This window comes from Medicago truncatula, chromosome 7 (genome assembly GCF_003473485.1).
Source record: "Medicago truncatula cultivar Jemalong A17 chromosome 7, MtrunA17r5.0-ANR, whole genome shotgun sequence".
Classification (NCBI taxonomy): Eukaryota; Viridiplantae; Streptophyta; class Magnoliopsida; order Fabales; family Fabaceae; genus Medicago; species Medicago truncatula.
Window position 1 is genome coordinate 9478434 of NC_053048.1, and position 142838 is coordinate 9621271.

At 32.9% G+C, this 142838-nt stretch overlaps 7 protein-coding genes, 4 long non-coding RNA genes and 1 pseudogene across 11 annotated transcripts; 2 read left to right on the top strand and 10 right to left on the bottom strand.

Annotated features, from left to right (window-relative positions):
* Positions 1 to 13034: 13034 nt before the first annotated feature.
* Positions 13035 to 15447, bottom strand: LOC11438339 (GRAS family protein RAM1-like). The gene is made up of 2 exons (XM_003622047.3): positions 14581 to 15447; positions 13035 to 14192 (listed from the first exon to the last, which is right to left on the bottom strand). Exons 1-2 carry the CDS (start codon positions 15445 to 15447, stop codon positions 13035 to 13037), a joined length of 2025 nt encoding a protein of 674 aa, XP_003622095.1.
* Positions 15448 to 20301: 4854 nt separating this feature from the next.
* Positions 20302 to 37985, bottom strand: LOC120576886 (uncharacterized). Its single transcript, XR_005642964.1, has 2 exons — positions 37825 to 37985; positions 20302 to 20560 (listed from the first exon to the last, which is right to left on the bottom strand). It is a non-coding gene; the product is annotated as an uncharacterized lncRNA (long non-coding RNA).
* LOC11446874 (uncharacterized) lies at positions 22573 to 23099 on the bottom strand. Its single transcript, XM_039827488.1, has 2 exons — positions 22947 to 23099; positions 22573 to 22854 (listed from the first exon to the last, which is right to left on the bottom strand). The coding sequence occupies exons 1-2, from the start codon at positions 23017 to 23019 to the stop codon at positions 22712 to 22714; spliced, it is 216 nt and encodes a 71-aa protein (XP_039683422.1). The 5' UTR covers positions 23020 to 23099; the 3' UTR covers positions 22573 to 22711.
* A 3473-nt stretch (positions 37986 to 41458) lies between the features above and the next one.
* Positions 41459 to 41974, bottom strand: LOC11446872 (uncharacterized). The gene is made up of 2 exons (XR_003006807.2): positions 41818 to 41974; positions 41459 to 41725 (listed from the first exon to the last, which is right to left on the bottom strand). It is a non-coding gene; the product is annotated as an uncharacterized lncRNA (long non-coding RNA).
* Positions 41975 to 45339: 3365 nt separating this feature from the next.
* Positions 45340 to 46347, bottom strand: LOC11443871 (uncharacterized). Its single transcript, XR_003006956.2, has 2 exons — positions 46216 to 46347; positions 45340 to 45608 (listed from the first exon to the last, which is right to left on the bottom strand). It is a non-coding gene; the product is annotated as an uncharacterized lncRNA (long non-coding RNA).
* Positions 46348 to 60187: 13840 nt separating this feature from the next.
* LOC11439806 (uncharacterized) lies at positions 60188 to 61428 on the bottom strand. The gene is made up of 2 exons (XM_039827824.1): positions 61306 to 61428; positions 60188 to 60470 (listed from the first exon to the last, which is right to left on the bottom strand). The coding sequence occupies exons 1-2, from the start codon at positions 61394 to 61396 to the stop codon at positions 60343 to 60345; spliced, it is 219 nt and encodes a 72-aa protein (XP_039683758.1). The 5' UTR covers positions 61397 to 61428; the 3' UTR covers positions 60188 to 60342.
* A 5803-nt stretch (positions 61429 to 67231) lies between these two features.
* LOC11439340 (uncharacterized) lies at positions 67232 to 67857 on the bottom strand. The gene is made up of 2 exons (XR_003006834.2): positions 67718 to 67857; positions 67232 to 67622 (listed from the first exon to the last, which is right to left on the bottom strand). It is a non-coding gene; the product is annotated as an uncharacterized lncRNA (long non-coding RNA).
* An 11841-nt stretch (positions 67858 to 79698) lies between these two features.
* On the top strand, positions 79699 to 81323 carry LOC11441325 (major pollen allergen Ole e 1). Its single transcript, XM_003622033.4, has 2 exons — positions 79699 to 80170; positions 80774 to 81323. The coding sequence occupies exons 1-2, from the start codon at positions 79987 to 79989 to the stop codon at positions 81109 to 81111; spliced, it is 522 nt and encodes a 173-aa protein (XP_003622081.1). The 5' UTR covers positions 79699 to 79986; the 3' UTR covers positions 81112 to 81323.
* Positions 81324 to 96923: 15600 nt separating this feature from the next.
* On the bottom strand, positions 96924 to 98758 carry LOC11445887 (cationic peroxidase 1). The gene is made up of 4 exons (XM_003622030.4): positions 98473 to 98758; positions 97854 to 98045; positions 97602 to 97767; positions 96924 to 97510 (listed from the first exon to the last, which is right to left on the bottom strand). The coding sequence occupies exons 1-4, from the start codon at positions 98698 to 98700 to the stop codon at positions 97125 to 97127; spliced, it is 972 nt and encodes a 323-aa protein (XP_003622078.1). The 5' UTR covers positions 98701 to 98758; the 3' UTR covers positions 96924 to 97124.
* A 14952-nt stretch (positions 98759 to 113710) lies between these two features.
* LOC112416562 (chalcone--flavonone isomerase 1B-1-like) lies at positions 113711 to 121477 on the top strand (annotated as a pseudogene).
* On the bottom strand, positions 121414 to 122993 carry LOC25497742 (chalcone--flavonone isomerase 2). The gene is made up of 3 exons (XM_024770796.2): positions 122732 to 122993; positions 122320 to 122549; positions 121414 to 121527 (listed from the first exon to the last, which is right to left on the bottom strand). The coding sequence occupies exons 1-3, from the start codon at positions 122991 to 122993 to the stop codon at positions 121429 to 121431; spliced, it is 591 nt and encodes a 196-aa protein (XP_024626564.2). The 3' UTR covers positions 121414 to 121428.
* Positions 122994 to 139355: 16362 nt separating this feature from the next.
* LOC25497744 (omega-hydroxypalmitate O-feruloyl transferase) lies at positions 139356 to 142021 on the bottom strand. Its single transcript, XM_013592457.3, has 3 exons — positions 141894 to 142021; positions 141294 to 141771; positions 139356 to 140371 (listed from the first exon to the last, which is right to left on the bottom strand). The coding sequence occupies exons 2-3, from the start codon at positions 141741 to 141743 to the stop codon at positions 139508 to 139510; spliced, it is 1314 nt and encodes a 437-aa protein (XP_013447911.1). The 5' UTR covers positions 141744 to 141771; positions 141894 to 142021; the 3' UTR covers positions 139356 to 139507.
* Between the last annotated feature and the right edge of the window lie 817 nt (positions 142022 to 142838).

The following is a 142838-nucleotide window of genomic DNA, read 5'->3' on the forward strand; positions in this document are numbered from 1 at the left end:
TCAGGAGCTTCATTGCTTTTAAATAGAAGTAAGTTAGCACCCTATATCTTTACTATATATACTAGCAAAAAGATGGGTACTCACGTGCTCGTCTTTCCGATCTTTTTATTGTTCTAACACGTGTAAATTATGAATAGTATTTTATATGGAATTTTGATTTTGATTAAAATGATAAGTATCAATATTTATGACCAAAAAACCATGTTTATCTTTTTCAATAACAACAGTAATTTAATAAATATAATATAAATCTTTATCTTTTTTAATAACACCAACAATATAACATTAATATAGAAAAATTTGTTTAACAGTATAATTGGAATATAAAAAATTAGCCAAAAATCTCAATCCTCTTCATATATAATATATATTATTGATAGTATTGTTCCTATTGTAGTGAAATATTTCCTATTTTATTGGGATTTATTTTTTTTAATTAAAATTTAAGACAATATTATTAAATGATAAAATAGTAAACAAAATTAAATGAAGGGTAAAATAGGTAATGAAAAAGTCAGCCCAAACTCATGTATTTTAAACCTATTTTCTTTGTATATGGTATATATAAAGAAAATAGGTTTAAAATACATGAGTTTGGGCTGACTTATTCATTACCTTTTTTGCCCTTCATTTAAACTATTTTATTTACAATTTTATCATTTAATAAATATTGGCTTAAATTTTAATTAAAAAAAGTAAATCCCATTAAAATAGGATATAGCCCACTACAATAGAAACAATATTATCAATATTTTATATGAAGGGTAGAGATTTGGAGCTGAACTTTTATAATTTTAATCATACACTTAAACAAATTTTCCTATATTAATGTTATATTGTTGATGGTATTATTGGGTTTATATTATATTTGTTTAATTTCTGTTGTTATATACTTATATTTCTTAAATTTGTTGGTATTATATTTTTTAAAACGATAAAGATTTATATTATATTTGTTAAATTTATGTTGTTATTGAAAAAGATAAACATGGTTTATTGGGTTTATTAAAATTTGAAAGTCTCAAAAATTTGTACTAATTATAATTATAATTTTAATCTAGATCAAAATTTCATATAAAAGAGCGGAAAGACGGGCACTTGAGTACCCGTCTTTTCACTAGTATATATAGTGGCTCTAAAGGTGGCATCTCACGCTATTTTTCAAAAATATAATAAAATATTATATCTATTCTATTATTTTATTATTATAAAATTCATTTCATATTAAAAATGTAAGGGTCAACCATCGGATCATTTTATAAAGGTCCATATTAGATTATATATATATATATATATATGGACAATCTAATATGGACCTCTAAAAAATGATCCAAAGATAAACCTTTAACATTTTTAACGCAGAAGTGAATTTAGTATAATAAAAAATAGGGAATAAATATAAATTTTATTAAAAGTAGTGAGGTCTACATTTAGTCCGGGTCTATATTAGACGTTCACACACACACATATGAAGTGTTAATTTACACTCACATAAAAACACTAAACAGATTAACAATCTACACCTACCTAAAACTATTAAGGAGTAAGTTAACAACCTACGCTCACTTGATAATTTACATCAAATTTTTATAATTTTATAAAATTATTTACACCCACCTAAAAACCATTAATTGAAATGATTACTAGCTATTTACACCCACTTAAAATACAATTAATTGAAAGTGACACAAAACACTAATATCTATTTACACCCACCTTAAAATAATTAATTGAAAGTGACTACTAGCTATTTACACCCACCTAAAAACCAATTAATTGAAAGTGACAGAAAAAAAAGCTAATATCCTAAGTTAGATGTTTTATGAAGTAAAGATTACAAACCAGTGAAGTTTCTTTGATTTATTTTTGCCTAAGCGACTTATTTTTTCTGACTAGTAAAACACACTATTTTGTATTGACAAAAAAAAATCCACTAGTTTTCATTAAGACTATTTTTTAAGTTTTTGTAAAAATTATGTGAAGTTTTCTTAATTCTTCACGTAAAAAAAATGCAGTTCATCATTCATGGCAACTTAAAAAAATAAACACGTAACCATTTTGGTAATTATTAGGTTATATATTTTTTGTTTTGATTTCAAACATAAAGTTAAATGACTACACTGTCCTTTAATTTCAACTGATCTAAGATAGAGAAAATTGGTTTTTTAGTCTAAACTAAGTGGGTGTAGGTTGCTAATTTCCTTTTTTAGGCGGGTTTTAAACTAACAGTCTATATGTGTGTGTATGTGTGTGGTAAACGTAAAATTTTTATTTTAGTTACCTGAGGCATATGCACAAAACCGAACTCCATAACCAAATATTTAGGTCGTAATCTTTTTTATTGTTGTGTAAACTGAGTATCTTCCTTGCGCCACTGCAAAAACTAATCACTCGAGTCTTGTGAACAAATTTTCTTCTCTTCCATCTCCCTCGACAAATTTGGCCCCACTTCCCTCAAGCTCTATGAGGCACAAGTTGAAAGAAATGAATTGTATGTAACAAGTTTAAGCATGAACCTGTTGGCTTTCAATTCATAAAAAAAAAAAACTAAAACTATCTCACAATCTTGTTTTCCTTTATCCTGTATTAATAATGCATTATATAGTTAATTAAATTGGGTTTTAGGCTCAAGCTAGTCATCATGACCACAATCACTTCCTTTTTCCAGAGGAAACTGTCCATGTCCTTGAGAAATAGGACCGTAAACCCAATTTGATTACATATAATGCATTTATTGGTGTAAGGGAAAACTGGATTTCTGGGTTGTGATGATTATTTTTTTTTTTTTTATGACGTGCTAGCAAAGAGGTTAGTACCAAATTATGTTACTTACAATTCATTTCTTTTTGTTTATGCAGTGAAGCCTCCTTTCAACATTTTGAAATCTACTAGATTTTATCCTAAATGCTATTCTACTAGACAAATAAAATTATGTCTCCCTTCTTCTTTTTATAAGCAAAGACAAAGGACATACTTTAAGAGGCATCATCGACATCCTAACTAGGTTGGTACCCCGAGAAACCTACATCATGTACCGTCAATCTCTAAGAATTTTATTAAGAAAAAGGGTAAAAAAATTACAAAAAGATGGGGAGTAGACTCAGAAGAAAAACAAACAGAAAACAACCAATAACTGACTATAGAAATGTAATTGGGCATACCACGTCTCTCTTCTTCAACACAGTTAGCATTTTATATATTTATACCAGGGGTATAATTATTAAATAAAGTGAATCGAAAAGGTGTTTTGTAATTAAATTTTCTTAAAAAATTACCATTTAGTCAATTCAAGTATAATAATAAACATGGTCAACTTTAACAATAATAATAGTAGTACTTTATTTTTCCTACATTAATGAATTTGAAATATCACTTTGATGGAAAGTAATAAATATATAGAAAAATAATAAATTATTTAGATTCTTATTTTTTATCAAATTATTTATGTCATTATGAACACAATTAAGTTGGTCAAAACATTCCTTAAAAAAAAGTTGGTCAAAAAATAGGATTAAGTTGGTAACAAAAATTATATCATTTTTTTTTTTGAGGGAAACAAAAATTATATCATATAAGTTAAAAAAACTAAGATTTTTTTTTTTTTTTTGCAACGGATGCTTTCATTAACGAAATTAAAATATTTTATTTTTTATGAATTTTATATCATTAAAAGATTATTAATTTTTTTACTCAAATTTAGATATTTTAATTCATAAGAGAAATTTTAAAAAATAATTAAAAGTATACATAGATAATGATTTATATATACATTACATATTAATTTTCAAATATATATATATATATATATATATATATATATATATATATATATATATTATTGGTAGAATATTTTTCTAATATATTGGTTGCAGCAGAGCAAGAGTTTATCAGTTAACTTGGTTTTTGATTGCAGAATGTTAGCGGCGGTTAGAATTCTTAGAATCCTCTCTATTCATTTGTTGGACTTAATTATTGGTCAAACATTATCTAGTTTTCAACGTCTTATATGTATGTGATGACTTAGTCGGGTTTTACTACCTACCAGCTGTCAAGTTGCACCTACTGATCATACGGGTTGGTGCATGTGGGGTCTTAATCTCTTGGAGGTTTGGGTTCATTACCCTCTGGCTGTCAGTTGCAAAGTGGGGGGGGGGGGGGGGGGGGGGGGGGGGGGGGGGGGGGGGGGGGGGGGGGGCTAAAATTATGTTGACTTTTTTAAAAACTTTTCTAAGTGTTTGCATTGGTCAGAGTCTTAACGAGTTCAGAGTCTGAATCAGGTACAATTACTTAGGGGTACTCAAGATCTAATTGCAGCAGAGTAAGGTAAATATAAAGATAAAACAGAGAGAGATATAAAGCATACACAAAAAATTATACTAGTTCCTCCTACAATCCTGGAGTAGTGCACTTCCAAGGGAGTTTCACTGTAATCACACAAGATTAGAAATGATCAAGGACACAACCAAGAGACTTACGAATGCTAAAACACACAAGCAAGAGACTTTCGATGCTCAATCACAAATGAAAGAGACTTCTAAATGTTTAAAAATAAACAAATTTGTTCATACACTTATAAACAATCATAAGTGTAAACAATACAAACATAACAAACTCTAATACTTAGCATTTCTAAGATATACAAACTTTGATAAGAAAATCTTAAGTGTTTTATGCGCTTTTTGATTTGACAGAGTAAGGGCACAATAAAAATAGCAGAGTCTTGTTATTTTTCTTTAAGTCTTTAGCTCCTTTTAACAAGATAAATTTTTTGGAACATTATGTGTTTAACATTACCACCTTAAGTTTTAATGATAACAAGGTATTAAAATGTCAATTGGATATGATAATATTTGTTCAAATGTGTAGGATCATATACAAAAATTTATAAGTCTTAAACTCAAGTATTGGTTCTGAAAGAACAAATGAGAGCTATGAAATTTACAAAAGAAGCTTATGTTGCAAGACAGAGTATGAAGACAAAGAGATTCTAAAGACCATCAGAAGCTGAATGCAAGAAGCTGATGTCATCAGAGAGTCTGAAGAGCCTTAGAAGCTGGAGTTCATCATAGTCTGAAGACTGAAAGCTGGAGTTAGTTAAAAGTTGTTATTCTGAATTCATATCATTGTAGAAGGAATGGAAGCCTGGAGCAACGACTATTTATGAGGAATTAGAAGGCATTGAATGCTTATCCACTGAAGAGCGCAGAAAAAGAACATAGTACAATTGTACAACCATTACTCCACTACTCCACTCCTCATGTTTGCAGTAGTACATTATTCAAGGAATGAATTTGAAATTCTTCCCTCTTAAGACAATAACCAAATCAAGCAACAGATCATTCGTGATTATTCTCACTTTATGATGCTTTGTGTAGATCCTTTTTTTTAGCCTCAGTGAGTGTTTTTTTCTATTTGCCACTCCTTCTTCATGTACTGGAATGTCTATACCATCTTCAATGATGTTCCAAAGTTCATCTTCAACACCAATGATATGACTATACATCTTACTTTTCCACCAAGAAAACTTTGTAGGATCTCTAGTAAACATTGGAGGTCTAGGGGCATGAGATTTCTTGTCACCAGTACCATAGTCATATGAAACATTTCTAAACTCTTGGATTTCAGAAGTTCCACCACCAGTAGATATTTTTTCTTGTGATCTGTTTTGTCACAATGTTAATTGTTTGGAATAGAACAACATACAAGGTGCTTTGATGCCAACTGAAGGTAAGAAAAACACAAGAAAAGGGGGTTGAATTGTGTTAGCTTTTTTTTCTTTTTAACAAAGTCAGAAGTTTGGCTTCCGATAGAGTTCAGAATCTGGATCAATGTTCAAAGTCAAGTGTAGCGGATGTAAATAGATAAATAGAGAGATAAGAGCAAGACACAACAATTATCCTGGTTCATTCCACAATCTGGATGTAGTCAAGTCCCCTTGTCACCTACAAGAGACTTTTCACTATAATCACTCAAGATTACAATTGCTCAAGCACACAAGCAAGATACTTATTATAAACAAAGATTACAAAAAAATATTGTTTGAATTGAACACTTGATATACAATCAGTGATGTTCATAAAATACAACAGAGTTCAGACTCTAAGACTTATAAATTTCTAAAATGTGAAAGTTGATAAGAAATTCTAAGTGTTTGATGAGTATTAGATTTTGACAGTGTAATGGCACTATGAAAAATTGCAAAGTCTTATTTATTCTTCAAGTCTTCAATCCTTTATATTGAGGTTGTAGAAAAAAGAGAGGTTGAAGAGTGCCAACGCATCATTAGAGTCGTTAGAGAAACTTGATCAAACATCATTGATTTGCTGCTTGATTTGGTTAATGTCCTATCAAGAAATGAATTTGAAACCTTTCTTTGATAAAGAATTAATCGTTCTTTTCTAAAGAGACACATTTGTAGCTTTGTACAAATGCGCATAGGATGTTGGAGATACTGGTCTTGATGTTGTCCTTCAATGTCCTTCATTGATAATGACATCCATTGAATCTTTGAAACTTCATAACATCCATAACATGGACTTGCATATACTTCTACACTATTAGTCTTCAGCTATCCAGAGTCTGAGTGTTCCAGCTTATGGGTTGCCTTCAGAGTCTGACTTCTTTAGATTATGGCTTGCCTTCAGAGTCTGACTCCTTCAGATTCTGGCTTGATACTTAACTTCTCTTGAAAATTCTTTTCTCTACATTTGTTCTTTCAAAATCAATACATGATTAAGACATTATAAATTTTTGTCTATGGTCCTGCACACTTGAACAAATATTAATATATCCAATTGATATTTTAATACCTTGTTATCATCAAAACTATATAGACATTGTTAAAACTTATTTTGTTCCAAAACGTCGCATTTGATCTAACATATAATTAATCTTTATTTTTTACAAATGACATAATGATACTATAGACCAGGAAGTTTATTTTTTGAATACTAGGGAAGGGTGATGAATTATTAATAACGCTGGTACTTGATGACGAAGCATTATATGACATTTTTTACTATATTTATAGTACTTTTGTTAGAATTTGAAGACAAATAAGTTGATAGATAGAGAAGTTGTCAATGTTTTTAGGAACATATTGTATTGTTTTCACTCGAGTCGGTAATTCACTTTTATCCAAGATCATGCAACACCGTAGGTGTTCGAACCATCATAATATTCCTAAAGGCTTAGAAGCCCTCTATAATGGCTCAGACGCCCTCCAGAAGGGCTATTGAGGCCAGGCGCGTCCTCCTTAGGACGCCGCCTTCCTTAGCTTCCAGAAGCTTGCAGAAACCGCCTAAAATACATAAATACCCTTTTTGCTTGGGAGCCAAGCAACCGAAACCCAAGCCCATAGCAGGCTATAAATACTACTCTTGAGATCATTCTCAAGGCATCCAATAATCAATCTAAACCCTAGAATACGATACTTAGCCCTGGTATTCCTTGTTGTGCTTTTTGCAAGTACAGTTGGCGCAGTCCGTGGGAAACGGTAAAACTAACCTAGACCACACTCACAAATCTGAAAACCTTCCCGGCGATCTCGAAAGAAGATGACCGGCGAAGACCAAACCAACATCGATCAACATGCTATGACAGTCATAAAATACCGAGATTCCTCTCAACCTCGTCATTATTCATCTGTCCTCTACCCAAGAATACGACAAAGGCAGCTGTCAAAACTCCGAGCATCGGTGGCGGAGGGATCATGATATCACATCAGGTTCTGTCTTTCTAATTTTGTTATCGGTTAATCCCTATCCTTATATCTAAAAGAGATTCATGCATGGTCTCTGTTTCAATTTGATGAACACGTAATATGATCTTTACAATTATCGGCGATTTACGGTGGGACATCTACGGTGTTAGCCTTTTAATTACTTTGCGTTCCCAGGTTTTGTTTGGTACTTCTATATAATCGTTCTATTAATTTGTTTTATGTTATAAGGAGATATGAATCATATAAATTGAATTGATTGTGGTTTTGTATCTATACACGTATGCCATCTTTTGTTTTACATCATCATTGGCTATTTTATGTTATTAAAGTGATTAGCTAATGGATACATGCATATACTGTATATTCATGTTATGATCATAATCGATAAATAATATAAAGTGTGTTATTGTTTGAACTTGATTATATTGTACATAATATGCCTTACATGAATTCCTATTATAGTATAAATATATGCTTTATGTAGATGGCTGATCATAACATAGTCAATTTATCAAGACAAGTATATGGATTTTAAACTAAAAATATTTTCCTAAATAGGAGTATACCATTAGACAGTTGAGCGGGCGGGTTAGTTTGTAGTCAATAGGCGAAGGAAGACAAGTAGAAAACAACATAACTAAACGGAAAAATTAGTTTCAATCTAATAGAAGGGAGTACAATTTTATAATTATATTTACATTGTAAAGTAAATTCTATCATTAGGAAAATTATTTAACTACTCTAGGTACCCCGTGGCAGAAGTGAAGTGTAGTATTGTTAAAGGTCACATATGAGGGATTCTGACGAGGAAAGCTTTGGTATTTAAGAGCCAAGTGACCCACTTCTCTTTCCTGGAAACCTCTCCTATGTACCATTTACTTTGCGAACTGAACTAACTGCTTAGTAAAAATAGACATAATAGATTAATTAGCACTAGACCCATATAGAAGAATACAGTTGAGCAGAAAACATAGTTCCAACTTCATAGGATGAAGTAAAGACATAAAGAATAACAGAGAGAGTAAGTTAGTTCGGATGTAATAGTAGAAGAACAAAAAAAGAGTGAAAAGTTGCATAAGATATTTAATCTAATTCTAGAAGAATGAAGAGGAAAAGGAAGAGAAGTACAAAGTATAGGCGAGCTAAATAAAAGAAGACAAAGAATAGTTAGTTCCCATTGAATATGATTGCATATGATTAAAGACTCGTTTATTTATGATACTGATTACTTTGAAAGTTTGGAAGAATTGTTATATTTCGAATAAATCAAGGTTGGGATACTAACAAGCCCAGGGCAAGATGAATGAAAGGAGAGAACTCGCCAATCGACACGCCATAATTAAAAGATCATGGAAGCAACAGTCCCGCCATTGAAAACATAAAGATGAAACGCGAAATTATATTCTAAAACAACTTTTTCGACCTTTGAGATTTGTTTTGCAGGTTTTTAATGAGCCGCCTTAATCTCTACAGATACTTTACCATTTCAGTTTGTTATTTTGTCCAAGTTCGACATCAACGGAATCTACAAATCGACATAAGCGCCCTAAACGTCAACCTTATGAAAGGCTCTGGCGGGGTTCAACATCAACGGAATCTATAAATCGACATAAGCGCCCTAAACGTCAACCTTATTAAAGGCTCTGGCAAGGTTCGACATCCCGGAAACGACTAAGGTCGCCGAGTTAGCCCATCAATTCGCGCTTAGTAAATACCAAGTTTAAACAAATGCTTGGGGCAACCACGAAAAAAGAGTAAGCTACCAATCTCAGAGTTCTAACAAAATTCCTTGCAAATAAAGGATGAGTGAAATTCACAAAAGAGAAGCACCAACTTATGTCACGCCTTTACAAACCATATCGCCTTGTTCTCAAGACTCATGCTTGGGGGGCTATATGGACCATATAACACGTATTCCGATGACACATATACCCCTCCAGGATACTTTAAGATCGCCCTAAAAGGATCCTTCAAAACAAAATAATACTTGTTATAACCAAGATTTTAAAGCAAGACAATCACTTCGCCTTGTCCCAAGACTCGTGCTTGGGGGCTGTGAACCGTCAATACTTCCGCTAAAAACTTGGGTACTCTCCAGCAGGGCCAATCCCGCATTTTTCATCACTTCGCCTTGTCCCAAGACTCGTGTTTGAAGATGAGAAAAACACAAGAAGGGGGGGGGGGGGGGGATGGTGTTAGCTTTTCTTCGTTTTCTCCTAAGCTGAAAACACTGATCAGAAGCAAATAAAGTTTTGCTTCTGAAGTGATTTCCATAACTAAATAGCAGCGGATAAAACAGAGAGAGAAAGAAGAAAGACACAAATCGATTATACAGGTTCTTTCCACAAACCGGAAGTCAGTCATGTCCCCCTTGCACTTCCAAGGAGAGTTCACTATGTAGTATCTGATTACAGCTGCTCTTTGCTAAAACTAGCAAGAGACTTCAAATGCTCAAGCACAACTGCAAGAGTCTTCCTATGCTCCTGAACACAATCAAGAGACTTCAGCAGAGTTTTGACACTTGTAATTCTTGGTATTGTTTTGTTCAAAACTCTAAGTCTTCACTCCTTTATATAGAGGTGTGAAAGAGACAATGTGAATTGCCAACATATCAAAATAGAGTCGTTTGAAGCTTTGATCAATCACCAACGATCTTTTGCCTGATATGGTTATTGTCCTATAAAGGATCAAATTCAAATCCATTCCCATTGTGAAGGAACATCATTGCAGGCAGAGATGTTTTTCTTGTCTTGTAGCAGAGACAAAAACTGAGTAGTGGAGGTAGTGGTTGTACACTTCGTACAATTGTACTTTGTCAATGCTCCTTGAAGAACAAGCATACAATGCCTTTAAATCCTTTCAAAATAGTCGTTGCTTCACTCTTCCAGTCTTCTGCAATGCTTAGACGATATTAAATCCCTTGAACAACCTTTGAAGCTTTAAGTTTTGCATCTCCTGATGAAATAGAGCTTCTGGTGATTTTCAGCTTCTGATGAACTTGTTTCTGATAAACTTGCTTCTGATGACGTCACCACTTCAGAAGCACTTTGTCTTCAGGAGCACTTTGACTTCAGGAGCAGTTCTCTTTAGACGCTTTAAGCTTGTTGATTTCATTGCTCTCTATTGTTCATCCAGAACCTTTTTAAGATGTCAAATTTTTGTCTATGGTCCTGTACACTTGAACAAATATTAGCATATTCAATTGACAATTTTTAATACCTTGTTATCATCAAAACTCTCAGAGGGTAATGTTAAACACATTTTGTTCCAACAACATATCCAATTGATAATTTTTAATATCTTGTTATCATCAAAACTTTCAAAGGGTAAAACACATTTTGTTCCAACAGTGCTTAGGGGGGCTGTGAACCGTCATAATATTCCTAAAGGCTTAGAAGTCCTCTATAAGGGCTTAGACGCCCTCTAGAAGGACCCAGATGTCCTCCAAAAGGGCTCAGATGCCCTCCAGAAAGGCTATTGAGGTCCATGCACGTCCTCCTTAGGACGCCGCCTTCCTTAGCTTCCAGAAACTGCCTAAAATACATAAATACCCTTATTGCTTGGGAGCCAAGCAACTGAAACCCAAGCCCATAGCAGGCTATAAATACTCTTGAGATCATTCTCAAGGCATCCAATAATCAATATAAACCCTAGAATACGATACTTAGTCATAGTATCCCTTATTGTGCTTTTTGCAAGTACAATTTTTGAAGTGAGAAATCATGTAAATTGACGAATAAAGACATCGCGTGAAGGATCAAGGATATGAATATCGAAATCAAGTGTTCTTAGAAGGTTTTTTAAGACAATATAAAGTGAAGAATATTCAGTTCAAGTTCGTAGGAGTGTCCTGACGGATGACTGATTGAAAACGGGAGATAAACGCAAGATTTTGCACCTCAGGGGCTGCCTCAAACGCCATTTGTTCCTGGCCATGTGCCATTTCCGCATGAGGCAGTGTTGCTACTTCCTCAGACGCTATTTGTGCCCTGGTAGGTGCCATCTGCGCCTAGTTGTGGGCAGAAATTGCCTGCAGCTTATTTGGCAAGCTGGATTGGTGCAAAAAGCACAAATTTCTTCTCTTAAAACCTAAGTAATCCTTTTCTATAAATAGAGACCCTTGCACTTATTATTATTCATTCAAAACACCGACGGTTCAAGGAAAATGTCAAGCATCAGAGCTTCAAGGCATGATTTCTTCCTTCTCTTCTTCTCTCTAAGGTATGTTTTTCTATTGTTTTGTTATGATTGATGTTGCTACGAGCAACTAAACTTATTTATTATGGTTCCAAGATGAACCTCTTCTTGTTTGTTGAATCTTATTAATAAAGTTTTTCACTTAGTTTATGTTTTCAATTGGTTAATCTGAATGATAATCTTGAAGAATGATATGTAGATTAAAAGTAGGCACTGACAACTCAAAATTATATTTGTTCTTTAACTGTTCTGATCACTTGTTTCTTAAATTGGTTAATGAAATTCAAGTTTGAAATCTTACATTGGGTAGGGCAACTCAACCCTGCAATTTTATTCAATTCTATTTTACTTTCAACCTTTGAAATAAGTCTTATTAATTATTAAGTTGAATGAGGAGAACGAAAAACTTACTACTTTTTTACTTGTTACGATTTGATGCAGTTGCTAATTTCGTCTATAGCACTAATGATCAATTTACATTTTAGATGGGAATTAAACTCTGTCATTTAAAATAACGTGTCATGGTAGAGGATAAAATCAATATGTAATCCTAATATTTTAAATTTGTTCTTGTAGATGTCAACTGAGATGTGATGTGTTTGATGGAGCAAGTTCCCGAATGGTTGAAGTGTGAAATCACCAGTATGATGCCTCCCATAGTTGAGGTCGGGGAAAATAATTTCATTTGGTAGTTCACTTCTAATGGAGAATTTTAACTACATTTTTTTAGAACTAAAAAAGTTTTTTTTTTGAAAGATAACTAAAAAAGCTTTTTTTTTTTGAAGGAGAAAACTTAAAAAGTTGATTAGTGACTAAATTGGATTTATATATTTTGCTAATTAATCAGAACCAAATCAATCTATTGACAAATAAACTTGTTGCACTTTTGCATCAATCTGGTTGTCATTTTCTACAATTTAACATAAATTAAACAAATTTAAGCATTTTCCACTCTCATTTTCCCATCATATACCAACCTACCTAGTACCTACCATCGATCAATAATAATATAATTTAAGACATATAATAAAATTAAACAACATATATATAAGCAACAATATATATAATTATCAAATACATAATACAAATAAATTAAAAGATATGAAACTAATTTTCAGCATCGCCATGCAGAAGCAGCGATAATGGCTCTGTCTTGCCACCCAAGCAACAAACAACCTTTATCCTCAGTTAACCTATAACCATCACATGAATACAAACCCAATAATATTCTTGACTGAGTCACTGCATTAGGACTTAGAGGCACTCCTTTGAACCCTTTCCCTTCCATTATCTTCCTCCATTTCTCCAACCTCTCATGTCTCTCTATTCTTTCCTCACCTTCACATGCCACGATGTTCCGAATCTCCGGTGCAAATATATACTGCTCTACCTTAGCCCTTGGTGCTGATTCCACAGGAAAAGTGGCGTCCAAGGAGTCGAAAATTGCGGAGTAGTAATGCAAAGCCTCGAGAAATCGGCCCAAAAAGTACGGTCCGTTATGGCTTGCTTCTTGCTCTACAAGTGTTACTATGTTTGGTGCTTGGTCTCTTATCATGGACAACAAGTTCCCGAGATGATTCCCGGGAACACGGTGGAGACGGTTAACGGTGTTAACCGCCAAAGCCTCGCCTACACGGCGGTTAAACATGTGTGGTTTAAGATCTTCAAGTTGTTCTCCAACAGGGTGGAATTCAAAGGGGATACGAAGAGAATGAGCTAATTCCGTTAAGCATCGTCCGGTTTCCCTAACTGATTCGATGCACGGCCCTACTCCAGTGATCCGGAGGAACGGAGCACCTCCGGGCCGTGCAGCCAATGCCTGCATGAATGCAGGCCATTGGTAGCCTTGAAGGATATCAAGGTCGATGACATGGACACGCTCTTCAGCCTCAAACGCCTCGAAAATGGCTTGGTTAGCGGTAAAGTGTGCGAATTTGATGTAAGGGCAAGCTTGGTAGACAATTTGGTATATCTTGAGGACTTCCATAGGGTTTGATGGGAAGGTAGATAAACATGATGATGAGGATGACGATGATAACGATGATGGTGCTAACTTTTTTGTTGATGATGACTTGGTGGTTAGGGTTGCAGCAAGTCTTGCACTTAGAGATTCTGTGAAACATGAAGCTACTCGTTGCATGGAGTCACCTAGTGGTGTTACTACTCTATTGAGCTGGTGTAGGTACCTTCTTGCTAGCATGTATTCACCTTTTGCCACTGCTTCAGCACATGCTAGAAGCAAGTGCACTAATTGAAGTCCACTGTCTTGCTCCTACATATATTAGATATATATCTTTTAAGTTCATAAATCTTCAAAAGAAATCTAGTAAATTGCTTAAAATTATATTTTTCTAGATCATGATTATTCAGATGTACATCAAGCATTAAACAATTATTACAAAAATCGAAGGCAGGCGGGCAATAAGCTGCGCTGGTAATCCTTTCTGGATGACATAACCAATATCATAAATACAACGTCCATAGACATAGAAGACACGACATTATTATGCATGACCTTACGAACTCTTTTTGGATGTACATCTTATAATAGATTGTCTATTGATTATGTTAATTTATTCAGTTAGGGATGGGATAAAAAACTTCAAATTGGAATTAATTAAGATTTTAGGTGAACAAAGACAAAGGAAAGATTTTATTACCTGCTCAATTCCAATTTGAATAGGAACTGTTAGACTCTGTTGTTGAGCTTGCATCTTTTGATGTTTCTCTTGGTACCTTTCTTGTTGTAAAGCTTGTGAAAGAGAAGCACTAGCCATAGATCCCATTTGATGATAAATATCACTCTCTTGAGAAATTTGAGAAGAAGAATTACCACCATGTAAAAGAGTGGATTCTTCATTAACAGAAGCACCATAGCTTGAAGAATTTTGCATTGTTAAACTATCCAAAATTGTTGATATTGGAGTTTCCATGTCAAAACATTCAGAAGAAACCTTTGTTGATGAAAAATGATCAACATCACCTTGAAAATCTTCCAAGAACTCTTCAATAGCTGGCAATGAAAGATTCTCAACATGTTGCATATATTGATTATTTGGTGAATTAAATACTCTATGAAGTGGACTAAGTCCTTTCCCTTTTTGTTGGTTATTACTATTCAATGAACCAATTTGTGATGCAAAACGAGGTGGTGAACAACCTGATAGGCTTTGAATTTGCATGCCTTGAGCATAGTTATAGTTACAATTATTGTAAGTAGAAGCTTGAGGTGAATTAGGGTTAATGTTTCTAATTGGTGATGATATCATGAAATCATTATCTAAATGGTCATTGAAAAATGCTTCCCACATTGAACTATCTGGTGATTGGACTTCCACATCACCATCTAAATCAAATTTGAGAGATGGTAAGTTTAGGCTTTGTGGAGTAAGAACATTAATTTGCTCTAAATCACCACAAGAATTTGTGGCATTTTTCTTTGAGTGTGTATTTGTTTGATTTGAAGAATTGGGTTGAAGACATTTTTCTTTGAGGGAATTTGAGCTTCCACAAAGTGAATTGATCATTTTTTTCCCACCCTTTTTTATTTGTTAAATTTCTTTGCTCACTCTTAATAGAACAAAAATATGATAAGCTATTATTTTGTGAAAATGCTTTTGCTTCTTTTGAATCTAAAATTCTAAGCAAGTGAAATTTTCACTAAGGCTCTTAGGATATACTAGTCTTGTGGACTATGGTTGGTTTATGGAAAGAGCAATGTCTATGTTTTCTCCCTTTTTATTTAGATGGAATGTAAATGAGTACAAATTTTATGAGAAAATTATGATAGGAAGAGACAACACTTAATTCCAAGAGTGTGATTGGAAGTTTGTTTTTGATTATCTCATTTCATGTAGTGTTAAGAGAGTGTGCTGGATTTTCAGAGGCTTATTTTTTGTCATTTATAAACCTGTTTTAACTGTTTCTAAAAGAGGACAAAAACCTGTTTGAGTAGACCCCACTTTATTTGGGCCGGCCCATCTATTTACAAGGTTCTTTTTATACCCACCTTTGCAATAAAAAAAATCACCTATAAACATGAAATAATACTATGAGCTATTATACAGGTAAATAGGTTGCTTGGAACAGGTGAAACTTGCACCTAAATAATAACGTTACAACTGTAATATGAAAGATATTTTCTATTTTTTTATTAACTCTTCGGTTTTCAGGAAAAATGATGATGATTTTGTGATTGTTTTAACTTTTAATTTTTTATTTTAAGAGGTTTTAAATAGTTAGAACGTAACTTTATAACCCTAAATGAAAGAGTTTGAATCCCACCTTAAGAGTTGTAATATGACAATTAGTATCACGATTATTAATAAAATTTACTCTTTCCCAATTTTTTTTTGTTTTAAAATATTATTTTTTAAAATAGAATTCTTAGCTTTGATCCATTAAAATAGAATCATTTACTTTTCTCCCTAATTACTTTGGTTTTGGTCTCTATAATATTTAATTTATATTTTCATTATAATATGTGAATTAAGATCGATGAAGATTGACTCGGTTGATAAATATTCAATTCATATTACAGATGGATGTGGGTTCAAATTTTGTGTACTATGTAAAGACTTTACGAGTAAAGATTTAACTCATTTAATCTTTATGATTTTCTAGACCTGGAGGGCAACTGAGATGCAACTCATCTGAATTTTTTTCTAGTAAATCAAAATAAATATGAACGCAAGATATGGGGCAAAGTGAACGTGGAAACTCAATTCAAATTTATTATTGGCACTAAAACACACTTTTAAAAAGGGATTTCGATTAATTGCGATTTTGGTTAACTTATTTTCATTAGGAAAATTGGTCCTTTTTTTAATCAAAAAGTTTTTGGTTCCTTGGTTAGGAATAAAAATCAGAATACAGTGATGTGGCAATTTTTTATTGACCTGGCATAAAATATTGTGATGTGATATCATTCAAATCAATTTATAATATACAGATTTTATGTCATGTCAATAAAGAGTATGTCCATAAATACTTTTTGTTTCTAAAATCTTGAATGAGAAACTAAAAAATTGATCTTAAAAGGAAAATTAATTCCATAAACGAATGAAAATAGAGGGACTAAACTTGCGACCAAATCAAAATTTTTAAATGTAACAAAAAATAATCAAAAGATTTTAAAGGCATGCTCTTGATATTGAAATAATATAACATGTCAAAACTTTTCTTATTACTATAAAAAAAAAAAAAAATCTTACAAATCAACAACAATACAAATAATATATATTTTTGGTAGAAGACAAATAATAAAAAAAAATAATTGAAAAAAGTTTAATTGAGTTAGATTTCAGGATTCATCAGGGTTGGAACACACCTCAAAGCTCAATAGTATATATAAAGATACTTACAAATTATCCATCAACGATTGAAATTGAACTCGCGCCTTTGTTAGATTTAGACAAACTCCTTACCAACCAAAATAGCCTTAATAGACTATAAAATATACACTTTAGTATGTTCATCTATGAGTTCATCATTGCATCATAACCATGTTAAAAAAAAGTCCATAAAATACTACTCCCTCCATATTTTAGTATAAGTCATTTTAGAAAGAAAAAAATGTTTTGATTTAATTATAAGTCGCTTTACAATATTATTACATCATTAATGAATTTTTTTCATATCTTTATCATTTAGTACTATTGTTTCTTTCCATTATTTTAATATCTTTTTCACATCATTAATAAAAAATAATTTTATAAAATCATTCACAATTTTTTTTTCGAATACAAATTTACCACATTTTTAAATATGTGTAAAAATATCAAAATAACTTATAATAAAATACGGAGGAAATAGCTAATATTATAATGGTATGGGTACGCATAATATTATTTTTTTTAGTCGCACACAATGAAATAATATTAAAGTAGGGTATCGTGTTGACAATTTCTTGGAAAAATCAAGGAAGAATAAATAATATAAAAGAGAAAATGAAAGGTGGTAAAAAGGACAAGAAAAGGGACATAAACAACGTCGTCGGTGGGCCGCCCTTAAACCTTTGGATTTCCCAAAGGAATGAAGTGCTTGTCCAAACCATTTTCCTTTCTTCGGCGGCATCTATTTATCTCAATGTGTCAAGAATTTTTGGTTATGAATTTCTCCTTCATATACAATATTAAAATAAAAGTCGCATGATGATGATGATGAATATACTCCTACACTTTTTAAATATTCCATTACATTTCTCAAAATATCTTTATACCAATGTTGGTGTTAATGTTAACCCTTCATTTTATAAAATCTAATTCTCATAAATCCTAACTCAATTGGTAAAAATGTCAAAATTATTAGGTTAGACGTAATGACTGGGGTTTAAAACCCGACATCTCCACTTTGCATGTGTAAATTTAGGATTGCTTTGTTTAAATTCTGGTAGTCTAACTGTATACATATATTGGACTAGCCTAAAATTTGTCTTTTTAAAACATATTAGATGTAAACTGGTATAAATTTCTGATTTCTTTTTTACCACTCTATTGATTTCTCATGCATTCTATAAAGTTCAAATTATACTCTCTCCGTCCTTATATTTAAGCACTCTTTTATTAGAGGGAAAGAGTGTTTACATATAGGGACAGAGGGAGTAGTATCCAAATGGTATTTTGGATTTTAGTATCCGAATAGAACGTGCGAGAAACTAATAAGATGAAAGAAGTAATAGTCTAAATTTCTTGGTATACACTTGTTAAAATAGTGTATACTCTGTGGCATATTAAAATTTTAATATATGTAATAACAAATTTCTCTCTATGCAAAATGAAGTTTTAGAATCAGAATAGTCATTACCTCAATTAAAATGTCAAGTTATTATTAAAACCACAAAAGCAAAGGTGTTAAGTTGGTATTGTATTCATCAAATTAACTAAACACATTGAAATCATTGATTGAAGGAAACAATTTTATTGGAGTATGAAGGCAAAATTGATAAGCCTTGTTTAAAATCATAATAAACTATACAACTCTTCATTGAAATTACACTTCCATTTAGCAATCACAAATTGCCAAGACTTCTATGTGAATTTCAAACTAATTCTTACTCAAGTAGCTTGAAGTTGCTTTGTTTATCAAAACGCTTCTAGGTAAGAAAACTTTCTAACGAAATTATATGTGCTTAAATGTTGAGTATCTATGTATGTATACATGTTTGTTTGATCTCTAAATGTTTGTAGATTATCAAGTAATAGAATGTAAGTAGATTATCGTATCCACAGGGATTATCGTTCAAACTAAGCAATTTGCGTTACTTATTTGGTAACAATAAAGCAATAAATAAAAACAATAAAATAAGAGATAAAGGGGGGATTGCAGTTTAGCTGTTTGCACAGAGCAAGAGTTTAAGAGTAACTTGTTTTGATTGCAGATTTCTACACGTGAGGCCTTACTTTCTTAGAGGTCCTGCTTTATTCCCCTTCGGCTGTCGAATTGCAACCTTACACTACAAGAGTTTTCCCTGGCAGAATTAAACCCTCGGTAATGAAAAAAATCCCTCAGTAATATACATTACTGAGGGATTGGTGACAAAATATATTTGTCAGTAATACTGGCGTCAGTAAAGTTATTGGCCGAATTTTCCCTCAATAATAGACTAGTTGATCTGACAAAGCATTACTGAGGGATTTTTCCCTTAGTAGTTACTGGAGGAACAATTTGCTTGTAATTACTGCCAGAATAATCTGTCAGTAATGCACCATCTGATTTGACCTAATATTACTAAGGGAATTTTCCGCCAATAATGTTTATGCAGATCTGCATTATTGAGGAAAATTTCCGCAAAGTAATGCACTTTCCATTTTTTTTATTTTAATTAAAGATATAACATTAATTAAATATAAATAAATTAAAGAAATAAAATTTATATTTAATAGGTGATGACATGTCATCTTACGTTATTCTTAGCATGTTTTTTCAGTTATTTTCAGTAGGTTTCAGCAGCAAAAAGGAGGAGTATTGGAACGATTGTCTATGATTTCAGGACTTTTGTAATGTTTTCTATATTTGAGTTTGTAATTATAGTTTTCCCGAAACATAGCAATTATATGAGGTTTTTGAAGTAATTCACGAAGAAATCATGCAAATCGGCATATCAAGAACATCTGAAGAATTGTGAAGATTCAGGAAGTCAAAGAACGAAGATTGAAGAGGCCTCAGGAGACTTACAACTTGGAGGATTCTGCTCATAAGTAAGTGATTATTAACTAACGAAAGAGACCAAAAGAGAGTTGACCCTAGTTGTAGGTGTAACACCCTAATTCCCGACGATAATTATTAAATAATAAAAATATATTTAATAGAGAGGATGTTACAAATTCATCATTAATCATATAAAAGCATTACCAATTCTTTTATAGTAAAGATTGTCAAACTGAGGAAAACAATTCACTGATTGTATTAATAAAATTACTCACGTTATTTAACATCATAATAGGAAAGTAACAAAGTTTCCAAGATTCAACTCAAACTACAATTAAAAATTAAATCACCAACCCCACCCTAGTGTTACAATATCAGAGCTCGTAGCGACTACAACTTATTCAACTACTAAATAACAGAACTAGGCGGAGGGCATCCCATCATCTCCATCCTCTAAAACGTCCCACAGCTACTCCTTGTCAACCTGAGTATCTATACTCAAGGTACAATCACCGTACACGAAACAACACAACAAAATAAAGGGTGAGAAATCATGCCATAACATAATAATAGAGAAAAGCATGCACATTAAATAAATATCAAAAGAATATAGTTTCCACTATCTCAAGATTCTCAACAGTTACTATGTATAATCTCTTCATTTTACATGTCACAGCTGCACATCATATTCACATTCAAACACCCAAATTAACATCATCATATATAAGCATATGGACTCTCTTAATGAGCTATATGATTGTGGTCCCACACCTATCGTCATAATTTGCCAGAGGTATGTTACTGGATTTTCATCGTCATAATTTGCCAGAGATATGTTATTGGACTTTCATCGTCATTTCGTCATCATGATTCCTCGACACGACTCTATATGCATGAATGAGACAGACTCTTCAAGTATTAAAAGATCATAACATCATCAACAAATCAGAATCATAAATGCAGACTCTTCCTATTATGCACAACATCAAGACAAACATATCATCATCATTCACATCGTCATCATAAGTAAACATCGTCATTCTCATCATCAATGTATATTAGACACCATCATTCAAGTCATCATCATAATTATACGTCATCATTCTCATCGTCAATATATATATACCACCCTCATCATCATCATAGATAAACATCATTACTCTTATCATCATACTGATATAGTTATCGTCATCCTCATCATCACTAACATATAAACATTATCATTTCTCATTGATGACAGTTAGTCATTCGTTATTTTTAGAGTCTTTTTATGTAATTTTTGAGTTCACAAGCAAGCTTAAGCAGCAAGAAAACCAAGAAAAACTGAAGAAACTAAAAAAAGGGCATCGTGTCACTATTAACTGAAAAACGTGTCACGATTTGAAGCTTTCAAGAAAAATGCATTCGACATTGGTGAAAACGTGTCACGATGGCAAAAACGTGACACAATTATGGAAACCCTAATTTGTGTGGTTTGTTACACAAGAAGAAACGTGTCACGATTTACTTAAATAGTGCCACGATTTTAGGAGTAGTTGTTGACTATTTAAGCTGAAGACTATTCTGAACACAAGGGTTACGATTTGGAGAGAGCAAAGTGCGATTTTGAGACTACAAGACGGCTAGAAGGGCGATTTCTTCACTCTTTTACCAATTCATGTATGTATTGATTCCTCTAATAATTATGTTATTTGTAAACACCATTATGAGTAGCTAAATCCATTAGAGGTTAGGTCTGAGATGATTCTTTGTAACCCTAATTGAAAGATGTTGCCGTGAAACTCTATTTATTGTCAATGACAATCTAGTTTTTATTCAATTCAATTCCCTAGCTCAAGCTTCACTTTAGCTCCTAGGTTCTCTCCTCTTCTTGAATCTTCAAGTTTCTCCTTCTCTAACCCTTTTCCTCTTTGCTCCCACTTTCTCTCTCTCTCTCTCTCTCAAAATATCTATGTAAATGAAAGTGTGTAGGAAATTTCCTCTAAGACAAAACTTATATAGGATATCCCTCTGATGGGCCTAACCCTAAAGCTTAGTGGACTTAACCCACTCCAACTCAAATCTAAAATGTTTCTACACTCACAACGGTAAAATACTATTAACGGTCACTTAACAGTAAAATACTACCAACGGTCACTTAACGGTAAAGTACTAATTACTACCCTAGTAACTTAGCAAAAATAACGGTTCTCACTAACCACTAAAATAATTCTCACCAAAATTACTAATTTACTCTTACACCCAAAGGCTAAATTAATCCAATGGTCCCTCAACTAATTTCCGGTTTTCATTTTGGTCCCATAAGTCATAAAATCATCAATTTGCTCCCTCAACTTTTGCTCCTTTATTCAAAAAGGTCCCTGATTGTTAACTTTAACATTAAATATCTCAAGTGGAACACAAACAATGTTTGCCCTAGCAGAGCGTTCTCTCTGAGCAAAAGATTATCAACTTTTTCGAAATCTTACGTGAAATATAGAAGGAGAATGAAGAATTCATCTACATAGTCATACAGTGTCTTTATTTATTATAGTAGGTAATTATGATTACACCATGATATTATTGTTTTCCATTTCTTATATGAGTTCATGATGGCAAACATAGTTGCATAATATAATAATACATATGATCTTTTCATTGAAATCAACTGGGAACAACATCTGGATCTATATCGTACTCAATAGTGCATTGACAAGATAAATTAATGCACTTCAGAGTTAGATCAGTTGGACACATATCTGGTGGACATTCAGGGGTAAATAGGCATGGAGGAGCATCTGGGAGGCCTAACAAGAACAAAATAAATGTTAATATAGGTGATGGAATATTATATATAAGTTAAATTATAAATTTGAAAATGATATGAAACATTACTCACTTCCATTGGTTGTGACCAGAAATAGGGAAACAAAGATGAGCAAAGCATAAAAGAAACTTAGGATTCGAGCCATAATTTTTTCTCTTTTGCATGTGATAAATGGAAAATATTTTGATCAATTTATAAAGAAAAGGTAATGCTTTGTTAACTTCAATGAAATAGTTTTTAACCCTAGAAGGTGCAAGAAGTCGTTCAAAAAATTGAAATAGTTGGTAAATGTTTCTATAGATGTGTCGTGTGTATCTCTTTGCAAGCTCAGTTAGTCACTTAATTTTAGTAAATATATCATATAAGAATCTTAATAATAATCAAAGTTCATTAATTTTTTTCATTAAACTTTTAATAAAATTTTTTTATTTCTCTTTTAGCTTTTTATGGTAGATAAGAGACACATAAATCTTTTGGTGGAAATAAAAATGTAAAGAAATAGACAGATATAAAAATTTAAACACTAGTGACGAATGACGCAAAACTTCATAAACAGGGTTTTATCAGCCAAATTCGCAAAAAAAAATTGGGTCGTTCTAAGCAAATTCACAATAATCAAAGCAAATATGATTACACTAGGTGAGATTGATGGTTATAATTGTGATTCTTTAAAAATTAAAGCAAAAATAACAGTCACAGGAAAGAGGGTTACAATTGTCACTCTTTAAAAATTGGATCTTGCACTTTGTTAAAATATTTCTCAATATAAAACAATACGCTTAGGTGTATGTGTAGTTTGATTTGCAAGAGCAAAGAGTATACTTGAAGAAATAACACACAAAAATTATGATGGTTATTTAATGTGGGCTAGTTTTTTGTTGTACAAGGCTAAAACAGATAAGAAAATTTCTGCCACATCATTTTGGAGGAGATTTTTGAGGTTCATTAGAGGAGACTCATGTCGAAGAAATTCAACATCAGAAGAGGCACGAAGCTTTGCAAAAAAATCTGCACATTGATTCTCTTCCCTAAGGGTGTGATTAACCATAACATTTCCCTGCTCCAATAACACTTTTATATCTTGGATTAAAACAGAATAAGCATGAAACCTCATTGGGGGGACCATTGAGGATGTTGATACAATGTAAAGCATCAGAGTAGCAAACAAAATCAAGAATACCCATATATTTGGCCAACAAGAGACCTTTATAGATAGCATAGAGCTCATCATACAAGATCAGATGAATTTTGAATGTATCCAGAAAAGCCTAACAAGAAAAAACCTGCATAGTTTCTTAAAATTCCTCCATAGCCAGCTCTTACTGGAGATCCAAGACAACTTCCATCAACATTAAGGTTGACACAAGAATGATTATTGTTGGTCCACTTGATGAATTGTCTTCATAGATAGTATTAGAGATGGAAGTATAACAAGCTTTGAGGGTATCAACCATGCCTTGAATGTTGAAGGATAATTTAGCATTTGACCAATTCTCATTGCCTAAGCACATCATGTTTCGATTCCTCCAAGCCCACCATAATATGGGCTAGTATAGTCTTCGCAACTGTGAGATTTCACTATAGTATTTAGATAGATGTTTTTTCTATCATGTGCAATAGACAATAATTACATCAAAGTTTCACCGGAAATGATACTGACAGCAAAACGGTTAACCAATACCCAAACAACAAAAGGGGTTATGGCACCAATCATGAAAATTATAATAAAATGTAACAGAATAAGCTTTAGACATGAGAAGAAAAGTAGCTTGATATTTTCCAAAAGCTGAGATGGAGTGCTTTTTTTTTTTTTTTTTGCACGGAAAATTCTAGCGTTCCCTTCCTTCCAAATTAGTCAAGTGCTTGCAAACTTAAGTACATAAAGGAGCACCGAGCTTTAGAGATACCTGAAGAAATATTGATCTGAAGATAATGAGCTGATATGGTTAAAGGGTTAACCGAAGAAACACCTAACCAAAGATGAACCAACTGCCAAACCTGACCAAATACTTCGCAATGCAAGAATAACTGATCCGCTGATTCAATATTTCCACAACCAGAGACACAAACTGAGCATCTTCCTGAATAATCCTTCTCCGATATAAATTGTCCTTCATAGGCACTCTATCACGGAGAAGCCGCCAAGCAAAGACTGAAACTTTAAGCAGGACATTTTACCTCCAGATGCTAGGCGCAGAAGCTGATGTAGCAGAAGGCATGGTTGCAAACTCAGCCAACAGAGAATGGTAAACACCACGCACCGTATAACTTGCTACTAAATCAGGAATCCAATACAAGACATCATTAATATTAACCTGCAACACAACAATTAGTAACAACAATGTACACTCCACTAACTGCTCCTCCTCCCAGGCCCTCAATCCCCTTCTCCACTTCCACGCCTCCCCTCCCTCGTCCCACCCCAGCTGGAACATTTGCGCAGCAATTAAAAATTTATTTTCAGACAAATCAAATAACCGATGAAAACGAACCTGCAAGGGAACCTCACCTACCCACCTATCAAACCAAAATAAAGTACCTGCACAATTTCCGACCTTTAAACAAACATTAGAAAACCAAGTACCCACCATCGAACCAACACCATCCCGCATATTAGCAATTTCCTTCCACCACGTCGACCCATCCCTTCCGCCTGCCTGAACTCGGCCCTCCACTAGCCCATACCTAGCGGCGAAGACATTATATCATAAGCCATGTGAAGGTGAAAAACACAAGAAGGGGGGGGGGGTTGAATTGTGTTTTCTTTTTCTCTTAAAAAGGGATTCTTCTTCTGATAAAACTTCAGAAGCAGTTTGATTGCTTCTGATGAAATGATCAGAGTCAGATTGCAGCGGAAAAGAACAGAGCAGAGAAAAGAAAGACAAAGACACAAGCAGTTATCCTGGTTCCTTCCACAACACGGAAGTAGTCCAGTCCCCCTTGCACTTCCAAGGAGATTTCACTATAATCACAAAGATTACAACTGCTCAATACTTTCTAAGTATGAGACTTCACAAAAATGCTCAAGCACACACGCAAGAGTCTTCCAATGCTCAAGCACTAAGCAAGAGACTTCTAATGCTCAAGCACGCAGGCAAGAGACTTCTAATCAAACAAAAATACAGAGAATTGAGTTTGAATTGAACACTTGATATACAATCAGTGGTGTTCACAATGCAATACAGAAAAGACTCTAGACTTTGAATTTCTAAGATGTATCAAATCAGTGCAGAAATTCAGTGTGCTTTGTAGAATCAAATTGACAGAGTTTTGGCGCTTTTGAACTTATGTATCTCTCTCTGTTATCTTCAAGTCTTCACTCCTTTATATAGAGGCGTGAAAGAGACGTTGAGATAATCAGCACGTCTAAAGAGTCGTTTGAAATCCTTTGATTATCCACCAGTGATCCTTTGCCTGATTTGGGTGTAGTCCTTTGAAGAATAAACTTCAAATTCATTCCCATCTTGAGTGTACAATTCTGCAGGCATGGCTGTTGTTTTGTCTTGTAGCGTAGACAGAAAACAGAGTAGTGGAGGTAGTGGTTGTACACTTGTACTTTGTCAACTCTATTAACGAGAGACAAGAGCTCAGTGCTATCCATATATCCGTTGATACCTCCCTTTCAATTCTTCGTTCTTCTTTGATAAGACTGAATTGAAAATCAGCTACTTTGAATCTTCAGTTTGATTAAAGGATCAAATGTAGCTTCTGGTGAAGATATTGCTTCTGATGAAAACTTTTGCTTCTGATGACTTTCTGCTTCTGATGACGTCATCTCTTCAGGAGCAGTTTAGCTTCAGGAGCAGTTTTCTTCAGATGCTCAGAATTTCTTTTTCTTTCCATTGTTCTTCCAAGACCTATTGAAATAACTTGAGTAGCCTTTGGTCCTGTACACTTGAACAATTATTAGTAATAACCAATTGACAATTTTTAATACCTTGTTATCATCAAAACTTAATAAGGTTCATTGTGAAACACATTTTGTTCCAACAATCTCCCCCTTTTTGATGATGACAAACAATAGTATTTAAAATGTTCAATTGTTGTTGATCTAATTAATAAGTTGACTACTGGGACAGAGGTTTGTAAGCTCCCCCTGAGTCTAATAGATCTTTAAGGTGAGGTTTGTAAGCTCCCCCTAAGTTCTATTCTTATTAATTAAATTTCAATAAAATACTTATAAAATCAAATCAGAAGTATTTAAAAGAAATTTAGAGTAGGGCTCAGTGCCTTAAAAAATACTATACATTTACTCCCCCTTTTGTCATCAACAAAAAGAATAGAAACAAAAGAAAGAGTATCAGAGCAAACAGCATTAAAAACAGTAAATATCATCAGAGTTAAAGCTTGTAAAACATATTGAAGGTGAAAAAGCACAAGATCCAGAAACAATGATAATATATATAAAGAAAGATTAAGATACAAAGACACAGCTACTAAGAACAAAAGTAAAAAACAAGCTAGAGTTGGGTGTGCAACTAAGGTTGGGCTTGCTTATACAACTGTTCTAAGAGATACTTGATCTGATCATCCTTCTTCTGAAGTAGCTCATCCTTTTCCCTCATTCTTCGTTTATATCCAGCCTGAATTCTAGCAGCCCTAGTGATGTACTCTTCTTCTGGATAGAAAGGAGTGATGTCCAGCAGAGGCACAAAGTTCAGCTCTTTCTCCTTAGCTGCTTCATGCATGTCATCCAAAAGCTTCTTCAGCATAGCAGAGTGAGATGACACACATTTAGTTCTAAGCTGATCCAGCAGCTCATCAAAGCTCTTCTGAAGATCCATCCACTGATCATAATAGTGAATAGGAGGTGCAGGAACTGTTCTGCGAAGAATCAGTGCCTGAATCTCATCACTAAGTCTAATCAGCTGTTCCTCTATATACTCAGACTCCAGGATATGGTCAGGGATGGGTGAAGGTTCAGTTTGAGTTGTATTTGATGTGGAAGGTTGGTCAGAGGTTAAGTCTATTATAGTGGGTGAGTCTGGTTGTTGTTGTTGTTCTGTTGTTTGGTCAGAAGCTGTTTGGTCAGGAGCAACTTGTTCAGAAGCAGTTTGCTCCTGAACAGTTTGCTCAGGGATGGTTTGGGTTTCTGTTTGGGTTTCCAAGACAGTCTTTTCAGAAACTGTCTTAGAGGCCTTAGTGGGTGTTGGTTGCATTTCACCACCTAGATGTTTTTCTAAGTTGTGAAGGGTTGAGGATTCTTGGTGTTGGGGGGTTTCTGAAGTAGTTGCATCTGAAGCTACTTCAGAGGCTTTTTGTGGAGTTTGGTTATTTGGTGAGTTTGTTTGGGTAGGTTCAGGTTGTTGTATACTAACAGGTTCTGGAGTATCTGGATATAGTGGATGAGTAGTAGGCAAATTGAATTTCTCACAAAGTTTTATCCTATTTTTTGAAAATTCTATTTGAGTACTCTCATAGTCAAGTGTTCCATACTCTGTTAGTTTGGTAGGTTTGGTTTTTAGAAGCTTGTTTATATGTTGGCTAAGGGGTTGGTCATCTGATTCTGTGGATGATGAAGAGGGTGAAGAGGGTAGAGATAGAGACTGAGTATTAGTTGGAGCTTTAGATGGATTACCTGAGGACTGAGCTTCTGGATGAATTGCTTCTGGAGCTTTTGAAGCTGGTTCTGATGAAGTTGCTCCTGAAGCTTGCTTATTCTTCAAGGCTTGAGAAAGCAGAGTTGCTCCATACTGAACTGTTTCTTGCTCTAACTCAGAAGCTAAAGCAGCGATGACAGGAGTAGGCACATACCCTGCAGCCTTGAGACGCTCATCCCTTTCTTTTTCATACAACATCTTCATCCTTTTCTTTTCTGCTATCTTGGATGCAGAAACCTCCCTAGCATACTGCCTCATTTCTTCAGTCATTTCAAAACTGGGCATGACTATGGGCTCAGAAGTTGCAGTCCTTTTTGCCTTCTTGGGGCTTGAGTCTTCATCCCAATTTTCTTCCATTTCTTTCAACATTTCTTCCCTTCTTCCTTCAGCTGTCTTCAGATTTTTTGTTAAATTAGACCTCTTCCTTTTGATGGTCTGAAGAGCAGCTTCTCTTTTATTTTTGGGACTTGAAGGCTTTTCAGAAGCAGCTTGATCAGAAGCAGCTTGTTCAGAACCAGTTTGTTCAGAAGCAGGCTGTTCTGCTGTTTCTTGAGTACTCCTTGTCCTTTTTCTGATAAGAGGGACATCATCCAAATCCTCCACTTCCTCAAGAATGGTGGACATAGCAGATTTTTCCTTCTTGGCTTTCTTATGCTTCTGAGCATCCACCTCAGTAGCATCTTCAGCAAGGTATTCTTCCTTGGTGATCTGCTTCTTTTTAGATTTTCTGCCTTTGGCCACAGGCAGATCACCACCATACATTTCTTCTGGGATATCTTTCAGGCTGATTTTCTTGTTGTAGTTCTTGTAGTAGTCTAAGATGTAGGCCCTCTGCACATCCAGGGGATCTTTCTTGCAGATAGGGATGTGATGAGTGACTAGATCAGATATGACATCAGATTCATGCATATCTGTATCTAGTTTCCTGCATGTTGAAATCAGCCTCATCTTGACTAAGGTTGCCCCATTGATTATTTTTCCTGTGACTGCTCCCAACTTCTGATTATCATAAATACCCACGTCTTTCAGGGCACTTAGGAGTCCTCCTTCTTGAAAGATTATGGAGAGCAGCCTTCCATAGGGAACAAACTTCCTGTTCTCCATCTGGCTCTTCTTGAGTTCTTTGATCATGTATTTAAACATATACTTAGGAACGTTCATTGTTGTTTCCTGAGAGATGGTGTGATGCAGAAAGACTTTGTGACCAAGTGAAGGTTGATCATTTCCTCCACCTTTGGGAAAAATGTTTTCATTCTAGATCTTCAGCAGCATTTTCTTTTCCATGCTTAAGGTGCTGTAAGGCTTAGCATCCTTTGATCCGTAGATAGTGTTGTTTACTATTTCCTTCCAAGGGCTTGTTCTGGGGTTAGGAATCTCTTCTCCATCGTATGTCCCAGAAGCATCTCTCCTCATAGCTTGAGCAATCACTTGCTCATTGATTGTTACAGGAATCCCCATGACGTTTGATCTAATCTCAGTCCCAGTGAAGGCGAGTAGACCCATTTCTTCTCTGGTTTTTCCCTCCAAAGTAGGATCAACCAGAATCATCTGAGCTTCTTCCTGTTTAGCAGCAACTTTGTCAAACACTGAAGCTCTTACCCAGAATTGTCTGACAAGCACTTCATAAGTAGGACCGTTGAGAAGACTGAAGTAACTCATTAGCTTCTGCTTCTTGTAGAATCTTACCAAGTCGCACCCATGGTGAGTTAGAGAAGTGAAATCCACAGGATTTTCCGCTTGAATGATTAGCTCCCATTCCTCAATAGACATAGTTCTTCCTTTGATTTCATAAGCAGGAGTATCTATATCCATATTCGATGAAGAACCACCGGCAGAACTTGAAGATGCCATTGATTTGAAGTAGAATTAGGGTTCTAAGGTGTTTTGAGAGGTTGAGAGAATGTGCTTACTTACACAGAGGGTTGAGAGGAAATAAGAAAGTGTTTGTTGTGAAGTGAGAAGTGTGTGAAATGACTTAGTGTTTTTTATTAAAACGTTTGTAATTCAGAAGGGACAAACAAACACAACATTAATGACAAATTGGGGGCGCGTGTAAGTATGTTAAAAAGCGAATAAAAACATCATTGCCCTTTTTGTTATACTCCAATACAAATAGACCACGTCAGAGACTCTTCAGAAAACTACCTTTTGGGTAATGGGACAGCTGTTACATAAAGTAACTGCCAACGTTCCCACTAACCAAGCTTTTCAGAAGCAAAGAATAACACTTCTGAAGTTTTAGTGCTGACGTCATCTTCAGAAGCACATTTTCCTCAGAACCTCAGTTAAGAGCTTCTGATGAACCAAAATGCTTCTGAATAAACTTCAGAACCAAACTTCTTATTCAGAGGCAAGCAAATTTTCAATCAGACACAAAATGCATGTTCAAATTTTTCTTAATAAAATCAAATCTTTCAACAGACAAAGGTTTTGTAAATATATCAGCCCATTGATGTTCAGTATCAATGAATTGTATATCTAAAATTCCTTTTTGAACATAGTCTCTGATAAAATGGTGTTTGATTTCAATATGCTTGGCTCTTGAATGTAGAATTGGATTCTTTGACAAACAAATAGCAGCAGTATTATCACAATAAATGGGAATACTGTTAGCATTGATCTGATAGTCTTCCAACTGATGTTTCATCCAAAGTAGTTGTGTGCAACAACTTGCAGCTGAAATGTACTCTGCTTCTGCTGTAGACATAGCAATAGTTGCTTGTCTTTTGCTTGCCCAGGATATCAGATTCTCTCCCAGGAATTGACAATTTCCACTGGTTGATTTTCTTTCAATCCTATCACCAGCATAATCAGCATCACAGAATCCAATCAACTTATAATCTAGGGATTTCCTATACAGGAGTCCAAGATTAGTTGTTCCTTTCAGATACCTGAAGATTCTCTTAACTGCAGTTAAATGAGATTCTCTAGGATCTGATTGAAATCTTGCACACAAGCATACACTGAATAAAATATCAGGTCTAGATGCAGTGAGGTATAACAGAGAACCAATCATACCTCTGTATAGCTTCTGGTCTACTACTGTTCCAGTATCTTCTTTGCTTAAAGTGCAGGTTGGATGCATTGGAGTGTTCATCACTTTACAATCTTCTAGCTTGAACTTCTTCAGAAGCTCCTTTGTATATTTTGTTTGATGAACATATACTCCTTCTTTACTTTGGTTGATTTGAATTCCCAGAAAGAATTTCAATTCTTCCATCATACTCATTTCAAATTCATCCTGCATTAACTTAGAAAATTCTTTGCAAAGAGATGCATTAGTAGAACCAAATATTATATCATCAACATATATTTGCACAATCAAAATATCTTTCTTAAGAGTCCTTCTGAAGAGTGTTGTGTCAACTTGTCCTCTTTCAAAATCATTTTTAATTAAGAAATTACTTAGTCTATCATACCAAGCTCTGGGAGCTTGTTTCAAGCCATATAGTGATTTCTTAAGTTTATAAACATGGTCAGGATGCTTAAGATCCTCAAACCCAGGAGGTTGTTTAACATACACTTCTTCTTCAATGACACCATTAAGAAAGGCACTTTTGACATCCATTTGATATAATATTATGCCATGATTAATTGCGTAGGATAGAAGTAACCTGATTGCTTCCAATCTTGCAACTGGAGCAAATGTTTCAGTGTAATCAATGCCTTCTTGTTGACTGTAGCCTTGAGCAACAAGTCTGGCTTTGTTTCTGGTTACTTCTCCTTGTTCATTCAGCTTGTTTCTGAATACCCATTTTGTTCCAATAATGTTTTTCTGAAAAGGTTTGGGTACCAGATCCCACACATCATTCCTTTGGAATTGATTTAGCTCTTCTTGCATAGCTAATATCCATCCATCATCTGTGAGAGCTTCTTCAACAGTTTTAGGCTCAATTATTGAAAGCAGTCCTATTAATGATTCTTCTTGTCTAAAATGTGATCTTGTTCTTCTAGGACTATCTTTGCTTCCAATGATTAGCTCCTCAGGATGTGAAGATTTGTGCTTGAATTTAGGTTGAATAACCTGCTGAGTGTTATCTTGAAAGTCCTCAGAAGCAATTTCATTCTGTACTTTTGGGCTATGTTCTGCTTCTGAATTAGACTCAGCTTCTGGAGTGATTTCAGTTTCTGGACTAGATTCAACTTCTGTATACTTTTCAGATTCAGAAGGTTGATCAGATTCTGATGCATCTTCAGAATCAGTTGTACCTGCATTACTTTCACTTTGCTCTGAAGTTTTACTTTCAGGCTCTCTATCATCAAATTTTACATGCATAGATTCTTCAACACATTGTGTTTCTGAATTATACACTCTGTATGCCTTTGACCTTTCAGAGTAACCTAAAAATATTCCTCTTTGAGCCTTGACATCAAATTTCTTCAGATAGTCTTTAGTGTTTAAGATGTAACAAGTACATCCAAACTGATGAAAGTAAGAGATATTGGGTCTTCTTCCTTTAAAGAGTTCATATGCTATTTTCTCCAACATAGGTCTGATATAGATCCTATTTTGAATATAACATGAAGTATTGACTGCTTCTGCCCAAAAATGTTTAGCTAAGTTGTTTTCATGGATCATGGTTCTGGCCATTTCTTGTAAGGTTCTGTTCTTTCTTTCTACAACCCCATTTTGTTGTGGAGTTCTACGAGAAGAAAACTCATGGTGAATCCCATGTTTTTCACAAAAAAGTTCAAATGGCTCATTTTCAAATTCTCCACCATGATCACTTCTGACTTTCAAAATTTTCAATTCTTTTTCAGATTGTATTTGAGTGCAGAAGCTGCTAAACACTTCACATGCATAGTCTTTACTTTTAATGAATTTTACCCAAGTCCATCTGCTGTAATCATCAACAATGACTAATCCATATTTACTTCCATATAAAGATGCAGTGTTAACTGGACCAAAAAGATCAATATGGAGTAATTCTAAGGGTCTGGAGGTTGATACAATGTCTTTAGATTTGAAAGAATTTTTCACAATTTTCCCTTTCTGACATGCACCACAAAGTGCATCTGAATGATAATCAATGTTAGGCAATCCTTTGACCAGTTGTAACTTGCTAATTTTAGAAATTAATCTCCAATTAGCATGTCCCAACCTTTTATGCCATACCCATTTTTTATCATTCATTGACAGAAGGCAAACTACCTTCTGATCAGCCAGATCAGAGAAATTTATTTTATAGACATTCTCAACTCTCTTTCCCTTGAATGTAATGGATTTGTCATCCTTGTTGACTAGTGTGCAGTTGGTCTTACTGAACGTTACATCATACCCATTGTCACAAAATTGACTAATGCTCAATAGGTTATGCTTCATACCATCTACTAGCCACACATTATTAATTGAGATGGAGGAATTACCAATAGTACCTGTACCAATGATCTTTCCAGTTTGGTTGCCACCAAACTTCACTTCTCCTCCATCTTTCATTGTAAGGGTAAGGAACAAAGCTTTCTCTCCAGTCATGTGCCTTGAACATCCGCTGTCTAGGTACCATGACCTTTGTTTCTCTCTTGCCCTTAAGCACACATCATTTTCATCTTCTGAATCTGATTCAGCTTCTGATACTGTTTCTGATGATACTGCTGCCACTAACCCAACGGCTGCCTTAGCATCATCATCAGCTTCTTCTTTATCAGAACCAGATTCACTATCCAAATCTTCCCAGGTCGCCATCAAGCTCTTTTTGATTTGCTTTCTGAATTTACTGGAGTTGAAGCTTGATTTCTTGGATTTGCCTTTAAACTTCTCCTTCTGAAGATCAGGGCAATCAGCAATGAAATGACCAGGCTTCTTACAATTGAAGCATCCCTTCTGATCTTCTTTCTTGAAGTTCTTGTAGCTACCTCTCTTGCTCAAAAATTTCTTCTGCTTCCTTGCCAGATACTCAAGCTTGTTGGACAGCATAGCCATCTTTACAGATTGATCTTCATCAGAATCTCCATCAGGTGATTCTTCTTCAGATTCACTGGCTTTGTAGGCTTTGGAAGACTTTGAGGTCTTTCCTTTAGATGGTAAAGCAATGGATTTACTCTTCTTAGAGGTTTCATGCTCATTTAGACTCATTTCATGCACTTTGAGTGAGCTAACAAGATCTTCAACACTTAAAGTATTTAGATCCTTAGCTTCCTCAATGGCAGTTACTTTGGGTCTCCATCTTGAAGGTAGGCTTCTCAAAATCTTACTAACATGATCAGAAGAAACATAGCTTTTCTTCAGTATTTGCAATCCAGAAACTAAAGTTTGAAATCTTGAGTACATTTCTTCTATACTCTCATCATCCTTCATTCTGAAAAGTTCATACTGATGAACTAGCATCAAAGCTTTAGCCTCTTTTACTTTCTTGCTGCCTTCAAAGTTTGCACAAAGAGAAGCAAACATAGCTTTCGCAGTAGATTTGTCACTCATTTTCATGTATTCGGTGCGAGGTATAGAAGCCACAATGATTCCTCTTATCTTGTGGTGTTTCTTATAAAGCTTCTTCTGAGCAGGAGTATGTATTCTTCTGTCTATAGCAGCTCCTTCTTCATCCAAATCCAGATCATCAACTCCATCTTCCAGTATATCCCATAGCTCTTCATCCAATCCCATGATAAAGCTGTACATATTAGTTTTCCACCATGAAAACTCTTCTGGATCTCCATTAAACTTTGGAGCTTTTCCAGAGTCTGTTTTCTTGTCAGCAGTATCATAGTCATGCTTGACACTTGTGTATTTTGTAGTAACTGATTCCTCATCTCCAGACATGTTTTTCTAATAGATCTTGAACTGTAACACGGTTAAGTGCTGTGATAACAGAGCAAGCTCTGATACCAATTGAAGGTGAAAAACACAAGAAGGGGGGGGGGGGGGGGGGTTGAATTGTGTTTTCTTTTTCTCTTAAAAAGGGATTCTTCTTCTGATAAAACTTCAGAAGCAGTTTGATTGCTTCTGATGAAATGATCAGAGTCAGATTGCAGCGGAAAAGAACAGAGCAGAGAAAAGAAAGACAAAGACACAAGCAGTTATCCTGGTTCCTTCCACAACACGGAAGTAGTCCAGTCCCCCTTGCACTTCCAAGGAGATTTCACTATAATCACAAAGATTACAACTGCTCAATACTTTCTAAGTATGAGACTTCACAAAAATGCTCAAGCACACACGCAAGAGTCTTCCAATGCTCAAGCACTAAGCAAGAGACTTCTAATGCTCAAGCACGCAGGCAAGAGACTTCTAATCAAACAAAAATACAGAGAATTGAGTTTGAATTGAACACTTGATATACAATCAGTGGTGTTCACAATACAATACAGAAAAGACTCTAGACTTTGAATTTCTAAGATGTATCAAATCAGTGCAGAAATTCAGTGTGCTTTGTAGAATCAAATTGACAGAGTTTTGGCGCTTTTGAACTTATGTATCTCTCTCTGTTATCTTCAAGTCTTCACTCCTTTATATAGAGGCGTGAAAGAGACGTTGAGATAATCAGCACGTCTAAAGAGTCGTTTGAAATCCTTTGATTATCCACCAGTGATCCTTTGCCTGATTTGGGTGTAGTCCTTTGAAGAATAAACTTCAAATTCATTCCCATCTTGAGTGTACAATTCTGCAGGCATGGCTGTTGTTTTGTCTTGTAGCGTAGACAGAAAACAGAGTAGTGGAGGTAGTGGTTGTACACTTGTACTTTGTCAACTCTATTAACGAGAGACAAGAGCTCAGTGCTATCCATATATCCGTTGATACCTCCCTTTCAATTCTTCGTTCTTCTTTGATAAGACTGAATTGAAAATCAGCTACTTTGAATCTTCAGTTTGATTAAAGGATCAAATGTAGCTTCTGGTGAAGATATTGCTTCTGATGAAAACTTTTGCTTCTGATGACTTTCTGCTTCTGATGACGTCATCTCTTCAGGAGCAGTTTAGCTTCAGGAGCAGTTTTCTTCAGATGCTCAGAATTTCTTTTTCTTTCCATTGTTCTTCCAAGACCTATTGAAATAACTTGAGTAGCCTTTGGTCCTGTACACTTGAACAATTATTAGTAATAACCAATTGACAATTTTTAATACCTTGTTATCATCAAAACTTAATAAGGTTCATTGTGAAACACATTTTGTTCCAACACCATGTCTCTCTGTCACCAACCTCCAGCACCACTTCCCCAGCAATTCTAAGTTAAATTCCCTAATTCTCCTCACCCTCAAACCACCAACCTCATTATCCAAACAAATAGTATTCCAATGAATCCAAGAAATTTTCCTATTATCCTCACATCCTCCAAAAAAAAAAAACAAATAAAAAGATATTCGATAGAGGAGCTTGTTGTTGGCGCCTTTTTGGAACTGCGGCGGATTCTGCGCAACCTCCAACAAAGCTACCAAGGTACTCAACTTCTCTAACTCGCCCCGCAGTGTTGTCACCTCTTCACGAAGCTCGTGGATTTCTTGCTCGATCGTATCCATTTCCTTTTTAGTGTTTGCATGAGTATTGTAGGTGCGAGTTGGCTTAGGGTGAGGACGTCGAGCCACTTTCGAGGCAGATTGACCTTTTGTATGAAAGAGCAATATGTGAGACTCAGACCTTTGAAACTATGAATTCATAATGATGCATGATTTTTATGAAAAAAGGACAATTTTATTTATTTTTGAAGGACTTTCAAAGCATTTGTGAACATCACAGAGAACCTTGTTTTATTTAACAATTTTTTAGGTTTACAATCAGTTCCTTTTTTAGAAGCAAAAAAAAAAACGCTAGGAAAAGAAGTCCCTAACAAAAGCTAAAGTCTAGTTAAGACTTTTGAAGATGTATTTCTTGGTGCTCCTTTTTACAAGGTCCATATATGTGATGTTTACAAGACGACTTATCTAAGTCCTTCGATATTAATGAGAATTTTTTTTGAATGCATGCATGCATGATAATGCAACAAAAACATTGAAAACATGGTTTATGGTTTAGGCCCATGGTGATGGACTCAAGGGTAAGAGCCCCCATATGGTAAGGACTATGGTTTCATTTGTTGCTGCATTATGGGTTCTACCAAGTTCCCAAAGTCATTGACCCTTTCCGGATATCATTGGCTTACAAGACTGACTTCTGGTCCAACAATATTCGCAAGAGAATCTATGCAGCTCGACTGATCTCATTTTCTTTTTCTGGATCTTCGAGATGTACGTTGTGAAATGAATCTTAGACATTTTCATGAATAAATTTTTTTGCACTAAATCAATATCCTTTTGTAAAATAGGGCAGTTTTGTAAAATATTCGCAGATTGTACATGCTCAAGAATAGGGATCAAATCCCATTTAATATTTTCGCCAATCATCGCATATGTTGCATTAAACAAAGACATATGGAATGAAGTGCTTACCTTGGTTTGGTCAACTTGCTTTTCGACTTCACTTCCTTTCTCCATAGTTTAATCCACATTAATCAATTGCTGCTTCATGTGATCAACTGGTTTCGACGTGATGTATGTGTCCATGTTGACCACTTTCTTTGGTACATCTTGCTACAAAAGTTTCTTTGATGTTGGCTAATCTTTATCGAAAGGTTTCTTCCTGAGAACAATTGTTTGTGGGGATGGATTCATTTGCAAGTCGAAACGGAACGACCTATGACATGGTAATGAGACCAACATTCAAGGAGTCGGTCGTAAGTTACTTGTCATAAAAATTGTATCCATATCCATTAAAATTCTTGCATAGTGACCGAAAAGTTTGTTCTGTTTGTATCGTCTAGATTTAATAGTGTGCCAACGACACTAGCAATTTTGAAGAGCATCTGATCCTACCAATATTCTTGTGGCAAATAAATTAAACGGATCCAAACCCGTACATGAGTTTGACATTGAGTAATAAGATTAAAGTCCTCTTGCCGTTGCAATATTTGATGGACACCCGATTTAAGATTCATAGTGTTCCTAGCTCATACTAAACATAAATCTTCATAGTTTGAAAACTTAAAATCATAAAACCCACGTGTGAGAGAAATCATTTCCCATCGCCATGTAGTATTTCACAGCTTGGAAAGCTTAAGCATCAAATCCTTCACGCTATACGACTTATCTCCTTTGTGACTCTAAAATGAAAAGCTATTAGAAATAATTTTTCACAATTTTATTTTTTTTTTGAAATGTTAACTAGTGCCTTCGGGGCACTAGTTAAAGACTACAAGTGGTAAGTATTTATGAAAATGTGTGTATTAATTGCATTGGAAATTGAAATATTTGATTTTTTTTAAAATAATTGTTTATATTAGTATGCTTAAAGAGTGACCCGAAGGCACTCGTTAACAAGACTCTCCAAAACAAGGAGATAACACGTGTACAAACTAAAACTTTTTTTTAAATGATTTTTATGGTTAATATGTTGGAACAAAATGTGTTTAACACTACCCTTTAGAGTTTTGATGATAACAAGGTATTAAAAATTGTCAATTGGATATGCTAATATTTGTTCAACTGTGCAGGACCATAGACAAAAATTTAATGTCTCTTTGAAGCTTAGATTCTGGAAGAACAAATGAGAGCAATGGAATCAACAAGATGGAAGCTTGAAGCATCTGAAGAAAAGAGGTTCTGAAGTCAAGTGCTCCTGAAGTGATGATGTCATCAGAAGCAAGTTCATTAGAAGCACCTCATCAAAAGCATTATCACCAGAAGCAGTTTTTCATCAGAAGCTGAAGATCATCAGAAGATGAGAGAATTAAAGCTTCAAAGGCTGTTCAAAATATTTAATCATCAGAAGTCAAAAGAGTGAAGCAACGGCTAATTCAAAAGGATTTGAATGCATTAGATGTTTGTTCTTTGAAGAGCGTTGAAAAAGGACAATTGTACGAAGTGTACAACCACTACTCTCTTTGTGTCTACATCAGGACAAGAATAACAGCTATGCCTGCAACGATGTTCCTCCATACTTGGAATGGATTTGAAATTGATCCTTCATAGTATAATAACCAAATCGGGAAAAAGATCATTGGTGATTTGATCAAGCTTCAAACGACTCTTTTTGATGTGTTGGGAATTCACAACGTCTCTTTCACACCTCTATATAAAGGAGTGAAGACTTAGAGAATGACAAGACTCATACAACAATTTACAAGTGTCAAAACTCTGTCAAAATTGTTCTGCATCAAAAGTTCACTTAGAATTTCTTAACAACTTTCATATCTTAGAAATTCTATAGTCTTAAGAGTCTGTATCTGATTTGTATTGTGAATACCACTAATTGTATATCAAGTGTTCAACCTCAAACATATTTATTTGCAATTCTATTTGAATAGAAGTCTCTTGCTTTTGTGCTTGAGTATAGAAAGTCTCTTGATTTAGTTCTTGAGCATAGGAAATCTCTTTCAGTCTTGAGTAGTTTGAAGTCTCTTGGTAGTTTTAGCAGTGAGCAATTGTAATCAAATATTACATTTTTAGTGGACTCTCCTTGGAAGTGCAAGAGGAATATGACTACTTCCGGTTTGTGGAAGGAACCTCTATAATTGCTTTGTGTCTTTCTTCTCTCTCTCTCTCTCTCTCTCTCTCTCTCTCTCTCTCTCTCTCTCTCTATCTTTTTATCCGCTGCATTTAGAATCTGAACATCACTTCAAAAGCTGAATTCTATTTGCTTCTGATCAGTGACTTCAGTAGGAAAAAACTAACACAATTCAACCCCTCCCCCCCCCCCCCCTCCTCCTTGTAAGTGCAAGAGGAATATGACTACTTCCGGTTTGTGGAAGGAACCTCTATAATTGCTTTGTGTCTTTCTTCTCTCTCTCTCTCTCTCTCTCTCTCTCTCTCTCTCTCTATCTTTTTATCCGCTGCATTTAGAATCTGAACATCACTTCAAAAGCTGAATTCTATCTGCTTCTGATCAGTGACTTCAGTAGGAAAAAACTAACACAATTCAACCCCTCCACTACTCTCTTTGTGTCTACATCAGGACAAGAATAACAGCTATGCCTGCAACGATGTTCCTCCATACTTGGAATGGATTTGAAATTGATCCTTCATAGTATAATAACCAAATCGGGAAAAAGATCATTGGTGATTTGATCAAGCTTCAAACGACTCTTTTTGATGTGTTGGGAATTCACAACGTCTCTTTCACACCTCTATATAAAGGAGTGAAGACTTAGAGAATGACAAGACTCATACAACAATTTACAAGTGTCAAAACTCTGTCAAAATTGTTCTGCATCAAAAGTTCACTTAGAATTTCTTAACAACTTTCATATCTTAGAAATTCTATAGTCTTAAGAGTCTGTATCTGATTTGTATTGTGAATACCACTAATTGTATATCAAGTGTTCAACCTCAAACATATTTATTTGCAATTCTATTTGAATAGAAGTCTCTTGCTTTTGTGCTTGAGTATAGAAAGTCTCTTGATTTAGTTCTTGAGCATAGGAAATCTCTTGCAGTCTTGAGTAGTTTGAAGTCTCTTGGTAGTTTTAGCAGTGAGCAATTGTAATCAAATATTACATTTTTAGTGGACTCTCCTTGGAAGTGCAAGAGGAATATGACTACTTCCGGTTTGTGGAAGGAACCTCTATAATTGCTTTGTGTCTTTCTTCTCTCTCTCTCTCTCTCTCTCTCTCTCTCTCTCTCTCTATCTATCTATCTTTTTATCCGCTGCATTTAGAATCTGAACATCACTTCAAAAGCTGAATTCTATCTGCTTCTGATCAGTGACTTCAGTAGGAAAAAACTAACACAATTCAACCCCCCCCCCCCCCCTCCGGGTGTGTTTTTCTCACCTTCATAATAAACAAACAAAAATATCTTCAAATCTTTATTAAGATCTCAAAAAAAATCTCTAGATTCTCTGCATATAAAATCTGCTGTTTTTTTAAAAGTTAAAGCAAACACATCCTAAATCTAAAATAACTGTTGCACATGGGAATCATTTTTTCAAGACAGCGCTCTGCCCCAGCAAAGCGTTCTCTCCAAACAAAAGATGATCAACTTTTTTGAAATCATACGTGAAATATAGAATTATAATGAAGAATTCATCTATATGATCGTAAAGTGTCTTTATTTATTATAGTAGGTAATTATGATTACACTATTGTTTTCCATTTCTTCTATGAGTTCATGATGACAACATAGTTGCATAATATAACAATACATATGTTTTTTTCATTGAAATTGACAACTTAATCTATATCGTACTCAGAAGTGCATTGACAAGTTAAATTAATGCACTTCAGAGTTAGATCAGTTGGACACATATCTGGTGGACATTCAGGGGTAAATAGGCATGGAGGAGCATCTGGGAGGCCTAACAAGAACAAAATAAATGTTAATATAGATGATGGAATATTATATATAAGTTAAATTATAATTTTGAAAATGATTTAAAACATTACTCACTTCCATTGATTGCGATCATAAATAGGGAAACAAAGATGAGTAAAGTATAAAAGAAATAAAGGATTCGAGCCATAATTTTTGCGCTTTTGCATGTAATAAATGAAAAATATTTTGATCTTTATAAACAAAATGTAATGCTTTGTAAACTTCAATGAAATAGTTTTTAACCCCTAGGAGGTGCAAGAAGCCATTCAAAAAATTGAAATAATTGGTAAATGTTTCTATATTACATCAATCTGTCTTGTTTATCTCTTTACAAGTTCAACTGATCACTTAGTTTTAGTAAAATATTATTTAAAAATTTTAATAATCATCAAAGATCATTCATATTTTTTTTATTAAACTTCTAATTTATTTTTTATTTCTCTTTTACCTTTTTATGGTAAAGAAGAGACACATAAAAATATTTGGGTAGAAATTTAAACATTATTGACGAATGATGAAAAACTCTTTGGGTAGAAATCATTCACCGATCAGGTGACAATACTTACTTATTCCTGAGAAACTAAAATAACCATATTATAATGTTATTTTATTGACAATTTTCCATACTTGTAACACATGTTAGAAATAAGACCACACTCGATTGGTACGTTAGTTAGAAATATATTCTATGTTAAGGGATATTGTATATTATATTTTTGGGGCCGGAGTTTAAACCCATACATTTTATTTTTTCACAATTAAATTGTGTGAGCTCTAACCATTAAGTTATTTAATAAAAAAAGACTACTTGACAAAAAAAAATTATAAACAGGATTTTATCAGCCAATTTTGCTAATAAAAAATTGGCTCGCTCTAAGGAAATTCACAATTATCAAAGCGGCTAATGATTAAACTAGGTGAGATTGATGGAACCCATGCGTCGTTTTCATGTTAAAAAGTATCTTTAGGGTATCATTTAAGCATCCAAAAGTAGTAGTTTTTATATTGGAAATTATGTAGCATGACTTTTATGTTTATTTGATTTATTTTTAAGACAAATTTTTTTTGTAGATTCCTTAAGCAATACCCTCAAAATATTTGTTAGCGAGACCTTTCAAATTGAAGTAAAAATAACAGTGACAAAAGAGGGTTATAATTGTGACTATTTAAAAATTGGATCTTTCACTTTGTAAAAAAAATTTCTCAATTTAAAACAATACACTTAACTGTATGTGTAGTTTGATTTGCATGTACCGAGAGTAAAGAGTATAGTTGCAGAGTTAACACACAAGAACTATCATGGTTATTTAGTTGAAGAGTATAGTCCTCACAACCGTGAGATTTCACTATTGTATTTAGATAACCTTTTCCAATCTTCCCTCACACCTTATATCACTCTTTTTCTTACACCTTAGTTTATCATAGCCTTTTCAGACTACTAACACTACTATCACTTAATCCTTTTTTACAACCTAAATAAGATTAAAGGCGTTTTAAAAAAAAAAAAAAACTGATAGGAGTTTGACTATGATCTCAATTAGTGTATTTTGTGTATGATTCTAAATTACACTTTGAATGATGTTAAAACATCTATACTATACGAGCGAAAAGATAGAAACTTCCAAATAATTGGATCTCTCTCCAATCTTCTCTTCTTGCATCCTAAAGTTCTTCTCTTCTAGCTCATCTCTTCTCTCAGATATTCCTTATTAGTTGTAAACCTAATTCTCCAAAGACTACAATCTATTTATATTTTCTTGTTTGGCCTTGGTTCTCTCACATCATTTAATGGACTAAGTTTCTATCATATTTATTTTCGACAAATAAAACTTTACTCGGTAATTCGACTTAAACCTCCTATTTACCCATACACCTCTATTCTCTAAATTTCTAGTAATTAACTAACCCATAAATTCAACCACGTTAAATAAAAGTAATAAACACATAAATTTCTAAATACTACTAATATTACTAATATCACATAAAAATTATAACATTAATAAACTAGTAATAAAAATTGGGATGTTACACATTTAGAGCAATAATTTCCTTGTGCTCAAAACTTTTTAGGGCTGGCCTTTTGCAGTGAGATTCAACATTAAGATTCGCCAATTGCACATGCTTAAGAATAGGGATCGAATCCCCGTTAGTATTTTCCCCAATCATCTCATCTGTTGCATTAACCAAAGGCATATGCAATGAAGTTCTTACCACGGTGAGGTCAACTTGCTTTGCGACTTCACTCCCTTTCTACACGGTTTCATCCACATTAATCAATCGATGCTCAATGTGATCAACTGGTTTCAACGTGTTGGTTGTGTCCAAGTTGACCCTTTTCTTTAGTACATATTGCTATAAAAGTTTCTTTGATGCTGGTAATCTTTATCCAAAGGTTTCTTTCTGAGAACAATTGTCTTATGGGGATGGATCCATTTAAAAGTTGAAACGGAATGACCTATGATAAATCGTATCCATATCCATTAAAATTCTTGCATAGTGATCGAAAAGTTTGTTATGTGTTGGATCGTCTAGATTTAATGGTGTTGCAATGACACTGGCAATTTTAAAGTGTGTCTGATCATGCCAATATTCCTGTGGCAAATCAATTAAATGGATCCAAACTTATGCATGAGTTTGACGTTGAGTAATATGATTAAAGTCCTTCTGCCATTCAGATATTTGAAGGACAGCCAAACATAAATCTCTGTAGTTTGAAAACTTGAAATTACAAAACCCACGTTTGAGATAAATTATTTTTCACCTGTAGTATTCCACAACTTGGAAAGCTTAAGCTTCAGTCATTCGCACAGGGGCGGATCTAGATATGATGGTTTGATGTGGCAAAATTATAAAAGAATTTTTTTAGTGTACATTTGATTTATAATATAATAGCAAAGTAGCTAAAGCAAGTTTGTTACATATCTATGTCTCAGGTTCAAATCTCATCCACCACACTTTTGATGATTTTCTCCTTAAAATATTAAAAAAAAGTTTAAATAGATCACACATTAATTTGTGAAACATTGTCAAATTATGTGATATATATTATGTTTTCGGTCTACTATATTAACTAAAAAAATTTGGCTGTAATCTGGTGTGGCAGCTGCCACACCATGCCTAACACTAGATCCGCCCATGTTCGCGCTATACATCTTATCTCCTTTGTTTAGAACCAATCGACCATGAATTCTCATATGCATAATGGGTAATCTTGATACATAAAGAATCTAAAGTATTAATCTGATTTTGAGAATCCATATTGCTCAGCCAATTGAAAAATTGATACACACGAAAAGCAAAACGAAATTGTTCACCCAAAACGATCAAAGAAAGATCACGTAACCAAGTAACAAACATCAATCATTATTGTAACAAAACAATGGATTCCCCAATTTCAGTAGACTAAAGCCTGTTTGTTTCAGATATTTTTTTCTAAAAAAAACACTTTTGTTATTTTTAAGTGTTTGTTTAAGATTTTAAAAAAATAATCTATTTTGACTCTAAAATGAAAGGCTATTAGGATTAATTTTTCACAAATATTTTTTCTTCAAAAACAAAGAGGTAACATGTGCAAGTAAAATGAAGAATTCATCTGCATAGTCATATAGTGTCTTTATTTATTATAGTAGGTAATTATGATTAAACCATAATATTATTGTTATGCATTTCTTCTGAGTTCATGATGGCAATATAGTTGCATAATATAACAATACATATGATCTTTTCATTGAAATTGACAACTTAATCTAAATCGTACTCAGCAGTGCATTGACAAGTTAAATTAATGCACTTCGCAAATAGATCAGTTGGACACAGATCTGGTGGACATTCATTGCTAAAAAGGCATGGAAGAACATCAGGGATGCCTAATAAGAATAAAATAAATGTTAGTACATATGATGTAATATTATATAAAAATTAAAGGGCTAAATAAATTTTTACATGCATGTTGTTGTTTGAAGAAGTTAAAACGAATTTAGATTAATCAAAAGATCAACACTTCCAGCACGAGGTGTGTGCTTGGAAGAAATGGTTAAATCAAAAGATAACAAGGTCAACTTAAGAACATTATAAGAAACTTCAAAAATGTTGAACGAACTTTATTTTTAGTCCTCATAAAAAAAATTGACATATTTTTAACACATAATAAACTAAATATTAATTTTTCTAAACATCAAATTTTGACCTAGAATTCAAATTTTGAACTAATATTTCTCAGAGGAACTTTGTATTATTATGTTCTAAATAAATATGTCAAGAATTATTTAAATGTTTAAAAATTTAAGTATAATTAATCAAATTTTAATTTTACAAGGACTAAAATTTTATGTTCTAAATTTTTTTATTAAGACCAAAACATGTCACTTTTCTTATGATGACTAAAAACAAAATTAACTATATATATAAGGATAAAAAACTTATTTAACCCTAAGTTAAATTAAAAAGCTAAAAATGATATGAAACGTTACTCACTTTGGTTGGTTGCGACCATAAATAGAGAAACAAAGATGAGTAAACCATAAAAGAAACATAGAATTCGAGCCATACTTTTTTTTTTTCTCTTTTGCATGTAATAAATGGAAAACATTTTGATCAATTTATACAAAAAATAATGTTTTGTGTACTTCAATGAAATAGGTTTTAACCCTTAAAGGTTACAAGAAGGCGTTCAAAAAATTGAAATTATTGGTAAATATTTCGATATTACATCAATTTGTCATGTTTATCTCTTTGCAATTTCAATTAATCACTTAACTTTAGTAAATAGATCATAAAAAATCTTAATAATCATCAAAGATCATTATACTTTTTATTAAACTTTTAATATATGGTTTCTGTTAGTTTTTTTTTTTTTTTTTTTTTTTGCATTTTCCCTGTTGTTTCCGTGGTGGTTGTGATGCGTGATGGTGAGGTGTGGTGATGTGGTGGTGGTGATGATGTGTGGTGGTGGTGGTGATTTGGTTTGATGTGGTGGTGGTTTTGCGTGGCTGTATGTGGGGGTTGACTTTGTGTGGTTTAGATGGGTGGTCATGGATAATTTTGGACTGGGATTTGGTGACAGAATGCTTTGCGGACGGGATCTATAAAAGGGGGTGGTTGGTGTTTTTTTTTTTACAGTAAAACAACTTCACTCAATAGAATAAGCAACAATCATTATAAACAGATTGAGACACCTGAATTTGGGCATTCCCCATCCATTGTCGAAAATCAAAGTTGAGAGAAAAACTAACACAAACATAGTTGATCATACACAGAGATTGTTCAAAAGCCAAAAGGACATAACCAAACCAAGAACGAAAAACTAGCATCAGTTCATTCAACCTCTTACAAACTCGGAACCTAGCAATATAAGAATGAGAATCCAATCTCTTTTTCAATCCAGTTACAGATAGTATCTTTGACTTGTGTTCGCACATTTTGACTATCATTGGTCTCAACATTGTCCAATTTTTCCAGATGTTTGATAGCTAGTGGATGAGTAAAGAAGTTGTTGCAATGGGAGTCAGCCTCGTAAGCTTTCTTAGTATAAATGGGTTGCCAACATACATTGGCTACTTTGTTCCAAAAGACATAACCCTTTTGGGGATTTTTGTCAAACAACAAAAATGCATCCTTAAACTAGAAAAAACAGAGACATAAACTAGAACATAAACAAACAGCAGAAGCCATATCTGAAGGGCCCAAGGATTACAAACCGTAAACACTACATGGTGGCTTTGGAGGTGGTCGAACGAGTGCCAAGAGATAAAGTGTAGCAGAAGTAATGGACTCATCAATTTTGTCAAGCTTCTCGTAGTTCGGCGGTGGTGGCTCGGGTGGAGGTCGTGTAGTCAGGAGAAGAAAAGCATGTTTGGTTGTCGGTGACAAGAGAAGATCACCTCTTAGGGTCGAATCCACTAACAGATCTAGACTTTTGTTGTGGTTGTCGCAAGCAGGAAAGATGGAGGTTGTGGATGATTTTTGTGGAAGGGTCATGGTGGTATGGGAAGGCATATGACTGAGGCATGATGGCAGTGGGGTGGTTATTGAGAAATATGGCCTTGAAAGCAAAGGGGAGGGACTAGGAACACCTAGGTGTGGCGACCCATATGGTCGGGAAAGGCAGATCACGAAGATCTGGGTTGATTTGCCGTCGTTGAACCATGGTGAAACCCTAGTTTGGGTGACTGAAAGCATGTTAAGTTTAGATAGAGATGGTATGCTTTCTCTCTAAAAACACATAAGGGGGTGGTTGGTGTTGCTTAGGTGAGGAGGTGGGTGTTTTAGTGGTAGTTGTGTAGGTGATTTCTTTTAGAGGCCGCCTCTGTTATTCAGGTCCATTTTCGTCGTCGCTAGCTCTTGTTTGAGTTTTAGGGTGTTAAGGTGTTTAGGGTGCTTTGAGGGTGGGTGTCCTTCCAGATGAGAATTTTTTCCTTTTTGATTGATGTTTGCACCACCACAAATCATGTGATTTGTGTTACATATTGTGTGCTGGATTTTGGTGGGCTAATCACTTTTGCTTCGAGATTGGTAGTTGGAGTCTAGCTACAATCTTGTTTGCCTGGCTATGGTGTTTCTTTGGTGGACCAGGGGTGATGGGTTCCCGTATCATTTGGTCATGAAGTCTGGTGGGACGATCTCTTTTGATTCGACATCGGAAATCAATTTTTTTTTCAAGTTTTTTTTGGGCTTTTTTTGTGTTCTTTCGGTGGGAAGGAGGTTGAGAGGTGGTGGATGTTGGGTGAACTTTAGAATAGTGGCTCAACTTTGGTGATGAGGATGGGTGTTTCATTTAGAGGGGAGTTATTTTGGGATGAGTAGTGGCGATGGGTGGTTATGGATATCGTTTTCCAATGGTCTGTTTTAGGTGGTGATGCTTATTTTGGTGGGTGTTGAAGGTAGAGTTTGGCTAGGTGTTGTGTGTTGGGATGTCTTTTATGGTGTTCATTTTTGTGCGTTCCGCCTTTATACGGCGCCTTTGATTTGTATTCTTTGAATCACTGATCATTGTTCGTCTTGAGCAGGGATTAGGTTTTTAAATAAAATTTGTTGTTCCAAACAAAATAATGGTAGATAAGAGACACTAAAAATATTTGGGTAGAAATTTAAACATTGCTGACGAATGATAAACAAAATCTTTGGGTAGAAATTATTCACCAACAGGTGAAAATATTTATTATTGACAATTTTATGAGATCAAAGACAAAAAAAATATTGTAACATCCTAAGTAGATTCATAAAAAACTGTCGGGAGTCGAGCGCCGCAACCCAAACTCATCCTCATCTCACTAAATTCCTTCAATTGAACAGATCATCATCACTTGTTAGTCCTTATGTGATTTCAAGTGTGTGTTTGGTTTGTTTTCTTTGAGCTTTTGTTGCCTTTTTCATTGATATGTGTTTCAATTCATATCCACTTTTTGCATATGTTTGGATATGATGTGTTAAAATAGGTTACTCCTTTGTTTGTTTATCGGTGCTTGTTCATAAAGAAGCATTATTCGTCTTTCAGAAATTAAAAATGTCCTTAACCTGTTTGATAAACTGCTCATAAAGAAATAGCTTTGTTTTTCCCTTTTAATAAGGAGTATTGATTTTCCCTTTTAATAAGGAGTACTTTTTCCCTTTCAATAACGAGTTTTTGTGGGCTATTAGAGACAATGAGTTGCATATCTTGGAATTGTCGTGGTCTAGGAAATCCACGGATGGTTTGCACTTTCAAAAAGCTTTTACGAGATAAAAATCCCACTTGTGTATTTCTCTCAGAAACTAAGAAAAAAGATTTTGAGATGAATAAGTTTTGAAATATACAAGGTTTATATGGGGTTGTTGTAGTTAATTGTACTGGAGAAGGTAAAAGGCGTGTTGGCGGTCTTGCAATGTTTTGAAAGGAAGAGGTTGAAGTGGAGGTATTATCCATTTCCTCTAATCATATTGATGTCTTAATTACTATCGAGGATGGAGATGAGAATTGGAGGCTTACTGGCATATATGGTTTTCCAGAATCTCAAATGAAGTATAAAACATGTGAGTTAACTAATCAGTTAGCACTGATGGAAAGCACTGATAAGGGGCTTTAATGGGTGATTTCAATCCGATTCTTTCACATGATGAGAAGGAAGGTGGGAATTTTGGCAGCTCTCAAATAATTTCAATGTTTCGAGACACCGTCCAAAATCACAATCTTTCTGACTTCGGCTTTGAGGGTGACAAATTTACCTAGCATAATAGACAAGATGGTGCTTATAATAGTAAGGCTCGCCTTGATAGGATGATAGCTACACCACCCTAGTCCTCGTTTTATCATTTGGCCTCAGTGGTGCACTTAACAAGGTATGCTTGAAATCATTTGCCTTTGTGGTTGCGACTTTCTTCTAGGAAGCCAAAGAAAAAACAAAATTTTCTTAAACTACAACGATTTGAAGAATGTTGGTTGCATGATAGTGGAACTTTGGAAGCAGTTACAGATGCTTGGGAGATGGAAGGGGATTTTATGCCTGATAAAAGCAATGATATTGTGAACGATCTTTGTAAATGGAGTAAGGATCATTTTGGCGATGTTCCCAACCAGATAAAAATTACTCAAGAGAAGTTGGATAATCTTAATAAACAATCACACCAAGAGGGAGTAATGTCTGAAATTGGATAAGTGGAGGCTAGATTGAATGATTTACTGGAAAGTGAGAAAATTTGGTAAGCGCAGAGGTTTCGTGCTTTGTGGTTAGAATATGGAGATAAAAATACAAAGTTTTTTCATTAAAAAAAAAAACGTCTCAAAGAAAATCTAGAAATTGGGTGGATACTATTTGAGATGATCATGTGGAGAAATTTGATGATGAGGAAGACATTTCTAGAGTTTTTAATAATTTCTTTCAGGATCTTTTCTCCACCAGTCACCCTGAAAGAATTTCTGAAATTGTGGAAGTAGTCAAAGATAGACTGTCGGATTCTATATGTAACATATTGGAAAGAGAGTTTACAGAAAATGAAGTTTTCTTAGCCGCAAATAATTTAAAGCCTCATGTTGTCCCAGGTCCTCACGGAATGCCATCTTTATTTTACCAATAGATTTGTGAATAAAATATTCTAACTGTATTTTATAATCATATAAAACCATAAATACAAGAATCTTCAATACTCTTTGAGGCCAACAGAAACTACACTTAAACATAATCCACTTCTTGAAACCATAAATACAAAACTTTTCAATCCTTTGAAGTGAAAATCTTTTAAACTCTCTTGGTCATCAAAAACTTCTCAACTCGCTACATCGGATTCATATCTCTTTGAGAGCAAAATAAAATTCACTTCCTACTCATAAAACCATAAATACAAGAATCTTCAATACTCTTTGAGGCCAACAGAAACTACACTTAAACATAATCCACGCCTTGAAACCATAAATACAAGACTTTTCAATCCTTTGAAGTGAAAATCTTTCAAACTCTCTTGGTCATCAAAAACTTCTCAACTCGCTACATCAGATTCATATCTCTTTGAGACGAAAATAAAATTCACTTCCTACTCATAAAACCATAAATACGAGAATCTTCAATACTCTTTGAGACCAACAGAAACTACACTTAAACATAATCCACTCCTTGAAAGCATAAATACAAGACTTTTCAATCCTTTGAAGTGAAAATCTTTCAAACTCTCTTGGTCATCAAAAACTTCTCAACTCGCTACATTAGATTCATATCTCTTTGAGAGGAAAATAAAATTCACTTCCTACTCATAAAACCATAAATACAAGAATCTTCAATACTCTTTGAAGTCAACAGAAACTACACTTAAACATAATCCACTCCTTGAAATCATAAATATAGGACTTTTCAATCCTTTGAAGTGAAAATCTTTCAAACTCTCTTGGTCATCAAAAATTTCTCAACTCGCTACATCAGATTCATATCTCTTTGAGAGCAAAATAAAATTCACTTCCTACTCATAAAATCATAAATACAAGAATCTTCAATACTCTTTGAGGCCAAGAAAAATTACACTTAAACATAATCCACTCCTTAAAACTATAAATACAAGAGTTTTAAATCCTTTGAAGTGAAAATCTTTCAAACTCACTCAGTCATCAAAAACTTCTCAACTCGTTACATCACATCCATATCTCTTTGAGAGCAAAATAAAATTCACTTTCCACTCACATGAATCAACTGGCTGAAAGAAGGGCACATATGACACCCACATATTCATCTTTTTATACTTTTTATTAAGATAACGTTTGTAAATTATTATTTTTAATATATAATTTAAATGAATTGTAAAATATGAATAAAAAAAAAAAACAGTCTAAATTCTTGTATTCTCTTTATATATTGTGTAGATGTTTTAACATCATTCAAAGTGTAATTTAGAATTATAGACACGCTACACTAATTGAGATCATGGTCACTTTGGAAGAATTTTCCTATCTTAAATACTATAGTGAAATCACACAATTGTAAGGATTAGACTAACACACATTAAATAACTATGATAGCTCTCGGTACATGCAAATCAAACTACACATACAGTTAAATGTATCGTTTTAAATTGAATTTTTTTTTTACAAAGTGCAAGATCCAATTTTTGAAGGGACACAATTATAACCCTCTTTCATGTGACCGTTATTTTCACTTAATTTGAATCATGAATACAATGTGTGGGATCCATCTATCTCACCTAGTGTAATCATAGCCGCTTTGATAAATGATCCCTGTTTATGATCCAATTGCGAATTCGCTTAGAGCGAGCCAATTTTTTTTAGTGAATTTGCCTTAAATCTCTATTTATGATTTAGAGTAATGCTAATAAGACATTCTTTTGAATATCCACTCTAATATTCACTTTTTTATTCGTTTACATTTTAAAAATTGAATCCAAATAAAGTGGTAGGATATAGATTGATTTCATCTAATAAAAGAGTGAATGCTAAATAGAGTGTTAAAAAATGAATGTTACTTGCATTCCTTTTATGATTTATTGCACAAAACGTAACACTTTATCTAAAAAATTAACTTTTACCTAACATAGAATCTATTTCTAACTAACATACAAATTAAGGGTGGTCTTATTTCTAACATGTGTGACAAGTATAGAAAAATGGTATCCTACAATATTTTTATAGTTAAAATACAATTTCATTAATAAAAATTTGACAGTAAATCAAAAGTTAAGACTGCAAAAATATAAGGCGAAGTCTCTTCAATCCATTTACAGTCTAGATTATGAAGAGTGTATTGAGCTAAATAATGGGTAGCTTGGTTAGCCTCACGCCTAACATGCAAGAATCTTAAACTACAAAAAAAGATATTAAAATTAATGAAGTCTCCAATAATAGATCCAACATAGTTGGGATATTGTTGATGAGTGTTCAGCTCCTGAATCACATTGGAAGCATCAAATTTTGCTATATGATTCTGAAAACACATGTCTTTAGCAAATTCCAACCCCTTCCGCATAGCTAAAGCTTCTGCTACATCCGAATCTAGTAATGAAAGGACTTGCCAACAACTAGCAGCAACGACAACACCTTCATTATCTCTCACAACAACACCAATACCCCATTTATCCCCCTCGATCGAGCCTGCTGCATCAACATTTAACTTATAGAAACCACTAATAGGGGTCGTCCAATGAACATTAGATATGGTTAAATTTGGACCTCCGTTTAACATTTTCAACAACATTGTACTAGCACTATTAAAATTAACAATGGATCTTTGTGCCTTTTGTACCGTGGCAACCACATCAACTTCAGTCCCCTCAAAATATTTTTTATTTCTAGTGCATCATATTTCATAACACTAGGCCAACACATTAACTATAATATCCTCAATTGCATCAATAATATTTCTTTTCAACCACTCCTGCAATGGTACGTACCTAGAAGCATGTGAATTGAACACCACACCTAAAGAAGAAGCAAACCATATTTGCTTTGACCACTGACAGTCCATAAAGAGATGTGAAATTGTCGCATTATGTTGCCCACAAAAAACACACAATGGATCACAACAAATTTCTCTTTTAAAAAGATCATTTTTGACCGGTAGTTTTTCATGTAAAATAAATGGATGTGTCTTGGAATACTTTTTATTTTCCACAATTTTTTCCACTCTTGTTGATCAATGTCTTGTCCTGAGCTATGGGATACAAGTACTTCACGCCTTGCCTCTAAGAAACGGTATGCACTCTTCACCGAGAAAAAAAAATAAAAATAGCAGACCATGTAGCACCCCTCACAAAATCATCTTGTAATTGCTCGAAAGAAATTGGCAACTAAAGAATTTGTTGAGCCTCGAAAGAAATTGGCAACTGATATTTTCAAAACAAAAGAAAATAATATTGTCATTCTTAAGTGTTTGTTTAGGGTTTTGTAAAAAAAAAAAATTAAAAAAATATCCATTTTGTCTCTAATTGAAAAGCTATTAAAGTTAACTTTTCTATTTTGTTTTTCAAAGACAATGAAGTAAAAACTCTTTTTTTTTTTTTAGTGATTTTTATGGATAGTAAACAAACAAAAATAGTTTCAATTTTTTTTTAAAAACTTCAAAAAAATCTCTAAATTCTTTGAAGATCAAAACAACTTTTTCAAATTGTGCTCCTACCTTAGCAGAGTGTGCTCTATAAACAAAAGATTATCAGCTTTTTCGAAATCTTACGTAAAATATAGAAGGAGAATGAACAATTCATCTACATAGTCGTATAGTGTCCTTATTTATTATAGGGTTAATAGTGTTTTTGGCCCCTGCAGTATAGTGCACTTTTGGTTTTAGTCCTTGTAAAAGTTTTTTTTTAGATTCCACCCTTGAAAAATGAAGATTCTTCAAGATTGGCCCCTCACCCCAATGAGTCAGCAGAATTTCCTACGTGGCAGTGATGTGTCAATTTCTTTTCTTTTTTTTAATTTTTTTTCATGCCACGTGGCATTTATGATTTTTATTTTTTTTTAAAAAATCAAAAAATTAATAAAAAAAATGGAAAACTTAATAATGATTAAAAAAATCTGGAAAAATTATAAATATAATTTTAAAAAACGTGAAATTTAAAATCGAAAAAATCTTAAAAAATTAAAACAAAACCTGGAAATTTTATGAAAAAATTTAAAAATTCTGAAAAAAATAAAAAAATAAAAAAATCTGGTAAAAAGAAAAATAATGAAAAAAACACTATTAACCCAAAAACAATAATAATGAAAAAATTCGGGAAAAATAAAATAAAAATCTGGAAAAAAATATTCGAATATTTTTTTCGAATATATATTGAAATTTTCGAATATTTTTCTCCAGAATATCATATTTAAAAAAACAAAATTTACGAAAAAAGATTAATCATATTTAAAAAACTAACTTTTCGAAAAAAAATTATGGAAAAGATTTAAATAAAACTTCTTACTTTTGAAAATAAAAATATGAATTTTTTCCAGAATTTTTTAATTTTATCGGAATTGAAAAAAATCTTAAAATTTAATTTTTTTTTCTAAATATATTAATTTTTAGAAAATTTTAATATATATTAATCTTCCCAAAAACAATAATAATGAAAAAATTCGGGAAAAATAAAAAAAAATCTGGAAAAAAATATTTGAAATTTTTTTTCGAATATATATTGAAATTTTCGAATATTTTTGTCCAGAATATCATATTTCAAAAAACAAAATTTTCGAAAAAAGATTAATCATATTTAAAAAAACTAACTTTTCGAAAAAAATTATGGAAAAGATTTAAATAAAACTTCTTACTTTTGAAAATAAAAATATGAATTTTTTCCAGAATATCATATTTCAAAAAACAAAATTTTCGAAAAAAGATTAATCATATTTAAAAAAACTAACTTTTCGAAAAAAATTATGGAAAAGATCTTATTTATAAAAGGTCTTAAGTTGTCTTAAACAGCTTTTTGGAGCCAAAATTTGAGGTTAATTTGGTCATTTTAATATTGACATCTCATTATTATTATTATTATTATTTAATATACGACGGAGGTATCTCGGGGTGCCAACCTAGTTGGGATGTCGACGACGCCTCTTGATGCCTGTTTTCACTCCTTGCTTATCAAAAAAAAAAAAAAAATTAATATTTAATATATATTTAAGCAATTGAACAATAATCTTAGTTTGTTTGTTTTTTCGTTTTTTTTTTCCTTTCATAATTTTATTTTGTTTTTCTTTCACATTATTATTTAATAATAATAATTTAGATTTAATTATTTAATAATAATAATTTATATTTAAGCAATTGAACAAACCTTTGTTATATTTATGCCATAAACTACTAAATATATATTTAAGCAATTGAACAAACTTTCGTTAAATTTGTGTCATAAACTACTAAATACTTTTTTTTTTCTTCCATAATCTAAGTTTTTTTTTTTTTTCTTCCATAATCTAAGTTTTTTTTTTTTGTTTCACCTTTATTTTATTTTTTTGAAAGAATTTGTTTCAGGTTTATAATTCTCATTATCTTTTTATTCACATAATATTTTTATTTATTTCAGCTGTCAAAGATACAAGCTTCTATTAAAAGCAAGGATTTCAAACAACTTGGAGATTCTATTGAAGAGGGTGCTTCATATACTATAGAAAAGTTTTTGGTCCAATTTAATAAAGAAAAATTTAAGCCAACAAATCACAAATACAAGCTAACTTTGATAGGAAGCACTATTATAACCAAAACATCTTATGATAAAATTTCTGCAAATTTGTTTAACTTCACAAAATTTCAACACATTATTGGTGGTACTGATAAGGGTGTTTTAATGGGTTAGTACTTTATACTAAACTTACAAATTAAATATTAACTTATTTTTAGATTTTTATGATTTCTTTTTTATGATTCTACAACCATGTTTATTTGTAGATGTCATTGGCCATGTGGTTGGAACGACTGACATTAAGGATGTTCAAGTAAAAGGAAAAATGACTAAAATCTTGGACTTGACTCTTGAAGACCTTGAGTTAGTGGAGTTTTTTTTTTTTTTTTTTTTTTTTAATCTTTGTTTTAACTACATATATAGATGTTTTTTTTTATTATTTTTCTTACTGTAATAAAAATTATTTTGTAAATTTCAGGAGCAATACAATCATTTGTACTTTATGGGGTCATTTTGCTGAACAAATGAATAGCTATATGAGCACAAATGGAAATACTTTTCCAATTGTAGTTGTTATGCATCTATGTCGACTTAATGTTTATGTTTTTGGTGGTAATTAGATTATCTTTTTAAAAGTAATTATTTTTAATTTCTTTGTATTGTTAATGATATATATCACTTAATACCTTTTGGTGTATCATTTTAATAGGTATGTATGGGATTGCCAATGCATTCAATGAAACCAAGTTGCTTATAAATCCCAACATTGAAGAATGTTGCAACTACAAGAAAGGGTATGCACTAACCTATCGTTATTACACATATATTATATATTGAAAATTATTGGAAATTTTTTTTTTGGTTAAGTATGATTTTCTTATATTTTACGATAGGATGAAAACTGGCAATGCATCTTTGACCCAAGGGGTCACCCAGATGACAGCACAATCTTCACTTTCTTTGTCTAATGATCTACTCCAAACAAAAAACATGACAATTTTAGATATTACACAAGCTAAACAGGTATACAACTTTATGCTAATTTGCTTTGACTTATACTATTATACTATGTTGTTAAATAATTCTTAATCCATATCTTTGTATTTTCATTTTCTAATTATTATTCTTTAAATAAATTTAATAACTATGCAGGTGGGTGCATATGTTGTCTTGGCTAAAATTATTGGCATAGACACCAATAAGAAATGGTGCTACGTTTCATGTAATAAGTGTTTCAAGAAGGTTGAACCTGTTTGTACAAAATACTTTTGTGAAAAATGTGATACATTAGTCGATGCTACAAAAAGGTAACATTTTCCATATTAATTTTTCTTATGTTTCACTCATTTCTTTTAAGTTAAACTCAATTATTCTTTATATTCGGTTACTTATATAATTAGCAAATCTAATTTCAATTTTTTTTTCTTTCTAATAACTTGCTATGTACATGATTATATAAACGACAAGTTGCATCATCACCACTTTTATTCTTTTGGTCACTGATTTTTTTGGTTAGTGATTCCTTATAAGGTTATTGAATCTTTCATGTATATTCACTTTTCATTTTAGGTTTATGGTGCACATTCATGTTATGGATGATAGTGGATCAACTACCATTGTGTTGTTTGATGGAGTTATTTCACAACACTTTGGAAAGACTACAAAAGAACAAATGGTATTGATAATGAACTTAAGTATATTGTTTTTTTGTATTTTTTATGTTATATTATTAAAATAATAAACATTGGTTTTAATTGTTTACTAATCCAAATCAAAAACAGGGAAGGACCACAAATGATTATCCAACCGAGTTTGACACCTTACGTGATAAGAAAATGCTTTTCAAACTGGAGATCAATCAAAAAATGTTCAACAGAGGTTTTATACCTATGCAGTCAAAAAGATGTCTGATGACAATGAAATCATTGATGAGTTTAAGAAAAAGTATTATATTGAGTGTCATGCTGCTCCTCCGAATGTTGAGGAAGATGATGTTGATATCATAGGTCCTATTACTCCTCAAACTGATGATAACATTAAGGTAGTTAAATATTCTTTATATCTACTTTAAAAGTATTCATAAAACTTATTAAATTAACTATTTCTATAAATGTTTATTATTCATGTAGCTTCTTGGTGATGAAGCTAATTCTATTCCTAAAGATACTCATCCATCCAAGTCTTTGAGAAAGAGAAACGCCGACTCAGATGCAACATATATTGACGTTGATTGTCAAACTCGGTCGTCCACCACTAAATTGCAGAAAGTTGTCAAAATTAAGCAAGAAGCTCAAGATTGTTATTTTAGCTCTTCTTAGTCTACACTACTTAGATTTATTTTGTTTCATTTTTCTTTTTTACTCAATAAGTACCTTCTTAATTGTTATTTGTTTTGGAATTTATCTTCCCATTTGCTAATTTGGTTGCTATAACATTTGGTACTTTGGTGCATGTCATACATCCAAAAATAGAATGCTTATGTTCTTTTTTGTCCACATCAATGTCACTCTATCTATATAAAAAAAAAAAAAAAATTATCTCTATCGAATGATGTGGTGGTAACCAAAAATCACTTGCGTTGGTGACCAAAATAAATCACCTTACTTTTTTTTATTGTGTTTCGTAGCATTATCAATATCCTGTCTTCATATGGTGGCAAAAACTATATGCATGCCTATTCTTAAATGATAACTCATATTTTGCTATAAGCACAAATAAATTTTATGTGAAAAACCAACTTTAAAAAAATGTTAATTCAACCAAGTTATTCAAACTATTAGCAAGAGTCCTTCTTTTTTAACTTGAAAAGTGATTTTTTTTACTTCTTAAAAAGGCTATAACAAATAGACTCATAAACTACTAGGTAACTTTTTTCTTATACTTTTTTATATGGTTATGTAATTTGTATTTCTCCTTATGCCATTTAAAATAATCGTGTATAATCATACAAATTTATTTTATTTCATGCCAGGTTGATCATCATCTTTATGATGAATTTTCAATTTGGAATCAGCAAAAATCATGGACACAAGACTTAGTTTTACCGATTCAATTGTTGAGAATTGATACGTCTTTATTATCCACAAATTTGTATATTATTACTCAAGTCAAACTTATCTTAGTAGTTGCATTTGGTTATCCGATGTGATAACGAGAATTCTAAATTACTTCAAGTTTTTATTGGTTTTATTTTGGACACGTTAATTCATTCTCACTTACAACTATTATTGTTTCATTTACGATTACCTTATTTATTAATCAATGTCATATCTAACTTCCCGTGCATCGCACGGGTCTAAATACTAATTTAAATAAAACTTCTTACTTTTGAAAATAAAAATATGAATTTTTTTCAGAATTTTTTAATTTTATCGGAATTGAAAAAAATCTTAAAATTTAATTTTTTTCTAAATATATTAATTTTTAGAAAATTTTAATATATATTAATCTTTTCCAGATTTTTTTTTTATTTTTCCTGAATTTTTTCATTATTTTTCTTTTTACCATATTTTTTTAATCATTTTTTATTTTTATTAATTTTTTCAGAATTTTTAAATTATATTTTTAATTTTTCCAGATTTTTTTAATCATTATTAATTTTTCCATTTTTTTAAAATTTTTTTAATTATTTTTATTAATTTTTTGATTTTTTTTCGTTTTCTTAATTTTTTTTATTTTTATTTAAAAAAATCATAAATGTCACATGGCGTTCATTTACACATGTGGCATGAAAAAAAAAAAAATTTGACACGTCACAGCCACATAGGAGATTCTGCTGACTCATTGGGGTGAGGGGCCAATCCTGAAGAATCTTAATTTTTCAAGGGTGGAATCTAAAAAAAAAATTTGCAGGGGCTAAAACCAAAAGTGCACTATATTACAGGGGCCAAAAACACTATTAACCCTTTATTATATTAGGTAATTATGACTACACCATGATATTATTGTTTTCCATTTCTTCTATGAGTTCATGATAGCAACATACTTCCATAATATAACAATACATATGATCTTTTCAATGAAATTGACAACTTAATCTATATTGTAGAACTCAGCACTGCATTGACAAGATAAATTAATGCACTTCGGAAATAGATCAATTGGACACAGATCTGGTGGACATTCATTGCTAAAAAGGCATGGAAGAACCTCAGGGATGCCTAATAAGAACCAAATAAATGTTAAAATCGGTGATGGAATATTATATATAAATTAAAGGGTATTTTTACATACATGTTGTTGTTTGAAGAAGTTAATATGGATTTAGATTAATCAAAAGACCAACACTTCAAAGTATAACAAAGTCAACTTAAGAACATTATAAGAAACTTCAAAAATGTTAAACGAACTTTGTTTTTAGTCCTCGTATAAGAAGTGATATGTTTTGATCCCTGTATTTTTTTAACAAGTAATAAATTAAATATTAATTTTTCTAAACATCAAATTTTGACCTAAAATTCAAATTTTGAAATAATTTTTTTCAGAGGAACTTTGTATTATTATGTTCTAAATAAATATGTCAAGAATAATTCAAACGTTTAAAAGTTTAAGTATAATTAATCAAATTTTAATTTTACAAGGACAAAAAATTTATATTATGGAAAATTTTATAAGAAACTTATAAAATGATGAATGAATTTTGTTTTTAGTCCTTATAAAAAAAAGTGACATGTTTTGATCCTTATATTTTTTTAACATGTAATGAATTAAATATTAATTTTTCAAAACACCAAAATTTCAAGATCAAAGTACTAAAATTTTTGAACAAAAAATCAAATATTGAACTAATTTTTTGTGGAGATACTTTGTATGATGTAATAAATAAGTATGTAAAAAATCATTCAAAAGTTTATGCGTTGAAAAATTTTATAAGGACAAAACATGACACTTTTTTATGAAGACTAAAAAAAAATTTACTATATTTATAAGACCAAAAACTTTAATTTAACTCTAAGTTAAATTAGAAATTTGAAAATGATATGAAACACTACTCACTTTCGTTGGTTGCGACCATAAATAGGGAGACAAAGATGAGGAAAGCAAAAAAGAAATATAGGATTCGAGCCATACTTTTTTCTTTTTGCATGTAATAAATGGAAAATATTTTGATTAATTTATACAAAAAAAGTAATGTGTTGTTTTTTCTTTTTTAGTGGCATCCAGAGTCTTGTATATATTGTGCATTATTTTTATCAACTGAGTTAAGTTTACGGAATAATCTGTTGTTAACTTCAAAGAAATAGTTTTTAACCTTCAGGGGCTGCAAGAAATCGATAAAAAAAATTGGAATTATTAGTAAATGTTTCTATATTACATCAATCTATCCTGTCTATCTCTTTTCAAGTTCAACTGATCACTTAATTTTATTAAATATATCATATAAAAAATTTAATAATCATCAAAGATCATTCATTTTTCTATTAAACTTCTAATATATATTTTATTTCTCTTTTAGCTTTTTATGGTAGAGAGGAGACACATATAAAAATCTTTGGGTAGAAATAAAAATTAAAAAAATGGACAGATATAAAAATTTAAACACTAGTGACGAATGATGAAAAATCTTTGGGGAGAAATCATTCACCAAACAGGTGAAAATAAATATTTATTATTGAGAAACTAAAGTAACCATAAGATAATGTTTTTTGATTGACAATTTTATGAGATCAAAGACAATAAATATTATAACATCCCATTTTTTCCATACTTGTCACACATGTTAGAAATAAGACCACCCTTAATAGAAGATAAAGTCTGAAAATTTTAAAACAATAAATGAAAACTAAATTAGACTTACCTAAACCTAATCTTAATAGTTAAAATAATTTTCCCCGATTACCTTATCGAAATATCAAAACTCCCCCCAGCAACAGCGTTAAAAATTTGATGGACATAATTGTCAAGTGCGCCAAATCGTAACAAGTAATAAGGTAGTAAGTTTATCGTTCTCCACATGGATTGTCGTTCGACTTTGTAATTAATAAAAACTTAGTTTAAAGTGTGGAGTTAAGTAAATTTGAATAGAGTTGCAGAGTTGAATTATTGTGCCAAATGCAAGATTAAGTTTTGTGATTCAGATAATTAGTGGTGATTAGGGAATCCTTTGAATCCCATATTCGTCTTTGTTGGAATTAAACTCTAAAAAATAAACAATTATGTGTGCTACTTATGATTTAATGAAACAGGCAAATAAAACTCTCACGAAGCTTCTCACAACAACTATGTGTTGGACCAACCAAGGTTGACAGTTGTCCAAAGAAGGGAGTATTTAAACGGTCGGAATTCAAACATGAACTTCCTAACATCAATAAGAAGGGGTAATTAGAAAAGTCAATGATACTGATATAATTTCGGGTTGTCTGTGCCTATTTTATCCTACAGGTCATTCTTCAAGATTACATACTTAGTTAACCAATTCAAATAAGCATTAAAGAACATGCATAAAAAAATATACCATCAGGATAAACTATAATTCTCCTTGAAAGGAGGTTATGTCGAGTCTTAATACTATCTCGAAGTAGCTGCCATGAAAAAAAATCACCTTGAGATGAGACTAAGACCCCCACAACCTTGAAAGAAGTTGAATAAATTCTTTTTACCTCTCATCCACCACACTAGCTCTCATATGAAGGAATTTATAAGTTGATATCCCTTTATAAATGCTCGATGAATCATTGCTCCAGACCCAAAAATCTACACCTTCAGAGAAGGTCAAACTCTCTAAAGCCTGGAGCAACTCTCGCAAAACCACAAGTTAGTTCCGACTAAAAAAGATCCCTCCTCACTTCAGATCCCAGACCCATTCAAATCCGTCTCTCACAGTCATATCAATCACTTTAGCTTCTTTTTGTATAGAAACTTTGAACAAGCCTAGGGTCACGAATTCTCAATGGAATAGCACCCGACTAGGGACCTTTTCAAAAATATGTAGATCGACCATCTCTAACTTCCATGAGAATCTTTTTTTGAAGAAACTAAATTAGCCCACTTAAACTAACACTAGAGAGAATCAAACTTGAGACCTAAAGGAGGAGCACCAATTAGTAGACTCAGGCTGACTTGTTTCCAATAAGGACATCTTTTTCCACCAGTTTGAGACACCTCTTAAACCTATCACCCTCCCCCCGCGATGATCCCACATAGACCTTTTTGCATATCTCGCTCCAATAATATCTTTCCACAGAGCCTCCCATCTTGTGATCAACCTCCAACGCCACTTTCCCAAAAGGACAAGATTAACCAATCTTAGATCTTTGTTACCCAACTCTCCTTCACTCTTAGGCTTAGAAACATGTGAAATGAGATAAGAATATGCAAAAATTATACATGACACAATAGCCCCTTATTCAATCATTTCAACGAGCACAAATCTCCTTATTTTTTATGCATCCTTAGCAACTCTTATTAAAGTCTAAGGCATTATGCAACAATTTTAACCATTAAATCTAATTTGTGCAATTGCTTGTTGATATTATATCATCGTGAAAGGGTAAGAACAAAGAATGCAAGGTGGCATTTAGCATGGGAAAGGGAAGTTGTTTCCCACCATGGAATAAAGAGCCCACGTTTATCATAGTCCCTCAACACTATATTATTCTTCCACACCATCTTCCAACACTATTCTTTCTCCTTCATGCCACACCACCACCAACATCATCAAACCTATTGTTCCATTATTTTTCAGAAGAATTTAAAAGGATAGTATTGTCTCAATTTTAATCCCACTGTATATTGCATCACCTAATTTTAATGTTTTAAAACGTTTTTATTGTTCTTTAAGGAATTTAATTTTTTTCTCGACACATTTGATGCCTAACACACCCTTCTCTATCTTTCAATTTTGCTTTTAATTCAGACCGGAAGTGGTGATCGGAAACTAGCCGGCGGTGGTGTTTGGTGGGTGAAGGTGCCCAAAATGCAAAAATAAGTAGAAAAATAGAAAGATCTCACGATGAAGAGCACAAATCTAATGTATGTTTTTCTTATAAGCATGTTCATGGTGGCCAGAAGTGGTAACCGGAAAACTAGCCGGCGGTGGTGTGTGGTGGCTCTCTGGCATGGTGCCTAGAATGCAAGAAGAAGTAGAACATTGGAAATATCTAACGATGAAGAACAAAAATCTGATGTTTGTTTTTCTTGAACATATTCACGGTGGCCGGAAGTGGTGACCGGAAAGGAGGAGGAAGCTGAAAAGGGAGAAATCTGAGACCATGGAGAGAGAAAACATGAGGCAGGAAATGGGAAATTGCAGGAAAGCATGAAGCAGTAGAAGGGTAATTGATGACTGCTTTTTTTCCTTCTTTTGTCACCCATTAATTTGACGGTAAAAAAAAAAAAAATCTTATGGTGGAAAACAACTCCCCTTTCCTATGGTAAACCCCACCAGAATGCAATAATTATTGCATTTAGGTAGGAATTAGACATATGTATATGCAAGACTTGGCAAAAAGAAAAAATGACCCATACAATTGAGGTGGCATTTCACATGGAAAAGGTGAAAATCTTCCCACCATAGGAAAAGTGCTTTTAACCATGAGATGAAATGAAGACTACACTCTTTATCATACTCTCTCCATACTGTATTATATCCTTTTTACACTATTCCACCACTATTGTCTCTCTCTCTCTCTCTCTCTCCTCCATGTCCTCATTCACCCACCATCACCTGCAAGGTTGCAACATCAAATTCACCATAGCACCGCCCTCACAACCTTACTCCCTTTATTGCATCCATAAATCTATTATTCAACAATTTTCACTTTGATGAAGAACCTCTATAAATCTTACAACAAAACACCAAAAATCAATTAAATTGTTTCCATTAAAAAAAACATTAACTTACTTAAATATAAAAACATTATGTTCAAGATTAATGGTTAAGTTGTTGAGAAGAAGAGATTGATGAATTTCTATGATGAAATCATGAATGTAAAATAGAGTTTTCAATTGCCCAACTTTAAAATCAACCAATTATTGTTGTTTACTGCAAAATCAAGATTTTGGAATGGGATGTGTTATGAGCGTTTACTGTTTGGGATGAAATGGTTGATAAGAGTGGTGAAGTTGGACTGTTGTTAGAACATAATGTTGTTGAGAGAAAATGTGTTGGTAGCTAATAGAGAAGAGGGATGCGGTTGTGATGTTGCCGGTGATGATGGGTGAGTGGGGAGAGAGAAAGGGTGGTAAAAAATAATATAGTGTGGAGAGAGTATGACTAAATGTGTAGTCTTCAATTAATCTAATGGTTAAAAGCATTTTTCCCATGGTGGGAAGGTTTTCACCTTTCCCATGTGAAATGGCACCTAAAATTGAAGGTTTAATGTCATTAACTTGCCTAAATTATTCTAGCATGTATTCGTAATTTTAGGATCATTCAATCAATCATATAGTATCGTTGGATAACAATTTTCAAGTTCATTATAATACAAATATGATAAATTTTGAAATAAATATACTTTTTTGGATGCTTTTCCTCACTTTGAGATTCAATGACGAGAGTATATTTATTAATATTGAAATCTCTTCTCATGCTCATTCTTTAGTATCTTTAGTATCTTTGATAACTTAAAGCCAGCTTGAGAATTATGGAGTTTCTTTGTCAGATGTCATTAAGGAAGATGTCAAGGCTAATTTTTTTATGGTTTAGATGAAAGATGTGGCTTAATACTACTAAGAACATAACCTACTTGAGTTGGTCTTGTGGTATTGAATTGAGATATGGGAGTGTTGTAACGCCTTCGCTTGGTGGGCATGTAACGCCCGAGGCTGATGAGGGCGGGGAGTGGTCCGGCTCCTGGCATGCTTCTAGGCAAAACTGAATCACATCGGAATGAGAGAGATCTTGAGGCCGTGCAGGTATGAGACTGTATGGTTAAAGGAAAGCTTATAAGAATTGTTTGGTACTACCTATATCAACAAGATGCATCTTCTTTTCGGTAGCTCATTCCATAAGAACTCCACAGTTAAGCGTGCTTGACTCGGAGCAATTTTGGGATGGGTGACCTACCGGGAAGTTTTCCGGTAAGCGTGCGAGTGAGGACAAAACATGCTGAAAAGACTCGTGTTGGTTTGTGGGGTCAGTCGGCAATCCTGAAAGCAGTCTGGGGTGTTACAAGTGTGCTCCTCCTCGAGATTTCATGTTTGATTCCCTATGATGCCAATTTAGGTAAGCTAGTTTAGCTTCTTAAAAAAAAAAAAAAAACTACTAAGAACATGTACTTTTGAAGTATAATGGTGATTGAGATTTGTATAAAGAGTTTTTAGCTCATTTCTATTTTTGATAAATGAAAAAAAAGGTAGCACGTCAAATGAAAACTAGATTGACAACTCATTAAATAAGAAGATGAGATGCAATGCATGAGAAATTTATATAACTGATGTGTAGAGATGAGGTGATGGATGGGTTTTAAAGGAGAAATAGACATCTTAGATAAACTTGTTCGATTGTAACAATCTTTCAATCATGTTTATCGAATTTGTCAAGCCTATCATCAATTATTATTTATATTTTTAAAGATCAATATTTTCTTTTTTATTTGTGATCCTTCATTTTTTTTTTGTAATGAGAGTTCTTTGAACAATATTACATAATGATTTAAACGATGATTTTTCAAACTCATCTATCACAAAGCCATAAAAGTTCTACTTTGACAAGATCCCGTAGCTAAATGTAAAATAATTCAAGAGATGCAATTTTTTAGGTTATGCTAACAAATGTCCTTAGAAATATAAAAATAGAAATAATTGAAGAATTTAAGAAAACAAAAATCAATTTTTAAAGTTTCAATATATAACAAATGCATAATTTCGAAGATAGAGTTTTTTCATTGGACTTAATATCAACTGCATATAGAGAGCACTTGTTTGCATTTTTTTTTTAACAAGGCAAAAAACACTAAAACTGAGTTTGTATCTTCTTGTGTTTTTTTTTTTTTTTTTGAGGGATCTTCTTCTTGTGTTGTATGCCCTCAATTCAAGAGATTTATATTTTATAATAAATATATACCTTTTTAAATGTATTAATAGCACTAACAAATCACAGGGACACATGACTTAGATAAAAGATAAAAAAAGACTAGTTACTCAATTACTTCATGATCAATTTCTCACTTTCTCTTGCTATAAGCAAGTCGGTTTCTCCCAAGAATAACACCAACCCACAAATTTGAGCTTTACAACGAAATTGACAACTTAATTGTCCTCCCAATAACTGCATCGACATAATAAATTGATGCACTTTGGAAAAAGATGAATGGGACACATATCTCTTGGACAGTCGGTGTTCAAAACGCAAGGAATAACATCATCAATGCCTAACAAGAACAAAATAAATGTTAATAAAAGGTGATGAAATAGTTTATATACAAATTATATTATAAATTTTAAAATGGTTTGAAAAATTACTCACTTTGGTGGGTTGCAACAAGAAATGGAGAAAGAAGGATAATTAAAGCATAAAAAAAACATCCGATTTGAACCATAATTTTTCTCCTTTGCATTACTATAAATAGAAATTGTTTTATCATAAGACCAAAAAAAAAAAAAAATTGTTTTATCACTTTATAAGAAACAAATTCATTTTTTTAAAACTCCATTTAAATTGTTTTTAGCCCTTAGGAGTTCCAAGAAGCCATTTATGAACATCTTAATAGTACATCAATGTTCTTTTAGGTCTTTCGGTTACTCACTTGATCACTTGTGTTTTCTAATGATCTCACATGAAAAGCTTGATTCTCATAAAATTTCATTCTTTTTTTTATTAAACTTTTAATATATTCTTAATTCTCTATTTGGCTTTTCATGATAGATTAAAGCATAAAAAACATTGGATTCTAGCCATACATTTTCTCTTTTGCTTATAATAAAAAAAATTTGTTTGATCACTTTATAAGAAACAATTCCATGCTCTGATAACTCCAATTAAATTGCTTTTAACCATTTGGATTTCCATGAAGACGTTCGTAAAATTGGCACTATTGGTAAATGTCTTAATAGTACATCAATGTGTTCTTTTTTGCTTTTTTGGTTACTCAATTGATCACTTATATTTTGTAAACATCTCACATAAAAATCTTGATGATCATCAAAGTTCTTATTCTTTTTTATTAAACTTTCGGTATATTTTTTATATCTCTTTTAACTTTTCATGACAAACAACAAACACATAAAAATAGAAATAATAGTGACGAATGATGAAAAATTTGGGGTGAAAATAATGTGTCGAAGAGATAATGACAAAATATTCGTTAAGAAGTTAAAAGTACCATTTGATAATATTTTTTATCGACAATGTTATATGTGTCGCACCACCCAATTTCCCTTTGCCTAGTCTAGTCTTCTCTTGAGGCCCCAGAGTAAGACTCTAGTAGCAAATTTTGCTTGACAATTGTTTATGGGTGTTCGATCAAGGAAAAATGGTGTTTTAAGTTCAACTCTATACATGAAAAATGGCATGTTCCCGTAATGGAACAGTTAGAACAGGGGAACTGTTCTAGAGAAAACTCGCTTAAGCGAGTTGCTCAGTGACCGCACCCCATGTTTTGGGTGTTCTGGGCTTTAGGGAATCGATCTGGACCGTCCAAATTGATTCTTTTGATGTAATTAAATGTATTTGGGCCTTCTAAACCTTTGGAAACATCAATTGAGTTAGATTGAACTTGGTTTTGTGAATTGTATCATAAACTTTTTGAAAATGGTTCAAGAACATGAAATTTTTGAAAACTCGTTTCTCAAGGGAAAAAGGTAGGACTATGGTTGTCTAGTATTGTTATGATTTATAAAAATGTTTTGAATGAGAATCATGAACTTTAACTTGGTTTTGCTTTGAAAACCGGCAAAACGATACGAATTTTGTGAAACTTTGGGATTGAGGTGAATTGGCCTATGAAACGTATATGTATATGCTGCTGCATTCATATGTGACTTATGAGTATACTTGGTTGAGGCATTTGAAATTGTTTGGTTTGCTTTGTCGAATAACTTGGAACTAAAAGGATACATACTTAAATGAATTTTGGTACTTGTCGGAATTAGCCCATGAAACATATATGTATATACTACTGCACTCATGTGATTGGTGTGTATACTCGGTTGAGGCGTTTGAATTCGTTTACTTTGGTTTTGGAGAATTTGTCAGAAATGCTAGTTTTCATAAACTTAGACGAATTTTGTCAAACTAATGTTTCATGGTCGGATTACTCGTAGGAGACTTTGAATTCATGTTAGTATGTTTGAATGTGAATGAATTATTAATGATTGGGTGTTTAAATTGATAGATGTCAAGATGTGGCTAAATGTTCGTCTTCGTGTGAAATGTGAATTTGAGACTTGATCGTTTCTTTTAGGTGTTAAATATTGTTGATGATTTTGATGTTATTCTTTTGGTGATTTTGTGATGAATCTTATTGAATATGACTTATGAATTATGAGGTGAAGGTGTTTCATTTGGTGATGACTATTTGATGAATATTTGGTGATAAACATGATTTTTTTTTTTTTTTGTTGATTGTGATAATGACTTGTCGATTGTATGGATGTAAGTATTTGATAATGCAATTGTTGGTGAGTAACATAAATGTGGGCTGATTATTATGTTAATGTCTATGGGGTGATTTATGCATTGTCAAGTCCTTATTTGAAGTCCATGCATTCATAGTCATATGAGGTGATCTTGAAGTATATAAATGCGGGGTGATTATTACATAGCTTCTGCAGAGCATAAATGTAGGGTGATTATTATGCTGGTGGATTCATTAACGGTAAAATTATCTCCAGAATCCAATGGTACCACATGCATCTAGAAGAGTCTAGAACATTGTATGCATTTGAATATTTGGTGAGTCGTGTCATAATTGAATATGTGACTTGGTGAATTTGTGCATTGGTAAAATTTGGGAATGTTGTGATTATGTAAATTGGTATATATGTGCATTGGTGGATTTTGTTGATGGTTGTGAATAATTGAAGCAGGCTCTAATTGGATGTCTTACTTGCTTGTGATTATACCCTTGGTGAATCTATTAATGATAATTATTTTGGTAATAGCAATGAGATGAGAATTATATATATATATATATATATATGGTTTGATGATTTCTTTGCTTACGCTTTGAAATGATGAATTGTATTTGTTGAGTTGGTTAGGCAAGAATTTATGTGATTTATATGATTGATGTTATTGAGTGATGAGTTTGTGTTGATGACTTGATTAGAGATTGAATATGCTTGCAGTGTTATTAGAGAATTGTTATTTATGCATATCTTGATGATTTATTGAAGAAGTAACATTTAAATTCTTGATATGCCCGTATCGCTAACAAGAACAAAATAAATGTTACTAAAAGGCGATGAAATAGTGTATATAATTTATATTATAAATTTCAAAATGGTTTGTAAAATTACTCACTTTGGTGAGTTGCAACAAGAAATGGAGAAAGAATGATAATTAAAGCATAAAAAAAACATCGAATTTGAACCATAATTTTTCTCCTTTGCATTACTAAATAGAAATTGTTTTATCACTTTATAAGAAACAAATTCATTTTCTCTAAACAAAAAAAAAAAGAAACAAATTCATTTTTTTAAAACTCCATTTAAATTGTTTAGCCCTTAGGAGTTCCACGAAGCCAATCAAACATCTTAATAGTACATCAATGTTTGTTTAGCTCTTTCGGTTACTCACTTGATCACTTGTGTTTTCTAATGATCTCACATGAAAAGCTTGATTCTCATCAAATTTCATTCTTTTTTTATTAAACTTTTAATATATTTTTAATTCTCTATTTAGATTTTCATGATAGATTAAAGCATAAAAAAAACATTGGATTCGAGCTATACATTTTCTCTTTTGCTTATAATAAAAAAAAAATGTTTGATCATTTTATAAGAAACAATTCCATGCTCTGGTAACTCCAATTTTTAACCATTTGGATTTCCATGAAGACGTTCATAAAATTGGCACTATTGGTAAATGTCTTCTTAATAGTACATCAATGTGTTCTTTTTTGCTTTTTTGTTACTCAATTGATCACTTATATTTTGTAAAGATCTCACATAAAAATCTTGATGATCATCAAAGTTCTTATTCTTTTTTATTAAACTTTCGGTATTTTTTTTATTTCTCTTTTAACTTTTCATAATAGACAACAAACACATGTCAAAATAAAAATAATAGTGACGAATGATGAAAAGGTTTGGGTAAAAATAATGTGTCGAAGACATTACAACATATTTGTTAAGAAATTAAAAGTATCATGTGATAATATTTTTTATCGACACTGTTATATGTGTCGCACCGCCCAATTCCCCTTTGCCTAGGCTAGTCTTCTCCTGAGGCCCCGGAGTAAGACTCTAGTAGGAGATTCTGCTTCTACAATTGTTTATGGGTGTTTGATCGAGGGAAAATGGTGTTTTAAGTTTAAGTTTATACCTGATATGTGTCTCATTGTCTGTTGACAGGGAAGGTGGCACGTTGGATCTTGCTAGGTAGTTCTTCTTGAAGAAATATAAGATGATGACTCCAGTGATCTTGGAAAGTGGTTCGACCTCTAATCACTTAGTAAAGTAGTCTACCGTCGTGATTAAATACTTTAATCCCTGAGGGGCTTTTGGGAAAGGTTCGAGGATATCCATTTCCCACCTCGCGAACAGTCATGGAGATGACATTACGTTGAGTTCAGTTGGGGGCGCCAGGTGCATATCCCCATGTCGTTGGCATTTGTCGTTTGTTTTTATGTGTTCTTTAGCATATAATAGTCGGATTAGGCAAGTGTATCAAATTGTTTATCAAGTAATAAAGTGTAAGTATAGTATTGTATATCCACATGGATTATCGTTTCGTCCAAATAATTTGTGATACTTATTTGGTTAACAAAATCATAAAATAAAAGAGTTAAGGGGTTAGAGATTTGCAATTTTTATTTGTTTGCAATAGAGCAAGTTAACTGTTTTTGGTTGCAAAAAAGTAAGCTGCGGTTAGGATTCTTCGAATCCCCCATTGATATTGTTGGATATTAAATAACTAGAATATCACGTTTATTTATCTTAGATAGACTATACAAGTGATGAGGCTATTGGGACGTTACTAACCTAGTCAGTCGTCAAGCTACACCTGCTGATCACACGGTGATCCTTACGTGTGGGATCTATACTATCTCAGTTGACTAGGTTTATCCCTCCAATGTTTGGTTGCATCTGCTCGTCACACGGTGATCCTTACGTGTGGGGTCTTACCACCTCAAAGGTAATTGAAATCATAGAATTAAACTGACTTTCCAAGATAATGAAGGTCAATGTTCCTGTAGGTCTACCCATCTATAAATCTTAGGACACTCATAGCACACACTCTCTCTCGCTCTTACCTGTTTTTAGTAGTTACCTCCTAGATTCAGTAGATTTTACTCAATATTAGTAATGTCACCTCCTAAGTACTTACTACTAGGGTCAACTCGCTCTCGGTATCTTTCGCTAGTTATAACTAATTACTTCCTAGACATATACATATTAATAGCAAGATATAAATATCAAGATATAAGCATCAGGATAGTAATATCAATATTAGGCCTTGTCACAACCTAAGTATCTAATCTAGGGTTGCGCTACTACAAAAATTGTTAGTCTGTATGGAAAATAAGATTATAATCTAGAGGGGGGTGAACAACGCTTTGAAAAAGTTTTTAGGAGATTTAGTAAAAAGTGAATTGAGTTAAATTGACTACAGGAAACACGCGTGAACAATCACAACAATAACCAAAAAGATAAAACTATGTGCTAATAAGATTCAACGTAGAATTGAGTGATTCACATTACAAATCTTAGTACAATCAAAACTTAATATGACTCGAACAATTTTCAAAACTTTACACAATTTCAAAACCAAACCTATATGAAAATATATCAAGCTATCAATCAAAAACACAATGCATATGAAATTGAAGAATTGAATAGAAATCCAACCCAATTGATCTAAGCTAAGTACTAAAACCTAATTCAATGAATTAGGTCAACTTTTAACAAAAAAACAACTTAGATCAATACAAGTTTCTAACCTAACCGTTATTCAATTAACATATGCAATAATCAAAAATAAAGAAGATAAGGAAGAGAGATAACACCGATATTTTTATAGTAGTTCGTTCTTTTCGTCCTCGCTAGAGCTACGTCTACTCTTCTTGATGAAGTACACCTTCACCAAGGTCATCCACAAATAGTAACAATGTTGAATACAAATGTGTTTACAAGAGTTCCTTGAAATTAAACTAATTCTTCAACCCTTATGTAAACACTCCCCCAAACTTCAAATAACCTTGGTGCTCATTGAATCTTCGAATCCTTGATTACTCGTGCACCTCTTCCAACTCTTCACTCAATTCTTCGATGCTACGTCCCGTTGATAGACGTTTGGCAAGTGTACCAAATACTATCAAAGTAGTAAAAATATCGTTCCCACAAGGACTAGTTTTAATCTAAATAATTCAATTACGTTGTAAGTTAGGATATATATAAGTTATTTTGATTTGCCACTAGGCAGTTGATTGGTTTGATTGCATAAAAGTAATGCAAAAAGTAAAGTTGGTTTTAAGAATAAGAGAGAGATGAGTTAGGTCTTTCGAATCATCTATGTTCCCCTAATTGGTATACTGCACATATTCTTATGAATGATTCACTAGTTCCACGATAGTTAACAAAATAGTCATAATCAATCCCTTGAGTTAGGACCCTCTTCTAGGGTTACAGCCCCTAATTCCTTAGGTGGTCTAATAACCTTTGAAGGTTTAAGCACGTTAACCTAATATCACTAATAAATGATTATCCATTCCTAGACTAACCATGTTTATTAGAACAATTCCATTAGGTCTAAGTCGAAAGCTAGGGTCAGTAGTCATTCGTTCTCACTAAATCATGTTTATATTTGATCAGGATATAGAAAGCATTAAGAACAATTGAATTGAATAAAAACTAGATTGTCATTCACAATAAATAGAGTTTCACAGCAACATGGTTCAATTAGGGTTACAAAGAATATCTCAGACCTAATCTCTAATGGATTTAGCTACTCATAATGGTGTTTACAAATAACATAATCATTGGAGGAATCAATACATACATGAACAAGTAAAAAGATGAAGAAATCGCCCTCCTAGCCGTCTTGTAGTCTCAAAATCGCACTTTGCTTTCTTCAAATCGTAACCCTTGTCTTTGGAATAGACTTCAGCATAAATAGGCACATAAATTCGCCTAAAATCGTGTCACGTTTTAAGTAAATTGTGACACGTTTTCTTCTGAATAACAAACAGCTGAATTAGGGTTTCCTCAAATCGTGTCATGTTTTTGGTCTTCTAAAATCGTGTCACGTTTTTACCAAATCGTGACACGTTTTCTTCTTTGTATTTTCTTAAGTTTTTCTGCTCTTTTTGCGGCATAAGTTACCTTGTAAACTCCAATTTGTGATCAAAATACATATAAAATTACGTAATGACGAGATGTCATCACCCGTAAATGAATCCCCTTCGATTGCAAGAACGGTTAGAAAGACCCCCAAGACCTTGGGAGGTGGAATGATGTGTATCAATGAAGATTTGAAACAATTCAAAATGCCCATGATGAAGGTTAATGCGATTCAAAATATTGTGAATCGATTCATGATAAGTCATAAACTTTTGTGATACGATTCACACAATTTTGAGACGATTCAAAATGATGTGAATCGAATCACATAAGGTCATAAACTTTTGTGATACGAAATGAGATGTAGTTAACTGAGACACAAGTAAGTTTGGGTGCTTTAACAAACTAAGACACGACAAGCAAATAATCAACATGCTAGACTAGAAACACTAGATTGATAAGTAAAAGAACCAACATCATCAAAATGACTAGCTAGTGGCTTCAGAAATAAACTAAATTCCTAATAAAATTTAATAACAAACAAAAAATAAATAAAATTTAAATGACATTAAATAAAATAAATATCAAACAGAAATAAATAGAGGTTCATCTTAGAACTCTAACCTAAAAAGAATTAGTTATACATGGTAACTAAAAACAAATTACTAAAGATAAAAACATACGCTAGAAAATCAAGGAGAAGATAGAAACTCCTCGGAAGCTCTAGAATTTCCTTTCTCTTGAACTGCTCCAGTTCTATACGAGAATTTTTGAATGAGGAAGTCTGATATTTATAGTGAGAGTTTCTACCTGTGTTTGGGTTAAAAGCGCGGGATTTACCCATAAAAAAGCAAGAAAAGACGCTTTCACCCGCACATTTTGGATGCACAGGGTGCACAACACATGCCCTGGGCGCATGTGAGTGCCCTAGTGGCCATACCCTAGGTGCTGGGCTTTCTGCCACATTGCCCTAGGCACATGGTGCGTGCCCCAGCTGTCAGGGCCTAGTTTCTCCGTTTTTCCGTCGTTTTAGGTGTTTCTCTTCAAATAACTTGTCTCAGGACCTGGGAACAGAATTCCTCCCACTGTAAATTTCATGAGACCTCTTGAATCTTTATTCTTGGTCGTCCCAAAGTCTTCACAAATCTTCGGATGTTCTTGATTTGCCGATTTACATGATTTCTTCGTGAATTACTTCAATAAAATCCTAAAATTGCTATGTTTCGGGAAAACTATAATTACATACTCAAATATAGAAAAAATTACAAAAGTCTCAAAACCATAGGAAACCGCTCTATGACTGAAAAAATATGTTAAGAATAACGTAAGATGACATGTCATCGGCGTTTAATACACAAGTCAGACACGTGGAAAGTAAAATGAACAGCCATCGCATCATGAACGTTTCGGTTCAACGCGTTAAATGCTAACTGCTCCCACTAACTCACAATCGAGCGCCACCTCCCTACGGATGGAATTAAAATTTCCTGACAAAACGCATCGAGCACCACTAAACCCACTTCCGCGTGCGCCCCGTTGAGCGCCTTCCTTCACAGATGAAACCATTGCGCCATAAAGGCATCACTGGCTTGGGGGAACTGTTCTGGACCTATCAGAAGACCAATCACACGTTAACATGTGGAACAGCTTACATTGTCTTAAGGCACCGCGCTTGAAGGAGCATGCCAATCTAAGTACACCGTGCCGCACAGAAGCGCGCCCCCGCACGAGGATCACCTTACATGTGTCCTCCTCCGTCCCTAATCACACGCTACATAACCCGGAGACGGTTATGACCAATACGTGTCTATATAAGGGTGAATTTGCTTCACCCTCAAGGTATGATTCACTTTTCACAACAGTTTTTACACACTCTTTCTCAATTCCATTACTGACTTGAGCGTTAGAGTGCTAACGTGCCTATATGCACCTTTCGTTCCACCGTGAAGACTTAACACCGCCGTACTGGAAACCGTTACCGTCACACCGAAGCATTATTCGCCACTGCTGCCACTCATTTGTTCTCACCAGACAGATCAGCCTTAGATCCGGACATAAGGGTCCAAATTACTTCCTAGGATCATTATTCTCATCTGGTCTTGTGTAAGGGTTATATCATGCACATTATGAGTCTTTTACAAAGAGTCATTTGAAACATTTCTTGGTTTGGACTTCGATCCAAACAACAACAATAATAATAATATTAATAGAGATAGAGATAAAGATATTAAGAAAAGTGATTAGTGAATTTGATGTACTCATTTCTTACGTGGATTTTCCTAAAATACATTCAATGTCTAACTTCAATTTTTCAAATTCAAAGATAGAAAAATAGTGTTAATAAAGAGGCATGTTGGGAGTGATAAAAACCTTAAACGACGTTCGTTTTAAAATGGAGGTAGTAATCAATGTATCTAGAAAATTGATTAGAAATAAAAAATGCTACCAAGTGTCCACAAAACACTCTTTAAGGACCATAAAGATATTGTTGAATGCAAAAGGTACCCTTTTCGTTGTTGAAGGGATGAGGAGTTATTTCACCTTTTAATGTCTTCACCGAAATGACACTTTCCAATGGCAGTGCCTATGCTCAGAAAGTGCACATGAATGACATGAATGCTCTTTCAATCTCCTCCAACCCAACTTCATGCTTTTCTTCAATGCCTTATCGTTTTATGTCAGCTCGAGCCAAATGCATGCGAAAATGGTACTACTAGTAAATAAATTCAGTCAGTGAATGGTTTAAATGCAGTGGGACACATAAGAGATCTAGAACCTGCTCCATCATTATTGCCCATTGCTCATTCACTTAAAATGGAATGTTTTCAAAGACAATCTTTCCTAATTTTCTTAGAACTCATATACTGTTAGTTTTTTATTTTACCGTCAATGTTAACTTGTGCCTTAAAGGATGAGTTAATTAATGAACTAAAATAGTACTCTCTCCGTCCCTTAATATTTGAAACAGTTGACCTTATTATATATGACAATACATAATTTTGAGTTTAAATATATTGAATAATGTATTAGAAAAATTTATGAAAATTTGATATTTTAAAAATACTCATCGAGACAAATCTAACGACATCTTATATGCTATTATTTATCTTTGTCTATTAATAGAAAAATATGGTCAAAATAAACTAGGTCAAAATTACACATTATCAAATGGATCATCTATTGCGGGATGGAGGGAGTAATAAATAAAATTTAGGGGGTGTTAACTTACTCCCACACAAAAAAATGAATGAGTACGTTAGCAAGTCTACTCCCACTTGTTTTTGATTAAAACATCCACATGTTACTTTTTAAAATGGTTCTAAGTGAAATATAATTGAGTAATTTCGAAATTTCTGTGGTTTCTCAATTGTCACATGTTCAGTGTTCCCTTTGATTCATTCTTTTTCCTGATAAGCCACATCCTGTCTTCTTTGACCAAAAATTACCACTTCGAATTGTTTTTCCTTCTTTTTCAATTGGAAAAGTGATTTTCACATATTTCCCGTCTTCTTTCGTTTCTTTTTGTGATTCCGTCGTCTCTGCACGATTCTGTTTGTTTTTATTTCCGTCTTTGTGCGGTGTGTTTTTTATTTCATACTTAGTGTGGTGTTTATTTGATTAAGGTTAAAAGATTAGCTTTGAGAAAGTGCATATTCGATCATTGACTTTGGCGTCGTCAACGTTGCAGATCCGGAGACATAAGTATTCCGGAGACTTGAATTTAGTCATATTTGTAGACATAAGTACTTTGTCATTTTATGCTATTAACATGGATGATGTGAGTTTGTTCGTAAATTCATCCTTTTTGTTTTTAGCAACTTTGAATTTGTACTGGGTCGATGCACTCTATCAATTTGAATGAAGAATATCGTTTATTTTTTTTAAAAAAAAAAAAAAAAAAAACTAACAAACTAGTAACTTTATATTCCTAATAGAGAATGGGAAGAGGATCCGAATTCATTTTCTTTACACGTTCCCTTACCTCAGTCGTCTTTGCACAACTTTGTTTTGATTTCTCGTCTTTGTGCGTTGTGTTTTTTATTTCCCGTCTTAGCGCAATGTTTATTTGATTCAGTTTGAAAGATTAGTTTTGAGCAATGCAGATATGATTATTGAATTTGGCGTCGTCAACGTTGCAAATCCAGATACATGAGTATTCCGAAGACTTGAATATGCTCATATTTGTAGGCATAACTACTTTTCCATTTATGCTATTAACATGGATGTTGTAAGTTTGTTCGCAGATTCATCCTTTTTTGTTTTAAACAACTTTAGATTTTTATTAAATTGATGTACTCTATCAATTTGAATGAATAAATATCTTTTATTTTTGTCAAAAAAAAATAAACTAACCAACTAGTAACTTTATATACCTAATAGAAAATGGGAAGAGGATCCGAATTCATTTTCTTACACATTCCCTAACCTCAATTATTTCTTATTCTAGAAAATATAGAACTGAAGCTTCTTGATAAAGTTAAATTACTCTCGTTTTGATGGATGAAAGTAAGAAAGTTTAGCTTTGATTTCGATACTAATGATTGGTGGGTTAATCCTACAATGTTTTTGGGTAACCTTCTAGTTTTTATTTTAGTCTTTAGTGTTATCTTTATTTTTATAATGATTTTTAGTTCTTTGGGTTTTTCCTTTTGCACACGTTGTGTTTAGAGTGATGGTTGGTTTATATATATAATTCTATTTTAGCTTATTAAAAAAAATAGAACTCAATAATTATTATTATTATTTTATGATTCAATTATTTCTTTTCTAGGAGCTACTATTCATCTATTATCATTGCAAATGTTTATTGAACTCAAGATAAGGTAGTAAAGAAAAACATGAAAGCAATAAATAAATAATCCTTGATAACATAACACGAGTCTGGGTATGCTTCATTTATATGTGTCTAACTTGTTGATTTTTTTTTTACCGACTACTATCTTCTTTATTTTTTTTTTTAGAGCCCGACAACTATCTTCTATTTAAACCCCTAACACATTACTCAAATCTCCAAATAGAAACTCTCATATTACTATTTACCTCTCCTCTCTATCCAATCAAAAGAATCTCTTCCCCCTTCTCTCTCCTACTCATAACATCATGTCTTGCCAAATAACATTCACATGTCTTTGTTTCTAGTGAAAAAATAAAATCAAAGATAAAATCATTTCAAACTTTTTGCTTGAAATCGGTTCTCCACTAACATCTACCCTTCTCTCTTTTATCCACACACCAAACTCATCTTCAACTAGTATTCACAAGTTTCTCACAAAAAAAATCCTAAGCTTAACCATGAATCCTCTAATTCTCTTGCTTATTTTACCTTTCTTTACTCAGTTTTTGGAAGTTGAACCTGCAAGACCAAAAGTGCTAGGGAAACCAAGATTTCCTAACTCTCAAATCAGTGTGATGGGTTTTGTTTATTGTGATTTCTGTTCAAACAATAGCTTTTCTAGACATAGCTACTTCTTGCCAGGTAATAATTCTTAATAACCTCTAGTGTTAATTGTTTGCATGTATTAGTTAGACTTAGTAGTACAGAAAGAGTTCAAATAGAGTGTTTAATGTTAAATTCTTTAAAAAAAACATTGGAGGAGAAATTATTACAAATTAAAACCATAGGAATGACAATTTTAAATTATTTCTATTGCGATTTAAAAAATTATAAAGTCAAACTCTTATCAGTCAACAGAAACCTCGTAGATTTTCAAAAAAAAAATGTCATTAATAATCATTTTATAACTTTTTATAAACGAATTAAAATTACAAAGTCATACTCTTATTCGTGAAAAGGTTACATCATTAACTTATTTTCCAAGGACAAAATTGGGGAAGTAGCAAACTATATTATATTGTAAATTACAGTGATATATATTCATTTTATGACCATTTCTACGAAATCTAAACTATTACCACTGGTTCTCGTGAGTTTAACCCAGTTGGTGGAAACAATGCATAATATATGTAAAGTCTGGAGTTCGAACCCTGAACACCACAAAAAAAAACTATTACCACCGAGTTGACAACATAGAATTAGTATTTACTTGTTAACACATTTTTATTTCATAATTATGTTCAGGTGCTGAGGTGAAAGTAGATTGCATGTTCAAAGCAATTTCAGCCAAAACAACAGAGCAGATTACACTGTCAGTGAACAGAACAACAAATAAGTATGGAATGTACAGAATTGAAGTACCATCAGTTGATGGAGTGAGATGTGCTGAAGGAACTGAAGTGATGTCTTCTTGCCAAGCAAATTTAATAGGGAGTTCAACCACTGCTTGCAATGTTCCTGGATACAAAAGCACTGCTAATGTGATATCAGTCAAAGCAAGGAAAACAAATCTATGCATATATAGTCTTAATGCTTTAAATTTTAGACCATCTAAGAAGGACACTGGTCTATGTGGTAATTGATAAAAAATAAGGAAGATTATATAATTAGCCTTGTTCTTGGCAACTAGTAATATTTTTTGGAGCCTATTGAGGGCATATATGTCATTTCTCAATCTCATCACCTTCATTGAATTATTGTTATATCATGTTATGCCAAAAAGAATAACATGCATGTAGAGTTTGAGTGTATTCGATTTATGCAGTTTTTATAGAAAAATGTTAGTAGTTGTTAATACTCCATCCGTTTTTAAATATAAATAAAATTCACATTTTTTTTCATTCATTTAATGATGTATGTGATCACATACATCATTAAATGAATGAATCTAAAAAGTCAATTTTGCTTATACTACCTCTGTCCCTAATTATAAGGCCCTTTTGAAAAAATAATGGGAATTAAGATAGTAGATATTTGTATTAAATATGTTTGTAATTATTATTGTTTTTACAATTTTATCCTTTAAGAAAGAGGGTTGGCTTATGTTTTCAACATTCTATTTATTGCTGATTGAAGAAAAAGATGTATAATAAAGAGGGGCATGTATGTAAAAAAATAATTAATGTAGTTGGAAATAGAAAATGAGTCTTATAAAAAGGGACAAAAAAAATTCTCAAAAGGGTCTTATAATTAGGGACGGAGATAGTATTTAAAAACGGAGGAAGTATGTTACTCCCTCTGTCCCAAATTGTATGTCACTTTATGAAAAAAAATTGTCCCAAATTATATGTCATTTTACAATACCAATAAAATATTAATGTTACTTTTCCTTACTCTCTCTTCTTCCAATTCCTTCATTTATCTTTCTAATTTCATTTATTAAGGACAATTTTATAAAACAAATCATAATATCTCTTTACCACATAATATTAATTACATTTCTTAATATGTGTGAAATGTCCAAAACGTCGTACAATTCGGGACGGAGAGTATATTAGTAGTTCGAGTTTGAACAATGTTTTCTTGAAACCCGCTTTGTTGACCTAGCTCAACTACTTGAGCTACGTGTTAGTTATATTTAATTCATGTAGTTGATTGGGAACAGGTGAAATGTTCTTGATGTATACTAGATTTTTGATCCGTGCTCTGCTCGGGTTTATTGTAAAGGGATTGACATACGAATAATAAAATGAAATATATAATTAGTAACGGTGAAAAAAATAACACGCGGTAATTCATAGTAGACAAAATAAAACACTTCATAAAATATATGAAATCTGAAAATATTATAAAAGAAAATTCAGTAATCCTATCAATAATTCGGTAAAAGAAATATGAAAATTTTAGTACATTGGCATGCATTTTCATCACACATTGCGAAATACTTCCTCATATACGACATTAGACGTTACATTGGTATCTTCACCATCATCATCAATGATCAATATCTTTAGTCCTTCTCTAGATGTAACTTTTGAAACAGCAACATAGAAATGTCCATGAGAAAATACAGGTGTTGGTAGATATACACCAACATGCTTAAGTGACTGCCCTTGACTTTTGTTAATTATCATTGCAAATGATACAGTCAAAGGAAATTGTCTTCGTTGAAACTTAAAGGAAATCCTGACATCTAAAGGCATATAGATAGCTTGGATACAAAAACGTATTAAATAAGTGTAGAAAATATTGTGAAGAAAAAAAGGCAACATGATAGGAATGAAATAAAGGCATAAAATTGGTTTTAAAAAAAAAAGTGTACAAAATATTGTCAAAAAAAAAAGGCATGAAATTAGTGGGATGAATTTTTCTAGTACTGTGTACAAAAAAAAAAGGCAAGAGGATAGAAATGAAATTGGTGCGATACATTTTTTTAGTATTAAATAAGTGTACAAAATATTTCCTTAAAAAAATAAAGTGTACAAAATATTGTCAAAAAAAAATTCAAAAAAAAAAGTATAAAATAGAAGGTATCAAACGTAATCATTGATATGTTCATAGTTTCTAGAACAAATGTGCAACATCAAATAAGTGAAGAAATTATTTCCTTCAAAAAAAAAAGCAAGAGGATAGGAATGAAATTGGTGCAATGCATTTTTTTTAGATGAAATTTGTTAGGTTAAATAATTGCAAACCTAATAAAGCAAATGAGCAGGAAAAAATTAGGTTAAATTGCTGCAGACATAACAAAATTAATAAATAAGGATAAGAGTATAAAATATTTTCTTCAAAAAACAAAGGCAAGAGGATAAGAATGAAATTGGTGCGATAAAAGAATGAAATGTGTTAGGTTAAATAATTGCAAACCAAATAAAGCAAATGAGCGGGAAAAAATTAGGTTAAATTATTGCAGACCTAACAAAATTAATAAATAAGGATGTAATAGTACTCCCATTGTTCCTTTTTAATTGTTTTATTTTGACTTTTTACACAAATCAAGACAACAAATACTTTTACTACTTTTGATATAACAATTTATCTTTTTCCTATAATATCCTTAATCATTTAATACTTCATTTTATATATTTCTATGTGCAATAAATATATAAGGGTAGTATAGATAAAGCCACATTAAATGATACATTGAATTTTGAAAACGACAGTTAATTAGAAGCAAAATTTATATTAAAAAGTGACAATTATAAAGGAATGGAGGAAGTATATAATTTCTCTTGTGAAATTATAAAGTTATGCATGTCATAAATATCATCATTTATATAAATTGACACTTTTCTCCTAGAAAAAAATAGAAATAATTGACAATTTGAGAGAAGAGAGAGAGTGCACGTTGGTCTCTTAGTTTATCAACTTCATCCCTTTAGGGACCAATTTGCATAGATGAGACATTCATAAACCATGACAATGCAAGAAACATATCACATGAACCCAATTATGCTTTTACTCAATTACTAACTATATGTTAAGACAATTGCTTTATTATGCTCCAGGAAATATATGCTCCCAAACTATTATTTGAGAACTCTAAATTGACAATTACTAATGCAATGTATATTCCTGTTTTCCATAACCGCAATACTTGATTAAGTCATGAAATCTTGATGTATAATATAATAATTATCCTTAGGTATAATAATAAATAGGTTTAATAGCAGTTTTGATCCCTTATATTTTAAGAAGTTGCGATTTTGACTCCATAATTAAATAAACTACAAAACCACCACCTAAGTATTGATTTTTTTGCAGTTTTGGCCCCCCAAGTCAATTTTGACCTAGTCAATACACACGTGGACGCCACGTGTGTATTTTTATATTTTTTTAATTATTTTTTAATTTTTTAATTATTAAAAAAATAAAAAATTATTTGTTTTTTAATAATTAAAAAAAAAATTACACAAGTGGCGTCCACATCAGCTTTGACTTGGTCAAAATTGACCCAGGAGCCAAAACTACAAAAAAGTCAATACTTATGAGGCGATTTTGTAGTTTAATGGACACATAGTCCATGTGAAATCTATAGTTCATAGATTTAATGTTAGTACTTTTTTGAATTAATTCTCCCAGCACTTTGTGGACTTGGTACGTCATTATTTAAAATGACGGGTTTAGTTATTCCTGGTTGTTTTTTCACATGTTTGTGCATCATCTACATCTATATACTAATATAAAAAGAAATAATATCCCTTGAATTTACCATTTTGCCCCTATAAGGGGCAATTTGGTAAATTACTAATTTGTTGAGTTTTTTTTTTGAAGGTTGGCCTATGAATTCCATTTTTACCCCTAACCAATTTTTTTAATTATCTTTTAATTATTTTCTAATTTTTAAATTTTTTTCTCCCAAATTCAGTTGCTTCTACATTGCCGTTGTGGGAGATTAAGGTATCGTTTGACCTGACTTTTTTCAAACTTCTCTACATTTTTAAGGAGAAGTTAGGTCAAACACAATATCAATTAAGTACTTACTAAAAAAAGAATATTTTTTGAACGCATAAAATTGAATGGAATGAGCTTTGACCAGAAGTTGTTGAATGTTATTTTAAAAAACTACTTCTCAACAATTTATTTCACAAACACCTCTTTTCCACTCACACTGGGAACCTTTTCTTTATTTTTTAATATTATATTTCAATATGTTTTTTTCTTCCATTTAACTTTATTTTTTTCAACCGTTCCATTTAATTTTTTAAGGAGGTTCCATTTAATTTTTTCTTTTATGCAAAGAAATTTTATTATCTTTTTATCATTTATATATTTAATTTCAATATCGTTTAATCATCACAACCTCACAAATATCTTAACCAATTTTTTTTAATTATTTTCTAATTTTTATATTTTTAATAACTTTTATTTATTTTCCAATTTTTATATTTTTAACTATTTTTCAATTTTTTCCTCCCAAATTCAGTTGCTTCTACATTGCCGTTGTGGGAGATTAAGGTATCGTTTGACCAAACTTTTTTCAAACTTCTCTACATTTTCAAGGAGAAGTTAGGTCAAACACAATATCAATTAAGTACTTACTAAAAAAAGAACATTTTTTGAACGCATAAAATTGAATGGAATGAGCTTTGATCAGAAGTTGTTGAATGTTACTTTAAAAAACTACTTCTCGACAATTTATTTCACAAACACCTCTTTTCAACTCACGCTGGGAACCTTTTCTTTAGTTTTTAATATTATCGTTCAATATGTTTTTTCTTCCATTTAATTTTATTTTTTTCAACAGTTTCATTTAATTTTCTAAGGAGGTTCCATTTAATTTTATCTTTTTTTTCAAAGAAATTGTATTATCTTTTTATCACTTATGTATTTAATTTCAATATCGTTTAATCATCACAACCTTACAAATATCCTAACCAATTTTTTTTAATTATTTTCTAATTTTTATATTTTTAATAACTTTTATTTATTTTCCAATTTTTATATTTTTAACTATTTTTCAATTTTTTCTCCCAAATTCAGTTGCTTCTACATTGCCGTTGTGGGAGATTAAGGTATCGTTTGACCCGACTTTTTTCAAACTTCTCTACATTTTTAAGGAGAAGTTAGGCCAAACACAATATCAATTAAGTACTTACTAAAAAAAGAACATTTTTTGAACGCATAAAATTGAATGGAATGAGCTTTGACCAGAAGTTGTTGAATGTTATTTTAAAAAACTACTTCTCGACAATTTATTTCACAAACACCTCTTTTCAACTCACGCTGGGAACCTTTTCTTTATTTTTTAATATTATATTTTAATATGTTTTTTTCTTCCATTTAACTTTATTTTTTTCAACCGTTCCATTTAATTTTTTAAGGAGGTTCCATTTAATTTTATCTTTTTTCAAAGAAATTTTATTATCTTTTTATCACTTATATATTTAATTTCAATAGCGTTTCATCATCACAACCTCACAAATATTTTTGTTCATGCTGTCATTTAATGATTCCAAATATTTTTATTTCCTTTCTTCAACCTCGCGAATACACACACACACACATATTAATGTTTAGAGTAATATTTTATGCCCGTCTGTCTATTTTTTTGTTACGCTAATGCATATAATTTTTTTAGTGTTGCTTGGTTGAGTGCTACCTCACCAAAATTTTTTAACTATTTTCCAATTTTTATATTTTTAAAAACTTTTAATGCTTAATTGCACTTTTCCCCCTATAGTTTGCCAATTGTGCGATTTTGCACCCCATAGTTTTAAACGAGCGATTTTGCCCCCTATAGTTTTTCCCCTTCCTGATTTCATGGTCCCCATGACATTTAGTGCTGATGTGTCTGTTTTTTATCAATTAATGTGTGCCACGTGTGTAATTTTATTTTATTAAAAATAAAAAAAATGGTATTTTTCAGATTTTGAGAGAAAAAAATCACCTTGGTTCCACCTTTTGGTATCTGAAAAATACCATTTTTTTATTTTTAAAAAAATGGAATTACACACGTGGCACACATTTATTGATAAAAAAAACAGACACATCAGCACTAAATGTCATGGGGACCATGAAATCAGAAAGAGGGAAAACTATAGGGGGCAAAATCGTTCGTTTAAAACCATGGGGTGCAAAATCGCACAATTGACAAGCTATAGGGGGGAAAAGTGCAATTAAGCCAACTTTTAACTATTTTGCAATTTTTTATTTTTAACTATTTTCCAATTTTTTCTTCCAAATTCAGTTGCTTCTACACTGCCGTTGTGGGCGAATAAGATACCGTTTGACCCGATATTTTTTTCATGTTCTCTACATTTTTAAAGAGAAGTTAGGCCAAATACAATATCAATTAAGTACTTACTAAAAAATGTACTTTTTTTAATGCATAAAATTGAATGGAATGAGCTTTGGCCAAAAGTTATTGAAAGTTACTTCAAAAAACTACTTCTCGAAAATTTATTTCACAAGTATCTCTCTTCAATTCACGTTGAGAACCTTTTCTTTTATTTTTTTAATATTATATTTCAATATGTTTTTTTCTTCCTTTTTTTTTTTAACCGTTGCATTTAATTTTTTTTAATGAGGTCCCATTTAATTTTATTACCTTTTTTTCAAAGCAATTTTATTATCTTTTTATCATTTATATATTTAATTTCAATATCGTTTAATCATCACAACCTCACAAATATTTTTATTCACGCTGTCATTTAATGATACCAAATATTTTTATTTTCTTTCTTCAACCTCACAAATACACACACACACATTAGTGTTTAGAGTAATACTTTATGTGTGTCTGATTTTTTGTTACGCTACTGGGTATAATATTTTTTGGCGTTGCAAAATGCGTATGATTATTTTTATAAAATTTTGATTTTAATTAAAAGTAAAATTGTAGATGTCTTTTCTTCAAAAAAAGGTGTAGATGTCTTTTTTTCAAAATTGTAGAAAGAAAACATAATAAGATTTTATCAAAGAAAAGAAAGATTATGATAGCTTTGGGAGAGAAATTCCAATTAGTTAGAGTAATTTTGTAGAAGACTAACTAATAATCACAAGCTGATTTGGTTAAGAGTGAATTATAGTTTAGTTCTACTATTGTTCAAATCCAACTTAAATTAACCCTTTTTAAAACATTTAATCAATTGATAAGAAACGTGTCGCGAAAATGGAAAATAGAAAGAAAAAAAACATTCAATTGAGGTATGTATGATTTAGGTGGCCATAGAAATCTTCTAACAAAAGCAGTAAGCATCGAGAAGTTGGATGATATATGAGAAGCGTGTGCAGAGGTGTGCAGAGGAAAGACGAAGAGCGGTGTTTTTTGTTTTAATTGACTGCATAGCTATTGATGAAGTAACCTGTTTAGTTTAGATTCAATGGTTATTATTAAGTCCTCTCATCTCTCATAATAACCACTCATCTCATTTGAAATGCCATATATATATATATATATATATATATATATATATATATATATAGAGAGAGAGAGAGAGAGAGAGAGAGAGAGAGAGAGAGGCCATATCAAGTGAGAGGTGTAATTATAATGAGAGGATGAGAGGAATTAATTTGGACATTTGGATCAAAATCAACGCTTCAGATTTAATTGTTCTTTAAAAAGGGTCATTCACTACAACCTCTACCTTTCATCTTCTCCACTCTCCCCTACCCTCATCTCCTTCTGCTTCTACATTTTTCCTCTCATCAATATCAAATAATTAAATTAAGAATCACCTTCAGCACTTATCTCTAGTGTGTTACTGTTGCAACTTTTTTCAATTTTTGGGCTTCGATGAATTTGTTCAGTTTTTTTATTAAGAAAGAATCACTTAATTAGAAAAGCATTTGATGAAAAACGAAAGAGATGAAGGAATAGAGGTGAGATACAAAGAGATTAAATCCCTAATTCTTGAATCTGAGTTCTACGAACACTAAAAAAGAAATCAAAGAGAGCTTTTTACTAAAAAGAAATCGAAGGTGAGAGACAGAGAGGTTCAACGATTTTGAATGGGCACAACAAAATCAACCATTAGTTTTTTTATATATCAGATTGAAAATCTGTGAAATAATTGAGGGGAAACAGTCTATGAATGAACAAGGAAAATGAATGAATTGAGAAGAAGCAGTCTGTGAAATAATTGAAAATCTGTGAAATAATTGAGAGGAAACAGTCTGTGAGTAATGAATGAATATTGGAATGGACATTAATCAGTGTTTTGTTGGACGGAAGTACAAGAAGGAAGATTCTGGAGATGTTATTGTCAATTGCCATTGAGAATTGAGAGAGAGAGAGAGAGAGAGAGAGAGAGAGAGAGAACAAGGAAGGAGAAACGTTTGAGACAAAGGGAGCGCGTGGAAAGAAAAAATAAAGTCACTTGCCATTTAAAGTGCACCTTTTAATGTGAGCCATTCATTTTAATCTAAGGGTCATTATTTGTCCTCTCATCCTCTCATTATAACACTCCTCTCATTTGATACACCCTATATATATATATATATATATATGTATGCATATTTTTTTCTTATTCAAAAAAACTAAACATATATGTTTCCAGGTGGATTCTAAGATGAGGGTTCAACTAGGTCCCTCACTGGTGGAACATGAACAAAATACCCTTAGATTTAATTAACGGTTGATCTTGATTAAAAATAATAATGTAAACATGTATACATTTCCGCATACAATCCTGCCTCTATCTCATCCCATGGTCATTATTGGTGACTACTAACTAAGCAGGAGTTGAATTGAAGTAACCACACTGTATCTCTAACTTCTCGATCGACGACAAACTCATTGGAATTGGTAATTGGATTATCAGAGATTGATGAATGAATTTTTCGAAGAACTATTCTATTTTGTTATTATTCCGCAGTTAAGTTGCTTTTTGATTTTGGGAAATGCTTTTGTTTTTTTTTTTTTGAAGGAGGGAAATGCTTTTGTTATCTTCTCGATGGTAGTAACTGTCACCTCATGTCCCAATCAAAGAGAGATGTAACAAAATAGTGGTACACCAGATTTCCAGAAGATATGTAATTCCATATTTTAGTTGTGCCTTTAATCAAATCTTGAAGCCTATGTTGGGCGTTGGAGTGTGTCTTTGGTTAAAATAATCTACCATGGCTTGTAGTTTGATGCATCAAACATTATTTTGTCACAATTATTTTTTACAGGCAACCATCTTGTTTTGATTTTTGTTGGAGAAAAAACCAAACAAAGAAGATGATCAGAGGATTGTGTATGGAAATGAACACATATTCTTAATTTTATTTTCAACTAATCTAAACCTTTGATTAAATCCAACGTTATTTTTCTAATGGACCACCGGTGAGGGACTTAATTGAACTATCACAGTAGAATTCACCATGTTTCTATGACACCAACAAATATAATATCATATAATATAAATTTCAACATTTATAATAGTAATTGTTTTTAAGAAATCATCGGTCTTCTTCATGAGATTGTCAAGACAATGCCAATTGAAACTAGAAAGAAACTGTGTATGAACATTGTGTTGAAAGATAAAAGGTATTATTTTCTAATTTGCCAGCATAAGATGATAGGATTTTGTATAAGTTTGATAATGACCTGAAAGATGTCTTTCCTTATGCAGTGAGAATATAGTTGATGTAACACTATGGTAAAAATATTTCGAAGCTTTATCATTTACCATCTATTTACCTTGAGTTCTTTGCTTCCATTTTGTAGTCAATGACAACCCAAATTTATGTAACAATTGGTCAGGTTCGAGGCTGCTCATCAACCTACATTATCCGGTTGTTGAGAAGTTTAAGACTTAGTAAGTTTGCATTATTATTTCACAATCTGATTTGATTGTTTTTTGACCATGTTTCTTGAATTGTTGTCGTGACCTTAACACTTCTCAAACTCAGAGTCAAAGCATCAGTCAGAACTTAAGTCAGAGTTCGGCTTCTTCTCAATGTACTTCGTACAACGATTTTTTCAATCTGTCTCAGGTTAGGCCAATTGTTGAATTTATAAACTTAGTCAAGGTCTGCTTTTTTTATGCATAAACATGCTTTGAATTTTTTTACGCACAAATTAAAAATACATATTGCATTATTTTTTATTTCATGTGCATAATTTGTGTTAGGATACATATTGCATCACTATTTGGAAAGCAACTAAATTCAATCCTAACCAGTTTGGATGATATTATGAGAGTTGCACCAAATGTTCGAAGACATCATTGTCAAATGGTGTTAGCTATAGATGCACATGCGGGAGCGATACTTAATTTTCATCTGTTTCAACAATGTTAATTGGTCAACGGGGTTCATATAATGCACATGAATGTATTTATCTACCCTTTTTAGGAAGATAATAGAAAGATAAATTAGAAGTCATGATACATTTTCTTTAGCTTAAAATCAGTTATTCTACCTTTATTTTATAAATTATATGTAACTATATTCGCATATGTCTTATCCATGTTAATATGCATTAGACTAATATTGTTGTTATTTCCTTGTTTAGCATTTCCCAAACGAGGTGTCAAGAACAATTCTAAAAGGAAAGCGAAAAACAATCACTCTCATTGATGATCAGACACAGAGAAAATATAAGTGTCGCCTCATTACCGCCGTAAGAGAAAGCTATGAAAAATACTTGGGTGGACAGTGGTTCAATTTCTGCAAAGAACGTGTGATTGAAGAAGGTGGTAAGCTCATCTTTGATCTCGAAAAGTCATCGAAGAACTTGCATGTTCGAGTTGTTCCAAAGTAGATCTTTGCTGCTGAACTATTTGAACTTCTACTATTTTGACGCATCGCTTTGGACTGTAATCGTAAACTATCTTGACTTTGGGATGCCATTTGTTCTTTTCATTTTGTCTGATGTAAATATTGGCAAAAATTACTTTTTGGTTAGTCTATGACACTTGCAGCATTTTTTTATAAACCTAACTATTATGTAACGTTAATCTGCACATTGTTGGTTCCTTCATTGATTCCAATTAATATCAAGTTAATTATAATGTTGTTTTCCTAATCTCTTGAACAAAATAGAACATGTTCTTTTCCTATAACAAATCTTTATAATGCTTTGGTAAATGTTTTAGAAATGTACTTATATATATAACATCTAATTAACACTGAAATTTGTGTTGTACCTAGCACTTCCCAAATGAGATATCAAGGACATTTCTAAAAGGAACAGGGAAAAAATCACACTCATCGACAAACAAACTCAAAAAAGGTATAAGTGTCGCTTGATAACGATAAAGAGAGCAAGTTACGAAAAATACTTAGAGGTAGGTGATAAGCTAATTTTTTATCTAGAGAAGCCACCTAAAAATATGCACGTTCAAGTCGTTCCCAAATAAAGATTTGGTGTTCATGATCTGCACTTTCAACATACCACCTTAATTCTAATCCTAGACAAGATTATCTTCACTCACCGATGCTACTTCTTTGTTTGATTTCATCTGATGTAAATATGGGTATCAATCCTTTTTTGGTAACTCTACAACAACAACACTCTTTTTTATAATTTTGGATAATATGTAATCATAATTCACACATCATTGGTTCCTTTTTGGTTCCTTTTTGTTTTCATCCTAAATATTATGTCAATTCCTAATCTCATAAACTGATTATATGATCTCTAAATCAGCCCATACATATTTTATGATGAATCACAATGTTCCTTCGTTTATACATCTTTTCTTTCGAAGAATTTTTTTTATGCCGTGATTATCTAAGGTTATTATTTTACCTTAGATAAACATTAAATGTAAAAGTATGGAGGGAAAAATTAGGTTAAAATTAGACCTGACATTTTGCATAAATTAAATCTAGGGTTAATATAGTAAAGTCACGCGAAAAAATAGGTTAAATCTAGGGTTAATATTGCGTCACGGGTTAATATTTAGAAATAAGAGATGACATTTTGCATAAATTAAATCTAGAGTTAATATAGTAAAGTCACACGAAAAAATTAGGTTCAATCTAGGGTTAATATTGCGTCACGAGTTAACATTTAGAAATAAGAGATGTCATTTGTTTAGTAAAATTAAAGAGAAAAATTAGGAGTGATTTGTTTATTTTGATTTCCCTAACAATTAACGTTAACATTTTGATTAAATTAAACAGGGTTAATTAAATAGGGTTAATATAGTAAAATTAAGCAAAGAAGTTATTTAAATCTAGGGTAAAATTTTGCGTTTGGGTTAACTTTAAGAAATAAAATAGGTTAAATATAGCAAGACGGATTAACATTTATAAGTAAGAGATTATGTTAAGTATAGCGAGACGGGTTAACGGTTATTCCTTAAAAAAAAAAACAGCATATAATTGGGAACATCATTTTATTTTACTTTAGATAAACATTAAATGCAAAAGTGTGGAGGGAAAAATTAGGTTAAAATTAGAGATGACATTTTGCATAAATTAAATCTAGGGTTAATATAGCAAAGTCACACGAAAAAATAGGTTAAATCTACAGTTAATATTGCATCACGGATTAACATTTAAAAATAAGAGATGACATTTTGCATAAATTAAATCTAGGGTTAATATAATTTGTTTAGTAAAATTAAGGAGAAAAATTAGGAGCGATTTGTTTATTTTGATTTCCCTAACAATAAACGTTAACATTTTGATTAAATTAAATAGAGTTAATACAGTAAAATTAAGCAAAGAAGTTAGGTTAAATCTAGGGCAAAATTTTGCGTTCGGGTTAACTTTAAGTATTAAGATATTACAATAGTTGTTATGTTATTTTTTATGTAGTGCTTTAGGCTCTGTGTTGCAAAATTTTGGTTTACGCAGCTTTGATTTTCACATTTATAAAGGACAACAATTTTCCGTAATTTATAAGATTTCTCCTTCGGAGCTAAATTTTTAAAAAATACGTTATTCAACCCGTGCGAAGCACGGGTTTGTAACTAATTTATGAAATAAACGAAAAAGTTTTGATTGAACAAAAATTAAAATTAAGTTGTCAAATGCAAAATGCAATGAGCAAAATTAAGAAAAAAGTTATCAAAGAGGAAACTAAAATAGAAAAATAATGCCTTAAAAGTTGACATGAACGGCGAACCACTTATGTGTGTACATTCTATAATTTCCTTACCTTTTCATTACCATATAAAGTTTTGAGCATTACTACTTTTCCCATTCTATGCCTTTCCTCGCACGCTCTATTTTTTTTTCAAAATTACCCTCGAAGCATTCCGGATTATATAATCCGGAATGATGTTTTGTAAAGGGTGAAAAAATGAGTAACAGGTTTTTCCGGATTTTGTAATCCGGAAACTTCAAAAAATAGGGCGCATTACATAATCCGGAAACCCCCTAAACATCCTTTTTCAAGGTAAAACAGTCCAGATTATATAATCCGAACTGTATCAGCACAAATTCTAAACATGTTTGTAACATGGATAGTCATTTTAGGGACAATATTAATCTTCCTAACTCTCATCCTTCTGTTTTGGGTCATTGTTACATGTTCTTAGTAAAAAATCGGGTTTTTGGACTACTTGATCGGATTGCTCCGAAACTTCCACAGAAAAAAAAAATCAAGGACCATGACTCCCCTAGAAGGGACTTCTTACGGGACTCCGCCCCTCAAAATCCAAAATTCCATCGTTTAGACCCATTTTTAATTTTTCATATTCTCAGAAAAATCTGAGAAAATTTGCATTAGTTTTCCTTGATTTTTAGAATTTTTTGGTGCTATTTTTATATTTTTATGCTTTTATTTGACAGGTTTTTAGCATTTTTTCCTTAATTTTTTTTTTTTTATAAAAACAAAACTTAAAACTGCTGAAATGTGAGAGTCTGATGGCTGATTATACATAAGAATTGTCCGGATTATAAAATCCGAAATAGTAAACATGAATTCGGATTTTAAAATCCGGAATGCACAAGGGCATTTTTGAAAATTTTACAGCGCGCGGGAGAAGGTCATAGGGTGGAAAAAGTAATAGTCTAAAGTTTTTTTAGGGGACTATCATATATAGTTGTTGATACTTTTGGGCCAGAAAGGAATAAAGGACGGGAGCAATTTCTTCCCCCCACATATCCAAAAATAATCGCACGTTGTATATATGATAAGATAAGATATAATCGAATGATCTATAAAACACTAATGAATGAGGGATAAAAATCATAGATATAAGCAAGATAAGAAGTACGAGTATTCATGAGATAGAAGGTCAAATAAAAACGTAGTAAAAATGTATAGATTGATAAAAGAGAAATAATAACTACAAGGATGGTCTTATTAATAGACCTCAATTACACCGACCCTAGTTACTAACTACCTTAACACTTAACCACCAATTCTAAGTACCTTAACCAACTCCACCTATCTTCTAACTATTTAATGATTACAAGGTATAGTTTTCTTCATGGACAGTATTTCTGTTTTCAATGCACCTGCTTTAACACTAATGTGTTGGCATACCTTATGTTTCTGTTTGCGAGTTTTGAGAGAGATAATGGTTTTTAGGAAGGAGCAACCGAAAGAAAAGAGAATATTGGGAAGGGAGAATTTTGAGAGTTTATTTTTCTTCATAATACAAAATCATCCTAATTTGTAGGAACTTAAAAATTGCACTCGATGAAGGTTGTTAGGTGTTTTAAAAAGTTTACATGACTTCTTCAAATTTAATATATTTTGTTTGAATATACTTAAAATAAAATATATAATGATCATAAACATTAATTTATCATTTTTCAAAAAAAATATGAATGATTTCTCTATTTTCTCATATATTTCCCATAATTGATAACTCTGCTAGTGTTTGGCATACGACTCAATCTAAACTAGAAGCATGGATATATGGAAATCAAATAAAAACATAGGTTTCAAATTTTTAAATGTTTTTGGTTGATTTAGGTGTGTTCCATTTACTATATAATAAATACCGAAAAGACCAACACAATGTATAATTAAAGCAATTTTGTGACTTATTAAATATTAAACTTTTAAAGTTGTTTAATCTCATTGCATCTTGAATCAACAAATTGCAATGAGACTATACAACTTTGAAGCTTCAATATTTGACTAGCCCCAAAATTGTTTTACACATGCTCATACCCAACAATTTTATGGTGTTAAATAATTTTTCATCTTGATATTTGGTGAACAAAATATTATTTTATATTTGTGGTAAAAAGTTGTGTCGTGGTTTAGTAAGCGACAATAATTTCAATTTTTGTTGTATGTTCTTTGTCCCAGAGTTTCTACAATTCCATTGGAGTGGTTGAGTACCTAAGTACTATTATTAAAAAATTATTAAAAAGTGATGTGTCCATGTGGGACACATTTAAGACCTCAAAATTGAGGGTCACCAATGGATGCTCTTAAGTGGGCACTACTTGAATCACCGTCAATTTATTAATGAAAATATTCTACTTTGCACTTTTGGTAATCGAGAATACATATCATATGTACTTGAATATAAAAGTACTTCAATTAAAGTATTATTTTGTCTCTTTCATTTATTCATTTTCAAGAGTTTCTCTTGTTCATTGATGGAGGTTCAATATTATCTTTCCTGAGTGTATGATTCTTGTGTTTACGATGACTGATTTGACCATCTAAAAAAATATGGGTTATTAAATTTATCATTATAATGGAATTTTCTCATTTAGATATTGGTTCAAAGACCAACAGATCATTTATCAAATATAAAGAATACCAACATAACAATTAACATTCTAACGGTTATCGTTAAAAGTAGTCGGTTATTGTGGAAGAATTGGAGTATAATATAAAGGGCTTAAATGCACTTTTGACCCTCTATGTTTGCCATCGTAGCAATTTTGGCCCCATAACAAAAACAATGCAATTTTAACCCCCTAATTTTTCCAACTATGTTGAGAAGCCGCCACGTGTCCCATAAAAGGGGCCATAATCGCAACTTTTTTGCAAAGATAAGGGACCAAAAGAGCATATTTCTCTAAACATGGCAAAAATAGGGGGCCAAAATTGCATTTTTTTGTTAGGGGGTCAAAATTGCTACGACCACAAACATAGGGAGTCAAAAGTGCTTTTAAGATGTTATTACATAAATATCTGCGACATGTTGCTGCATGCGAAACACATTATGAACAAGTTGCAGTAGTAATGGAACACAAAATTAATTTCAGATTACAAATCAAATCTTTTGATTATTTTATTCTTAATTGAAAGAAGAAACACACCAAATAGTATATATTCCTATATTGGGTGATTAATTTAAGCATTGATGAACCTGCAGTTTTGCCGGATCTGACCATCAGAGCCAGTAAGTGGGCTAAGCATACCCATCTTGAGCATTACATTTGCAAAGTCCCTTTTAAAACTTTCATTGTCTGTGGTATATGCTATGACTTGATTGCTAGTGGATAATCCATTAAGCAGTTGTTGGTCAGAGTGTAGCAAACCCTTTTTACTCACCAAGTCGTTGTAGTAAGTATTATCAAAATTAATTGAGCTATTGGATAAAGTTGATATATTGTTATCACCACCATTGAAGGGACACAATAACCTCTTTGATTCAGCAAATGAAGGGTCTATGTTTGTTTCGTTGTAAATCCTTCCTCTGAATGAAGTGCACCTTGCATCCCCTATTGTGTGAGCACCTGAACCAAAAATTTCATTTCTTAATTAGTACTACGTACTGCTCCCATGAATTCATGAACCCTAACTAATTAATAATGTTTATTGAATTACCTGATAAAGTAACCATCTCTAGGGCAGTGAAATTTTTCCTGGCGAAAGTGGCGATAAGGCCATCAAGGTTCAAGGAGGGAGCTGGAATGTCAGAATTTGATGCATCTAAGCTTGCTGTTGTTGAATCTCTTCTGCCTAATGGTACATTCCAGCTTTGTCCGCCAAGCTATATACATACATACATAAATTAATGCGTATTACTAATCTTATCTTAATTATATAAATGATGAAATGATATATATATATACTTACAAGAACAACAGCATCCCTAGCAGCAACGGTTAAGATGTCAGCACAAGAGACAACATTAGGACACATTGTCTCCAATGTAGATTTGATGTCGTCAATTAACTCAAAACCTCTTAGCGAGTTTGCGTTTTGTAAAGAATTCTTCTCACCTTTGAAACTTGACGTGTCGTCTAGCAATACTGATCCATCACATCCCTGCATGCAAATAAATAGTAACACATTATATGGTTAATCACATTTAAACATATGGTTTTGAACTTATGATTAACCATAATTTCACAATTTTTCAATGCGATCTATAGTAATCATATATTTGAATTAAATCATGTACAATTTTACATTTCATGAATGTAGAAAAAGTTGAGTGTGCATGAAACATTTTTTATATATATAGAAAAATGCTATATATCACGACACGACATGCTTTATCCCGAGAGTGTATTTACACTTTCTCTCTCCCGTTGACATTTATCTCTCCTCTATGTATTGTGCAAAACCAAATATTTTAATTGGTCGATATGTTATCCACGTCACTCTTGAAAGTTTCGTGAAGTAAATTGTAGGGAAACTAAACATAATAATGATCATATGCATGCTGCAAATTAAGAAATTAATTAATTACTTGAACAAAGCAGTCCTGAAAATGGAGTCGAAGCAAGGATGCTCCAATGCGAGCCTCTCCTAACACAGCATTTTGCACTGCTTGTTGAATTGCAACAAGAGCATTGGGACACGTATTATCATAGTACATTTCATTGGTTAGCTGACCGACTGAGGTACTTATCCCAATCAGAAATGTAATATTCAGTAGCAACCAACACTTGATCATGAGTTTGGAGCTTAAAGCCATTGCAAAATGGAAGATATATATTGTTTCTTTTAATGGAGAAAATATATATTGTTGTGTACGTTGTAATATGGGTGTGATTATAGACCTTTATATATAGAAGCCTTAGTATGCAACATAACATTGTAATTTCATCCATACCTTCAGCCTTCAGGTTCAGGGTCAACTATCACATGCAAACCTCTCATAAATAAACTATCACATGCAAATACCACTCATGCAATTGCAATTGATTGAGATATGGAATTCATCAATGTATCATTTTTTTTATTCATTGACATGATTAGTTGTATCATGTTAATTAAACAGAACACTTCAATTTCTCATTTTTATTTCTCTTTTAATTGCTTCATGTGTGAGTAATTAATCACTACGCGTGGTTTGGTTGGCGAGAAGTTTGGGTAGTAAGCATGGACTCCTAAGTTCAAACTTCATTGCCTCTGTTGTACACACAAAAAAAATTGTTGAATATATTAGAAAGATAGTCTTTTGTTGGATTATAAAAAGTCTCCAAGTTAATCATCCAGATAAAGGAACTTAATTAGAAGGATTTGAATTTACTCAAAAAAATAAATTACCTTCAAATATATTGTGTTTGGATGAGAGAATATGGGTAATATAATTTTTTTAGAGAATATTTTGATAGTTCGTTTTCTTTTTCTATTCTGTTGATTTCTAACTCAGCTCATACTTTTGATAGAAATTAGGCTAAACTTTCGCCCTCTAGGTTTTAAAATGTTGCGATTTTGGCCCCTATTAAAAAAATGACAATTTTGGTCTCTTTCGTCTCAAAATTGCTGAGAAGACGTCATGTGTCCCAAAAAATCAACTTATCATATCTTGTTAGGGGCTATAATCGCAACTTTTTGAGAAGATAAGTGGTCAAAAGATCATATTTCACTTATGTTAGGGGTCAAAAGAGCATATTTTCCTAAACATTTGGTCACTTTTGCCATTTTTTTAATAGGGATCAAAATCACAACATTTTGAAATTTAGGGGACGAAAAATGCAGTTTAGCCTAGAAATTATAACTACATGTAGATAGATATGATAAGTTTTCTTGACCAAAAAATAAGATATGATACCGGTAAGTTTTAAAATTAACATATCATATCTTGTTATTTCATCAAACAGTACATTAAGGGTCAGTTTGTTTTAGATTCTAAAAAAATGGATTTTCCTTTGTATTTTTAAAAATGGATATTTTTTTTTTTGAATTTACTCAAAAATAGTAAAAGTTATTTCAAACTCATTTGATATAAGTTAAAAAAGAGATTTTGACATTCACTAACTTAAATATTCATTGTTTGAGATTTTACATAGTAAAAATCACATATTTTTTCAAAATGACATCTTTCAAAAATGATTTTTATGAAAAACTATTTGAAATAGTTTTTTTTAGAGATTTATTCAAAATTTGAAATAGTTTTTCTTTTTAGTTTTAAAAAATCATAACCAAATGATGAAATACTTAGAATGACCTTTTAAGATAAATTATTCAAACAAATTTTTTATTTGAAGTTTTTCTTAAAAATTTCTTTGTTAAAAAAATTATAACAAAATCACATTACATTACTAAAATTTATTTTGAAAAAAGCTATAACAAACGGGTCTTAAGGCATACTCCCTCCGTCCCATAATATAAGCAAAAAAAACTTATTTTCTTTATCCCAAAATATAATCAAAAAAGACAAACTTTTATTCTATTTAATCTTGTTTTTAAAAAAAATCTCTTTTCCAAGAAAAACTTTTGTTTATTCTTATAAAATTAAATGCAAATTACATTCAAATTTTTTTCTCTTTCATTTTTTCATAACCAATGGCCAAAGAAAATTGTTTTTACATCTTCCTATAAAACTTTTTTTAAAAAAAATTATATTTTTTTGCTTATAATTTGAGACGGAATGAGTAATACATGGAATTATCTCACGCGAGTTAATTGAAGGATAAATGAATATGCTTTGGGATTCGTGCATGCAGTACTCCACAATCAAGCAAAGTCGTCTATCAACATGCAAAGAGAATCCAATTAGCAAATGAGCAGCCGGCTGCGGCTTCGTACCTTTAGAAAAAGTTTAATAATGTTCCTCAAATAAATCGTCTCAATTAGAATGGTTTGAAAATATGCAACTTGTCATGTCATTAAGAAGATGCTAGTTTTTTAATTGGGTACTAAATTTTAATAATCGTAAATTCAAATCATATATTGCTAATTTACATCCACCTAAAAATATTAAGGTGTAAATTAGAAAGCTATACCCACTTATATTTTACTAAAACACCATTTTCTTTCTATTCTGATTAAATTTTAATAGAATGACAATTTTGTAACTATCTTAAGAAAGATCTTTAAAAAAAGAAATGAAAAAGACAATGACATGCTTAAGGTACAAATCATGTAATAGAGACAAACTTTTAAGGAAACAATATTTAGAATGATGAAAGTGGGTGTAAATTAGTGAGGTGAGTGTAAGCAATTTGATAAAAGTTATAAAAATGGGTGTATATAATCAAGTGGATGTAGATTGCTAACTTACCCCTTAGTGTTTTTAGGTGGTGTAAATTAGCAGCCTTATTTATTTATATATATATATATATATATATATATATATATATATATATATATATATGTGCCACTCTACTTCCACCAGCTGAGATCAAAACACGAAAGAAAGTATTTAGTCTGTATCTGAACCATAGCTATATGCTGAAACCATAAAATGAGATGACCGAGACGATAGAACCGTAATCGATAGGAAAGAAAGTGAAGGTGAGAAAAACACAAGACGGGGGGGGGGGGGGGGGGGGGGGTTGAATTGTGTTTTCTTTTTCTCTCTAAAAAATTCTTCTTCTGATAAAACTTCAGAAGCAGTTTGTGAGTGCTTCTGATGAAATGATCAGAATCAGATATGCAGCGGAAAAGATCAAAGCAGAGAAAAGAAAAGCAAGACACAAACAGTTATCCTGGTTCCTTCCACAAATCGGAAGTAGTCCAGTCCCCCTTGCACTTCCAAGGAGATTTCACTATAATCACAAAGATTACAAATGATCAATACTCTCTAAGTATGAGACTTCTCAAAAATGCTCAAGCACACACGCAAGAGTCTTCCAATGCTCAAGCACTAAGCAAGAGGCTTCTAATGCTCAAGCACGCAAGCAAGAGGCTTCTGATCAAACAAAAATACAATGAAATAAGTTTGACTTGAACACTTGATAAACAATCAGTGGTGTTCACAATATAATACGTTAAAGACTCTAGACTTTTAAATTTCTAAGATGTATCAAATCAGTGCAGAAATTCAGTGTGCTTTGTAGAATCAAATTGACAGAGTTTTGGCGCTTTTTAACTTGTATATCTCTCTTTCAATCTTCAAGTCGTCACTCCTTTATATAGAGGTGTGAAAGAGACGTTGAGATGATTAGCACGTCTAAAGAGTCGTTTGAAATCCTTTGATCATTCACCAGTAATCTTTTGCCTGATTTGGGTGTAGTCCTTTTAAGAATTAGCTTTAAATTCATTCCCATCTTGAAGGCACAAATTCTGCAGGCATAGCTGTTGTTTTGTCTTGTAGCGTAGACAGAACAGAGTAGTGGAGGTAGTGGTTGTACACTTGTACTTTGTCAACTCTGTTAACGAAGGACAAATACTCAATGCTATCCAAATGACCGTTGATACCTCCCTTTCAATTCTTCGTTCCTCTTAGATAAGGTTGAAATGAGAAACAGCTACTTTGAATTTTCAGTTTGAATTTACGGATTAAATGTAGCTTCTGGTGATGATATTGCTTCTGATGAAAACCTTGCTTCTGATGAGCTTCTGCTTCTGATGACGTCATCACTTCAGATGCACTTCAGCTTCAGGAGCACTTTAAGCTTCAGACGCAGTTTTCTTCAGATGCTATGAATTCCTTTGCTTTCCATTGTTCTTCCAAGACCTATTGAAATTACTTGACTAGCATTTGGTCCTGTATACTTGAACAATTATTAGTAATAACCAATTGACAATTTTTAATACCTTGTTATCATCAAAACTCATTAAGGTTCATTGTAAAACACAATTTGTTCCAACAATCTCCCCCTTTTTGATGATGACAAACAATAGTATTTAAAATGTTCAATTGTTGTTGATTTAATTAATAAGTTGACTATTGGGATAGATGTTTGTAAGCTCCCCCTGAGTCTAATAGATCTTTAAGGTGAGGTTTGTAAGCTCCCCCTGAGTTCTATACTCATTAATTAAATTTCAATAAAATACTCATAGAAAAATCAGAAGTATTAAAAAAAAGGCTTAGAAGTGGTTCTGAGCAAAGCTCATATCAAAAAGTTAATTTGATGGGGCTCAGAGCCTTGAAAATACTATACATCTACTCCCCCTTTTGTCATCAACAAAAAGTAAGTAAAAACAAAAGAAAGAGTATCAGAGCAACAGAAGGATAAACTTTAAAGTACAGTGTATTAGAGCCAATGACACAACAAATATAGCAATTATTTTCAGAGCAACAACTTGAAAATAGCATGAGAAATATTGAATTGATTCAGAAGTAATGATAAACCAGTTAAAATACATAGTCAAAGCAATTCAATATTTAAAACAAAATCTAAACATTCAAAAATTGGTGTGCAACTAAGGTTTGGATAGCTTAGACACTTGTTCCAATAAGTATTTGATCTGCTCAGACTGCTTCTGAAGTTCTTCATCCTTGGCTCTCAGTCTTCTTCTCAGCCCTTCTTGAATTCTATCAGCCCTTGAGATGTAAACAGCTTCAGGATAGAAAGGAGTGTTGGCTAACAGAAGCACATAATCAAGCTCTTTCACTCTAGCTGCTTCATGCATATCATCCAATATTTTCTTCAACATAGCAGAGTGAGATGAGACACATTTTGTGCTCAGTTGATCCAGCAGTACATTGAAGCCTTTCTTCAGATCCATCCATTGATCAAGATAGTGAATGGGAGGTACATGAACTGTTCTGAGAAGAATCAGTGTCTGAATCTCATCACTTAACCTTATAAGCTGTTCATTAATATATTCAGATTCCAAGATGATGTCTGGGATGGGTGTTTGAGATGTAGAAGGTTGATTAGAGGCTGTTTGATGTTCAGAAGTGGTTAAGTCAATTGTTGGTATTTCTGGTTGTTGTTGTTGTTCTGAGTTAGGCTGGGGTTGTTCTGTAGTAGTTTGTTCTAGGTCAGAAACAACCTGTTCAGGAACAGTTGGTTCAGGAACAGTTTGCTCAGGGATGATTGTTTCAGTTTGTGTGGTTGTTTGTTGGTTTTCCAAAACAGTCTTTTCAGGGACTGTCTTAGAGGCCTTTGTGGGTGTAGGTTGCATTTCACCACCTAAATGCTTTTCTAAATTGTGAAGGGTTGATGATTCTTGGTGTTGGGGGATTTCTGAAGTAGTTGCTTCTGAAACTACTTTAGAGGCTTTTTGTGGGGATTGGTTATTTTGTGGGTTGGTTTCAGGGAATTGTATACTAACAGCTTCTGGAATAGGTCGTTGAAAGAAGTGATCAGCAGACAAATTGAGTTTTTCACAGATTTTTATCCTCTGTTTAGAGAATTCAATTTGGGTCTGCTCATAATCAATAGTTCCATAGGTTGTTAGTTTGGTAGGTTTGCGATTTAGAAGTTTTTCAATGTGCTGACTTAGAGGTTGATCATCTGATTCAGTGGATGATGATGAGGGTGAAGATGGAAGGTCAGGAATCTGAGTATTGACATTAGCTTTTAAGGAAGTACCTGAAGAGTGAGCTTCTAGATGAGCTGCTTCTGGAGCTTTAGATGCTGGTTCTGATGAAGTAGCTCCTGAAGCATGCTTATCTTTCAAAGCTTGAGATAACAATTTTACTCCTTCCTGGACAGTTTCTTGTTCAACTTCAGCAGCTAAAGCAACAAGCTCAGCAGCCTTGAGTTGTTCCTCCCTTTTCTTCTGCTGTCTCAACTGCTTCCTCCTAGCCAACTCAGTAGTAGTATAATTTCTAGCATATTGCCATTGTTCTTCTATAGGAACAAACATTGGCATTACACTAGGTTTATTACTCTTAGCCTTCTTAGCACTTGGCTCTTCTTCCAAAGCTCCTAACTGTTCAACATGTTCCTCCGTGCTTCCTTCAGAAGTCTTCAGATTTCTTGTTCTTTTGTTTTTCTGCTTCTGAACATCTTCTTCAGAAGCAGAGACAATTGTTTGGATTTCTTGGGCTTTTGTGCTGCAACCTCAATCTTGGTTTCTTTTCTGGTCCTCTTGGAAGGTTTCCTTTTAGCCTCTTCTTCTTCCAAGTACTCTTCTTTTGAAAGGGGCCTGCTCTTTGATTTCCTGCTCTTGGCAACAGGATGAACACCTCCAAACATCTGTTCAGGTACATCTTTCAGGCTGATCTTCTCCCTTGTCCTTTCAAAATGTTCTCTGATAAAGTTCATCTGAACATCCAGAGGATCTTGCTTACAGATGGGGGGAAAATTTGGAATCAATGCTGATTTGGCATCAGATGCCTTCAAATATGTGGGTAGTTTCTTAAGATCTTTTACATCAATCAGATGCATGGACCTCAGAGTTTCAGCATTCATAATCTTTCCTCTAACAGTTCCCAACTGTTCATCTGTGAAGAATTCTGCCTCCTTCAGCATCTTGATGATACCTCCTTGATGAAAAATCTCAGAGAGTAGCCTCCCACAAGGTACCCAGCACCTATTCTTCAACTGGCTCTCTCTAAGCACATTTGCCTTTACACCAGTTATGAAAAAGTGTAAGAGGATTTTGTGTTCCAGAGATGGTTGATCACTACCACCACCTTTTGGTAGTAGGTTGTCATTTTGAATTTTCAGCATCACTTTGGTCTTGGCATTTATATCTGCATAGGTAAAGTTCTTGACCTTGTTGTAGAGAGTTTTATTCACAATATCATTCCAGGGGCTATCCTTGGGCTTAGTGATTCCAGCCTTATAATCTCCTTCTGCTGGTCTTCTGAGGACGAAAGCAATCACATCCTCATTGATCCATACAGGAATCCCCATGATGCTTGATCGTATCTGAGTTTTAGTAAATGGTTCCAAGCCCATTTCCTGTCTGGATTTTCCCTTGAGTTCTGGATTGAGAAGAACTTTTTCATCTTCTTCCATCTTAGCAGCATCTCTATCAAAGATACTGGCTCTAACCCAGAAATGTCGTATCAAAGTTTGATAAGTTGGACCGTTCAGAAAATTGAAGTAGCTTCCCAAGCCTTGCGCTTCGTAGAAACTTCCAATATCACAGTTGTGAGCGGCCAAAGAATTAAAATCCACTGGATTTTCTGATTGAATCTTCAAATCCCATTCTTCCAAGGACATGGTTCTTCCTTTAATCACGTAGGCAGGAGCCTCTTCTTGTTGCATGTTTGATGATGAACCAGGTGCAGAACTTGAAGAAGCCATAAGATTGATTGAAGAAGAAAAGGGTTTCTAGGGTTTTTGGAGTTTCTTAGCAGAGAAGGTTTGAAGTGAAATGAGAGTGTGAGTTGTGAAGTGAGTAGTGTGTGTTTGTTTAAGTGTTTTTATAAAAAAAACGTTTGCAATTCAAATGAGACAAACAAACATAGCATTAATGACAAATTGGGGGCGCGTGTTAGTATGTTTAAAAGCAAATAAAACATCATTGCCCTTTTTGTTATACTCCAGTACAAATAGACCACGTCAGAAACTTTTCAAAAAACTAACCTTTGGGTAATGGGACAGCTGTTACAAAAAGTAACTGCAAACGATCCCACTAGCCATGCTATTCAGAAGCAAAGAATACCGCTTCTGAAGTTTTAGTGCTGACGTCATCTTCAGAAGCACATTTTCCTCAGAACCTCAGTTAAGAGCTTCTGATGGACCAGATGCTTCTGAATGGACTTCAGAACCAAACTTCTTATTCAGAGGCAAACAAATTTTCAATCAGACACAAAGTGTATGTTCAAATTTTTCTTAATAAAATCAAATCTTTCAACAGATAAAGGTTTTGTAAATATATCAGCCCATTGATGTTCAGTATCAATGAATTGTATATCTAAAATTCCTTTTTGAACATAGTCTCTGATAAAATGGTGTTTGATCTCAATATGCTTGGCTCTAGAATGTAGAATTGGATTCTTAGACAAACAAATAGCAGCAGTATTATCACAAAAGATGGGAATACTGTTAGCATTAATCTGATAATCTTCCAACTGATGTTTCATCCAAAGTAGTTGTGTACAACAACTTGCAGCTGAAATGTATTCTGCTTCTGCTGTAGACATAGCAATAGTTGCTTGTCTTTTGCTTGCCCAGGATATCAGATTCTCTCCCAGGAATTGACAATTTCCACTGGTTGATTTTCTTTCAATCCTGTCACCAGCATAATCAGCATCACAGAATCCAATCAACTTATAATCTAGGGATTTCCTATACAGGAGTCCAAGATTAGTTGTTCCTTTCAGATACCTGAAGATTTTCTTAACTGCAGTTAAATGAGATTCTCTAGGATCTGATTGAAATCTTGCACACAAGCATACACTGAATAAAATATCAGGTCTAGATGCAGTGAGGTATAACAGAGAACCAATCATACCTCTGTATAGCTTCTAGTCTACTACAGTTCCAGTATCTTCTTTGCTTAAGGTGGAGGTTGGATGCATTAGAGTGTTCATCACTTTACAATCTTCTAGCTTGAACTTCTTCAGAAGCTCCTTTGTATATTTTGTTTGATGAACATATACTCCTTCTTTACTTTTGTTGATTTGAATTCCAAGAAAGAATTTCAATTCTCCCATCATGCTCATTTCAAATTCATCCTGCATTAACTTAGAAAATTCCTTGCAAAAAGATGCATTAGTAGAACCAAATATTATATCATCAACATATATTTGCACAATCAAAATGTCTTTCTTAAGAGTCCTTCTGAAGAGTGTTGTGTCAACTTGTCCTCTTTCAAAATCATTTTTAATTAAGAAATTACTTAGTCTATCATACCAAGCTCTGGGAGCTTGTTTCAAGCCATATAGTGATTTCTTAAGTTTATAAACATGGTCAGGATGCTTAAGATCCTCAAACCCAGGAGGTTGTTTGACATACACTTCTTCTTCAATGACACCATTAAAAAAAGCACTTTTGACATCCATTTGATATAATATTATGCCATGATTAATTGCATAGGATAGAAGTAACCTGATTGCTTCCAATCTTGCAACTAGAGCAAATGTTTCAGTGTAATCAATGCCTTCTTGTTGACTGTAACCTTGTGCAACAAGTCTAGCTTTGTTTCTGGTTACTTCTCCTTGTTCATTCAGCTTGTTTCTGAATACCCATTTTGTTCCAATAATGTTCTTCTGACAGGGTTTGGGTACCAGATCTCACACTTCATTCCTCTGAAACTGATTTAGCTCTTCTTGCATAGCTAATATCCATCCATCATCTGAGAGAGCTTCTTCAGCAGTTTTAGGCTCAATTATTGAAAGCAATCCTATCAAAGATTCTTCTTGTCTGAAGTGAGATCTTGTTCTCCTAGGACTGTTTTTGCTTCCAATGATTAGCTCCTCAGAATGTGAAGTTTTATGTTTGAATTTTGGTTGAACTACATGCTGAGTATTATCTTGAATGTCTTCAGAAGCATTTTCATTCTGTACTACTGGACTAGGTTCTGCTTCTGAAATTAACTCAGCTTCTGGATTAGGTTCAGCTTCTGGATTAGGTTCAGCTTCTGAACTTGATTCAGCTTCTGGGTTCTTTTCAGTATCAGAAGGTTGATCAGATTCTGATGCATCTTCAGAATCAGTTGTACCTGCATTACTTTCACTTTGCTCTGGAGTTTTACTTCCAGGCTCTCTATCATCAAATTTAACGTGCATAGATTCTTCAACACAATGTGTTTCTGAATTATACACTCTGTACGCTTTTGACCTTTCAGAGTAACCTAAAAAGATTCCTCTTTGAGCCTTGGCATCAAATTTCTTCAGATAGTCTTTAGTGTTTAGAATGTAACAAGTACATCCAAACTGATGAAAGTAAGAGATATTGGGTCTTCTTCCTTTAAAGAGTTCATATGCAGTTTTCTCCAACATAGGTCTGATATAGATCCTATTTTGAATATAACATGAAGTATTAACTGCTTCTGCCTAGAAATGTTTGTCTAAATTATTTTCATGGATCATGGTTCTGGCCATTTCTTGTAAAGTTCTGTTCTTTCTCTCTACAACCCCATTTTGTTGTGGAGTTCTAGGAGAAGAAAATTCATGGAGAATCCCATGTTTTTCACAAAAAGATTCAATTGGCTCATTTTCAAATTCTCCACCATGATCACTTCTGACTTTCAAAATTTTCAATTCTTTTTCATATTGTATTTGAGCGCAGAAGCTGCTAAACACTTCACATGCATAATCTTTACTTTTAATAAATTTTACCCAAGTCCATCTGCTGTAATCATCAACAATGACTAATCCATATTTACTTCCATATAAAGATGCAGTGTTAACTGGTCCAAAAAGATCAATATGGAGTAATTCTAGGGGTCTGGAGGTTGATACAATGTCTTTGGATTTGAAAGTACTTTTCACAATTTTCCCTTTCTGACATGCACCACAAAGTGCATCTGAATGATAATCAATGTTAGACAATCCTTTGACAAGTTGTAACTTGCTAATTTTAGAAATTAATCTCCAATTAGCATGTCCCAACCTTCTATGCCATACCCACTTTTTATCATTCAATGACAGAAGGCAAACTACCTTCTGATCAGCCAGATCAGAGAAATTAATTTTATAGACATTCTCAACTATCTTTCCCTTGGATGTAATGGATTTGTCATCCTTGTTGACTAGTTTGCAGTTGGTCTTACTGAACATTACATCATACCCATTGTCACAAAATTGACTAATGCTCAATAGGTTATGCTTCAGACCATCTACAAGCCACACATTATTAATTGAAATGGAGGAATTACCAATAGTACCTGTACCAATGATCTTTCCAGTTTGGTTGCCACCAAACTTCACTTCTCCTCCATCTTTCATGGTAAGGGTAAGGAACAAAGCTTTCTCTCCTGTCATATGCCTTGAACACCCGCTGTCTAGGTACCATGACCTTTGTTTCTCTCTTGCCCTTAGGCACACCTGCAGTTTTAATCAGTTCAGATTTAGGTACCTATATCTTCATGGGTCCTTTTGGGTTAGTTCTGGAGGTTTTACTTTTCCTCCCTTGTACTTTGGGGTAAGTGCTGAGTAGCTTCTGATCATTCAATACTTTAGGTTTAACACCTTTGGGTATTGTTTTCTCAGAAGCAGTAATTGCTTTGTTCTTCTGATCCTTTGGCTTTAGGATTTTAGATTCTGGTTTAATCAGTCTCTGAGGGACAGATTCTGATCTTTTCAGAATTTTAATCTTTGGAGTCTTAGGATCAGGTTTTGTCATAACCTTAGACTTAAGGTTTTCTGGCTTTGATATAATCTTAGCCTTAGAACCAGAAGCTTCAGGTTCTGACTGAACAGCAGTTACAGCATTAGTACCTTCAGGCACAAAGGTGGATTTCAATCCATCCTTGATACAATCACAGTAGCTCTTGAGACTGTATTCTTTGGATTTCTCCTCAGAATATCCATCCCTTTGCCATTGTTTTTGTATGTGTTGTAGATCATAGAAGCAACTTTGCTTCTGTCTATGCCAGCCATAATAAAATCATCCAAGGCAATCTCATGTTTATTGCCTGAACTTTTATCACATTTTTCTTGTAGCTTCTAACAGAGAATCTTGAGTCTATCTTCATATGTTGTTGATATGAAGTTAAACCCTTTGAGTTCTTCTTCAGAAGCTTTCAGTTCCAATAGAGTTGTTTCTTGTTGTTTCATTAAATCAACATATTTTTCTTTTAAATCTGACAACTCATTGGTTCTGTGTTCAAATAGTGATAAGAGTTCCTTTAAAGAATCAACAAGTTCTTGTCTGGGAATCTTGGAATATACCTCATTTTCATCTTCTGAATCTGATTCAGATTCTGATACTGCTTCTGATTATACTGTTGCCACTAACCCCATGGCTGCTTTTGCATCATCATCTGCTTCTTCTTTATCAGAACCAGATTCACTATCCAAATCTTCCCAGGTCGCCATCAAGCTCTTTTTGATTTGCTTTCTGAATTTACTAGAGCTGAAGCTTGGTTTCTTGGGTCTGCTTTTAGACTTCTCCTTCTGAAGATCAGGACAATCAGCAATAAAATGACCAGGCTTCTTACAGTTGAAGCACCCCTTCTGATCTTCTTTCTTGGAGTTCTTGTAGCCATTCCTCTTGCTCAAAAATTTCTTCTGCTTCCTTGCCAAATACTCAAGCTTGTTGGACAGCATAGCCATCTTCACAGAATGATCTTCATCAGAATCTCCATCAGGTGATTCTTCTTCAGATTCACTGGCCTTGTAAGCTTTAGAAGATTTGGAAGACTTTCCTTTAGATGGTAGATCAATAGATTTACTCTTCTTAGAGGACTCATGCTCATTTAGACTCATTTCATGCACTTTGAGGGAACTGACAAGATCTTCAACACTCAAAGTGTTTAAATCCTTAGCTTCCTCAATAGCAGTTACTTTGGGTCTCCATCTAGAAGGCAAGCTTCTCAGAATCTTACTAACATGATCAGAAGTGACATAGCTCTTCTTCAGTATTTGCAGTCCGGATACTAAAGTTTGAAATCTAGAGTACATCTCCTCTATACTCTCATCATCCTTCATTTTGAACAGCTCATACTGATGAACTAGCATTAGGGCCTTTGCTTCTCTGACCTTCTTGCTTCCTTCGTAGTTGGCACAGAGTGATGCAAACATTGCCTTAGCAGTGGATTTATCACTCATCTTCATGTATTCAGTACGAGGAATAGAAGCAACAATAATCCCTCTGATCTTGTGATGCTTTTTGTAAGTTTTCTTCTGAGCAGGAGTGTGTATCTTTCTATCAATAGCAGCTCCTTCTTCATCCAAATCCAGATCATCAACTCCATCTTCAAGTATATCCCATAGTTCTTCATCCAATCCCATGATATAGCTGTACATATTGGTTTTCCACCATGAAAACTCTTCTGGATCTCCATTGAACTTTGGAGCTTTTCCAGAATCTGATTTCCTTTCAGCAGTATCATAGTCATGTTTGACACTTGTGTATTTTAAGGATGTAGTTGATTCCTCTCCTCCAGACATGTTTTTCTTTTGGATCTTGATCTGTCATACGGTTAAGTGCTTATGATAACAGAGCAAGCTCTGATACCAATTGAAGGTGAGAAAAACACAAGAAGGGGGGGTTGAATTGTGTTTTCTTTTTCTCTCTAAAAATTCTTCTTCTGATAAAACTTCAGAAGCAGTTTGTGAGTGCTTCTGATGAAATGATCAGAATCAGATATGCAGCGGAAAAAATCAAAGCAGAGAAAAGAAAAGCAAGACACAAGCAGTTATCCTGGTTCCTTCCACAAATCGGAAGTAGTCCAGTCCCCCTTGCACTTCCAAGGAGATTTCACTATAATCACAAAGATTACAAATGCTCAATACTCTCTAAGTATGAGACTTCTCAAAAATGCTCAAGCACACACGCAAGAGTCTTCCAATGCTCAAGCACTAAGCAAGAGGCTTCTAATGCTCAAGCACGCAAGCAAGAGGCTTCTGATCAAACAAAAATACAATGAAATAAGTTTGACTTGAACACTTGATAAACAATCAGTGGTGTTCACAATATAATACGTTAAAGACTCTAGACTTTTGAATTTCTAAGATGTATCAAATCAGTGCAGAAATTCAGTGTGCTTTGTAGAATCAAATTGACAGAGTTTTGGCGCTTTTTAACTTGTATATCTCTCTTTCAATCTTCAAGTCCTCACTCCTTTATATAGAGGTGTGAAAGAGACGTTGAGATGATTAGCATGTCTAAAGAGTCGTTTGAAATCCTTTGATCATTCACCAGTAATCCTTTGCCTGATTTGGGTGTAGTCCTTTTAAGAATTAGCTTCAAATTCATTCCCATCTTGAAGGCACAAATTCTGCAGGCATAGCTGTTGTCTTGTCTTGTAGCGTAGACAGAACAGAGTAGTGGAGGTAGTGGTTGTACACTTGTACTTTGTCAACTCTGTTAACGAAGGACAAATACTCAGTGCTATCCAAATGACCGTTGATACCTCCCTTTCAATTCTTCGTTCCTCTTAGATAAGGTTGAAATGAGAAACAGCTACTTTGAATTTTCAGTTTGAATTTACGGATTAAATGTAGCTTCTGGTGATGATATTGCTTCTGATGAAAACCTTGCTTCTGATGAGCTTCTGCTTCTGATGACGTCATCACTTCAGATGCACTTCAGCTTCAGGAGCACTTTAAGCTTCAGACGCAGTTTTCTTCAGATGCTATGAATTCCTTTGCTTTCCATTGTTCTTCCAAGACCTATTGAAATTACTTGACTAGCATTTGGTCATGTATACTTGAACAATTATTAGTAATAACCAATTGACAATTTTTAATACCTTGTTATCATCAAAACTCATTAAAGTTCATTGTAAAACACATTTTGTTCCAACAGAAAGCTGGCGCAAAAGAAAGACATACCAGACCGGGTCAAAAGAGAGATTGCCCTCCGGCTGCATTTCCGAGAAATTCACTTCTACCATGTACTTCCATACATCAGAGATCAAGCCTTCTTAAAGCCAGCGAGTCAGTTCGGCTTTCTTGATGTCCGAAGGTGAAGACAAGTAGAGAATTGACCTTGACCGGAGCACCGAGAACGAGAACATATAGTGCCTTTCTTTTTTCAATTATGCCCGCTGACCGCTTTAGGAGGTGGAACCCCGAAGGAGAGATAGGGCTGAAATTATCACCTCACTGACGAAGCCTTTAGCAGATATCACATGGGTGGGGCATTCAAACTTTGAAAAGGGGCAGACCCTGAACACTATTATTCTGACAACGTCGATCTGGCCATATGGCCCGTAGTGATGATAAATAGAAAAAAAACATCCAACTTCCCTCCTCCAGATTAGACCATTGTGCCAAGAGCACCACAAATGAAATGAACAAGGACTTATTTGGAAAGAAGGTTTGAATACGAACCTAACTGCAAGAGATTCGAGGGAAATCAAACAAAGGAAGAGAAATGTGGGACCTGAAGTGAGGACCACATGGGGCAGGATACGACCCAGAGGTTTTGGAGTGTATTATATATATATATATATATATATATATATATATATATATATATATATATATATATATAATATTCTCTCCGTTGTTTTTTTAAGTGTTGTTTTAATTTTTGTTTGCGAGTTTTGAGAGAAAGAGAGATAATGGTTTTTAGGAAGGAGCAACCCAAAGAAAAGAGAATATTGGGAAGGGAGAACTTTGAGAATTTATTTTTCTTCATAATACAAAATCATCCTCATTTGTAGGAACTTCAAAATTGTATTTGAACGTTGTTAGGTGTCTTAGAGGATTTATATGACTTCTTCAAATTTAATATATTTTATTTAAACATATAAATAAAAAATATAATGATCATAAGTATTAATTTATCATTTTTCAAAAAAATATGAATGATTTCTCTATTTTTCAATATATTTCCCATAATTGATAACTCTACTAGTGTTTTGTATACGAATCAATCTAAACTAGAAGCATGGATATATGGAAATCAAGGAAAAACATGGGTTTCAAATTTTTAAATGTTTTTGGTTGATTTAGGTGAGTTTCATTTACTATAAAATAAATACCGAACAAACCATCACAATGTATGAGTAAAACAATTTTGTGACTCATTAAATATTAAACCTTTAAAATTGTTTAGTCTCATTGCATCTTGAATCAATAAATTGCAATGAGACTAAACAACTTTGAAGCTTCAATATTTGACTAGCCACAAAATTGTTTTACATATGCTCATACCCAACAATTTTATGGTGTTAAATAATTTTTCATCTTGATATTTGGTGAACAAAATATTATTTTGTACTTGTGGTAAAAAGTTGTGTCGTGGTTTAGTGAGCGACAATAATTTCAATTTTTGTTACCCCCTCCATCCACAATACAAGACACAGTTGACCCTATTACGCATGTCAATGCATAATTTTGAACTTAAATATCTTGAATAATATATTATAAAAAATTATGAAAATTTGATATTTTGAAAATACTCATCGAGACGAATCTAACGACATCTTATATGATATTATTTATCTTTGTATATTAGTAGAAAAATATGGTCAAAGTAAGTTAGGTCAAAATTACACGTTTTTAAATTGGTCATCTATTCCGGAACGGAGGGAGTATGTTCTTTGTCCCAGAGTTTATACAATCCCTAAAACAGTTTTACAAATTACAACTGAAGTTGTCCTATATAATCCTTTATTTTTTTCAACGGATCGAACACATCCTTAGTCTTATCAATATGATTGAGGCATTGTTGTTTTTGTTTTTATAATAATCAAGTTATCTAGAGAAACATTTTTTTATTTTTTTATTTTTATTGGTAGTGGTATGTAAGGGTGAGGGGGTTAGATATTGATGGAGAATTTGTGAAGTTCACTGGAATAGGAGTTTATTTGGAAGAAAAAGCTGTAGCATCACTCACTCTTAATTGGAAGGGTAAAACTTCATCTCAACTCTCCTTGATTTCTACAGAGAATTTTTTTTTTTTGAAGGAAGATTTCTACAGAGATATCATCAAAGGTAACAACATACTATATAACTAATTTTTAACTGCTACACTTAAGTTCATGGCCAAAATTTTAACTAATTTTTAATTAAGTGTCAACTTCAGGATTTAAATTCTCCATATTGGAGTAAAAAAATTGTCTCGAACTATTGCTGATATTGAGTGTGACCACATTCTATATTGAATATGTATAGAAATTAGTTAGTTGTTGACAAATACTGAATTAATATACATGTGTATACATGAATGTGAATATAATTGCACAACTGCATATGCACCTTAAAGCTTAACTTTGATCAACAGTTGTAATTTGTTGATAACTAGTGAAACGCCCCGTGCCATATACGGGATATATTTTATTTAAATTTTTTAACAGGGTTTATACATAAATAAGTTTTTTAGGTATTATTTGACTTTTTTAGTTTTATTTCATTCAAAATTTTGATATTATGTAGTACTTTATCTTCATATAATTAAAATTGAGACAAAGTTGACAGGGACATGCCAACTATGCTTAAAATAGTGAGAAAAAATACAACTATGCTTAAAATATAAAAATACTATAAGTAATTACTATATTCTTAAAAATATATATAATTAATAAGAGGTATGATTACCTCTGTTATAATATACCATCATGGCTCTGCCCTCTCTTTAGAAATCTTCCGCCACCTCACCCCCTTTTTTACGAAACCTTCATCACTTATGATTTACCAACATGCAACGATGGTGCGATGAGTGGCGTCGTCCCCCCGCACCACCCTTCTTTCGGTTCCCACAACAATTCGTGTTGTTGGTTTCCGATTCAACCAGTACTGCATCTGCTACGGGTGGTGGTTGCTGAGTTGTTGGTATTCGTAAATTGTTGGTTGTCACCAGCGATCTTGTTTGGTTCTGTGTGTTGACTTCTCAATGGCAGAACCCTGCGTTGGTTTGGTTGAAACCTGAAAGGGTTCGTTCTTTATCCTCTATTATGCCACCGTTTTAGACCTTTTTCGCCGCCGTGTGGATTGGTTATGGTGGCTCATTCGAATCCGCCGTCTCCTCCCTTTCTTTGGAGGTGGTTGCGGTTCTATGTTGGGGCAGAAATGACTGTTAATTTGATGTTGATCATAGCAGTAAACAGTTAGTGCGTGTGGATTTGTTAATTACCATGTTGGCGGTTGAATCAACTCCCCACTCTCAAGAATATGTATGTCTTTCGTAACCCATTAATCCTTGATTGACATGAGACTATGTGGACTTGAAATAGTTGTTAATGCTTGTTGTCGTTGTTGCATGGAGTTGATGGCACGTGATCCGATTTTGCGTTGAAGATCGATCAATTCGCCAAATTATAGACCCGCTTTGCCTTCACAAACGTCTATCGTTAATGGTATTCATTTGTTAGAATTAATAAGGGTTGAATCCACTTTGTTGATCTTTTTTTTGATGTATTACCCTGTAGGGTGGATCCACTTGGATGGACTGGATCAGATTTTTTGTCCTCCTAGATTTTATATAATTTTTTTCCTTTTTTTAATAATATATATGAGAAACTCGCAATCGATTAAAGTAGGGTACCAACTTAATTGAGATTATTCTTTTTGCTCTTGTCTTATAAAAATATAATAAAAAATCTATCAATTTGAATAAAGCTATTACTTTTTTTATTTAATGACAATACTCTCTTGGATTTCAATTATAAAAAAATATCTAAGTTCAAAAATTTATTTATATGCAATTAGTTTTCTCGAATGTTTCTAAAAAAATATAAAATTATGAAAAGTACCATCTATTGGAACTTGTTTCATGAGAATAAAAAAATATTAAAAATAAAACTTACATGAATTAAAATGTATATTAGGATAAATAACATTAAATAGAGCCAAAGTAAGTTATATTTTTTTTTTTTAATTTAAGATAATTTTTTTTTGAACCAGTTTAGGATAATTATTTTGTTCACAAGAACCAGTTTATGGTGTTGTTAGATAAATTTACATTTCTCGTTTACCGGATACAAAATGCTAAGAAATCATGTATGTATTTTGAGTTGAAATGTTGGTGGAATATCTTTCTACTTGTCTTGCTTATTCTACCTCATGATTTGGTTCTTTTGTATCTATGCATCTTGAACTTTGTATTTTTCTTTATTGGGAACATCTTGTGCTTGAAGGGTTTTTAATATAATTGATTTGAGGTCTTCATACAAACAAAATCCACCCCAGTCAAGACACCAACTACATCAATATATAATTTATTTCATGTTGTTAGAAAGGGATGAGGGTTAGAAATTAGTTTGATGATAAAAATATGATTCAAATTACATTTCATGTCGTAAGAATTATTGAAAACATCATATGCAGTGTAAACGAATACATGTTTGTAGGGACCAAAGAAGATTTAGATATTTTGATTTTTGTGTTAGTTGTAAAATTCAGTTTGTATTCGTTGTGTGATGGTCTATACGAACCACTGTTGCAAGCAAAATCAATTGAGGAAATCATGAACACCATTCCCTCTTGGAGTTGCTCCTTGAACTTGTAGATCAATGTTCTTCGAATAAACGCACCTATTCGATCACCTAGATAACAAAGATTAAAATATTATACTTTAAACAAACAAACAAAAAACAAAAACGGTATGAAAAAAGTACCATTCGAACCATTAGAACCAACTCCATAGAAAATGATAGTTTTTTATTTTTGTAGTCTTGAACAAACCAAACATGAACTGTAACGCCCACTTTGATTTATTTAATTATTTTGTTGAAATTAGAGTCTATTAAGATGATTTATATGATTGATGTGATTTTATGTGATTTAATGAGGTGTTGTGATATATTTTATTGTTTAATAAAATAAGATTTGAAAATAAAATAAATATTTAGTTGAGGGGTTGTTTTGAGATTTTATAGAGTTTTGTGGGAAAAAGAGGAATAAGATAGAATAAATAGATGAGATATAAATAGGTGGGAACTAGGTTTAGAAATGTTTTCACGTACAATCAATTTTGGGAGAAAAGGGAGAACAAGAAGAGAGAAGAACCAAGAAGAGGTTGTCCATCGATTTCTTAAGGTAAGGGTGAGACTAGCATTCAATTTTATTAAGTCTGTAATTCTGATAATTAAATTTAACAAGTGTAGGATTAGTTTTAGAGAATTTGAGGATTAGGGTTAAGAGTGAGAATTGATGATTAATTGATGAAAATTTGTTAGATTGATGTAGAAACTGTGTACAGACCCTAGACAATCCATAGGATGATATCTGGAATCAATGTTAAGCTTAAAACCAAGCCTTTAGGTTGATTTTCGTGAAAACAGCAATTCTGTCCGAGCCAACATTCATCGCTCGCCTCCCGAGTGATGATCCTCGCCCTCGCGGGTGATGATCTTCATTGCTCGCCTCGCGAGCTTCACCTTGTGGCTCGCCATAGCGAGTGTGACCAGTGAGTCAACCATGATTTTGTAAATTGATCCTTTAGTCTAGCTTTAGATGTTTTTGAGTGCCTGAACATGTATAAGAATGATTAGGTAAGTTTTTAGATTGAGATTGAACGCAGGGAAGTTAAAAATGGGATTTTTGAGTGAAAAATGTTAAATTCCCGAGAGCACCCAGTTTCTTGTTCGCCAAGGCGAGCAGCTAACTCGCCAGGGCGAATGCCAATTTTCTGAACTCGCCATAGCGAGTAGAGGCCCTCGCCTCGCGAGCTCTTGTAAGACAGAACACCTTGTTTAGGGTTTTGCGATCTTTGTCGCACGAGATGTTATGAGTTGATCTTTGGGGTAGGAATGGAGGTTGTATATAATATTAATGATGATATGTGAAGCTGTTTTAACATGATTTAATGTTGATAGTAATGTAATATATTTGTATATGCATTATGTGAATTATTTAAGATGTTTAAGTTGTTGTTGATTATCATTTGATATTATTATATTTGGATATGTTAATGTGCTGCATATGTTGTTGTTTATTATTGAATTAAGCTGCATGAGTCGGTCTATGATGTAAGAAGTTGTTCCAAATTATTGGATTTATATAAGAGGTCGATGTTTCTAAGATGTTAAGTTGTTGAGTCCATGCATACTCATTCATGTTGGGGGCTTGATGCCCTGGAGCCTTTGCTCAATTAAGTTGAGGGCTTGATGCCCTGGAAGTATATTAGTACTTAAATACGTTGAGGGCTTGATGCCCTGGATTTGTACCACATGCATATTAAGAGGTTTAAGTTGCATAGTCAAGTTGAAGTCGCATATTAAGAGTCAAGTTGTCAAGTTGAAGAGTTGTGTCCATGAAATGTTAAGTTGCTTTATTTTAATGAAGTGTTTAATGAAGCATTATTAATTATGATATGTTGAAGTTATTTATGTTGTTAAATATAATTAATGAATTATATGCTTGATATTATTGTTTTGTGAAATCTCACCCCTTCTGCTTGGAAATGTTGTTCTTCGTATGAGTAACTTGCAAGTGATCGAGAATAAGTAGTTGTTGATTGCTGTCCTGAGTGGCTATCCCTCACTGTGTTTTTAGGTGCTCTGATACGTAACGGGATGGGAACTTTGTGACTATTTTCTATTCCTTACGTATTGCTTATGAATATACATGATTAGGTTGGTAATTGGATTTTTATGAGATGTTTTGATGAGGCCTTTGTGCCAAGACTGTTTATGTTGCTGAATTAAATCCGCTGCGAAATTTGAATATTTATGTTGATTGAATTATGAGGGATAAATTGTTATTTATTCCATTTATGATTTTTAAGAAGTGTAGCATTCCGTTTATGTGGAAAACTCTGATTATTTGTTATGAAATTTTTATGTTGGGAAAACGGGGTGTTACACGAACAATCCTCACAACCAATGTCCACGATTATTTTCTTGGCGAAACGTCAGAGATGAAGTCTTGTTTCGTAGACGTTTTTCTTTGCAATAGAAAAAATTACAGAAATTACTTAAAATATAGATATCAGAGAACCAGAGAACAGACAAAGAAGAACTATATTTTGTGATTGTTGTGTACTCGTACCGAAAAGTGCTACTATTTATATAAAAAAATAGTTCCATAATGGTTAATATCTATTAATTATTAATTTGACCGTTTTAAAATTAATATTATCAACGTATTTAATATTATAAAATATGCATTAAAAGATTAGATTATATTTCATGTTAACCTACAAAAATTAACTTCATAACATTTGAAATTTAATAATATCTTATTAATATTAAGTAATATAATTTTGTAACGAATAAAAATTAATTATATAACCTTAAAAACTAATTACAACAATTAAATTTTTAATTAGTAGGTTACTGTCATAGTGTAACGGACCAAAATTCAAAATATAATTTATTCAAGTTATTTATTATAATTTTGTAACCTACCAAATTTTTAATGTACCATATAAATGTTAATCGAATAATAATTATATTAATAATTATTTGATTGTAACGTACAAATTTTTAATGTAACATATAAATTTTAATCGAAACAATTATTATATTAATAATTATTTGATTGTAACCAACTATGTGTTTTATGTACAATTTAATGATTAATAAAAAACGGTTTTTAATAATAATTATAATTATTAAGCTTGTATTAAAAATTATGAGAAATTTTTGGAACAAAAGCCAAGTAAAATTATGATGATGTGGACATCTTTAGAGAAGAGGATTTTGGAATAAAGATATGTACTCACGTATCTATGGGAGTGTTTAGGTCTCTTTGAGAAATTTATTCGAAGTAGAACACTAGAAGGTAGTGAATATGTGAGAAAGGTATCAGAAAATTGCATTGCCCATATGAAATCTGAAGGAACATATGGTGATGCAGAAGAAAAAGCCATTCAAGAATCTACAGACAATCACCAAATGGAACATTAGGGGTTAGTATCATTAATATTACAAACTGCATTGATTTGAATATCCATTTTAATATTTCTTTTTCTACAAATTAATCACACAGCTTAGATTCTCCAAAGATGAGACAATACATGAACATGAGTATGCTGTTTCCCCTGCTTTGAAAGAGAGTTTGGCTACAAGATTTTGTGAGTTTATGAAGATTGACAACTTCAACATTTGAAACTTATAACTAAGCAGCTGCTATGATTTTGAAGGCGAGGTGATCTTTGACGCAGGATATAACTGTTGTCTCAACCTCTGGAATAGATCCATCTTTTGAGAAACTTATCTGTTCCAATTAAAAAATCGATTTATAAGTAAGAATGTGAAATAGGGGGTGTATTGGATTAGCATTCTAAAAGATTTTAAAAGACTTTTTTATCATGAAAAAGTCTTGTGATATTCGATGACTCTTTGCAACTTAAACAAAAATTTGTAATATTCAATCAAGATTCTTTGTCATTTAAAAAAAGTTTTGTCGTATTCAATCAAGACTCTTCATCACTTAAAAAAAGTCTTGTGGTATACAAAATCACTTAAATTCCGAAGGATTGTTTAATAAATTGGATTTTGTGGGATTTTCTAGTGAATTTTTAGCATAAAAAAGTCTTTCATGAAAACATGAGATTTCTTAGGATTGTTTTTCCGTTAAGATACTATCTCTCTCCTCCTTCTCTCTTCCCTTCTCTCTCTCCTCTCTTTTCCCTCATCTCTCTCTCATAAAAAAAAAGTAAAAAAAATTGTATTGAGAATAGTGTAAAAGAGAGTGCGTTTGATCATTTTTTTTTTTAATGAGTCATTAAAATTCATAAAGTCTGTTGAAATCTTTTGAAATCCACAAAATCATTTTAAAACTTTTAAAATCGTATGAGTTAAATTCAAATTGTAAATCTCAATTGTCTTTCAAAATGATCAAAGTCGTTAAAATCCTTAACACTTTTTTAAACAAAAATTGTCCTTTAAAATCCTAATCCAATTCACCCGCTAAGAGTACCGATATTTTATAAAAGAGCATAGCTATTTCAAAAACAACAAATAAAAATGCAGAACATATAAGACTCTAAATTTTTGTGTTACTAACCGTTAATGATCCTGATCCTTTGGGTGATACTGTGAAAAGGATAGAGGAGCCTGGTGGAAATGTTTCATCTTTGAAAACAGAAACAAACTTGTTTATTGCTTTGATTTCTTCATTAGTATAAATCCCAAGAGACTTCCAAATGGCTACACAATTTTCAGACACTTTGTTTGAGTATTCTTGCCCTGTCAATGGTCTGATCATTGTCACCCGCATAAATTTCTCAAATGGACCTACAACAGATAAGACTTTCTTAGTTTGCTAACATTTAAGCTTCATTACGAGCCAGAATACTCATGTTTGGATAAAGAGCTTAATGGATAAGCTGTTTATATTTCAAAAAAAAAAAAAAAACGGTGAATCTGTTTTGACATAAGCTATAAATTACTTTCATAAACAAGCTAAAAGTAATTACCTGTAACGATGTCTCTGAAGAAGGGAACGGTATCCGTTAATTCATGAGCAGATTTGGCCTTCCATTTCTCTGCAAGATATGGAACAGCGATATCCTGCAAATAAACACCAATGGCGGTGAATTTGACGAATTTGTCTTGGATTTGGATACCTCTAGCCCCTGTGCCGCCAAGGAAGAAGTTGTTGGTGGATCCCGGTGCCTTCATGGTCGGAGGGAATACTATGCTCTCGATCGCCAATGACGTCACAGACGGTGTAGCCATTGCTCCCTAATTATAGCATGTTTTCGAGATTATTATGTTCTTGACAATATAATATAGCATTGTTTTGTGATGTTGTGGTATATAGTTGAACGTGAAGGAATTGAAAATGGTGAATAGCGGGTATATATGCGTACATCCAACACTTAGACTTTCTTATACTTTGATATGCCATAATCTTTTGATGTGTTATGAAACTAAATATTAGATGTATTGGTTTTTTCCTATCCTTATGTGTATACCATTATATATTGCCTTAATTACACTTTTGGTCCTACCATTTTGACCAACTCACGAAAATGGTCCTATCTTTTTTAAATCGAACAAAATCGTCCTTAAACTATATTTTTTTTGCAGTTTTAGTCCTATCTCCCTATTTCCAACTCCAGAAACGCACAGAAATGACAGTTTTAGTCCAACCACCTATGCTCAATCATGTGGGTACAAAGAATCTACTTTGTTCAGCACACATGTTTTATTCTTTGTTTATTTCATGGTTGAGCATAGGTGGTTGGACTAAAACTGTCATTTTTGTGCGTTTCTGGAGTTGGAAATAGGGAGATAGGACTAAAACTGGAAAAAAAAACATATAGTTTAGGGACGATTTTGTTCGATTTAAAAGAGGTATGATCAATTTCGTGAATTGGTCAAAATGCAAGGATCAAAAGTGTAATTAAGCCTTATATATTTGTGTGGATACGTTACTATTCATTTATGTATCAAGAGCTTAATTTTGTATGAATTATCCTTATATGTATAGAATCAAAGAAAAGTTAATTGATATAAGAATTAGTTACCAATTCACTTAGTTGATATTTTTTCTTCATATTCTATTTCGCATTGTTACATATATAAGAACTTTCAACCTACTTCAAGTAGTTGATGGTATATGGACCGTTTTTATATTGATGATCGGTTCATTTTTCAGTTTTAGACCCGATTTGGTGTTTTAATGGGCCACACATAAACTTTTTTGCTATATGGTTTAATATTCATAGACGGGTTTATTTGATTGTGCCCGTGATTAATGATTTTTCATTTATTTGTTAGGACTTATTAGGATTAAATTAACTAGGTTGCTATGTTATGAATGTATGTATTATGTAGAGTTTATCTACATTGTTTGAATTTGATGGTGTAGATTCTCCTCTCAAAAATAAAATATTTTCAATAAGAGACATGAATCAAACTTACCATTAAACCAATTTTATTTTTTTTGGTCAGGACCATTGAACCAATTATTATTAGGATAACTGATTGTTTGTATTTTTTCTACTAGCGTTAATTTCTTACTATTTGAGATAATTCATGTTAGATTTTTTTTTATGACAAAATTCATGATTTATCATTTTTAATTTTAGGACCTGGGTTGGTACTTTAATCAATCACACGTAACCTTTCTTGCTGTATGTGTTCATTTTAGTGCACGGGTTTGCTGGTTTGCGCCCGCGATTAATGTACGCGGGTTCGCCAGACTTCAATCATAATCCTCCTTTTTATCAATTGACATGAGTTGCCGTTACAATTGTTTAAAATTTGATTTTATTTCCAAAATATTTTTAAAAAAATTGTATTTTTGGTTAGCTTTAATTTTCCCTTTCATATGCACATATCAGAGGGTTGAGTTTTTGGGTGAAAAAATAAATAAAGTGTTTGATCTATTTTTATACTAACATAAAGAAGAAGGGCAAAAAGTCTAAACCTTCTAGGTGAACACAAAATGACAAAATAAAAATAAGACTTCTTTAATTGTAATGTTCCCTTTTTTTTCCTAGAATTTTAAGGTATTATTGATGTACCCATTCCGGTCCTTAATATAAGAAACAAAATAAAAAATCATCAAAACCAATATAATCATTAATTTTTTTTTTTTGAAGAAACTAAATTAGCCCACCCAAATTGACACCAGAGATAATCGAACCTGAGACTTTGAGGAGGAGCACACTCCCAGATATTTTTAATGTAACTTTTTAGATATTTTTACTAATATACCCTAAAAAAAAAAATACACCCACTAAGATCAAAAAGAGAATCATTAAATGAAGGATAAAAATGTCTTCTAAGCAATAACTATACCTTAAAAGATGTGACATTTTCTTATAAACAGGGCCACAATTATTATAAAAAACCCTCAAAAAATATTTTAAAAAAATATATGTTATTTAATATATGCAAAATAATTTTTGGAAAAACATTTTCCGTGCAGGGCATGGGTCTCAAACTAGTTCTTCCACAATGGACTATCTAATAACTACCAAGTCTAGAGAGATCCTCATTGAAATGGTCTAATTTGTTTATAAATACGATCAAATAGAGTATTTTTAAAAGAATTTCCACCCACTCAAGCTTAATGTATACACTCAACAGCTTTTCTAAGAATCGAGATCCTCTGTTGGCTGGCTTTTTAGTTTTGTTTTTTCCTTGTACTTAGGTCCTTTTTGTAAAAAATAAAAATAACATTTCGTATGGGATTTGCTAGATGCTTTGTACTATTAATCATTTTTGAGCAATTGTAATATTAAGTGTATATTTAGTTCTACGTTGATAAAAATTGATTTTGAAAGAAATGATTATGTAAAATGTATTCGGCCTAAAATTGAGTTGAAGGTAAAATTATTTATGTTTATATACATTCGTGTAAGTGTGACTTGAACAATAAATTTGAATATAAAACTCAATTCTAGTATTAAAAACTACAATTTTTAACTTCAAATAAAATCAACTCTAGAGACAATCCAATCATTTCTAGTGTAGAGGAACCAAACATATCAAAATCTATTTTGTGTCGCTAGACTCTATTTTACCTCTTTCAAATTAAATTGGAATCAAACTTACACTAATAAAACTTATGTACATATCATAAGTTGGTTTCATACATTCTCTCAAAGAGTCTCGGTCTCACAATTAGTGCTTATACAAATAAATCAATCTAACTAAGCTCAAATTTTCCACATATCTCACTGTAGTGTCACTTTCATAATACACTATTTCCAAACATATTGTCATCTAAGATAAATGGTGAGACCTAAATTGAATTATAGTGTGCATGCTAGTATCATATCCATGCATTTTAATGAATTTAATCATTGTTTCTGGAATGATTATCAGTCTACTATGTGGGAAATTATTATTATCAATATTTTATAGTTTAATGGACATGCATGGGTATGATACTAATATGTACCATCTATGATTAAATTTATAAAAATGCCCATGACAATTAGAGAGGTATCCACCTGTAACAATGTCCAAGAAGAAGGGAACGGATTCTGTTAACTTGTGAGGAGGTTTACCCTTCCATTTCGCGGCAAGATATGGAATAGCGATGTCCTGCAAATAAACACCAATGGCGGTGAATTTGACGAATTTGTCTTGGATTTGGATACTGTTGTAATTGACTTCAAATTTTTGATTCTGTAAAAGCCAAAATCGTGGCGCGATTTTGGGAGCCGTCATGCGATTTTGTTTGGTAGAATGGATGTTTTTGCTGAAGGCAAATCGTGGCGCGATTTGTACTGGCGTGGCGCGATTTGTGGATAAGGAGACGTTGAACCTTGGGTCGTACGCTTTAAATCGTGGCACGATTTTTAGCAGGCGCGGCGCGATTTCATCTGTCACTGTGTATTATATAACTGTTTCTTTGCAGATTTTTAAGAGAGAGGTTTTAGAGAGAGAAACATTGATTGCAAAGGAGGTAACTTTAGGGTTGAGTATCTTTGTAGTAAGGTTCTCTTGGGTTGGGAAACATTGTAAACACCTTGGGTAGTGAGATTTCACCATTGGAAGAATCAAAAAGCTTCCTTGTGTGTTTTCTCTTAGGATTCATTAAGAGTGTGGGTGATATGAAAAATGGGTAGAAATTAGGACTTGTTCTTGTGTAAGCTTGCAAGCTATTTTTCTTGTAACACTTTCATCTTAGTGGATTGGAGAGCTTCTCTCTCCCCCAGACTAGGTTATATTGGACCGAACTGGGTCAACAATCTTGGTGTTTGTTCCTCTCTTTCATTGCTTATCTTTATTGCTTTGTTTATGCTTGTGGTGTTTCTCTACACTTAGATCTAGGTCTGTTTTGTTGTTGTTGCTTGGAGACACTTTACACATTGATTACCACTTCCTTTTGCTCCACACATCTTTGTTTTTCATTAGTGTGATTTTGACCGAATTCACAACAATTGGCGCCCACCGTGGGGCAAAGACATTATTGGTATAGTTGGTATCATGGGTTCAAAGTGGGACATCGAGAAGTTCACCAGAAGTAATAATTTCGGGTTGTGGAAGGTTAAGATGCAAGCGGTTTTGACACAACAAAAGTGTGTAGAAGCATTGAAGGGTGAAGCGGCGATGCCGGCGAATTTGACACAAGTGGAGAAGCGTGAGATGATAGACAAGGCTAAGAGTACCATTGTTTTATGTCTCGGAGATAAGGTCTTAAGGGATGTCGCGAGGGAAGCTACCGTGGCATCGATGTGGGCTAAGTTGGAGTCATTGTACGTGATGAAATCTTTGGCTCATAGGCAGCTCTCGAAACAACAACTCTATTCATTCAAGATGGTGGAGTCTAAATCAATCTCGAAGCAATTGGCGGAATTTAACAAGATTCTTGATGATTTGGCCAACATTGAAGTTAATATGGAAGATGAGGATAAGGCTTTGTTGTTACTTTGTTCATTACCAAAGTCTTTTGAGCATTTCAAGGATATCATCCTTTATGGTAAGGAGGGCACTACTACTTTGGAGAAGGTCCAAGCGGCTTTGAGAACCAAGGAATTGACCAAGTTCAAGGACTTGAAGGTTGATGAAGGTATTGAAGGCTTGAATGTTGCAAGAGGGAGGAGTGAGCATAGAGGAAAAGGCAAGGGGCAGTCGAGATCCAAGGGCTTTGACAAATCAAAGTATAAATGCTTTCTTTGTCATAAGCAAGGTCATTTCAAGAAGGATTGCCCGGACAAAGGGGGCAATGGTAGTCCTTCCGTTCAAGTTGTGGAGGCTTCAAATGAAGAAGGTTATGAGAGTACGGGTGCACTAGTGGTTACAAGTTGGGAACCGGAGAAGAGTTGGGTTTTGGACTCGGGATGCTCTTATCACATGTGTCCTAGAAAGAAATATTTTGAGACTTTGGCTCTAAAAGAAGGAGGAGTTGTTTGACTCGGAAATAACAAAGCGTGCAAAGTCCAAGGCATGGGCATCGTTCGTCTAAAGATGTTTGATGGCCGTGAATTCCTTTTAAAGGATGTGAAGTTTGTTCCCGAACTTAAGCGAAATTTAATTTCCCTAAGCATGTTTGATAGTATAGGTTATTGCACTAGAATTGAGCATGGGGTTTGTAAAATTTCGCATGGTGCATTGATTACGGTTAAAGGGTCTAAAATGAATGGTTTATACATTTTAGATGGTTCCATAGAAATTGGTAATGCATCGATAGCTAGTGTTGTACCTCATAATAATTCTGAATTGTGGCATTTGAGATTGGGGCATGTTAGTGAAAGAGGTTTAGTTGAACTAGCTAAACAAGGTTATCTAGAAAAAGATAAATTGGACAAGCTAGAATTTTGTGAGCATTGCATACTAGGCAAGCAACATAGAGTAAAGTTTGGTAGTGGTATGCATCATTCTAGTAGGCATTTTGAGTATGTGCATTCAGACCTTTGGGCTCCTTCCAAGACTCTTACTCATGGGGGAGGTTCCTATTTTCTTTCCATCATTGATGATTATTCTAGGAGAGTGTGTGTCTTTGTTTTGAAAAACAAAAGTGACACATTTGAGAAGTTTAAGGAATGGCACACTCTCATAGAAAATCAAATGGGAACTAAACTAAAAGGGTTAAGAACTAACAATGGCCTAGAGTTTGTTTCATAGCAATTTAATGAGTTTTGCAGGTTGAAAGGAATCAAGAGGCATAGGACCGTACCGAGAACACCGCAACAAAATGGTCTTGCTGAACACATGAATAGGACCCTTTTGGAGCGTGTGAGGTGTATGCTTCTAGGAGCTGGGTTACCTAAAAGTTTCTAGGGTGAAGCAGTGACAACTGCTGCCTATTTGATCAATAGATGTCCATCAACGGGGATAGACTTCAAGACACCTATGGAGGTATGGAGTGGGAAACCGGCAAACTACTCATCTTTGAAGGTTTTTGGAGCTTTGGCATATGCGCATATCAAGCAAGACAAGCTTGAGCCTAGAGCTTTGAAATGTGTCTTCATTGGTTATCCGGAAGGTGTGAAGGGTTACAAGCTGTGGAAATTGGAATCTAGTGGAGGATCAAAAGTCTTGATTAGTATGGATGTTACCTTTGATGAGACCCGTATGGGGATGAAGAGTAAAGACCTAGAGACTTTAGTACCGGAAACAATGGTGGAGAAAACTCAGTTTGAGGTAGAGCTTCCAAATGAAGAAGAAGAAGATGTAGAAGATGAAGCTTCGACGTCGGATACAAGTGGAACTCAACCGGTAGTGGATCCGGATTATCTCTTGACTAGAGATAGAGAAAGAAGGACCATTACGGCTCCTAGTAGATATGGTTATGCGGACTTGGTGTGTTTTGCTCTAAATGCGGCTAAAGATGTGCAAGACTCGGAGCCTAGAAACTTCAAAGAGGCATTTGAGAGCAAAGAGAGCAAATATTGGTTAAAGGCGGTGAATGAAGAGATGAATTCATTGGAAATGAACCAAACTTGGAAACCATTGAAGCTACCTAAACATCAAAGGGTAGTTGGATGCAAGTGGATCTTCAAGAAAAAGGAAGGTATTCCGGGTGTTGAAGGTCCAAGGTACAAAGCAAGACTTGTGGCCAAGGGTTTCACTCAAGTGGAGGGGATCGACTACAATGAGATCTTTTCACTGGTAGTGAAACATTGTTCCATAAGGATACTTATGGCTATTGTGAATCAATTCAATCTTGAGTTGGAACAAATGGATGTGAAGACCGCTTTCTTACATGGTGATCTTGAAGAGACAATCTACATGGAGCAAACGGAAGGTTTTGTGGAGGACAAGTCTAAGGTATGTCTTTTAAAGAAATCTTTGTATGGATTGAAACAAAGTCATAGGCAATTGTATTGTAAGTTTGATGAATTTCTTTTGAAGATCGGTTTTGTGAGAAGCAGATATGATTCTTGTGTGTACATGTTGAAGAGGAGTGAGAAAGTTATTTTCTACCTTCTTTTATATGTTGATGATATCTTGATGGCAAGCTCTAGCAAGGATGAGATTGTGAAGCTCAAAGAAAAGTTAAATGGTGAATTTGAGATGAAAGATCTTGGTCCGGCAAAGAGAGTTCTTGGAATTGATATCATGAGGAATCGTGACAAAGGCGAACTTTTCTTATCTCAACTTAGTTATTTGAAGAAGGTGGTGGAGCGTTTCAGAATGTCAAACTCTAAAACCGTGAGCACTCCCTTGGGTCACCACACAAAGTTGTCCATAAAACAATGTCCTCAATCCGAGGATGAGAAGCAAGAGATGGAAAATACTCCCTATGCAAGTGGGGTTGGAAGCATCATGTATGGAATGGTTTGTAGTAGACTGGACTTAGCTTATCCGGTTAGCATTGTGAGTCGGTTTATGGCAAATCTGGGTATTGTGCATTGGCAAGCTTTGAAGTGGGTGTTGAGGTATTTGAATGGGTCTTTGAAGGGCGGTTTGAAGTACACAAGAGCAGCTCAAGAGAAAGACGCTTTTGAGGGGTATGTTGATGCGGACTATGCGGGCAATGTGGACACAAGAAAATCCTTATCGGGTTTTGTGTTTACTCTTTATGGCACGGCTATTAGTTGGAAGGCAAATCAACAATCCGGTGGTGGCATTATCAACAACTCAAGCAGATTATATTGCCCTTGTTGAAGGGGTGAAAGAGGCCATATGGTTGAAAGGTATGATTGGTGAGTTAGGAATTACTCAAGAATGTGTGAAGATACAGTGTGATAGTCAAAGTGTCATTCACTTGGCAAATCATCAAGTGTATCATGAGAGGACAAAGCACATTGACATTCGCTTGCACTTTGTTAGAGACATGATTGAATCGAGAGAGATTATGGTGGAAAAAGTGGCATCGGAAGAGAATCTGGCGGATGTGTTTACCAAGTCATTGCCTAGATCAAGGTTCAAGCATTGCTTGAACTTGATCAAGTTTGTTGAAGAGTAATTCCCTATTGGAGAGAGCAACATGGTGGTTGATGGTTAAACTGACATCATCATCAATTAGAAGTCAAGGTGGAGAAATGTTGTAATTGACTTCAAATTTCTGATTCTGTAAAGGCCAAAATCGGGGCGCGATTTTGGGAGCCGTGATACAATTCTGCTTGGCATAATGGATGTTTTTGCTGAAGGCAAATCGCGGCGCGATTTGTACTGGCGTGGCGTGATTTTTGGATAAGGACGTTGTACCTTGGGTCGTACGCTTTAAATCGTGGCACGATTTTTAGCAGGCGCGGCGCGATTTCGTCTGTCACTGTGTACTATATAAGTGTTTCTTTGCAGATTTTTGAGAGAGAGGTTTTAGAGAGAGAAACTTGGATTGCAAAGGAGATAACTTTAGGGTTGAGTGTCTTTTGTAGTAAGGTTCTCTTGGGTTGGGAAACATTGTAAACACCTTGGGTAGTGAGATTTCACCATTGGAAGGATCAAAAAGCTTCCTTGTGTGTTTTCTCTTAGGATTCATTAAGAGTGTGGGTGATATGAAAAATGGGTAGAAATTAGGACTTGTTCTTGTGTAAGCTTGCAAGCTATTTTTCTTGTAACTCATTGTAACACTTTCATCTTAGTGGATTGGAGAGCTGCTCTCTCCCCCAGACTAGGTCATATTGGACCGAACTGGGTCAACAATCTTGGTGTGTTTGTTCCTCTCTTTCATTGCTTATCTTTATTGCTTTGTTTATGCTTGTGGTGTTGCTCTACACTTAGATCTAGGTTTGTTTTGTTGTTGTTGCTTGGAGACACTTTACACATTGATTACCACTTCCTTTTGCTCCACACATCTTTGTTTTTCATTGGTGTGATTTTGACCGAATTCACAACAGATACCTCTCACCCCTGCGCTGCCAAGGAAGAAGTTGTTGGTGGATCTCGGTGCCTTCATGGTCGGAGGGAATACTATGCTCTCGATCGCCAATGAGGTCACAGACGGTGTAGCCATTGCTCCCTAATTATAGCATGATTTCGAGATTATTATGTTCTTGACAATATAATATAGCATTGTTTTGTGATATTGTGGTATATAGTTGAATGTGAAGGAATTGAAAATGGTGAATAGCGGGTATATATGCGTACATCCAACACTTAGACCAACCTAAAAACAGTAAGGTCTAGTTTAGAAAGTGTACACCTTTTGATATGGGAAAAAAATCATTACTATATATATATATATATATATATATATATATATATATAAGAATCTATTTGTTTATATGCAAGAATTAGTTAGATATAAAGGGGAAAAAAACACGACAAAAGGAAAGAGTATAGAATGAGAGAAACTACAGAGAGAAAAAAATGGATGAGAATCAAAATATATCCAATTTTATGGCAAGGTAGAGAAACACATAAACCGACACAGTGGTTATAAAATGAGACGCCGTGGTCGCCGGCAAAAGTGTTGTGGTCATGATTTTTTTGTGGGTTTTGCAGAGGAGGTATATATGTGGGAGTGAGTATTAATGAGGTGATATTTTTTTGAAAAGACAAGTGTTTTGGATGAGATCTCTCTCAAAAGGTGAAGGTTAATATTATTAGTGGCGATGATTTGGAAGAAAAAAAGAGAAAGAGATAATAAAAAATACAATAGTGATTACTCAAAAAGTCTATACTTTTTGAAGTTTTTTTTTTAAGGAATAATTTTTGAAGTTATAGACTATATTCATATATTTACAGAAATATCAAATTTTTAATAATATATAGAAATCTTTCTTCAAAAAATAATATATAGAAATCTAACTACATCAAATTTTTAATAATATAGAAATCTAACTACATGTATGTATATAAGTCTTGATGTGTTTTCCCTAAAAAAAATATAAAAAAAAGTCTTGATGTGTTTCCCCTTAAAAATAAAGTCTTCATGTGTTTATGATGATTTAATACTATTAACCATGTGTCTCGTAAGTTTTATTTTATGCTTTAGCGGTCATATATTTTTAATAAGTATACAAGTAACCGTGAGACTTTTTTTCTAAAGGAAGTAACCCTGAGATTTTTTTCTAAGATAGTAACCGTGAGATTTAAAGTGTGACATACAATATAACGAGTCCGACTTCGCTCCATTAATTAACAACACTTCATTTACCCCTTTTCACTTCATTGATGTATGACATTTGGCAAATGAAAAATTAAGGGTTGGGATTAAAAGCTGTAGCATATCACTTTTCTGATGAAAAATAAAACAACATGCTCCTTTCTTCTTCTTTCTCATAATTTAGTTAGGGAGTCAAAATTGCAACTTCTTAAAATATAGGGGATCGAAACTGCTATTAAGCCTAATACATAAATAAATAAATAAATAAAAGTAATCATATTTAGTGATATTAAGGAATGACATCATTAAATAGATTAATATAATTTTTTTCAATGAGTCTTTTATTCCAATAGAACAACAAGTTCTTATTAAAAGACTTTGTTTTCAAAAGTTCATTTAATTTTTTATGTGTAACTATAGTAGAGAAACTATTAAGAAAGATCTAGAGATTAATAAATTTGATAGAAATATGATATATCAAGTAGCATATTGCTTATGGTTACTGTTAGGTCATCAACATATAAGCAGATAAGTATTGGATTTTTACATTTGCTATTCTTCAGATACACATTATATTCAGCTTTGCAATTGGCAAATTCTTGTTGAAGTACAAAATTGTCAATCCTTTTGTTTCAGACTCTTGAAGTTTGGTTCAATCCATACAGAGCCTTTTGTAATCTGAACACCGTATTTTCCTTCCCTTTAACCTTGAACCTTGGAGGTTGTGTGACATGCATACACAACTTCATCAAGTGCTCAATTTAAGAATGTTGATTTGACATTCAAATAATACAGCGGCCATTTTCTTTCACATGTTATTGATGAGTAAAACTGCAAGTGCATGGTGATGAGTCAATAATTAGTTATTTTAATATAATATTTAAATCCGTTTTATTTATATTTGAGTTTATTTTATTTAAGTTTATTTCCTTTTTAGAACTCTTTTACTACAATTGCATATTATTATATTTCAGGAACAAATATTCTAAAGATTGAGTCTTGGAGCAAAAGAAAGAAGAATTGGAGCTGATTCGTGCCAAAAATATAAAAGATCTTATACAAAAATATCTGATGCAAGGATTGAGGACAAAAATATGAATATCTCATACAAAAATTTCCTGTGGATAAGTTGGATAAGTCTTTTGTCTTGGAATTGTTGGATAAGTCTAAATGACATAATCCTAATCAAACCAAGCTTTAAACATTAATCTTACGTAACCCTAATTTCTAATCTAAATTCATCGTTTTAACATGAATTGACCATTATCAAACTGTGAAAACGAAAGTGGAGGGTTTGATAACTGTTAATCCATCATCTCAAATATCAATTCATAAAACGAAATTTGAGCTTTGATATTCGAACAAGTGAATTTAGACAAAGATTGTAAAGGCAGCAAAATAGTCTTTACAATCTTTGAAACATATAGTTTCGAACTTCAAGGATTCTAATTGTGATCAAGTCAGCGAAATAGGCTTGGTTGCAACCTAGAACCAAAATCTAATAGTAATCAAGTCAGCGAAATAGGCTTGGTTGCTAGAGGAACAATAGAGAAATTGTCTTTAGAAGTTAAGTCTAACATAAGTTTATAAGTTTAATAGTTTGGTTTGTGAATGACTTGTCAATTTGATGAACCAATAATCCCAATGCTTTTATCTTTTTTTTATTATTTTCTTTCAATTAAAAATATAAACTTTTCTACCTTCTAAACCTTCAATCTAATCATTATTTAAAGTTAATTGAATTCATAACTCCCTGTCGGAACGATACTCTATTTTTACTACTTCGATAGAACCGTGCACTTGCGGTTTTATCCCATCACACGGTTCTGCCGAAGTAGTTAAAAAAAAGGATCGTTCCGATAGAGAGTTATGAATTCAATTAACTTTCAATAAGGATTAGAAGAAGATTAAATTATAAAGTTGTGATTTTTAACGGTTTAGAAAATAATAATAATAATAATAAAAAGAGCCTTGTGATTATTGGTTCATCATAATAACGAATCCTTCACAAACAAACCCTACACCTTAAACTTTATATTTGACCTACTTTCTAAAGAAAAGTTTCTCTTTAGCGTATCAAAGCTTATCTCGAAGTCAGTGAGTGTGTTCCTCTAGCAACCACGCTTATTATCATGGTTGATTGCTATTAGAATCCTTGAAGAACGAAACTTTATATGTCTCAAGGTTTGCTAGATTATTCTCATGTTTCGCAACCCTTGTCTAATTTCACTTGTTCCAATATCAAAGCTCCGTGTTCACTTTATGAATTGATATTTGAGATGATGAATTAACAATTACTAAACCCTCCGCGTTCGCTTCTTAGTTTGGTAATTGTTAATTCATTATAAAAACGATGAAATTAGATTAGAAAGTATATTTATATAAAATTAGAGTTTATGGTTTGGTTTGATTAGGATTACGTCATTAGACTTACCCAACAATCCCAAGACAAGAAGAGTCTACTCACTCACGTTCATTGTAGACATAGAAGAGAAGAAGACCATAAAAGTAAATAACAATAAAATAAAGGTGAACTTTTATTCCAAGAATAAAAGATTAATTGTTGTGATAGCTAGCTACTCTATTTATAGTTTACAATGACTTAAAACCTAAGCAATACATCACTAGAATATTCCACAAGAAACCATGGTCTTTTAGGTCATAAGTAAACTTAATAGGTAGCTTGTCTTTGAAGCAGAAGCTGCAAAAGGGTAAAAGGGGTGCGCCACTTGTTATATTTTTGCACAAGATCTTCAAATTCTTTACACAAGATATTTTTGTATGAGATCTTCATATTTTTGGCATGAATCCTTGCAGAATATATTTTTGCATGAAATCTTTATATTTTTGGCATGAATAAGCTTCAATTCTCCTTTCTTTTGCTCCAAGACTCCATCTTTCAAATATTTGTTCCTAAAATAAAATAACTTGCAATTGAAGTAAAATAGTTCTAGAAGGAAATAAAAACATATTAAATCTAATTAAAATAAACTTAAATAGTAAATAAAAGACACTAATTAATGACTCATTATTGACTCATCAAACTCCCCCATACTTGAATCTTTGTTTGTCCTCAAGCAAAAGGCATAAATAAGCAACAAAAACAAGATTAATATATGACAATAACAATTAAGAACTTTTGTCTCCTTTAAGGCTTTATTTCAAGTGTACACCAATCACAACTTCAAGCATTCCTTGTGAATCTATTCAACCCAACAACAAGTTCCAAGTGAGTTGTGTGTCAAGTTGTTTTTGAATAAGTTGTTTTTGAAAAAGAGATCGTATTAAGCTGTTTTGTATAAATAAGTTGTTTTGAATAAGCGGTTTTTGAGAAAGAGGTCGTAATAAGCTGTTTTGAAAAAGCGGTTTTAGAAAATGAGGTTGTATTAAGCTATTTTGTACAAATAAGCTGTTTTGAATAAGCTGTTTTTGAAAATGAGGTCGTATTAAGTTGTTTTGTATAAATAAGTTGTTTTGAATAAGCTGTTTTTGAAAAAGAGATTGGATTAAGCTGTTTTGCATAAATAAGCTGTTTTGAATAAGCTCTTTTTGAAAAAGAGGTTGTAATAAGCTGTTTTGTATAAATGAGCTATTTTGAATAAGCGCTTTTAGAAATGAGGTCGTATTAAGCTGTTTTGTATAAATAAGCTGTTTTGAATAAGCTGTTTTTGAAAAAGAGATCGTATTAAGCCGTTTGTATAAATAAGTTGTTTTGAATAAGCTATTTTTGAAAATGAGGTCGTAATAAGCTGTTTTGTATAAATAAGTTGTTTTGAATAAGCGGTTTTTGAAAATGAGGTCGTGATAAGCTGTTTTATATAAATAAGTTGTTTTGAATAAGCAATTTTTGAAAATGAGGTCGTAATAAGGTGTTTTGTATAAATAAGTTGTTTTGAATAAGCGCTTTTTGAAAATGAGGTCGTAATAAGTTGTTTTGTATAAATAAGTTGTTTTGAATAAGTTGTTGTTAAAAAAGATTGTAATAATTTTTGTAATGTCTAAAATTGGAATTTTGAATTATTAAGAGGGCAAAATTGTCAATTTGTATGTTTAACCCCCCAAAACCCCCTAATTTGGGGGAACTTTAAAATTGGACAAATGAAGCCCTTCAAAACCCCCCAAAACCTTTCCCTTGTTTTTTTAAAACTCACAAACAAGGGTTTACACTCCATAAGCCTTTCCTTCCCTTCCCCTCCCCTCCAAAACCCAACTCGCAAACAAAGCCATAGTTGTTTTGAGAAGTGTTTATGCGAGGTAAAACACCAAAAAGTCAGATGCTTTATGATCCCGAGAGCGAAAGGACTAGAAGGAAAAACCGACGGCAAGCAAAGAAACGAAGACAGTCGTTGCAAAAAACAACAAGAAGCATGGCCAATAATGCAGAAACAACGACATTGACGATGAACAACAACTGTCTAAGGAGATACGCCTGATCATCCAAGCCTAAAAACAATCAGCGACAAATGGAGATCAAGACAAAAGTTATTCAACTTCTGCTCGTAAATTCGTTCACCGAAATGGATCATGAAGATCCCATCAACCATCTGACAAAGTTATGCAAAAATGCCGAAAGCCTGGGAGCATCGAACAGCAAAGATGAAAACCTATACCTAAGGTTATTTCCTCATTCACTCATTGGACGAGCCAAAGATTGGTATTTCCACAACTCAGACAAATTAGAACACTTTGGAGGACAAGTTCATCAAACGATTCTTTCCTCATAGTAGAATTCAAGATGCAAAGACGCCAATCGTTGTTTTTACTCAAGGTTCTAGTGAGACATTATATGAAGCATGGGAACAGTTTAAATCCATGTTCTGCAAATATCCAAGCCACAGGGTTCATGATATCACTCAAATCCATAATTTTAGAGCAACGCAAATTCCTGCTTGATGCAACAGGAGAAGTTACACGGATGTCATAAAGATAGATAGTAGAATACATGGTTGTCAATGATCCGAAGTCGGAACATAGTTGAGGTCATCATACAAAGAAGGTTGGTATTTTAAAGCTTAGAACGACTAATGCTTTACTCGCGCAAAGCAAAATCCTAACCATTACTGTGGACGAATTAATAAAGGAAATCACAAAAATCCGACAGCAACTGAAGAGCATTCAGGAGGAGCATACTAAGTAAGTGATGAAATGTGAATAATTACCAGATAGGAAGCTTGGAGACAAGCTTATTTATAGGCTTTATCGTCTGAGAGGTCATAGGTAGGTCTATATTCATGTATAACTTTTCGAGCTTATGCCATAGAAAAATCGGCTACTTTGCCACTGACATTTGTGCATTAAACGCTCCTCAGGTGGAGAGAAATGGAGAATAGGGTAGACAACAGTGTTTTATCTAGTATGCATGAGCACATAACATTCACTCACATAACCTATATCTAAAAGTGAAAGCAAGTTAGGATTCCTATTATTTGAAACGGGTTAACATTCACTCATACCTGAATTTAGTTGGACTTTGGCCAACCAAAAGGTTACCTCTTATAATGGACCAACATACTTGAATTTTCAAAGATTACCTCTATACTCATATGCTATTTTCCAAAATAATAAAATATCCATTTGATAGATACATTTTAATTCTCTTTTTCATTCCTTAATTTTAGTGTGTGATTCAGAATGTGAAACAGAACCCAATCAAAGATATAAAAATTGAGCTAAAAGTTGTATTGATCTAATGCTTAATTAGACTACTTTTGATGCTCAATTGTGTATGTCTCACACTTTTAGAAAAAAATTGCTTGTGATTTCCCTGTTAAGTTTTACTTTTCGTTGATTAGAGAAATCTATAAATATAGGTTACCTAAGTTAGCATTTTCTCACCTAAACAAATTTCATAAATATCCACTTAAAACTGGTTCACCCTAAAACACAAAATGTTTAATCAAATATAGAATGTATTAATCGCATAATTCGATTCATATCGTAGATAAATCTTAGTAAAAGTCGAATAAGTCGAAAGTAGTAAAATTTAATCTTTGCTTAAAACAATTATTAGTCGAGTTTTACTTGCTCTCCGATCAAATTATAAATTATCATAATCCTTTTCCCAAAAATCGTAGTGTTAAAGGCAAAAGAAGATATAAAAAACAAAAAACTATAGAATGTATTTCCATATAAACTAATTTCATCAACAATCAACAATATAAAGAAGACCTTAGTTATTGCTTACTACAAATAAATTCATAAACATAACTCACTTCTCTTTCAAGAAATGATAACAGAACCATATAATAAAAAATAACACAACCATATGAAACATAATAATAGAATTATCCTATATCTGCATTAAATCTTGGAAGATCTTCATGACAGGAGCAGGCAAACCAAGAAGCACATTAATGCTTCTCCTCTCTTGACCATGTGAAAGGAACAAAATCACTTCCTTCTCCGGCAAGGAAACCGGTCCAGACAGAACCGGTTCCCCCCAACCGAAATCGGTGGTATGAAACGGAAGCCTAGACCAAGTTGTGATCAAAAGTGTACAAGCCAAAGATGGCCTAGCTCTTGTTACCTCAAAATAATCAATAGCTGATCTCATGTAACTATCAGTGACCATCTTGATTGCATCTTGAATAACCTTCACCGTATACGAAAAGGGCTTGTTCGTAATTTCACCTGCTTTACACACAGCATTTGTTAAAATAATTCCATTCCCAAAATACCCTTTTGGAAGTTTAGGTTCAAATTTAGCCCTTCCATCAACAGCAAAAAGAAGCTTTGTTTCTTGTTCTGGCAACATTTTCAGTGCTTTTGTTCTTGCTATCCAAACAAACGCTGAAAGCACTTCAAATGTTGTGCAAGATTCAAGAACACCACCTTCATCTTCTAAAGCTTTTTTCTTCAATTCTTTTAGTTTCTCGGGATCAAAACAGAATGATCGATACACCATTTCATCTTCGTATAAGGTACTAGTGTTGGATTTGTCTTCAATGTCAGCAAATTCTTGGTGCAAATGCTCTATCTTCGGGGGATTGCGCACCTTTAGTATGCTTCGGTCAAGAACTGGAGGGACGGAGAGTGGTAAACCTCTTGCTAATTCTCCCCATGAGTTCACAAACTCCATTGCTCCAATTCCATCAAACATACAGTGATTCATGCATAGTCCAAGAGAAAAACCTCCACATTTGAACTTGGTCAGCTGAAATATAAAATTTACTCAGTGATCATGTTGTAACTGTAATTGTGGCCGCGTCAACTATATTTCGAAAAATTCTCCACGATATAAAATATTGCGATGCGACTGTGACATAAAATTTTAACTGTGACTTTTTTTATTATTGACATAGAAAAGGCATCATATCATAAAATCACAAGTATTTGAAAATTTCATATGTTTATCATACATAAATTCCTATGAAGGGCTTGAAAAATGCTAGATATGACAATTTATATACTTAACTTATATCTAGTCTCTATACTATTGAACTTAAGACATTTGCTCATTAACTTCATTGACAAAAAATAAATGTTTAATTATTTATGTCGCAAAACTATTTTAGAAATTTTAAACAGGTCTACGAATTTAAAAAGTTTGTAATTGAATTTCTAAATTTGTCAAAAATATTTAATACATGTTTGGATTGATAGTGAAATTGTCATGATCGCACTGAACCATTATAATTTTGGCGAACACTATACTTTAGAGTTTCAACAAAGTCAAACTCGTCGCTCATCAAAGATACACTTCATTAGATCCCTTAACTAAAAATTTTAATCAAGTCTCTAAACTTCTAAATCATATATAATTAGGTCTCTTCTAAACTTTGAAATACTTTGTATTTGTGTCTCTAAATTTAGAAACCAAATTCCAAATTATTTCAAAGTTTAGGGACCTAAATAACAAGTAACCTATGAAGCACGAACACCCCTCGAATTTGAGGTGTCCTGGTGTCGAACACGTATCGATGTCCGACACCGACACAACACCTATGAAATCATGTCATTTTCTCAAATTATTATCTGTTGTCAGTGTTCAGTGTTTGTGTTTGTGTCCGTGCTTCATAGCAAGTAACTAACAAATCCAGAAATCCAACTACAGAAAGACTAGTAACAAAACATACCTGAGCAACCAGAGGAGGCATCTGAAGAATATGTTTAGCATCAGGAATATCATAAACCAACATACCAAGAGTCCTTGGATCAGGTTTTGTAATATCACCAATTTCTTCCATTGAACAATTAGCTTCAGCCTCAACAAAAAGAGCACCTTCTCCAGTACAATCCACAATCAGCTTACCCTCTGAGCTTATACTTAATCTCCCAGCAAGAGGGTAATAATGCACAAGAACATTCTTCAATGCATCCTTAATCACTTCACAAGCATTCTCATTTCCCTTCTCTTGATTTTTGAAACAATAAACAGTTCTAACAATTACAGCAATGTTTTGGTCAAGGTTTGATAAGAAATACATTCCTTTCTTTGTTTCTTCAGATGGTGGAACAAGTGCTGGTTCACTTGTTAGCTTTACATTAATTTGTTTGAAGCCATTTTCATAATTAGAATTTTCCATCTCAAACACTTCTTGATTAATAATTCACCTGTTTTACAAACAAAAAATAAACATTAGAAAAAATGTTTGAAGATTAAGGATAGTGTGTGTATGCAATGTTGAAAATGTCACATGGAATGCATGTGTTTGTGTTTGTGTTTCTTATCATACCTGAATTGCTTAACACAAATATGATATGAGAAATGTGACTATGTCTCTTTAAGAGTAGTTGTTATATATTGTATGATATGGAATGGTACTATCTTAGGTGTTTAAATAAAAGATATGTTAGAAAATAAATATAATGTGAAGAGGTGAGAGTTAGTTGTTTTTGGACAACGGTTTAATCTACAAAACGTGGAGTTTTTGAAAAAGGTATACTTGGATTACAAGTGATGTTTTTGGGAATAAATTAATAGTTTATTCAATTACAATGTTAATAAGAACATATTTGGATCATCTCTCAACTGTGAAAAGAAAAAAAAAACTTGAGAGAATTATGTCGATGATTTCACCATTAAAACACATTGATCACACTTATAATTTTTATAAACGATAAGATTCAATGCATTTTAATGGTGAAATCATACACATAATCCTCTTAAAAAATTCACAATTGAAAAGATCCTAAATCATAATCCATTTCATAATGTATTAGACTGATCGGTTCAATCAAAGTTGGTTAATCCTTTAGAACTCGATTGAACTTAAGTTGCTTCAATGAGTTTTTATAAAAAAATAATTAAAAAATAAATAAATTATTAATAATTTTATCTGGTGTGAGTTGAAGTTGAATTAATTGAACCAATTAAATTATGACCTAAAAGTTTCACTAGTTTGATATCATATTCAACTCTTATAATATTAATGTGTGTATGGTAAGTACATCTAATATTGTAAAAAGGTTATATAAACATTTGATATGTTGAGATGCATGTTGGAATCCACAATACTTTTTTCTCCGTAATTTTGGTACGAGTTTCATAGCTAAATTCTTTGCTTAAAATAATAATAGTATTTCTTGAGTGATTGATTTTCGTTAAAATTTTATTTTTGGCTTGCTTACCCTTTGGGAACACTTGGATTATGTATGGGTGAGGTTAGGTCACTAGTAAA

Excerpts from the sequence above, each read along its gene's own strand:
- LOC11446874 (XM_039827488.1), bottom strand. The coding sequence starts at position 23,019 with ATGGCTCGAATCCTAAGTTTCTTTTATGCTTTGCTCATCTTTGTTTCC. Across the intron at positions 22,855-22,946 it reads TCTGGTCACAACCAATGGAA|GCCTCCCAGATGCTCCTCCA; the intron begins GTGAGTAATGTT and ends TGTTCTTGTTAG.
- LOC25497742 (XM_024770796.2), bottom strand. The coding sequence starts at position 122,993 with ATGGCTACACCGTCTGTGACGTCATTGGCGATCGAGAGCATAGTATTC. Across the intron at positions 122,550-122,731 it reads CTTCAGAGACATCGTTACAG|GTCCATTTGAGAAATTTATG; the intron begins GTAATTACTTTT and ends TATCTGTTGTAG. Across the intron at positions 121,528-122,319 it reads AAGGATCAGGATCATTAACG|ATAAGTTTCTCAAAAGATGG; the intron begins GTTAGTAACACA and ends TAATTGGAACAG.
- LOC11445887 (XM_003622030.4), bottom strand. The coding sequence starts at position 98,700 with ATGGCTTTAAGCTCCAAACTCATGATCAAGTGTTGGTTGCTACTGAAT. Across the intron at positions 98,046-98,472 it reads TTCAGGACTGCTTTGTTCAA|GGATGTGATGGATCAGTATT; the intron begins GTAATTAATTAA and ends ATTTGCATGCAG. Across the intron at positions 97,768-97,853 it reads CTAGGGATGCTGTTGTTCTT|CTTGGCGGACAAAGCTGGAA; the intron begins GTAAGTATATAT and ends GTATGTATATAG.
- LOC25497744 (XM_013592457.3), bottom strand. The coding sequence starts at position 141,743 with ATGGAAAATTCTAATTATGAAAATGGCTTCAAACAAATTAATGTAAAG. Across the intron at positions 140,372-141,293 it reads TGCCTCCTCTGGTTGCTCAG|CTGACCAAGTTCAAATGTGG; the intron begins GTATGTTTTGTT and ends TTTATATTTCAG.
- LOC11441325 (XM_003622033.4), top strand. The coding sequence starts at position 79,987 with ATGAATCCTCTAATTCTCTTGCTTATTTTACCTTTCTTTACTCAGTTT. Across the intron at positions 80,171-80,773 it reads ACATAGCTACTTCTTGCCAG|GTGCTGAGGTGAAAGTAGAT; the intron begins GTAATAATTCTT and ends AATTATGTTCAG.
- LOC11438339 (XM_003622047.3), bottom strand. The coding sequence starts at position 15,447 with ATGATCAATTCACTTTGTGGAAGCTCAAATTCCCTCAAAGAAAAATGT. Across the intron at positions 14,193-14,580 it reads TTCAAATTGGAATTGAGCAG|GAGCAAGACAGTGGACTTCA; the intron begins GTAATAAAATCT and ends TAATATATGTAG.
- LOC11439806 (XM_039827824.1), bottom strand. The coding sequence starts at position 61,396 with ATGCAAAAAGAAAAAAGTATGGCTCGAATCCTATATTTCTTTTTTGCT. Across the intron at positions 60,471-61,305 it reads TATGGTCGCAACCAACGAAA|GCATCCCTGAGGTTCTTCCA; the intron begins GTGAGTAGTGTT and ends GGTTCTTATTAG.